This window comes from Bubalus bubalis, chromosome 10 (genome assembly GCF_019923935.1).
Source record: "Bubalus bubalis isolate 160015118507 breed Murrah chromosome 10, NDDB_SH_1, whole genome shotgun sequence".
Classification (NCBI taxonomy): Eukaryota; Metazoa; Chordata; class Mammalia; order Artiodactyla; family Bovidae; genus Bubalus; species Bubalus bubalis.
Window position 1 is genome coordinate 44,493,821 of NC_059166.1, and position 144,179 is coordinate 44,637,999.

The window sequence follows — 144,179 nt, forward strand, 5'->3', positions numbered from 1 at the left end:
AGCTGAGCAGTGGCTTGGAGAGCACCAAGCCGGTCAGGAGCTGGTGCTGAACTCAGAGGGAGATTGACGGCTCTACAGGGGACACGGACCTGGCCACTGTGCTTAAGAATATGAAAGATTTTTGATGGCTGTGGGTGACACCCCTGTTCGAAGTATGTAAAGGTGATAAACTTCTAAGGCAAAAGCAAAATAGTACTAGGAGAAACATGGTTTTCAGAGAAAGGCAATATATAGTCATACTTGACTTGGCTCAACAGTGAATTCTAGTTACATGGTCACAATAATGTAATATTGGCAGAATTAAAATTGAGATTGACTATTTTTGGAAGAAGTAGAGGAGATTGAGAGATGTGCCTGCGTTAGCTAAATCCCGGCTACTGTGAGATGAAGCCAGAATTGTGGAATGCAAATTTGACAAATCAAGAAATAGTAGTATATTACAAATGTGGGGCAGAGAAAAGGGGTGGAGAGCGGGGGTGGGGCAGCAGCTGCTCATTTTGTAGAAGATAAATGTGATGTAAAGCTATGTGGACTTTCAAGGACTACCTCAAAAAATTAAAAATTTGTCTTTAAAATGCATTTTAAAACTCAGGCAAATGGTAGATTTACTTGCTGCGGTGTGTTCTGCTTCTTCGCTCTGAGGATTCCTGCCCCTGACCTGTGGCCCTGACACCATGGATGTGCTCCCCAGTAATGACCCTTAATGGGTAGTAGAGGAGGTGTCAGCGTTTAAAGGACTGGCTTTGCCCACTTGTTAAGCAGAGCCAAGTTCTGAGGAATTTTAATTAAGCTCAAATTGGGAAAGAAGGGGAGGGGTTGGGAGAAGAGACGAAAATCCATTCCTTGTTATAGCATCCTTGTCATATGTTACTACTTACAAAGCACTGAGCTGCCCTACTCCGCTACCATGGGAGAAATTACCCTATGTAAATATGATCCTCGGATTACAAAAGGTCCTCGAATGCTCCCAGTGATTAGCGTTCAACTTTGTCTTTAGGGATTAGTATTTATGCCAAGTTAATAACTGAAAAGATATTCCGTAAATGACTCATTTAGTCATAGTGTACATTTATGGTTTTACACAAATAATCACTACAATTTATGGTGATTAGAGTATTAAGTTCAATTTCCACTTGTGTTTGGAGGCAGTTTTTCCCCTCAGCATCCCTCGGGTTTAATACAGCGAGACTTACAGTTGCTTGCATGTTGTTATGTGGCAACTCTGCCTTGCCATTTGATCTGAGACTCTTCCCATTGTGCTGAGCTTACAAACACATCGTGAGAGCAGAGCAGCAGTAATCTGCCCTCAATCCAGGTTCTCCCTACAGTCCTAGAGATCTTCCACATGGAACCTGACTTTCACTTTCGTTCCCAGGATGTGTTATTGCTGTTCAGTCGTTAAGTCAGTCATAGCTTAGTCGTGTCCGACTCTGTGACTCCATGGACTGTATCCTGCTAGGCTCCTCTGTCCATGGAATTTTCCAGGCAAGAATACTGGAGTGGGTTGCCATTTCCTTCTCCAGGGGATCTTCCCGACCCAGGGATCTACCCCACATCTCCTGCGTTGCAGGCGGGTTCTTTTCCACTGAGCCACCAGGGAAGCCCTCCCAGGATATTCACTGATTCCTAATCAAGGTAACTTTTTTTTAAAGGACTGTGGAGAATTTATGGAAACACCGGTGCAACTGTAAATGAGAGGATTTAGAATATTTTTCTGAAAGAAGGAATCCACAAATACACATTCAATTCTATTCCGCCCCCCCCCCTCCCCCAACGTTTGAGATCATTCTCTTATCAGCACCTGAGGTATATAATGTGATGGACACTATGAATTTAGCCCTAGCAGAGAATGGAAAAGGTAATACTAAATATGGAGATGACAGGCATTTAGAATTGGATCCAGGCCATTCCTGTGTTTATTAATGAAGAAACTTATTCTCCTCTCTCCCAAGAGAGTCTCCCAACAGCAGGGTGGCATCTGGCCAGGACCAGAGGCAGTCTGCCTTCCAGGTCTCTGTCATCCCCTCCCACAGTCAGCTACACCCCTCCCATTTTCAGGCTCCAAGGCAAAGCTCATTTGATGACTATAGCGCCTTTCCCTGAATCCAGGGGCGATCAGATGAATGCTGATATAAGAGAAAGCAGAAATGCACTTACCATATCACACCATCTATAGCTGGCATGCCTATCTTGGAATTATGAATAACGCAAACTGGAGACTGTTATGTCAATAGTCTGACCTTGTCCCTGTTACTTTAGCTTTTTTCTTTTTCCTCCTTTTCATTACACTAAAAAAAAAAATCACTTAAAAAATAGATGGCTTGGGACTTCCCTGGAGGTCCAGTGGTTTAGACTCTTTGCTTCCAATGCAGGGAACACTAGTTCAATCCCTGATTGGGTAACTAAGATCCCACATGTCATGCAGCACAGCCAAAACATTAAAAACAAAACAAAAAAAAAACAAACAGTGGCTATTCACCAAAGAAAGTAAAAAGAAGCATATCCACATGTTTTTGAAGTCAGTTTGTAGAGGGCAGTCCTACGGGATGAAATGTTGTTTTAGAGGATAAAAAAATGTCTCTTCCCTAACAGCCAGGAGAATAAGAGAATTTGGGGCAAGAGTGGTTAAGGAAATCTTTTAAGTAACAAGCAGCAGTCTGCCTATTTTTAAGTGTAAAACAAGACCTTTTCTTCCTTCAAGACCTGAAGCACTGTGTGTGGGGGGCAGGGGGGGCACATTTGGCTGTTCTGTGTTAGTGACCGTGCCTCTTGCTCTCATACGGAACAGTGTGCTGAGATGCAGCCTGCTCACACTGTAGACCCACCACCTCCACACCTGTCACAGGATGGTATTTAAGGGAAAGGCAGGTTTTTTGGATCCTAAAATGAAGTTCCAGGGCACAGTTACAGGAATGTTTAAACATTGCATGTAGCAAAACTGGTTCAGGTACTATTAATAGTTTGTCTAGCAAGAATGGAAAATAAATGCCGATTTTACAGACCTGGCCAAAGACGGCAGCATTTCCCCCTTAGCCACAGTTTTGCTTTCTGGTTATCCAAAGTCAACCACAGCCCCAAATAATTAAATAGGAAATTTTAGAAATAAACAATTCATTAGTTTTACACTTCGAGCTATTCTGAGTACCGTGAAAAAATTTGTGATGTCCCGCCAGGGACTTGAGCATCTATCCTTCTGGTGTTCCCATGGTGACACTGGTCACTTAACAGTCATCGCCTTTGTTGGGTTGACAGTTGTGGTATCACAGTACTTGTGTTCAAGGACCTTTATTTTACTTAATAATAGCCCCCAAATGCAAGAACAGTGATGCTGGCAATTTGGCTATGCCAAAGAGAAACTGTAAACTGCTTCCTTTAAGTGAAAGGGTGAAAGCTCTTGACTTAATAAGGAAAAAAATATTATATGCTGAGATGGCTAAGATCTATGGAAGAAATAAATCTTCTACCTGTGACACTATAAAGAAGGAAAAAAATTTGAACTAGCATGGTAAAGTGCATAGTTAAGATGGAAGAGCAATAAATTTATAAAATAAGGTATTTTGAGAGAAACCACATTCAATGAACTTTTATTATTACAGTATATTGTAATAACTGTACTATTTTATTATTAGTGCCAATATTCTGTGTATAATAGACAAAGTAAACTTTGTGAAAGGGTCCAGTACCATCTGCAGTTTCAGGCATCTACTGGGGAACTTGGAACATCCCCTGCACGTGATCTCTTGGATTTTAATATAGTCACAGAAGTTAGTTTCGCGTAGTTTTAACTGTGATAGCTGGCATGGCCAATACTGGAAAATGCAGACTCATCTGAAGCCTTGGAAATGGGGAGACTATCCTGAAGGATCATTAAAACTAAGGGATCTCTCATGCTCACCATATTTTAAAGTAATTTTGTAAGAAACATTCAAAGTCAGAAGGGGTCTAGTGTGTGTGTAATGAAGAAATATCACCATTTTCTCTTCAACCATAAAGTTATGTCCATTTTCAGGTTTCTTTAGTCTCTAATTTGGTCAATATATCAATCAATGATTAATATAGCCATTTCTACAACTAAAGAAGAGGCAGGTATCCAGAGAGAGAAAATAAGCAGTAAATGTAACTTCATTCTGTGAACTGCTTTTGACTTCTAGAAGATAAATAGTCAGCATTTGCTCAGTAATTTCTGGTGCTTTCAAGGCAATTATCCTGCTGCCTTATGGCATCTATAAGATATTGCTGACCATGAAATTACAGGATGAAGAATGCTTTTCACTACTTGGAAATGTAAAAGCACCATGGAACTCAGATAACGTTGTTTCTCAGAAAAGTTTCACTGAAAAAACTGACACGAAGGGACTTCCCTGGTGGTCCGGTGGCCAAGACTCTGCTCCCAATGCAGGGGGCCTGTGTTCTATCCCTGGTGAGGGAACTAGATCCCACAGGCTGCAACTACAGATCTCCTGTGCTGTAACTGACATTTGGCACAGTCAAATAAATAATTAAACAAAAATAACTATAAAAAAAAAAACTGACATGAAGGGCAGCTCATTTAAACAGAAGTGTAAGTTTCAGTGGGACCTCATGGCAGAGGCATAAGATGCTCTGAGAACCAAGGATTAATCATCAATGAACAAAGAGTATAGGTCCTGCTGGTAAGCAGTTTACACTCTGCCAATGCAATAGATAGGACCACTGATAGCACCTGTATGAGGTATCATACCTAACAATTTTTAAAGAAGATTGTTTTTGTTATTTAAAATGTTGTTCTTCATATTATTTTGCAGTAACCAACCTAATCTTTCCTTTTTTTGATCAAGAAAAAAGCAGCTACAACGTAAAAAAAAAAAAAAAAAAAACCAAAAAACTGAAAAGAAATTACATGTATCAACCATATTTGCTGAAAATCACCAAGGAATGAATATTTACTAATGTTACTTGCCATGACCATTCACATTTCTAACACCTGAAGTAATCCAGATACAAATAAGCTTAAAACAAACAAATGCAAGGGATTTTGTGAGTGAAGTATTAAAGTTCTATAAAAACAAAGTGATCCTAAATGTTTCAGAAGATGGTAACACTGTACAATTGAATAGGCCATACTGGACATATCTACAACCTCTTAAAACCTACGTTTTCCCTCAAAAACTGATACTGAAAGGTTTTCAAGCATCACTAAAAATGATTAAAATCAAAAATTCCTCTCCAAGGAATGAAAACAACTCAGGAGGAGGAAAAAGCATAAAAAGAGTACATATTGAATCATTTCATGTATGTAAAATTCTAGAAAATGTTAATTATTTTATATTGCTGGAGAGGAGAACACTGTGGCTTGGAGAGAAGAGAGGGACAGATTTTAAGAGATGAGAGAAGCTTTGCAAGGGATGGAAATGTTCGGGATCTTGGTTGCTGGGATAGTTTAAAGTGTGTGATTTAGCTGCTAAGTCATGTTGGACGCTTTTATGGCCCCAGGGACTATAGCCTGCCAGGTTCCTCTGTCCATGGGATTTCCTAGGCAAGAATATTGCAGTGGGTTGCCATTTCTGTCTCCAGGGGATCTTCTCGACCTAGGGATCGAACCCACTTCTTCTGCATTGCAGGCAGATTCTTTACCACTGAGCCACCTGTGATAGTCCCTTTACAAGTGTGTACATATGTCAGAGCTCAATAAATTGCATACTTTAAATGGATACAGTTTACTGTATTAAAAATTACACCCCAATTATTCTTTAATGAGACTCCCTGCCCCCGCCACAACTGAAGTGACTTAGCACACACCAAAAAGGGCAAAAAACAAAAAAAGAACAAATCAAAAATGAAAAAAACCTGGGTAAAGTCTCATTTTTTTTTTAAGAATGGAGGAGTCTAAAGACCAGGTCTTATAAGCCCATGACCTGTTTTTCCATTTTTAGCACATTCTTCAGGTGTGGGGGTTGAGAGTGGCACAGAAGACTGAAGACACCCTACCCATCAAATAAGTGAATGAAAAAGCTGAAGCACCTCAGTACTCAGTGAGCATTTTAAACTACAGCACAGCAAAGTGGTTTAGAACACAGACTTAGGCTTAAAAGAGACACACTTGGGTCTCAATGTTGGCACTGTTGCTATCTGTAGAGTGGTCACTAAGTCCCTGGGACTGCAAGTTCAAAGTTACCTCATTTTCCTTTCCTTTGCCATTCAATTTTCCTTCACATGGGCTGGCAGTGGCCACAGAGTCTCCAGGCATATGATTCTGCTGAAAACAGATGATGATGGAAAAGCAGACTCAGGCACCTGTCTTAACCTTTAGGAGCCTACTGACACATCTGTGGAATGGGAATATCATCTGACTACCATGTGACTGAAATGGACAGGTCACTTGGTAGGAGCCACAGCAGCCTGGCTTATCACAGGAGCCCAATAAATATTTGTTGAGGAATGCGTGAATAAGCGGATGTATTTACTAAAGTGAAGGCAGAGTTTAAAAGGATGTGTATGCACAGATGTGTAGGTTAGAAGGCTAACAGGTTGATAAAGAAATGAAATAATGTAATTTAGATAGACTACAAGAAATCAGGTTGCTAATGAGCATAAGTGTAGTGATGTACACTGTGTTATATACTTCATACAAATTAGGGTTCATTGAAATTGTGAAGAGAATCCATTTGACCAAAAATCTGAATTTGAGGAGAGCTTCTCAAAAATCATTTAAAAATTTTACGATGGCATTAAGTATTAGGAGTCTGACTTTTCAGTTTTTATTCTATTTTGTATAAGTCAAACAGGCTACTGGAACTGAACACCTCATAGCTCTTTTGCTGATATAAATCATTCACCAGTTTTATGACCAAGTTTAGAGTAACAATCTGAATTTTATTACAAACAAAAAATAAATCTAAAAAGCTTCCTTCAATTACATAGTATGCACAAGGATTTCTGCATTACATCATTTTACATAAAATGTTCTGAATGACAGAAGTAGCCAACTTCCTACCATTTGAAGAGAGGAGCTGACCGCTGAAAACCACACACATTTACAGAAAGAAACGAGTTTCACAGGGAAGGCCTGTGATCTCTGGCTACAGGCAGGAGCTGAAACTAGGAACACAAAAGAAACTTGGAGAAATGGAAAAGACATTCAATGCTCTAAAACACTTCAGCAAAAATAGTCAAACATTTGTAAACAACTTTTAAACAGATCTCTTCAATATACTATGTGGCTATAAGGTAAATATTCTTAACTGATTTTTATTTGACTCAAAAAGTCTATTGTAACTGCTGAGGAGCATTTCCCTGTAAGTTAGATAAAAGCTTTGTTTTCTTGCCCTGGAGGCAAAAATAAAATGTAATTAGCACTTATTCAAGGACTGCCTGTGAATTTCTCAGACTAGGACCTTTTAGATACTTCCATGTTTGTTAGCTATTCCCATCCCCCCAAAATACATGAGTTAGAAGAAATGGTAAAGCCAGAATTAATAACAAATTTGGTTCCTTGTTAACATCTCTGAAGGGCTGACGGGTAAGAACACTGGTGAAACTGGCTACAGATTTTAATTAACCCTGCTATCTTTTCTTCCCCTTCATCAAGAATAATAAGGACTTAAAAACATGAGCTTGGCAATGCAAGAACTTAGAAACGAAGGAAGGCTGAACTGTGCTCAGCGTGCAGGACAAGTGCAGCACTGGAACCCCAGGAACATACTGTAAACAGACACAGGAGGGCTTAACAGCCTTTCTGCATTTGGCACCATGACTTAAAACTACTATTTTCTTCCATTTACCTACTTGGGATATTTTTATGAAGTGACTGCATATAGTAATAATAATAAACTTTCCCTTTAAGTATGTAATGTATAACAAAAACACATTAATGACCAGAAATAAAATCTACCATCTGCTAAATCCTAATGGAAAAGTTCCATCTTAGCATCCACGCTTGGCTATCTCATGCTCTGAGATGATTAGAAAAGTCTCTAAACACTGGCTAGGTCCCTTTTGGTGGAGTGACAGATGTACAAACAAGCGTAATACTATGAAAGAGTGACGCTTTTCCTTAAAGTTATTCTCCATGTCAATTTTATTCGACTACTAATACATTGAGCCTAATATCACCTTTGGCTAGGTAATTAAATCATTTGGGAATGAAAACTCTGTTTATTTAAATGAAATAAGTCAATATTTATGGATATTTATCAGAAACTTTTAAATAATAGATTCTGAAGAAGCTAAAAATGACACAGTTAAGTACAAACTGTCCTTTACCTTTATTGCTTGTATACACAAGAAATACATTATAAAACTAGTGGGAAGAGGAAAAAATAATGGAAGAAAAAGTTACCTGCTTTAGTATTTTTAAGAATAGTTTTGATAACTTCTTAGATCAACTTGCTTATCTGAAACAGAGCAAAACTACAATACAATCACAATATAATTCTAATAATCACAGCAATTATGCTTTCATTTTTAATTTTCTCTTCATAAAACATTAATGCTACAAAAATGAGGTTGATGACATCCTTATTTAAAAGACACATTATACTGGTATCAAAATGTAGTTTATTTTAATACCAACTGAAAAAATAGAGCTTATATAGTCTATTATTTCAATGAAGTTTTATTATTACTTTTATTTTCAAAGTTGGTAGCAAAGTTACTGTTAACAATATAAATTTTTTCTTTATAAGCGAAATTCCTTTAAAAGTGTTGAAAGGCATTCTAGGATGGGCTTGCAAGGAAAATCAATCATTCCAATATTGATAAATAGGATACTTGATGAATTGAGATTTATTCCTTTAACTTCCTCACTAACTTGTCCTGATTTGTCAGGTTTTTTACTCATTTGGTATCGTAAAAGTAGTTTAGGCCTGAGCCTTTTAGCTGGAGCAATTATTTCCATTTTCCATGATTTCTCTTCAGTTTTCCAAATATACAGTAAAACAATACAATAATCACTGCAGGAAGGAATGATCAGTTAAGTTGGATCATGTTCATTTACCTTTTAATTTCATTTAAGGGATATTAATATTAGTCATAAAAGCTTTACAGTTTCAGCACACATAACGCAATCACAGAATTAAAAATCTTTATACCTTTTAAGAAAAGGGTTCCACTTTGTTCAATGTATCATAGTCAAATTTAAGTCTAAAGAAATACACTTCTATTAAATATAGCGGCCATCACTTACCTTAAAGTTTATGGATAAAGTTCAGTACTGATCCAAGGATGCTGGCATCAAAGCCCTCCCTCTCAACTATCCCTAGTTTCTGCATTTCTATAATGTACCACCAATTATTCTAGATTTATAATACCCTGTCTTTAACTTGGTATACACCATCTTTTGGATAAAAAGATTATTGGTTGTTTGAGATGAGATACAAGAACAAAATCATTCTTGAGGTTCCACCTCGAAAAAAAGACGATGTTTGCTCATAGCAGCTAGTTTGACACCCCTGTTTTCCTTAGGCTAGCCTTCACACAACGAGCATGCATATACAGCCATGGTTCACTGCATCTGTTCTGAAGTTGAGAACTGCTGCTTATTCAAGTACAGATGCCCCCATGTGATGTAAGGAGACAGTTGAATTGCATGTCCACCATGAGAAAAGGAAAATAAACGATGAAACAAATGCAGCAAATATAGGCAGCTGGCATTCAGAACACGCCAAAAAGCTAACACTCATGAATTGTCATTATAAGGGTCTTTCTTTCCTTTAAAAAAAAAAAAAAAAAGTCTTTCTTTGCATATTTTGAAATTTAAGGGTCCCAGAGAATCATGAAGTGCCTTGTCGTTTTTGCTGCTGACTCCTGATGACCTCTAGCTGTTTTTTGCATTGCTGATAGTAAGTTGAAAGGCTTTTGTTTTCATCTAAAAGCTTTTTATGTTCCTGTACCAGACGAGATGTATTTTGCTGGTCCTTTTCATCCTGGTCCAGTTCTGCAACTAGTTCCTGCCTAAAAACAAATACCACACATTACATGGGATGGAAATATTCCTACCTTAACAGCTGGTGATAAAAGCTCTAAATAATTAGAACTTTGATTCTGGGTCTATCATTATACATCTTAGGTACACTGCTGCTGCTGCTACTAACGGAGAAGGCAATGGCACCCCACTCCAGTACTCGTGCCTGGAAAACCCCATGAATGGATGCTAGGTACACTAGTCAGACACAATTATGGGCTGGAATGGAAACTATCATCTACTCTTCTAGCATACCCATACAAATATCATACTCCTTTTAATAAGCGTAACTGTACTTGGATAAGTAGTGAAAACAGATAAAATGGTATAATAAAGTTCCAGAAAATTTCATTTGTTATCCCTTGTATGTAGGAAGGAAGAAAAAAGGCTGGGAAGAGCTTACTCTGGCCCCACTTAAAAGTAACCCTTGAAGTTTTAATCATTCACATCTGACTTTCACATTCCCGTTTTCATATGCAAAGTTGAAGTCACAATTCTATTCAACTACAATGCAGTGGTAGCTAATAAAACATTGCCAAGATAATTAAAATAGGTGCTATCCAACTTAAATCCTACTTAAATCCAACTTAATTTCCTACTTTGAAAATAATGAAATGAATACAAAGTACCACCCTTGCAATTATTTTTGAGAAAAACCAGTCTTTTACAGCCTGATAAACTTTTTAAAGTGCCTTTTATTTAGAGGATATTATGTATTAGTTCCTAAAGGGACCCTACTAGAAACAACTGAATAATTAATGAAAGGCTCTCAAACAAAAATTTACTAGTAACATTTCTTAAAGTACTTAAAACAGATTAAAACTGCCATATTTTTTACAGTGTCCCTCAATTCATCCTGTGTTTTTTCTCCAGCACAGAATTCCTCTTTCAAATGATTAAAGTATGAAACAGTACAGATTATACATGTGACATAAGAAATAGCTTTTTTCCTTAACATAAAGTGTGATAAAATTCCATAGTTCTACAGTTCATACAGTTTAATATTTAATCTATTTAGCTTTACCTTTAAAATGTTAAATTGAATTCATCAAAATCATGGTATTAGAAAATTGGGAAAAACCTTTTTTCTCCCTTCTTGAAAGTACCACCATAAATCAGTGTCAAAGGAGTAAAATTTCATGAAGGTCAAGTTCAAGAAAACGTAAACACTGTTTCTTAAGAATCTCAAGTAGAGAAGAATGGAAATGGGACTGTATTTCTTTAAATGGGGAGAAAAGTAGTCTATTTCCCAGAGCATCATGTGAGTACTGAACTCCTCAGAAAAACACTCAGAGATGAAATAAAGCCCTCTAATAAGTCATTCTACTCTCTGAAACATACACCTGGAGAGACTCTATCTACCAAAATGTTTCTAAGATAAAGCACAACTAAACAATAGTAAATCAAATTATTTTACCTGTGTCCAAGGACAATAAATCCGTTTACCAATAAACCTAAATAGCTTTTAACTTTAAAATTCTGAGAACATAAAATATATGGTTAAGATCATCTATTTATTTCCCTTATGTCTTGCTAATATAATAAAATTCAGTCAAGAGTTCAGTCGTACATGGAAAATTAGCCAGGGGTGCTTAAAAAACATAAATATAGAAGATTCTTTAAAAAACTAGGAATAAAACTACCATATGACCTAGCAATCCCACTCCTAGGCATATACCCTTAGGAAACCAAAAGTGAAAAAGACACATGTATCCCATTCATTGCAGCACTATTTACAATAGCTAGAACATGGAAGTGACCTAGACGTCCATTGACAGATGAATAGATAAAGAAGTTGTGGTACATAAACACAATGGAATATTACCCAGCCATAAAAAGGAACGCATCTGAGTCAGTTCTGATGAGGTGGATGAACCTAGAACCTATTATACAGAGTGAAGTGAGTCAGAAAGAGAAAGATAATATGGTATTCTAATGCATATATATATGGAATCTATAAAAATGGTACTGAAGAATTTATTTATAGGGCAGCAATGGAGAAACAGACATAGTAGAATAGACTTATGGACATGGGGGGAGGGGAGGAGGCAGTGAGATGTATGCAAAGAGTAATGTAGAAACTGACATTACCATATATAAAATAGCCAACAGGAATTTGCTGTGTGGCTCAGGAAACTCAAACAGGGGATCTGTATCAATCTAGAGGGGTGGGATGGGGTGAGAGATGGGAGGGAGGTTCAAAAGGGAGGGGATATATGTATACCTATGGCTGATTCATGGTGAGGTTTGACAGAAAACAACAAAATTCTCTAAAGCAGTTATCTGTCAATAAAAAAATTAAAAAAAAAAAACAAAAAGAAAAAACATAAACATAGAGAAAAGCTCCACATGAGACATATACTTCATGATTAATTCCAAGAATTATGGTTTTCATGTCTTTAAACAATATTGCACCTTAGCACATTTTAAACTCAAAATACCAATTATTTATTTTTATTCATAAAAGATAACTTACTTTCTCTGTAATAACAATGCAATTTCTGTTTGGACTTTCATGTATTCCTGTGCCATCTTACAATGCTGTTCAAACACTGCCATAGATTCTTTGGAGTTTGGGCATGGTGCTAGAGGCTGGAAATAAATCACAAATGTTAAAAACGTAATTAAATCAAATCTCAATATCTAGCTGAGCATTAAGACAGACACTGTAATAAGACTTTTATAGCACTAAAGCAATGATCTTTTAAAAATAAGTGTTAAATAAACCAGGCCTAGAAAATCTCAGTGTCCTTTGCCAGTGTTAACTCAGATCTTAAATTTATACTTGCTGTTTTCAAACTTTTGAACCATGACTACAGTACTCTTGACCTCTGGTTTTACATTTCAGTTGCCAAACTATTATACTGAAAGATGTTTACAGCTCTCATACTCAGGCAGAGAAATGTATTACTTATATTTTAGTCACCATGAACATGCCAATGTATCACAAAATCTATTAAGGAGAAATGAGCTTATATGAGTTTTAAATTTTAATACATTAACAATGAAGAGCCAAGACCTATTCTTGGCAGCTGAACAAAGATAAGAGTATTTTAAGGTGATTGTTGGATTCGAAACATATGATTCTGGCAATCTCACCGACTTAATTGAGAATCAATTATTTCAAGTTGATTTTTAAAAGTTTAAGGAGGCCAACTGAGAGCATAAATAAATGCATACACAATGACAAATAAGAACACAACCACCAGCTTTAAAGACAAACTTCTCTAAAAAGGAAAAAGGAAACTGCTGAGAAAGTACTCCTTTACCTGTAGTTGGTGATCCAGTGTAAGATATGCCATTGGGATGGAATTATCTGATCCATTGGTATCTGGAATTACAGCATGTGTTTTATTTATTTTGTCATAAATAATTAAAAACAAAAAGCAAGAAAGCAGATGATTGTTTTTCCTAGAGAAAAAAGTTATTGCTACCGGTAATTTTTTATTTCTAAAGGTAAACAGAGGACATCCAATTACAGATAACTGGAGTACAACCATACTCTCATGCCTAAATTTAAGCTGGTTATGAATTGAACACCATATATTAAAGCATGTAAGCCCTTGTTTAATTAAAATCAAAAACAGTCATATGGGACCTTTATATTTTAAATTCAGTCTTATGGACTCTATCTAATCAAGCCTCACATTCCTTCTCTCCTCGATCACATTAAGTTTACTATAAGGCTGTGCCAACTCAGCAATTATCAGTGTTCCTTCACAGGGAAAGGGGGAAAGCAAGAGGTACATTCTTTTCCAGTGGGTCATCCTCAATTAGCAAAGATTCTAGCCGCCCATCCCACTCCTCCCAATGAGAATCACTGCAGAGAACGAGAGGTGTTACTGATGGGAGTGTATTACACACATGGACAGCAAGAAAAGTGTGACTTAATGTCATGTCAAAAAACAATTAAATGGGTTAACTCGAACAACCAACCAGCCAATTCATCAAAATATCTGAACACACAAGTTTTGTTTGTATTTCAAAAAGAGGTAAAACTGCCACAACAACTCGCTAGAGAAGCATGGGTCGCTCTCTTCCCAATATGAACATGTATATATGTTTCTAGGAGCAGGAAGGATAACTGGGAGGTAATCGAGACTTTCCTATTTCAGAAGTAGCTGCCTCCCCAGTATTAACAGAGAATAAAAGAGTTAAGCACGTGAGCTATTCACCCTTTTTCTGCTAGAGACTCCAGGAAAGAGTGGTGTAGATGAAGGCAAGGTCAGGAAGACAGCCAGGCACTTCCTCAAATACAATAAAAAACTAAGACAGTTAGATGGTTCAATAACCTCCTAAGTTACTGCTGACTGATATTCCAGTTTTGTTATTTTTTTTTTTTAAAGCCACTGAGAATGTGTTTTCAAATAACTCCAAAAGCTAAGCTAATTCAGAGCAGATGAGATAATGTATTTAAGGAATACCATGCAGTGCTAGCTAGTCTCTGGGGAGGACTCAACACATGGCGCTGGTTCTTCCTTTTTAATTATTGTCTTTGATACTAAGTGAAGAATTGGGAAAGCACAGCAATTTAAGATATTCAAGTTTACATTTCAGATTTAAAAAGTCATGTTAAACTGTTGCTGTTGTTTAGTTGCTAAGTTGTGTGCTGGAGTGCAATAAAGAAGGAATAACAGAGTATTGCCTTAGAGCCTTAACCCTAAAATCATATATTAATGCAAAGGCTTTTTTTGAAATAGCTAAACAAGAAATACATTTATTTTTCTGATGAAACCTCTCCCCACCCCCTACAATAGTTTCAAATAATTCCTCCACTGAATACTGCTTTTCACAAAATTAAACTTATTAAAGGTGATTTCCTCTGAACTTACTGGAAAAATTAAGTGTCTTCAAATTTCTTTAATATTTCCACTCTTATCACTCTTTCTTAAATCTTTGATACTTCATATATCATATTTAATCGGTCCCCTTTCCCCAATATGTATTTCAGAATTAAACATATCAATGTTTCACAGTATTCTGGGGGTTAAAAAAAAAAAAAAGAGTTCAAGGATTGTGCTATTTTCAAACAATTTTAAAGCCCTCTGATGGTGGGAATTAAGGTCCTTTACTAAATTTCATCTGTTCTCTGAATCCAAGAAGTGAGATTTCACCTTCTCACTTAAATTGAAATTTAGCTTTCAGTTTCTGGTTACAAGGCTTTCCTGACAGCTCAGTTGGTAAAGAATCTGCCTGCAATGCAGGAGACCTGGGTTCGATCTTTGGGTTGGGAAGATCCGCTGGAGAAGGGAAAGGCCACCCACTCCAGTACTCCGGCCTACAGAATTCCATGGACTGTACAGTCCATGGGGTTGCAAAGAGTTGGACATGACTGAGCGACTTTCACTTTCTGGTTTTAAGACAGCAAGGTTATTCCATGAAAGTCTGTCTTATAATGTTTCAATTGCTGATCAAATCTAACCTCTTTTCCTAAATATCAGAATTGATATTGAGTTGGTTAAGTTAGGTAAAACCTCTCGTCCAGTCTCTTAAACACAAAACTTGTAACCATCTCATAGTCTCTAAGTATATGCTCCCTTCAACTAGAATGCTGTCTTCTCCTTTCTGCTTTATGACTAAATAATAAATCTCATTATTTTTTTTAAAAAAGTCACAGACTATGCCAGGTCTTATCTATAATTATTAAAACACTCAGCTTATACTGTAAATGTAGCAGTTTGTTATATACCATGATGAGTTTCCTTTTAATGTGTCAGTACCATGACTCTAATCAGAATACAAACAAATGGGGCATGACTCATGTTTCAATCTTTGCAAAGTACTAGGTACAGGACCATCTCTTGAGTGAGTGTCCCCCCACCACTGTGGCATGCTCTACTGGATCCAGGTATCTCTCTTACTACCTGCTCTTGGGTATGTCTGTCTTTTTTTATCCCCATATATCACAAGTAGAAACCCATATTACAAGAGCACTATGCATTACAATTATTATTTTGTTCTTTTTCTCTGAAAAACACAAAAAACTGCTGCCCTTTTAAATTAAAAAAACCCAATTAATTAGGTTGTTTTAACATATGCACTTTTACATTTTTTTCTTGGTCAGTGGGCCTTGAAAGAAAAAGGTTTTACCTGTCTCTTCCCTACAATTTATTCTGTTAGCTTCAGTATCAATATTTTTCTTAGAAACAGTGCAAAGCTGAACTTTATTATTTACAGACTTAAACCAGATTCTCAATACCTAAAATTATATTCAAAATTATTTAAAAACAATAACCATACATTTATAGTATATTTCACAGCAGAGATGAAATTTAGTTGATACTGCAACCTGGACTTATGTATGATGTCTAGCTATTGGTATTTTGTGGTATTTTAGATTCCAGAAAAGGAACAAAAAGAGATGGAAGTTGGAAGTAGAAGAACACATGAAATGGAATCACAGCAGTTAAATGAGACAGATGTAGGAGAACTCTGATTTTACCCTCATGAATTCGCTGCCTGGCCCACTTTGACTGGGATGTCTAGGTTACTCCAGGCTGAAATGAGAAGACCCAGCAAATGCTGTAATGCCAGGGCAAGTTTACCCTCATTGAAGGATGTGTGAATCAAAAAGAGCTAATACTACCTGAATGTCAACAGTCAAATCTGTCAAGATCATTTCCCTGTCCCTTTCTGAGGAGAAGCCTGTCATGATAAACATGTGCTGAGTAGTGGTGAATGTTCTGGAAAATCGGAGGCTGGGCTGTGATGGGGGTGAAATTTAGGAGATTTTGCCACCACTAAATTTAAACTTTCTAAAACTAGGGAGTACATCCAAGGCTAAATATAGTTCTATCTTACATGACACAGAGAAAAGCCACCCAATTAATTTTTTAAAATTGCATTATGAACTTGACGATACCATGTCAAATATCTATAAATACTTATAAGCAGAATTTCAGTTTGTAAAGACAGAAAGCTGACTTTTTAATTTCAATTTAATTGCCATTATTAATACCATTGTTGATCTGATATAAAATCCCAAATGGTTTAGTTTCTCAAGGTCTAAGAGATCATCTTCCCTCTCTGACACAATAACATATAAATAATTTTCATAGAAGAATATTCTGCATATTTATCAAGGTATCCTCTGAATGCTAAAGAAAAGTTAATTTTATTATGGCACATAATTTCCTGGCTACCCATAATGAAACTATTTCATTACTACCTTCAGACAGACAGATTTTAATACTTATATTCTGATTTTGATCAGTTAAGTTATTCACGTTGGAGAGTTTTAATAACTCTTCAGTTCAGTTCAGTTGCTCAGTTGTGTCTGACTCTTTGCGACCCCATGAATCGCACGCAGCATGCCAGGCCTCCCTGTCCCTCACCAGCTCCCGGAGTTCACTCAGACTCACGTCCATTGAGTCAGTGATGCCATCCAGCCATCTCATCCTGTGTCGTCCCCTTCTCCTCTTACAGGCCTTTAAAAATCTATTTAACAGACTATTTATGTGACAGAAATGAGGTCTCCCTCTCAGTTAAAAATGATTCAAAAGGTCAAAGGTCAGAAAAAAAAATTTTTTTCTTTCTTACCAAGGTACACAATATCTTGTATTTTTAAAACAAAACACTGAGATGAAGATGATTACTTTACCATCCTGTTTTTAGTTATTCAAAAGATGAGAATTTACTACTATCATTACTACCAGAAGGATATATTATAATAGAAAAATCAGATTGAAATATCAACAACAGAGTATCTTCCTACTTAAAAAACCCCCAAACAAACCATCTTCAAAATACAGGTTTAGTATGGGGGGGAGGGATGAGGGGGAACCACATGAGGAAAAGTAGTTTCCGTCTTAGTAGTCAAAAAGATATTTTAAAATTTATTGCTAAATATTCGATTTTATCAATAGGGAAATCTAAACTACAGTATAACACCAGTCTTTATAAACATTAGAGTAATCACATGATTAAATGAACATAAACATGATAAATTCAACTTTATAATGAGGAAATAAACTGGTCACCTGTGGAATCATCAGGGGTCCATGGATGACTGCGAGCTGGCTTTTCTGAGGTTGGTCCTGAGGTAGTGATCATTCTGACGCTAGGACTGGATGACCTACTGCTCACCTGTAGGAAGAAATGACAGGAGGAACAAAGTGTGATTTTGATATAAAAACAAAAACAACAAGAGAAAATTTCCATTCTAAGGCAAAGGAAAGACTTCCATTTTTATCAGAAGAGGTTCTAAAACACTTGCAAGAAATCAAATAGATCCTCTGGGAATATTATATTAATATATGTATGCTAAAATTTTATATGCATTCACACCTAATACCTCTTAGAAACCAATAAGCTTGCAAGAAAGTAAGGGAAATGCTCTGAGACCAGAAATAAAGTCTAGCAAGTGCTTAAGCTGCTAGCCCTGGGCATTTCAGCTGAAGCCCAATGGCCTGGAGCTTCTCTGTTCTGCCTGCCTGCTGTCCTCAGAGGAACAGGCACAAAGTCTAGGGTCTTTGCACAATGGGAGTAGGACTGGAGAACCTCCTGCTTAAAGCTAAAACCCAAGCAGGCCTCATTCTCAGTAAACTAGAAAAACAAAACCACAAAACCTACCCTACAAAAGCGGTAACAAGTAAATCTGTCTACTTTAAGCAGCAGCTCTGGGTACAGGGTAGAAAATGTAGCTGCCATCAATCAGTAAAAAATTTCCAAACTCGATGGAAGATATAACAAATTCCAACCATAACAAAGCCCAAGCAGAAAAACATAAGGAGAAAACCTACATTACAGAGTTAAACACAGGCCATATTACAGTCAAATTCTAGAAAACAAAGAAAATAGAAGACAGTAAAATGCAGCCAGAGTGAAAAGATCATCCATGAAGGAATACCAGTTAGATCCTCAGCAGCAACAAGGAAGACAGAAGTAGAATATGTTCAAACTGCTGAAAGAAAACAACTGTCACCCTAGATTTGTTCAGTCATCAAAAATGGGAAGAATGAGGTCAAAATAACATTCTCAGATGAACAAAAACTGAGGTTACCGCCCACAGACTCTTACCAAAAGAATTTACCATCACGATGAGATATTTTGACACTCCTGTGATATATAAAAGGGTCCAAAAACCAACCTATGCTCACAGTAAAACCTGACCTTCATAAAAAACAAGTTTGGTCTAAACATATTTGGGAACCCTATGCTTAAAAAGGGATTCCCAGGTGGCACAGTGGTAAGGAATCTGCCTATCAATGCAGGAGACATAAGAGATGCAGGTTCAATCTCTGGGTCAGAAGATCCCCTGGAGGAGGGTAGGCAACCCACTCCAGTATTCTTGTCTGGAGAATCCCATGGACAGAGGAGCCTGGCAGGCTATAGTCCATAGGGTCACAAAGAGTTGGACACAACTAAAGCGATTTAGCACACAAACACACACGTGCTTAACAAAAGGGATTATGCATTCTTTTCAAGCACCCATGGAACACTTTTGCAAAATGATATAAACATTAAATGGCAAATAATTAGGTTGTTGTAACTATAAGATGAGAATATATGAGTAGACTTGTAGCACCTAACAATTCCTTTCCTAGGTCAAAATTACAGTTCTTTTACAAAACATAGACAGTGACCAAGCCTGGTCACAAAGGTATTTTTCTCTTTGAGTGTAATTACAGTCTGTTCAGACATGAACTCCAACTTGGGCCTGAAATGCTTTATACTACTCTTAAAGTCTGTGATTCCTCAAAAATATGAAAATCTCCTAAGGGCATAGATCATGTGTACTTTACTACTGGTCACTCCAGGATTAAGGAGATTGCTGAATACATCATATAATGAATAAAAACCACAGACATAGTAAAGAACCATATAATAAAAACTCATTAATAATAACAAGCTTTTGGTATTCAGATGTAAGACTGGTGTTTAGGTTTATTTACCACTCATATATAATAAGAATGAGAATATACACCATAGAGAATGGTGATGAAATAATCAACTGTAATTTTTAGAATGCTGTTAACCCCTGTCAACAAATAGATATGACATTATTCCTCAGTCCTTTAACCTTCTTTGTCTGAAAGCCAAGTCTTGAATTAATAAGTACCGTGATATGACCACAGTTATAATTTCTATTGCAAATACAGAGCAATTTTTCTTCAGAGTGCTAGAAAAAGAGGGTTTCAGTTAGCCTAATTTTATGTCAATATTTTAAATATAAATATTTGTCACATATGAGAACCAATATCAGTTGTGAGAAATTAAACAAGATAAAATACAAGATTAGGTTTACAAAGTATAAGAATGAATTCTGTACACTAAAAAAAAAGGGTCACTGAATATGTGGTATTAAAACAAATAATCCCACTTGAACCTAGTATGAATTATTATAATCCTTAAACTTAAATCTTTTCCAAGAGAATTCTTTGCTACTTTATTTCTCTCACCTCATGTGCACACTCATTTGTTCTACTTCAGATTTCCCAGGAGTTCTAAAACTAAGAAATAAGGCTAATATTTTTAGGTCATCTCATAACTGGTCTTTCTTCAAGGCTACAACTTTCTTCAAAGCTACAACTTAAATTTAAATCCATAAATTAACTAAACCAGTCTTTATATTTCAAGCAATGAGCATCTCAACAAGTAACAATATGCTAATGTTTGTATTAAAAAAAAAAAAAAAAAAACTAAAGAAATACTCAAAAGCAAACCATATTTTTTGAATACCTGAAAAAATCCAAGGCATAAATCAGGACAGGTAATACTTTGATATTAAAAAAGTATCAAACTGCTGGCAATTGAGTATGAAGGAAGTCTTATTTTTATAGTAGCTGTTAAAAAAAAAAAAAATCACTGATGGCCATAAATGCTCTGAAAACTACTAAAACTCATTTAGGTTGCTCCTTCCTTCAAGACATTTACAATTTCCTTCAAGACATTTATAATTACTTTATTCTCAAAGAAATGGAAAAGTTTAATAAGAAATATAGAGAAACTTGACTTACCACAAGGACTGGCTATGAAAGTGGTTCAGAAATGCCACACAGCAATTTTAGGCAGCAAAAGAATACTAAGCCAAATTTAAACTGCAGGGCAAATGACCATCAGTAGACACGAACCCAAACTGGACTTGGACCAAAACTTTATAAAAAGGAATTGGGAGTTATTTACAAACAAAAATAAAGCTTTGCTTTTTATGTTTCACCTGAAAGACTGGGAAAATATTTTCATAAGTTAAGAATCTACGGCCAGGGTTACTATTAGACTGACATCTGAAAGCTATTTAAAACCCTCAGGAATCATCTTAGTTGCTAAAATTATAGGAGCACAAAACAGAGATTAAATGTTGATGTATATGATATTTTTGTGAAGTAACATCTGAAGAGCATAAATATTCAAAAGAAATGGGTATCAGTAGGTAATGTGGACGTACAAGGGTACTTACCCCATGACGATAATCACAAATTAATTAAATCTATACATGAAAGGATGTACTAAAAATATTTTTTAATCCAAAATTATGGGCTCAATCTAATTCTGGTTTCACCACAGTTTATTACAAGACAAATTTTAGAATTTTATTTTTCTTATATGGTCTTTAAATTCTCCAATAGGAAGGTATACTATGAATAAGGAATTATTTAGGAAATATAATTATGTAGGCTTCTGATTTAGAGCTTGAACAGAAAATTATTACTATAGACAAAAGAAATAGTATGAAAAATTGTATTCCTTAACTAAATAATGACAATGTATGATAATACATCTCTTGATATGTGACAGAAGGCCTTTAAAGCAGATACTTTCTATAGTCTCTGTACAGAAGCTTCCCTTATGATACAGAAAGAAATGAATGCCAAAGGATTTTACATCTTTTCAAGTGGTAGTTTTATTTTTCTATAGTAATATAGTGAGAATAAGTGGTAAGAGACCTGGGGGCAGGCATACAAGCATGTACCAAGCATCTACTGGTGTGTCTGGAACTTTCACATGTTGTAAGAACCCTGGGGGTTGGACATTATGGTCCCCACTAGTAGATAATGTTGAAGCTCAGGGAAATGAAGGACTTGCTCAAAGCCACATATCAGGTCAGTAAAGGTAGATTCTTGAGTCTATATAAAAATTAGTATGTCTGGTTCTCTGAATAATCACAATTGTATCATACTGCAGCTGTAATTTGTCACTGACTGCAGCACCCTCCAGGAGAAATCTTGAAAACAGATCTATAAATTTATTATCAAGGAGGATTAGCCTTGCTCAAAAATCCAGTACAGTAAAAACCTGATAAACAGTATTTAAATAATTAGTGATGATGCAGACCAAATGAAGCCAAACACTTGAAACTGAAGGGGTCTGGGATTACTTTACCATGAGTTGCATTCAGTTTTATATGCAAGACAGCACGATAGAGTGTAGAGTTTGTGTGCTTTTGGAATCAGATCTGGATTCAAAACTTGATTATAGCAAATACTAGCCAGTGCCAAGGGAAGTAAGACTTAGGTAAGTTTCTCTAAGCCTCAGTCTATATATATCTGCAAAATGGGGAAAATAAAAAGTACCAAACTTTCAGGTTAAAATGTCAATAACATATATTAGAGGCCTGACAGTAAAGGCACAAAATGGGTGCACAATAAATAAAAGGCAGTTGTTATTACTGAAGTTCTCCAGTTGATCTGGATTAAGTCTGATCTGCCCAAACAAGCTCCTGGGAGACTGGGAGACTGGGTCTTCTTGGTCTGTCAATGTACCCTGGTCAAAGCCTACCACGAATGCACCTACCTGTAGTGGAGTGAGTTGGGTTTAGTATCTGTTGCTGCTGCTAAGTCACTTCAGTCATGTCCGACTGTGTGCGACCCCATAGACGGCAGCCCACCAGGCTCCCCTGTCCCTGGGATTCTCCAGGCAAGAATACTGGAGTGGTTGCCATTTCCTTCTCCAAAGCATGAAAGTGGAAAGTGAAAGTGAAGTCGCTCAGTCATGTCTGACTCTTTGCGACCCCATGGACTGCAGCCTACCAGGCTCCTCCACCCATGGGATTTTCCAGGCAAGAGTACTGGAGTGGGGTGCCATTGCCTTCTCCGTTAGTATCTGTTGCAGTAAAGCAAAGCACTCTCCCCCAAGGCACTTTTGGGGTGTTTCAGTAAGGTTTTAGGGTGGCTCAGACGGTAAAGCATCTGTCTACAATGCAGGAGACCTGGGTTCGATCCCTGGGTCGGAAAGATTCTCTGGAGAAGGAAATCGCAACCCACTCCAGTAACTCTTGCCTAGAAAATCCCATGGACAGAGAAGCCTGGTGTCCATGGGGTCGCAAAGAGTCAGACACAACTGAGCGACTTCACTTTCACTTACTAGAGGATTTAGGCTTTTGGTGAGTGATTTGAAGGAGGCCACAAGGAAGGAGGGGTTTACTCTAGATTGTCTACTGTCAGAAAGCAGTGGCAATTCTACCAGGAGGGCAGAGCAGAGTGAGGGTAAAGCTGCTAACTAGTAGAGCAGCAGCAGGCACTCATATCCGCCGTGAGAGGGCAGTGTTTGGTTTTCTGTGGGTGGCACAGTGATCTTGTTTTCCATCTGTGCTTAGACAACACTGTAAAATGGCCCTGTTTTGTCTCATTTTTCATGGTCTCAGAGTCACTTTGTCTACTGGTGTTCTGAGATACTGTTTATTTCCAGCTTCTTACAACACCAAGGCTTTAGTATGAGATCAGTCCCTCGACATCAGGGGTGGCTTTTTTCTCAAATGGAGGCCAGATCCATTACATATGCTTAAGGAGCTTCCTGAATTAATAAAAACCTCAGTTAATTTAAAAGTGAGATGTATGCTGTGTGGATTCAATCTTTTACATGAACATCACACACGCACTTTTAATTAAGAAGCTTGCTATGTTCACCATTCCTCCTCTCCACAGAAATGGCAGTATAAAAATTGCCAATTTTAGTTGACAGATGAAAACTTTAAATGATTTTATTAAGATCAATCTTCAATCAAGAGGCAAAGTAGAAACACCTATCTGATCACTTTCCTCTATGAGATATAATATTGAACTTCATCAGGAAACTCTCTTTTCCTCTGATGATTGTACTGGCTGGGCAAATACTTTTATGTTCTTTCTCAATTTCCATGGCCAAAACAAACTAAAAAAACCCCTATGCATCTGTTTAATCACTGCTTAGCCAGACTTTAAAAACAACTATACCTTCAATTTTGAAAATCCAGATTTGCATACTTTTCCTCTCCAAATAATGTTATTTTCATGAGTAATTAGAAAGATTTAATGGTCATTTATCATAAATAACATTTTCAGGGGAAAACATTTTCATAGCATATTAAGATTACTATTTGTCACTCTCATCCCTAACTGGATATTAGGCATTTTAAGGTTGTCATATGTAAGTAATTCTGAATGAGTGGATCAATTTTAACACTGGCTAGGCAATGGTTGTACAGAACCTGTTTCACAATGAATTTTACCACTGTATCAAATTCCCCCTTATTCTAAACCTTTGGAGTATTCAGTGACAACTCATGCAAGTCTGCCTCAGTTCCAGTGTTTTACTATCTCATGTACACATAAATATACATGCAAATGGTAATGATCAAAGTCTCAGGTCATACAGGATTTGTGAGCAAATAAGTAAGGCTTGGTATGGTGAGGTCAGTCCTGAAATACAGCGATGCCTTTATCATAGAACACAGAGAAAAAGCACTGGCAGATGCTCCTGAGCTGTCTTAGAGCAAGCCTCTCATTCTTAATCAAAGGGAGAATACTTTGCTAGAGTTTTTCATAACTGGAATGTCAATGGCAATAGTAAACAGCATTAAAAAGGCTGAATTCATCAAACCTTTAAGGAATCAAAGCGAATACCAGATGTCAAGCTATCTATTACTAAACGCCCTGATTAATGCTTGAAGTATTTGAGGGGGAGAGAGTGGGAAATTTTATTCAAAAGTTCTGAGATCTCACAAAGGCAGATATACTGAAAAAGATGCTATTAAATTAATAAAATTAAGATTTAGGATCACTGAATATCATAATAAATTAGTATTATACATATTTATTTTATGCATATATGTGTGCATATGCATATAGCTGTACATATATGAATTTGAAGGTGTGTGCGGGCATTATGAGAAGTATTTCCAGATATAAGTGAAGATCAAAGATATTTATTTTTAAATATCTCAAGTAGTTTCTGTTAGTTAAGTTAGTTGATGGCTAGAAAAGGCTTTCAAATTTTTATTAACAACTACAAAGAATCTCTAAAATTTCAAACATGTTATAAAAAAGAAGTAATAATAAAACACCTTTTAAGATGAAAAGTACTAACATGTTTTACCAGAAATTAAATCACATTGGTTATAACACATAATCCTATAATTTTTTATGTGGTATTTTTATCACATCAGATGCATGCTACAGTATTAAAATTTATTTCGGCACAATGGAAAGCAAATCAACAACAAAACCTCATAATTAGTTCTCACTTCATTTTAAGAATATGATATAAATTATATGTTAGGTATTGATGTAAATAATAAAAAAGGCAATGATTGCTACTTTTATATACTTGGTTGGTTAAAACTCTGCACCTGTTCAATAATGGCTTAATCTGCAGCACTGTCTGGGACATCTTCAAAGAGGTAAAGGGAGTTTAGAAGAACATCCAGAAATATAAAGATGAGGAATAAAACCCTCAACAACTGGGATAGAAGCCCTGCTAGAGTTCATCCATCTGCTTAGTAAATACTGTCTTAAGGATGTTTAAAAATGTAAATCTAGCGGATATGACAAAGTAAAAGATTAGTTAGAGTCCACCAGGTATATCAGTGCCTGTGACCCCAGAGAAGTGACATCTTTATTGGGGGAATACTTAATCTCTTTAGTAAAAAGAAGGTTAACACTAATGATATATTTTGGAGGACAGTGTTAATGACAAATTGTCCCAAGTACAAAACTGAATACTTCCTTATTAAAGCATATATGAAAACCACATAATACACACTTAGCACTATTGAATTAACCAGTCTCTTCTTAGATTCAAGTTAATAATGGCATCTATACTTTTTTCCCCTTACATATTTAAGTTGATGATAATGAATTTCTCCATTATTATTTTAGGTCAACTTACAAAACTTATTTTGCAGAGGATACATATTCCAGTTAATTTTTGATTTGTGCCCATGACTCATCTTCAAAGACAGAGAATTCGAATATTAAGTCTTACCTGACCAGGATCTGTTCCAGTAACAGTCAAGTCTTGGATGGATCTACGTCTTGGCTGCCCGTTGCCTTTTAAAAAAATAATAAAAAATTAAAATACTGAAATCTATTCAGAGACAAGAAGGGTTTAACTGCTACAGTAGGAAGTTGGAATTTGTTGCTCCTTGGATCTACACAGAATGTGAGAAAAACAAGTGTGTTCATTGTTAAAAGAGAAAGAAAGATGTAAGGAAAGAAAGAGAAACTGCTATAGTATTTTAACTCAAAAGTTGCTGGCTTACAATAAAGTGTGTCCTAACACAATAACCACCCCTACCACATGAAGAGCTGCTGAATTCTCTTCCACCATCTTCTGTCATGTGCTTAAATAGATGACTGCTTGGGGGCTGGGGCTGATGACGGCATCTATTTCAAGGGCCTTACGTTACAGTTTCTACAGCAAGACAGCTAGCAAGTTGTGAGCCATGACTGGCTTTAACCAACAGCAGTACCTTGTTCGTTTCAGAGCTTAAAAGATACTTAGGCTTGAATTTATTGCACTGAGTCACACTTACCTAATCCCATTAGTCTTTGTCAGAATCTAGTAATTTATTATTTGTGAACAACAACTCTTAATTCCTAGTGGAGATGAATGATTCTCATTCCGTTCTCAAATATACAGGTTGTTGAAATGGGATAGAGTGTTAACCCTGCTTCAGGAACTTCCACGCTGAACATAACTGACTTAAAAATCAGTTTATGAAAGAACTAGACAAATCCAAGTCTTCAGCAACATGGGGTGAACTGAACAATAGCTTCACTCAGCACTTCTATTTGGGAATAGGGCTGTTTACACAGTTATTTTCTAAGATGAGAGATCAGCTGTCTAAAAGGAAACACCAAAATACTATGAGTAACAGCTGACACAATAGTCAAAATTCTTTTGACTCTGAAGACCGTATTATGTAATAGTGGGCAGCGCTCAGACCACATACTCTAATAGTTGTGGCCTGATCAGCCGACAGAATTCATTCTTAAAATTTTATATCTCCATAACCTTCATTATCTTATTTTAAACCAACCAGCAATATATCCTAGCATCTTAATCAAGGTGACCCTACTATTTTGTACATACACTAAAAGGACCTTTCAACAGAAGAATAATGTTTAATGCAATAGTACGTGCAGTGAATATAAAAACTCAAATTTATAGCTATCCTCGAAAGTATAACTCTTTTGTATTTAAAGTTATGTTTTAGCATTCTTTGCATAATCTTAAAGTTACTTCACATTTCATTTTATTCCAAGCTCCAACTTTCAATTACAAATTGACATAACAACAAACTGCACATTTATGGAATCAGGCACACTAAGATATTTCTCTGAAAACTTTTAATTATCCCCATTTTCCTGAGGACAAAAAGGATCCCCACTACCATGACTAATGAGCAATTTCAGGCACATTTCATTCAACACAATCATTCTAAAATTAGCTGAGATGAGACAGGCTTGTAAAAGTGTCTGGAATTCTCTTTTCAGATTAGCAACATTTGTGAATCTGGGGAACCACCCAGCACATGTGTCTGAAAATCATTACATCACCATTGCAATAACAACAAAGACAAGCTCTAAGGGACAGGGGGCGGGGAGAAGGGGAGGAAAGGGGAATGAAAAGTTTTAAGTAGGGGGAAGGAGAACTGACAGTTAACAGATGCCATAAAATGAGAAATCTATAAGCTACAGCATGAGTCAAAAGCAAGCACTACTAGGCAATGCATTTTCATTAGCATAACCATGGCAGAAACCATCTGGCATACAGTTCAGACGAAGCAAAAAAGGATTGCAATCAACAAATACTTGTTGCTCCAATATTAAGTTTCAAGCCATAATTTAGAAATATGAATATAAAAAACATCAAGCTCCTATTATCACAAATGAAAATTACTGAGTGTGTGCTCAGTAAATTTAGACTGACTCTGAATTTTTTGGTAACTAAACACTAATTTAGAAACTCATTTACTTTACATTTTTTCATGATTCTTTAATATGTGCATACCTGTATTAAACACAGCAGTATAAAGGAAAAAAGTAGAAATAAGGGACAATATGATATCATATTGTCAATGCTTAATCAAAAAATATGGAATTTATAAATGATGTCTTGAGTTTTTTAATCTGTAATGAATTTTGGAATGTTCAGGACTTCTGACAGGGAACAAAGGATATTTAAAAAAATAACTTTTCTAAGAGCAACAAAAGGAATATACGATATCCCTAAGCCTGCCTTCTTCCCCACCCCTAACAGGGGTGGTTGGAACAGCAGCTTATAGGGCCATTGCTTTTACAACACAAACAAAATCCATCTCTCCAAAAAGCTGTTCTTTTTATGTACAACTGATTTCTTGAGCTGGTATTTGAAAATCATCAGAGTCCTTCCAGAGACTGCTGGCTTAGGTCCCAGAGAGTCATTCCTGTGGTTTTTCTTATCAGTTTCCTTACCTAAACTACTTACATTTTTCTAGGTTCCAATTTTCTAAAGACACTATTCATGTAAAAATCAACACATTTTCCTGGAGACATCTCTTAATCAAAATGTTGGAAATTTTGATATTTGTTAAGTTTTGAATATTAAAAATTATGGGACACTTATCCTTGTTATATTTTAAAAAGTGATCTTGGTAGACTACAATAAGGTGGAAAGAGACCACCAAAATATTTCCTGTAAAGTTATATGCACTTTCCTATTTAATTAGTCACAAATGCAGAATTTTATTGAAGGAGTAGTGTCTGCACTTGGCAGAAGCAGATGTAGTATATCTCAGAAGAGCTCTCCTCGGGCCTCTGTGTCCCTAAACAAATGCAGGTGTTAATGACACTATCTGTGCAAGGTAAGAACTTGAGATCTAGGAAAGCTCAATTCTTTTACCTCATGGTCTCCTCATAATGGTGCTGCACTGTTTATCGCTTGGCACTTTTCATATTTTACTTAACTACTTATCACACTTTTGGTAAATAACCAATATACAATGGAGCTCAGTGTACCTGCCTGAAATTTAAAGTGAATGAATAGTCATTAAATTTTTCTCAGTTAAGAGATCTAAATGCAGCTGAAAATATTAAGGACGCCTAAAGTTTCTTTTCAGTTTCAAGAATATTATTAACAACAAATGTCAATTAAATTCACAGACCCGGACAAAAATATTTTATGTGTATTAAGACTGATTCAACAAAACACTTGCATATTCAGCCTTCTCTAGCAAATCCTTAAGACAGTACATAATGCTTTTTGGTCAAAGCGTTCTATCAGTTTAAAATGTTATGCCATCTTATTCCAGGCTTAGAAATAACAAAAGGTACACTAGAGTCTCACTGTTGAAGTTTCTCAAACAGAAGTACATGAGGGCAATGCTTATCTGTAGAATAGAGGAGAAAAATTTCAAGTGTTTAAAATGAAGCCAAGTATTGTAATTTAGTCTGAACTTAAAAAAGAAATTCAGAACCACTGAGTATGATATTATAGTAGTAGTATTAAAAACTGTTTAAATATATTCTAGAAAACCTTACAGTTTAGCTCATTTTAAAAAGTTGTCTTTTATAATATAATTACAACAGTTATTCAATATCAGTATTTGGAAAAATTTACTTTTGCAAATCATATGTTGGAAATTTATTTCATTTCATAATAGCAATCGATCTGGTATAAACTATGCATGAGGATTTTTTAACAACAGAAAGGGAGAAAGTACAGAAGACTTATGTTTCAATTAAATCTTTTGCAGGTGGTATGTATATATGTATCTGACAGTACTTTCATCCAATGGATTTCAAAATATATTATAATCACAGTTGACTTTTTTAAGTACTATAACTCTTCACACAAGGACTCCAGAGCAGGACTGCTGATCTCCCTTGATAACAGACACCAGAGCCATGAACAAAATATTTTTTAACTATTCAGTCTCTTGTTGTTTAGTTGCTAAATTAAGTTGGACTCTTCTGCAGCTCCATGGACTGTAGCCCGCCAGGCCCCTCTGTCCATGGATTTCCCAGGCAAGAATACTGGAGTGAGTTACCATTTCCTTCTCCAGGGGATCTTCCCAATCCAGGAATTGAATCCACATCTTCTACTTTGGCAGGTGGATTCTTTACCACTAAGCTACCAGGGAAGCCAACTCAGTCTCTTACTCTATGAAACTGGAAAAGGTTGTTGTTCTTGTTGTGTAACTTTTTGACATTTTACCTGTTTAACTTATTGACATGTGAAATTTTAAAAGAAATGTAAAATTTAGGTATTCTTCTAACACCAGATCAAGTGTTACTATCAAATGTATTATAGTTTCCCAATTCATAATTCCTAGCTCATTTCAGTATTTGAGATGAAGATGGAGGGAAAACAGACCCCTGGAAGCTTGGATAATAACAAAGCAAAATGTGGGAAAGTCAAGAAAATCCAAGTAAAAGAACCAAATAAACAAAAATCCATGTTTTTATCAAAATCTTAAAGGAAAAAACTTTAGAAAAATTTAAAGCAATCCAATAATCTGCCACCCACTCTTTTTTCTTCAAATAAAAGTAACATAAAATGGATTAGAAAACTACAGATCAGATAGTTTCAATTATAGGCAAGAGATGTCTGCATTTACATTAACTTTGCTTAGGTTGTACAGTTATTTGGCAGAACATTCTCTACAAATGAAGAGTTAGCAAAATGTCATACTGTACTGGCAATTGCTCTTATTATGTGTCTTGCTTGCTAAGAAGAAGCCAGATAGATTTACAGCCACTCTGTGGGCAGGGCAAAGTAGAAGGAAGACTTAACCAGAACAAAGTTGCCAATACCTCTTTCAGAGCCAGGCCCAAGGTAGCAAGGGTACAAAAAATTGTGTAGTTTGATCCACACAAGTCCTAAGGTATTAAAGGTCCACTTTTGCATGACCTGAGAGACTGTTAAACTGATGAACGCTGGTGTTAGCCACAGACTGCTTGTTCTTCCTCATTTGTTGATGGCAGGGTATTTAACAGTTAAGTGTTGAAGAGCAAGCAAAAAACAAGATTTAAATTTGTTGACCCATGACCAGGTTAGGCATTTTAGTCATTATAAAGATTGTATTAAAAAAATTTTTTTTAGAGTAACAGTGCCTATTTAAAAACTTTTAAAACTTGGTAAAAAATTTTAAAAATGCAAGAGGCAACACTTCAAAAATGATACATTTGTACACTGCTAATAAATACACATTAAAAACTTACTTGATGCTTAAAGGAGCACTCCTAATAAAAAGAGGCAGTTTATTCCAAGAGGTACATTAAACTCAGTACATTGCACTTGGCCAAAGGAAAGTATTATTGAAAATACTTATCCATAACAGACGAAAAATATAGCTTATATTTTAAAAATGCTTACAACTGGGATCCAGTGCTAATTAATGCCAGTTTGGATATATCAAGAAGTATCTGATCATATAACCACAGAATTTGTAGGGAATCAACCTCAAGTAAAAAAGTTCTAAAAGGTATTAAGAAATTTAGGGAATTAAATTTCATCCTTCTTTACAATTAAAATGGCCATGTAAGATAGTTGAGATATTCCCAAAGCACAGGTTATATCTTTTATGTTTAATTTAAAAATATAACCTAAGAATAAATTAATGTTTGACTTTTATGTCCAATTATTTCATTTCCAGTGGTTGCAGCCTTTATTAAAAAAAGCAAAACTACTAGGTTAATGTTTAAATATCTGGGGGAAAAAACCCAAAAAGAATATTTCATAAAATGTATTACTGAATACTATTTCCACTTAACAAGCATTGGTACTCTGCCAATTAGCAGCAGAATTAAGCTTTCCTGACCCCATAAGGATCCAATGTCATTAAAAAGTATCTCCTGGATGAAGAGCTCAGTTAAATTTAACACAACCCTAAGTAGGAGCAGCACAGAATTACTCTAACTTCTGTGACTCAAACAAAACAAAAAAATGGGTGTAATCTGGTGTCAGAAGATCTACGATGGGATCCTGGCTGTGTAACTCTGGGAAAACCATTCAACATCATTGGATCTTTTTCATCTGTAAAATGGCTGTTAAGCTGATGTGCTTTAAACTACCCTACAGGCCACACAGCACATCTAACTAGGGTTTTTCAGCCCTGGCACTGCTGACACTTCAGGATGGGTAATCCTGGGCTGCGGGAGGCTGCCTGAGACACTCCAGACTGTTTAGCAGCAACGCAGCTTCTGTCTACCATGTCAGTAGCACCTATTAGTTTTGACAATCATAAACGTTTCCAGACAGTGCCAAATGTCCCCTGGCGGGGTGTGGTGTGGTGCACACATTCACCCTGGCTCAGAACCTCTTGAGAACGTTTTTCTCCTCTTTTCCCCTACTCATTATCACATACATCATGGGCTACTTCGCTATGTGTGGGTGTATCTGTTCTTAATGTTTACCCATAAGACCCAGATTAAGATTAGTGTGCCATTTGGCTAAATTTTTCTGATACTCTCAAACATTTAAGATAATCAGAGCTCAACAGTATGAATATTTAAACGTTGCTGCTTCTTCAGTTAGTGTATTATTCCCTTAAACTTGGAATCTTTCAGGGCAGAAGTAAAATGATCCTAAGTACTTTACTAATTTTGAAAGCAGCCCATGACTCAATAGAAGTATGAGAGGAATAAATTAACTGTATTCTCTGAAGGGCAACAATTAAAATGTAAAATAAACCACTTGAACAACCAGAATAACAAAGAACTACTCTAGAAATACAGTGGTTTTGTATAGATGGAATGGGCCCTAAGAACTGTTTAAAATATTTTATACACATCTGTAATTTACAGATTTTACATGTATACTAGTTCTGACCCACTGGGAGCTCAATAATGGGTCATTTCCATAATCGGCACATATTTATTAAACACTATGTGTGAGGTCTTGAGCCAGACATGGCGGATGATGCCATCAATAATAAATAACAAAGACATAGTCTCTATCCTCAAGTTTCAGTTTACTGGAGGAGACAAGTACTACTAGGCATGGTGATTTAGATTCATCTATGAGATAATCACCGTAAGAAATGAAAGCAATTTAACCATATGAGACTTGTGGGAGTTAGGTATAAGAACATAATTTGCAAGAAGATCCTCCTAATAATACATAGGAATCTGAAGTGACCATAATTATTTGGCAAGATACCATGTAAAACAGCAAATCTCATTTAGCTTTTATTTTGTTTCTGTTTTCTAGGTTAAGGCAAAATAGTATTCAGCTACTCTTTTCTCAACTTTGTATTTTACTTGTTACCAACAGAAAGAGGCTGGGACAGAATGCCAAGAGGGAGCCGCCAAGTTGCAATGAAGGAAGAAAAGGAGCCAAGGACAACAAGTATTTTTAAAGGATTGTTTCCTCTTTCTGCTAGGGGCAAAAAAGGTCTGGGTTCAGCTATTCCGCTCATTTAAAAGATGAGAGGAAGTTGGCAGAATTCTGGGCTGGTATGCCTCCTTCCATGAAAAGGCTTATTACTTTACCTTCTAGTTCATCCTCAATTTTGGAGATGTGAGGTTTCTGGCCAAGCTGGCTTCAGTGCAGATAAATGTGTACAGTTTTTAATCTGTCTCCCTAAGGACTGCATGCAAGGTATCTATTTTCACCTTCTATCAAATTGGAGCAAGAAGCATTTTATAAGTACTAGGGATCATTATTCCGGTTTTACAGCTATTAGACCAACCCAGGTGGTCCATGATACCTGCTGTGACGGTCTCAGGGACATCCAGAATGTTGCCAAATGAAGCGGTTTTACGGTGGCCCCGTTTAGGCTTGGAAAAGGCTGCAAAAATACACACATACAGTATACATGCAAACAACCACAAATAGAAACACAGAAAACGGTGAACAAAAACAGAATACTTTTCATATAGTTATGTTAATAACACTTCATGCAGGATGGCATGCAGAACTATCAAACCCTTTGTCCATGCTTACACAAGGCGTGATTAAGGAGCAAACAACTATCAATACAAGATGTTTCACATACTGGCTTTAATTAGCAGGAAAAAAAAAAGGACAGAGACAAACAAAGCTGCAGGGTAATGAGAAAGCTAGATTTCCAACACGTTCATAGAAATAATCTAAATGCAACCACTGATGTGCAGTGAGGGTCTACGATGAAAGTGGGAAGAAAAGAGGAGTTAAAAAGAAATATGCTGCCATATTTGTTTTAATTAAACACAGGAATATGTGTTCAATGAGGTGTTTCTTGAAGTGTGCTACAAAGTACAATTCAGTGATTATATGATAAGTATTGAATCAAAGTATGAAATGTATATGCTTTTATAATTATAAATATTTAAACATACTTCTGATAAACTGAGTATTTATCGTAGTTTCCAAAGTTTAGGGTCTATTCCTGCTAAACCAGAATAGTTCTGAAAGGCTGGAAAATATGAACCTGTCAAAGTAAGACAATTCACCAACAAATGTTCAGCCCATCTGTTTTATTCACATTTAGGCAGAGAAAGGATAGGGTTATTTAAATATATGTGGTTACCTTTAAACTGGTGAAATATCACTTCTGTGAAGATTAATTATAAACCAGTACCTGACTAAAAAATTGACACTAGCAGATATAAAATTATTACTATTACATTACAGAACACTTCCTGTTTTAAGGTAGCAATCACTATTTGGCAGCTCTAACTTGAATGATATTCCTGAAATGAAAAGGACTCCCAAAGTGTTAGGCTGCATTTCTGTATACACTGTTCACCAGACACTGTACTGTGACACCCCCACTGCACACAGAAACACTTGTGACTCAAGTGACCTCCCTCCACTCAACTTGACTGTTTCTGAAGATTCCATTTATGTGGCAGAGACCAGCCAATCTCTTTTTTTTCCTTTTTTCTTAGCAACAGAACCTCAACTGTACTCAGGACAGCAATGTTCCCAGATAAAAGACTGCAGATGCCCTCTTCCTTGGGTCCAAAGGGAGCCATATGACCCTACTGCTACGGCCAATGACATAAACATGGAAGTTGTTAGGAGGGACTTCTGTGAAAGCTTTTTGAAAAAGTAGCCCTTGCCCTAACTCCTGCTTCCTGATGCTGGGACTGTGGATGTGATGACTGGAACAGCCATTACGGGGCACAAAGTCACCTTCAGGATGAAAGCCACACAATAGGGATTGTAACATAGAGAGACAGAAGAAACCCAGTCACCAAAGATCGAGGCGCCTACCTCCAGATTTGTGTGTGAAAAAAAGTTTTGTGTTAAAGACACTGTTATTTTAGATATTCTATAATATCTAACTGACTCTAATGCTAACTGATAAATAAGTGACCAAGATTAGTTGAAGACAAGAAGAGTTAGGATGGTCCTCTGGACAACTTCTTTCTTAAAAGAACTTTACACAAAATGAAAATATTCTTTTTAGAAAGAAACCAAAACAATCTTAAAACAAAACAAAATCCCACAAAACCTGGTTAGCTAAGGTAAAAAAAATACACTAATACATTAGGGAATATACTTGTATATACATATGTAGTTTAAAAGTTTAGAGGTAAATACACAAAAATGCTGTGTTTATTTTTTTAGTGGGACAATTATGGAAGACTGGGTTTTTTAAATTTATATTTCTACATTTTCCACAATAGAAATGTATTTATAATCAGTTCCTCTCCACCTCTAGGGAAATCAGAAAGAAAACAATTTAACCCACCATTACTAAATGAACCTGGTTAGAAAAGGTTAGAGGTCCACTAAGGTAACAAAACATGTAATTATTTTTGTGCTGACCAGTCTTTCCACAATTACTCATTTTAAGTACTGACAAAATGGAAGAGAAATGCTAGCTTTTTCTAGATCAAATTACTATGATCTTTTATTTTACAATTAAAAGAACTAATCACAAACTTCGCTAATTTTGCCACTGAAAGGAGCAGCAGCAGACAGTAAGGCCACATCACATTCTGATCTGGAGCACATTTTTCTGCTAAATTCAAAACAAAACGTTTGCTATTACTTGAATTCAGCACAAAACTCTAGTAGAATCATTCAAAATCCTCCTAAAACATCCTAGTATTGGCTAAATTTCAATTTCTCATTTAGATTTTCAGCTCATATTGAGCTGAATTATATTTGATAAAAATCTGTAATAAGAAATTAAACTTTATAATGCTAATAATTTTACAAATCATGCTTGGTTTATCTGGAATTTGAGATGCTTTCTGCTAGAAGCATAGAAAGTATATTATAAATCAACTTGCTGCTTTAAAAAAATTTAGGACACACACAAAAAAGCCCCCGACATTCCCATGACTGAAAAAACAGAAACTACCATCTTCGTTCCTCTTCAGACTTTTACTTCCTTTTTACCTGTGGTTGCAGCAATCCTGGCTTCTATTTCAGACATATCGGCACTCATCCTCTTGCCTTCAGAGGTTGGGGGCAAGCTCTCCACGCTGCTCCCACGAGAAGCTCCCAAACTCAAACGCCCAGATTCACCCTGTTAAAAACATAGGTCAATTTGAATTACTGAAGCTCTTTATATTTAAAAATCCTGGGCAGCTAGAAGAAGGGAGATACCAACTGGGATTTTTATGGGTTCTGTTCTGAAAGAAATGGAAAATCTTCAGGGAAAGGGAGCTGTAGGAGTGAGGAAGAACAAGCTGCAGACACTGGCCTTTAGGAAAAGGTGATCATTAGAGCTGGGAGTTCAATGTCCCAATTATTAGTTATCCTAAATGCCTCAAGGAAGACGAATAAAATCACTCCTTAAAATATTGAAAAACCAGTAACAGCAAAAATATAATAAATCTGGAAACATGAAATGATGGATCTAGAAGAACTCCTTTAACCAGGTAGTACAGCCAAGAAATCTCCATTTTATACTTGTAACCATCAACTGTTCAAGTTAGGGATCATTGTAAGGAAGATATGCACAAACATCGAAGGCAGCAGTCATCAGATGGGAGAACAATTAATTATAAAGAATTTCAGGAGAATCTCATTACACATCTCTACTCTTAAGCCTATCTGTCTGCTTCAGGAACAAGATTCAGGACTTGTATAGTGGAAGAAGGCAAACAATACTTGTTAGTATAATGTTCAGGACTTCATGACTACTGGTAAGGTTACCAAAAGATTTTACTTTTAATAACAAAACAAACCTGTTGTTTTGCCTGGTTTTTCAACAATTTTGATTCTAAGCGTTTAATTGTATCGTTTGTGGCAGGAACTTGTTCCATGTTCGTGTCACTTTTATTACTGGTGTTTGTAGAAGCGATGTCCATGAAGGAGCCTAGGAAAGCAAAAATATTTATGACAATAGGCTGGGAATAATACAAATGCTTCATTCAATAAAATGCAACTTAAATTCTTTTCTAAACTAGCAAGATAAAATAGAAATAAGACTTTTCAAGCTAATGAAGATACCCAAACAAACCCATTTTAAATGATATTTCAGGATAGCACAAAAAGGGAATCAAAGTGCCTAAACAGTTTTCTAATAGTCAAAGTCAAATTAAACTTTATAATGCTAATAATTTTACAAATCATGCTTGGTTTATCTGGAATTTGAGATGCTTTCTGCTAGAAGCTTAGGAAGTATATTATAAATCAACTTGATTTAGAATCAAGAATGACTAAGATTCTTAGCTTGAGAGAAAGAAATGGCTATTAATCAAGATGGAAAAGACTGTGGAAGGACTGAGTCGGAAGGGAGCTCAGTTAGGAAAATGGTAATTTTGAGCTCATAGCAGGTGTCAATCAAGTAGCTGGATATGTGAGTATGGAGTGTGAATTTGGGATGGAGCAAAAATATTGGCGTATACATGTATACTGGATGAGATTACTAAGGAAATGAGTTTAGACCAACAAAGAGGTCAAATGACTAAGCCCTGGGCACTCTGACATTTATAGGTTGGGAAGATGAAGAATAACCAGCACAGGAAACCATGAAAACAAGTGACCAGAGATGTAAGATGAAGCCCAGGCTAGTATGGTATCCTGGAGACCAACTCAAAGTGCTGAAAACAGTAGACAGTAACAAACTGTGTCAAAGGCTACTGAGAATCAAAAAAGATGAGAACTGAAAATCCTTCTTTTAGATTTAGTAATGTGAAGGTAACTGGTGACCTTGACAAGAGCAGTTCTAGAGTAGTGGTATAATAAAAGCTTGAACGGAGTGAGCACAAGAGAGAATGGCAAGAGAGAAGCCAGAGAAATGCAAATACAGACTTTAACAGTCCCCGCCTTATCCTCAGGGGATACATTCTAAGAGCTCCAGTGGATGCCTGCAACCTCAGACAGGACTCAGCCCTTGCATACTGTGTTTCTTCTTATACATATATTCCTACGATAAACTTTAATTTATAAATTAGGCACAGTAAGAGATTAACAAGAGTAACTAAAAATAAAACAGAACAACAATATACTGTAATAAAAGTTACATGAATGATGTCTCTCTCTCTCAACATATCTTACTGTACAAATTTAATACCTTTTTCTAACTAAGCACTTATCCTGCACTATGGCTATTAACTTCTGCAGTTTGAAGCATGACAGCAAAACAGGCACCGATTTCTTTTTCCTTCATGATTTCATGGATAGAAGTTCTTAATGCAGATCTTAGCAATCTCATCCAGCATAGGATTTTTTTTTCCCTAATTAAAGTTGAGAATTTTCACCTTTTCAGTTAGAGGGAGCACTTTCCAGCTTCTCTTTGGCATATCAGAATTGCCAGCATCACTACTCGTGTGCTTTGGGGCCATTACTAAATAAAATTAGGGTCCCATGAACACAAGCACTGTGATACCTTGACAGGTGATGTGACAACCAACAGGGCTGCTAAGTGACAAATGGATAGGATACACTGAATAAAAGGACGATCCATAGGAAGGAGCGAGATTTCATCGTGCTGCTCAAGATGGCTGCAATCTAAAACTTATGAATTATTTCATTCTGGAATTTTTCATTTAGTATTTCTGGATCACAGTTGACCACGGGTAACTGAAACTGCAGAAAGTAAAACTGTGGACAAGGGGGACTACTGTATATATACTCAGGGAATGATCCCAGCACAAAGGCTAAAACTGATGATGCAAGAGACAGGAAGAATTGCTGGAGAGCAGATGGGATCTGATGCACAAGGGGACAGGCTTGCCTCTGGCTATGAGCATGGACAGTTCAGCATGGGAACAGAAGAGCGTGCAGAGCAGAGGGGCAGACTCAGGCAGGTGGGCGCATGGAGAGGGGGAGTTTGTGGCAGCTGTCTTTTGATTCCAGAGAAACGGTAAAGAAGGTCAGCTGAGAGTAAGGAGTGGCAAGCAAATGTTTTTAGAGAAATTCACTTTAGAATTCAGAGCATCTCAGAAAGACTTTCAGTAAAATTGGAACCAGTTTAAATATAATTTTTTTGGAGGTAGGGGAAATAGACCAGTAAAAATAAAATTTTAAGAATGCATTAAGTATATGTGTACATACACACCTATGCCTTTTAGTTTTAATCAAACTAATAAATGTTCATAATACCATATATTTTGAGAAGTAAAATTTTTCTGAGTATTACTTCTACTGTTTTTTTTTGATGACCACAAACTATGGAACTGAGGAACTCTGAACTAAAACACAGATTCTTAAATGAATGTCTCTATGGATTCTTCTACAAAGATCAAGAAGTAGGGTGCTCATGATACAGGAAAGATACTGTTTTATATATATATTTATAATAATTTTTGATACTATTTGATCTAGCTGTATCTGTGTAAGAATTATTTTTCAAGTAAAGAATGGCATCCACAAAAATATAATATCCAGTCTTTTTAGACACAACTGTGTAAGAATTTCAAAACTTGGAAGTGGGTTTTCAATTAACTAACCCTGGGTACCTGCATGAAGAATGATGCACCTGGAAATTCAAATTGCAATCATATTAAAGGAATAAATTAAAATGCAAAAAGGGACATCAGTCATTGCTTCTTGATTATCACTTCACAGGAACAGAGACACAAAAATTTAGCTTATTACGTTCCAATCTACCCATTTACCTGTACTGGTAGCAGAGTTGCTCTGTCCTTCATCTGAATACTGACAAGGATATTGTAACGGCTCATCTGCTCCTGGAAAGTACTATATATAAAAAAGTAAATAACAATTTAAAATTTCTTTAATACAAATCAAATCGTGTGAAAATTAAAGAGTAAGTATGTTTGAATTACTTCCTTGCTGAGATCTGAATGCAGCAAAAATGCTGCTTTATTTTCACTAAGGCATATACGGAAATTTGTAGATACAAAGATGTGCTAACTCTTCTGAATTTCAACTGTTATCAATGCCATATATCTACCTACACAGAGCCTAGATAATCTTGAAGGAAACAGCCAATATTCCTCTAGAGGAACATATGAAATACAGTAGTATCATTCCTCATAATTACATGAGACATTATTCATGTTCTCACAGCAGTGATGCAAATCTCTAAAGTGCTGAAATGACCTAGTCTGACAACAGAGATGGTATGCCATAGAATAATTTGTTAGACATTTTAAATATCAAGGATAGATTATGAATGTCACTCTATGAACCAGAGGTAAAATACTGGATATATGTGCTGGATAAAAATTAGAATTTAGGGAGAAAAAAGAGAAATGTTTTCTTCTCAAATTAGACAAAGCACAGATATGCACAATCAAAATCTGAATAATTTATATAATCCAAAGTTTTAAGGTATCTGATTATGGAGACCAAGCTGTTTTCTTTACTTTTTAATTTTTACTGTGTTGTTTTCTTATGAGTGTATCTTTAGGTCCCAGGATTCTACATATAGCTATTCTCCAAATATGAAATTAAGCTTTAATAAGATGAGTTTAAGCTGCTGTGCCTAACTTATTTTCAATAGAATGAACAAATTAATTATGTGGCCATTTAGGAAATCACTTAATCTATATTCAAAGAGATTGAAAGATTCTTCTGCTTAGCAAATTTTCTGAAATTCAGGCACTTTCACATTTCCAAGTCAAGGTACTACTTGATAGATTTGTTAGTGCATAAAAAATCAGAGGCCTAGATTGATTCAAATAATTCTAACAAAAGTGTTTGATTTATAGACTGGGAAATTCTAATAATTATTTAAAATGATTCTTCTAAATTCTAAAATTCTACAGATCCTAGAAAAAAGTTTAACTTTTTAATGGCAAGTGGAAAGTTGAAAATATACAATGAAAAACCAAAAGGTAAAAATCACTTAAATAAAAGTGTCTGGGAATGTAGCCTCTCTAGTGTGCTACATAAATGACTGCTTGATAAAGATTTGTACTAAAGAAAATTTATAACTCAGCAACAATTAGAGTCATAAAATACTTAAGTCGTGTAAAGGCTTTAGAGATCATCTAATTCAACTTCTGTCACATTACAGATAAGGCAACAGGCCCAGGAAAAGATAAATCTACCAAGTTAAGCAGAAGGAAAAAAGCATGTTCAGAGACCTAGTCTAGCTATCTTTCCATTATAAAGAACTAGATTTTTTTTTCCAAAATAGTGTTTTGTCCTCTGATTATGTGAGTAATGAATACCCATTCTAAAGTGGAAAATACAAAAAAGTATAAGACAAAAAAAAAATAATGATATCCCTTTACTTTAAAATCTCATTAAAACTCAGTATATACAAAAGTCCCTTAATCCCAAAGCCCCTCAAAAGAAGGATTATACCCGCATCAAGTGACTCATTATTTTCACAATTTCCTCCATTGAAGGGCGCTGAGAAGGATCTTTAGACCAACAACGAGTCATCAGGCTCTCAATGGGCTTAGGTAAATTTTTGATCAGTGGTGGTCGAGTACCTACAATGAAAAATTACAGAAGGGGAGAAAAGAATGTATTTACTCAAAGAATAGTGTAAGTTTCTAACATGGTATTTATTTTCTAAATCAAGATTTTTTTAGGAGGAATAAAAGTACATTTATTTTGTCCTTTAGGTAAACATTGCATTTTCATAAAGGGGAATCTACACCTTTTGAGAAACCAAATTAAAATTTTCACATGCATTATGACTGAGAGTTAATAATAGTTCATTTACTATAAACACTCTTTTAACAAATAGTTAACAGCTTAATGTGTGAATGGTAACTTAAGGTAATCATATCTGACCTGTATTTTCAGATTTATCATAAAAATTTCAAATCTGTTTGAAAAATCATCTTCCATATATCAAAAGTCATCAACCATAGTTGATATATTACATAGTATTACACTCACTGACTTCTAAACGGTTCTTTTGTGGGAGGCAGGCCTTACAGTAGCTGTGAGTCAGTCATTTCACAAGCTGAAAACTGCCAACTTTTGTGTAATTTAATAAGACTAATATCACTAGCAAGGTCCCTAACTTAAAAGAAGGGCTAGATGATAAGGAAATCTTTGTAAATTTACCAATTAATAAGTTAGTTCTTTTATTTCTTACTTCACTGACATTCAATTTTACTGACACATGACAGAAAAAGAAAACACCATCCTGGTCAATGCTCTAGCATTCTCCATAACGACAGAAAAGGTAGTACAATAAACCAGAAATTGGCAAACACACACGATTACTCCAATGACTCCTTGACATGTCGATGAATGACCAAGACAGTGGGGCAGATATTTGTTCTATCACATGTGGAATAGTGTGTCAAAAATGCCATTAATCAGAGTAATTATAATCAAGAGATAGAAATTAAACAACAGAGAAGATTAGCAAAAGTTAAAAGATTCAGCAATTTCCTTTCAAGAAGTATATTTTCCAAAAGGAACTGCAAAGTAAATTGATTAATGAAGGAGATGTATTCTAGTATCATGAGTGGTTAGAAACATTGTAATTAGAGGTATAAAGGAAATAGGAGGGATGCAAGGACACTGTGTCCATAAATGAATATAACTTAAAAATATGGACATGTGAGTCAGAAATATCAGATCTAATCTCAGCAACACCACTTATTAAACCTGTGCTGCTGCTGCTGCTAAGTCGCTTCAGTCGTGTCCGACTCTGTGCGACCCCGTGAACGGCAGCCCACCAGGCTCCCCAATCCCTGGGATTCTCCAGGCAAGAACACTGGAGTGGGTTGCCATTTCCTTCTCCAATGCATGAAAGTGAAAAGTGAAAGTGAAGTCGCTCAGTCATGCCCGACTCTTAGCAATCCCATGGATTGCAGCCTACCAGGCTCCTCCGTCCATGGGATTTTCCAGGCAAGAGTACTGGAGTGGGGTGCCATTGCCTTCTCCACTAAACCTGTGACCCTAGGCAAATTACTTAGCTTCTCTGGGTCTCAGCTTCCTAATAAGGAAAGCTGTAAAATGGGACAATAACAGCACTCACGTCATAAAGATGAATGAGAAGCTAAAAAGCAAGACTATGTGATGCACTTCATGTTTTGCCTTTATGAATAGCTTAAGTAACAACTCTTACTTAATATGCTTTGCTTTCTCTCCTCAGTGAGACACTGCTTCTTCAAGAGAAAAAAGCAATAGCTCCCTAATTATCTTAACCATGTGAGAAATTTTTTTTCCCCACAGCGTCCAGTCCAACGCGTCCCTGTCTGCTGGAGAGAGGCAACGAGGCAGCTGGCTCTGGCTGTCCACTGATGGCCTCTTCCGCACGGGCACAGCCAGACCTTCTCAGCTTTGTCCAGAGCCAGGACTGCCCCAGCTCTGCTCGATCTTGGTGTCAGGGCAGGTAGGGCTTGAGGCTGGTTACAAGAAATCGTATACTTTAATACTGGGGATATATGGTCTTCTTTGGGGGAGAAACAATTTCCAAATAAGAAATATACAAAATATACTGACGAAAAACTTCACAAACCGTTATGAACAGCCCACATGATACGGAAAGCCGGGCCACCAATTTCATCAAAGGGTTTCCGACGTGTTATCACTTCCCAAAGGATAATACCCCAGCTGAAGACATCACATTTTTCACTGTAATTGCTACCTAGAAAAAAAAGGTAGTAAAATTTCAAGACTTTTCCCCACATGACTTACAGAAGTAATGGCTTTCATAAATTTTAAGAATAAGCATCATGTACAAAAACAAGAGAATGGCACAGGTAGGGTTGAGAAACTTTCTGAAGACCTCAAGTCTTTGCAATAAATATATTTTTAAAATGAGTTAAGTATTAAAATTGTACTCAAAAACTTACTCTATCATGTATAAAATAGACAACTAGCAGGAAGCTGCCATATAACACAGGGATCCCAGCATGGCACTCTGTGATGACCTGGACTTGGAGTAGGGGGTCGGGGAGGGAGGCTCAGAAGGAAGGGGGAATACATACATACACACACATATATATATGTATAGTTATGACTGATTTGCATTGATGTACAGCAGAGACCACCACACTGTAAAGCAATTATCATCCAATAAAGAGAAAAAAAAAACAAACCCCACTTTAGAAAGTTAGTTATTTTCTACCTTCTTGTCAAGAAATGTAGACCTTATCTTTTATTTAAACATATTTTCTCTGGGGCAGAGAATTAAAACAACTTGTACATTCCTTTCTGTAATATCTTACTCCTTTCTGTAATTTCTTAACCTTAAAATTTTCTTCTCTCATTCTCTTGATGGAAAACACTATCAAAGCAGAGGAAATTTCTAATCTAGTGGGAAGATTCTTTTTTTCCAAAATATCTGGTGAGATAAATTATTAACTTGCAAACTTAAAAGTAAGTTGTAAGCAGGAAAACTACAAATACCAAATTTATAGTAAGTAGATTTATGCAGCAAAATGTACATAATTATACATTGGTTGGTCAATCAGCTGATAAACAAACAAACAAAACCCTAAAACCCATGAACAACCCACTGTAAGAATGATCAATTATTACAACAGTAGCTACGGATGTACTTTGCATGTGGCACAGGCACTGGGCACTATGAACCACACAATGACATTACAATCTGATTTGAACCATAGGTGCTGACATCTTTCAGAAATGAAGAAATCTACATAGCCTAATAGTCTGAGTTTTGTTGCTCTAAACAATTAAGAGTAACTTTTATTTCTGGGTTCTTCTGTAAAAACAAATCTTTCTGCTCTCCACACTACAGTAATAACTGTGCTATTTTAACTCAAAGAAAGTCACATTAAATAAATAATTTCAAAACAATGCCAATTATGTGTATTCTACATACGAACTTAAAACAAGTGGCATTATTTAACCTTATATAATTTAACGCTGGCTTGTCCACAAACTTTTTAACTGAACTTTGTGGCAAAATAGCTCCACTCAAGGGACCAGCTGCAGAGCAAATTTCTTTCTCTTGGTGGCTAAAAACAAAGAACAAAAAACTTTAAATTCATCAAAAATAAAAGTCAAAATCAGAATTCAATTATTGAATGTTTCTGAATTTCATGGGCTTTCATACCTTCTAATGTATGAATCACATGTCTTCAGTTCAAATTTTCTCAATTGTTTAAAAGACAATTGATGTTTTTATACAGAAACCTCATATGCAATTTATGGATCACTCTTTTAAAACTTGAGTTAAGACACACAGATGTAAAAGTAAGCATAAGGTATCCCTTACTTGTCCTTAGCATCACACTTCTGTCCAGTTACCTGCATTCTTTCTAAGGCATGCTCATTTAAGCTCTGAAGGGCCGATTTTCAATTGCTAGGAAACCAACGCAAAGCATACTTGGTTCTCGTTACGCCCTGTACTGTCTTATAGTTTGCAGTGAACAGGACTGGAAAAGGTCAGTTTTCATTCCCATCCCTAAGAAAGGCACGGACAAGGCAATGGCACCCCATTGCCTGGAAAATTCCATGGACAGAGGAGCCTGGTGGGCTGCAGTCCATGGGGTCACTAAGAGTCGGACACAACTGAAGCAACTTAGCAGCAGCAGCAGCAAGAAAGGCAATGCCAAAGAATGCTGAAACTACCACACAATTGTACTCATCTCACACGCTAGTAAAGTAATGCTCAAAATTCTCCAAGCCAGGCTTCAATAGTACATGAACCGTGAACTTCCAGATGTTCAAGCTGGATTTAGAAAAGGCAGAGGAACCAGAGATCAAATTGCCAACATCCAAAGGATCATCAAAAAAGTAAGAGAGTTCCAGAAAAACATCTACTTCTGCTTTATTGACTATGCCAAACCTTTGACTGTGTGGACCACGATAAACTCTGGAAATTCTTAAAGAGATGGGAATTCCAGACCACCTGACCTACCTCCTGAGAAATCTGTATGCAGGTCAGGAAGCAACAGCTACAACTGGACATTGGACATGGAACAACACACTGGTTCCAAATACGGAAAGGAGTACGTCAAGGCTGAATATTGTCACCCCACTTATTTAACTTATATGCAGAGTACATCATGAGAAAAGCTGGGCTGGATGAAGCACAAGCTGGAATCAAGATTGCTGGGAGAAATATCAAAAAGCTCAGATATGCAGATGACACTGCCCTTAAGGCAGAAAGCAAAGAAGAACTAAAGAGCCTCTTGATGAAAGTGAAAGAGGAATGTGAAAGAGTTGGCTTAAAACTCAACATTCAGAAAACTAAGGTCATCGCATATGGTCCCAACACTTCATGGCAAATAGATGGAGAAACAATGGAAACAGTGAGAGACTTTATTTTTTGGGGCTCCCAAATCACTGCAGATGGTGATTGCAGCCATTAAAAGAAATTAAAAGACGTTTGCTCCTAGGCAGAAAAGTTATGACCAACCTAGACAGCTTATTAAAAAGCAGAGATATTACTTTGCCAACAAAGGTCCATCTAGTCTAGGCTATGGTTTTTCCAGTGGTCATGTATGGATGTGAGAGTTGGACTATAAAGAAAGCTGAGCACCGAAGAATTGATGCTTTTGAACTGTGGTGATGGAGAAGACTCTTGAAAGTCCCTTGGACTGCAAGGAGATCCAACCAGTCCATCCTAAAGGAAATCAGTCCTGAATATTCTTTGCAAGGACTGATGCTAAAGCTGAAATTCCAATACTTTGGCCACCGGATGCGAAGAACTGACTCATCTGAAAAGACCCTGATGCTGGGAAAGATTGAAGGCAGGAGGAGAAGGGGATGACAGAGGATGAGATGGTTGGATGGCATCACCGACTTAATGGACATGAGTTTGAGTAAGCTTCAAGAGTTGGCAATGGACAGGAAGGCCTGGTGTGCTGCTGTCCATGGGTTCGCAAAGAGTTGGACACGACTGAGCGACTGAACTGAATTGAACTGTTAATTTGTAAACACTGAATCATTTCCTCCAGGAGGAAATACAGGATTGGGTTCCTGTGAGCCTCTTCACAATGTTTTTGTCAACTTATCAATATATTAACCTTGTTTTATGTGTTTCTGTTTAAAACATCTTTTTTAATATAAATCGTTGATTCATTAAACTCATGGCCAAAAGCACTGTAACTCATGCCTGAATGCAGATTAGCTAGCAAGTGCATTTTCTCTGTAAGACACATCACAGCCTTCTGACACTTAGGAACGCTAGAAAGCACTTCAATATTACTCGTAGAGGCCGTTTTAAACTGTGAAATCATCAACACAAAGTACAAAAAAGGGGAAAAAATGAGGCACTCAATAGATCACAGAAGTGATACAGTATGAGAACTGACACAAGAGGGCAGAGCAGTGCCTTGTGTGACCTCAGCCGGGAATGTGTGTGTTGGGCAACTCAAAATTTTTTCCTGCTCTGTGCATACCTGTGAATAACCTATGAAAAGAATTATGAGTACTGATTTTAGGGTTCACATAGGCAATTTTGCCGTTATGGAATCTGAGCATGAGGATCAACTGTACATATGCCTGACCTTCACAGACAACCGAAATCTGGCTGTGAGATTCAAGATCTAAGGCTGTATTTATGCAGTACTTTCTTAGACTTTAGGAAGTATCTTGTGTAAACGCCATGTAGAAATAAAATCATGTAAATAGGGGAAAGCCATAAACACAATGGATTTACATGGGGTAATAAGGCAGATTATCAGTCACATCACGCTTTTGCTATTTTACCTTCAAAAACTTCAGGTGCCATCCAAGCAGCACTCCCCTTATTGTTGGTCATGTGTGTCTGAATGTCACAGGCTGTACCAAAATCACAGATTTTTAAAACTGTCCCCCCTGCAACCAGCAGCAAGCTGTTTAAAAAACAAACAAGACAAAAAATAAACCAAAAAATGAATTAAAGGTTATAAGACCAGTATCTGATTCTACAATAAAAGAGATATTTGAGGAAATAGAAAAGGTTAATAAGCAAAATGTCACTATTCAACTTCTGTAAAATGTGAACCAGTCACCTGTAATAGCTTACTAATATAGAGGAATATTGGCAAAAGTTGACTTTAAGCCAGTTCTAAGGGTGACTGCTAGACTCAAATTCTGATGTCTCCATCTCTATCTCCATAATTTTTCTTGATTATGCTTCTCTCTGGGCCAAAATATGGGGTTTTAAAAAACATGTAGTAAGTGAACATTAAGGTGTTCTGAAATGGGAGTGGCTGGATATCATTACCTTCATAAACTGTTGGCTCCTATACTTTACCTGCCTACCCCAGTGTTTTTTAAGGTGCAAGTAGAAACCTAGTCATAAAATCTAAATCATAACAATTCTAGATCACATATCTGGGGACCTAGATTGCAAAACAACCCAGAAGATTATGACAGCATTAAAAAAAAAAACTGGAAATATCAAAGTGTATCACAACTACTAAGATTAAATATTGTTTCAGAAAAGTTCAGTTTCAGGTCTACACACATTATTATGTACACACAACAGACTGTGAAGTACTTCTTACTATGGATCATGGTGCTAAAAGTTTCCAAACCTTCTTTGCTCTTATTAACCTTACTGTAAACAGAAATGAGTCTTTAGTTAGCCTAATGTAGCAAGACTGCTTAGCTGTTCACTGACCCTATTTCCTTTCCTTTTTAGGTACATTTCTCAGCCTTCTAAGCAATTAGGTATGGTTATTATGATCATTCTAGCCAGTAGAATGTGATGTACTTCACCTTCAAGCCTGGTCCATAAAAATCTCCTACATATATATATGTGTATCTATCTATCTATCTATCTATATATATACACTCCTTTCCCTATATGTCACTGAATGCAGAGGATTCTGACATACAAGACAGGCGGAGTCTGGGACATAAATCAGGAACGTTCACTTTGAACTTTAGAAGCAAAACCCACAAACCACCGAACCCATTTAGGGTTCAGTTCTCTATCTCTTGGCTTAATGATGCCCTTATCTTCTTGATCACCTATGCATGTAAAGGATGTCTGCTGTAATATGTAGCACCTCTGGGTTTGCTGCTGGATGTTTCCACAGTTTACCCAGTTTGCCATATTGCTGGAGGACCAAAATTCTTCTCATGTGAGTTTAAGAGTCAAAGCCACATTACTATACGAGCCCTGTGAACACTGTCAAGAGGAGTATATGGGGATTTAAGCATGTATAGGTTACACTATACATAATGTTGCTTTATTCCCTTACCAGGATATTTTTTTCATATCATTATATAAAGATATTTACATAAAGTTATAAATTCTTTGCATATAATTCTGTTCCAAAATTCTAACTGGACAGATTATTTAGAATATTAGTTTTTTTTTTAGTCCATCATGACTAAAATAAGCCAGATAAACTACTATTCATATCTCCATAATGCCACAAATACTGTGATAATTTAAGTGGAAAGAATGCTAAGTGCAAATTACCTTTATATACACTTAAACAAACAAAAAATTTTCTTTGTTTTCTTAGTTTCACCACTAAGTTCTTACTACTCTTTATCCAAGAGATTCTGTAACTGAATTCTTGGTTTCATCCTAGTATATTCAAAATATCACAGTAATTTTTCTGAATGACTTTTATATTATTACTATTTACAGTGAATACCCCTTTACTCATAAGATTCTGAATGAACTAGCAAAAAGCTAACTAAAGTAGGGGCACAAGCTGATGCTGTATGAAACACCTAATTGTATCATCAGGTGCCTTCTTTCTGTGCCATTCTAAAAAACTCCTCCTGACTGGAGACTCCACAGGTTTTCCAGGGACAATAAGATAGGGCACATGTGTCTGTACATGCAATTATACATGAAAGTACAGCCATTCCAAGAGTTTCCTTTTCCCCAGCACCTTCTAAAAAATAAATTCTAATGATAAAGCCCAATTTGTATACAGGGTGCCCCACAGGCAATTTTCAACACTACACCATGAGTCCAACTGTAAGAATGCCCGAGAGGAATGAATGACCTAGACCATATCTCTTATAAATATGTTAATAGTATTTATTAGCAAAACAAGAGTCCCTAGCTGCAGATGACTTTGGTAAGACATAGCTGGTCTGTCTAAATAGGTTGGTTAAATAAACCTAAAATTTATGGATCTACAGGGTATGGTTGAATGGAGAATGGGAGTAGATGTTTAAGCTGTGTAATTATGGAATCTAAAAGATGTTAAAAAACATCTCTTGTGAGATTATTTTAAAGTATACTGTTTAATAACTCATTAGTCATTTCAAAGCCAAACATGCCCCGGTGCAGACGGGTGTTCCATCTAATGGGTTCTGGCTCCTCCAGGACAACGATGCTTCATGCCTCATCTTTGCATCATGAAGGCATGACACCTTCATGCCTCATCCTTTGAAATCAGCCAGTTTGTTCCTGGATAAGAGCTATGATTTTCACCAAATTGCTTTGATAATTCAACTCCGTTAATCTGGGGAGAGAGGAAAGGAGAACACAATCTCCCAAAACAGGGACCAAAAAATCTGCTTTCTTCTTTACTAGCCAAGATAGGTAGCTACAACAACAATCTCGGGAGTCAAGTTAAAAAGAAGTATCATAAACCTGGGACTTAAACATTATTTGACCAAGGACCCAGGGAAAGAGAAATCAGTTTAAGCTTGGAGGTGGAAATAAGGTACACTAGTGAGAACGGAGATTCCAAGAGTTGAAACCTATGTAGAGTGCGTCAGATTAGAAAGGAGAGTGGGAAGTTCCACCTGGAAGGGATACTGTGATGCTTTAAATCACTGTCAAGAGAATGCAATACTTCTGACTGATTTCCTAGGGGAAACCTCTTATCTGAGAACCCATGTGATGGCCAGCAGTAGAGGAGAAAGGGCACAGGGGGATTTTTTGTCACAGGTGGATAGAAAAGAGAAAAATTAGAGAGAAATGGGGACAAAAATATGTATGTTTTCTTTAACTTGAGTACCCCTGGGAGGGGGGGGGGGGGGGGAATCTCTGAAGTTTTAGCCTTTAAAAATATTTATTTAGGGAATTTCGAAGTTCTTTCAAAGTCCCAGAATCCACAATATAAAGAAATTCAGAGTATTTTCAGTTTCTACTCAGATGTGCCAGCAATGCCCTTTGCCTTTCTCTGAAAATGCAAATAATATAACCACCATTATAAAACCATTATAAAAAAAATGCAAACAAAATAACCACCCTGTGTAGTGTGGTGGAATGCTGACTATGTGTGGACACTGTGCTTATTAGGGATACAGTGGGGATCAAGACAGGCTTGTCTCTGCTCTCACGAAACTGTTCAGGGAAACCAATACATACTGTGGGCACAAAACAGGACGCACAGACTACCAGACTCTAGAAGTACGCTGGTCTAAGCAGAAGTTATTAAAAATAAAGATGCCACTGAAATAAAAATGCCACTGAAGACAACGTTCTAAAATGCAAGTTTAGATGGCTAAATGATGGAGGTGTGTTAAAAATAAACAATGTTAAAAGAATAAAAATAAACATTCTTCAGCAAGCTAAAAGGGAAGAGAAAAGAAAAACTGATGTGCAATAACCAGCTTAAATTCAGGAGTGGGTGGGGGTGCTGAGAGAGAGACCACATTATTAGAACTTACTTTGGTGGTTTCAGGTCCCTGTGGATTAGAGCTTTGGGCTGCATGCTGTGAAGATAAGCCACTCCTTGGGAACACTGTAAACACCAACTCATTGCGTGGGCAGCGGTGTAATATGGCAATGGTTCAGCACCATGCAGCACTGCAAAAGGAAGGCACAAACTAAAAAGAACTTTATTGCATATAACAAAAGACACAAGGTGAACACAGCACTGTCAGAACACATGACTGGGCATTTTCCTGCACATGCTCCCATTGGTCCTGCTTGTCCTTCTTTTTTTAATAAAAAGATAGAAACAGCTAATGATTTCAAATGGATAACTACCACATAAGTACCTAACATTTAATAGGACATCCAAATACAATTAATATATATTACCACATTTTTTAATCTCAATAGATGCAGTCTTGCACAAAATAATATAAATTATAAGCATCTGATAGCATACTGTACTTTCAGAGAGATACAAACAGTATAGAAGAAAACAAAATAATGTGCACTGAAATGTTTACAATTATGCTTTCTATAATAGCTAAAAACTAGAAGTAATTCAAAATAAAACACAGAAGTATTAGACAGCCATTAACAATGACAAACACATGAGCAGGAGACATAGCTAAATAAAATGCTACATGTTATAAAAATGGTGTGACAAGAGACTATATATATGGTTGGTGTTTCTTAGAGTGAAACAGCTCTGTTCTACACAGGTAACTAAATGGTTTAGCTCTGTTCTATAAAGGGAACTAAATAATACAGTTTCCTTTCATTGTTACTAAAATGTTCCATAAAGTGAACATTTTCACAAATTTACTTTTTGGGGGAAAAAAAAGCAAAATAAAGAAGAATAAGGATGTGTAGTTAAAAAGTTCTAAAATGAGGAGACTGAAAGCTAAGACAGGGCAAAAAGAAAAGGCTGTAAGTATGAAGATACTTTAAAATCTATTTAAAAAGCAAGTGATGCTTTTAACATTATGAAAAGTACCATCAATTTAAAAGATTACTATACTTAGACATCTAAATTTCACATACTAATGTTGTAGCCTCTTGTCTTTAGCAGATTTTTAATCTTTGGCAGATTTCTTTTCTTAACTATCTCCTTTTGGGACTCTGAGGATAAATTGTGAAGAACATTAAGTAACTTACAGTTTGTATTAAAAGCTTTTCAATTATTTTACTCTAATGAAGACAGGTCTAATGACACTCACCATTATACAAGGAGCCCCCTTCAGCATATTCCATTACAAGACACACCTGAAGGAAACATATGTCGGAATAATTAACCACAGAGCTACAGCATCCTAGGGAACTTGAGAGACAACTTAGATCAAGCTTTGATTTTATAAATGCATTTAAAAATCATTCTTTTGGTCCCCAGTGTCTGAATAGCACTACAGGGGAAAAAAAAAAGGTATCATGATCTAAGACCTTGTCTTCTAGGGGCCCACTGTCTAAGTGTGGAGATGTATATAAAAACATAATCACAAGATCTTTGGGGATTTTTCCCCTGGAGAAGGAAATGGCAATCCACTCCAGTACTATTGCCTGGAAAATCCCATGGACAGAGGAGCCTGGTAGGCTGCAGTCCATGGGGTCGCAAAGAGTCGGACACGACTGAGCGACTTCACTTTCACTTTCCAGCGCAAATGAACAGAGGCTATCACAGGTTATTTTGAACCTCCAAAGAAGATGAGGTTACTGGATAAGACCACCCAAGATAACTCTTCCCTTATACCGTGTTGCTAACAGATTAGAAGCACACACGGTATGATTTTTTTTTTTTTTTAGAAATAATACGACAGATCAAAACAGCTTCATAAACTACACAGCTGCATGTATCTGCCATGTTTTTTTCTCACAGACAGAGTAAAGTGAAAAAATGGCAAACTTACTGGATTCAAGCAGGCTCCATATAGCTTTACGATGTTAGGATGGTTCACACGTGACAACTGTCGAAGCTGTAACAAAAAAAGGTTTCTTTTGAAAAGTGCTAACTTTTGAAGAAGTGATCTCACAGTATCATTCAAATCTTAAGGTTGTACAAAACATTAGTTTAATCCTTCAACAATCACTGTTTCCTATGTAGCAGGCACCGTGATCATAAGTACCTGCCCACAATGGTACAGAATCCCTGCCCTGGAGTTCTCACAGATTAGTCGTGGGAGAGATACAAACACTAATAATTAAAGCAACATGCAAAGTGCTATAACAGGAGTTACGAACAAGGCGTGAGTACAATAAGAAGCAATTAAGTTTGCCAAGAAATGTTAGAAGGCCATCCCTGAGATGGCACTGAGCTGAGCTATCCAAACCAGAGGAAGCCGTATCATCACATCACCTTCATCTTCACAGCTATGGTTGAAGGAATACTCTACCTACTCTATGCTGGGCACTGGGAGGCACTTTACAGATACTGTATAATCCTCACAACTTTGCAAGGCAGGTATTATTATTTTCATTTTAAAGATGAGGTACCCTGAAGATAAGGCTCAGAGTAGGTTAAATGAGTTGCTAAATACCCTAGAGCTAGGAAGTAGTAGAACCAGAGTTTGAATTTTGGTTTGTCTGACTTAAAATCTGTACTCTTGCATTCTCTTCCCTCCACCTCCTATCTCCTGAATTAATTCCCTCTTCTCAGTTCCCATTACAACTGCCTTTGCCTTAGCAATTCCAATCTGAACCAATGTATTAATTAATTACTATAGCCTCCTTCTAATTGGTCTCCGTACTTCCAGTTTTATCCAATCAAATCCAATCCAATGATTCATAGTGAGATCCATGAGTGGTTTGGCTGTACTCATTTCTCTTGCTCTATATCTCAAATTAATATCAACGTATCCCCCCAAACTGCTCCATACTCTTTCTTCTCCCCCTTTTCTGCTTCTTCCCCTTTCTTCTTCCTCTCCTTCTCTATTATCTACATAATACTGCTGGCTCATATGAAGCCCAAAGGTAAACCTTTTTGCCACATGCTACTAGAAAGCTGTACTTTTCTACAGCCAACATTTCTAGATTTTTAGTCCTAAGAGACTTAATATCACTATTTATTATATTTCACCGTGTTAAGATTCTGAAGTACTGAGCTTTAGATAGCAGATTGTTCAAGCATTTACTCTTGCTCCCCCATCAAATACTACCAAAAGAGGAAAGGTACTTTTTTTCAAGACAAACTCAGAAAGATGAAGAAAACATGATATGAGGAAACAGCACACATTTTTTGAAGTTGGAAAGCAAATGAGTAGCAATAACTGACACTGCAGACCTAAAAGGAAATGAGAAAAAGTGAGAAGCAACCAGATTTAACTCTAAAACCTCCAAAAGGTTGGGGAGTGAGGACAGTACCAGGCAGCTATTCACATAAGCAATTACTAATAAAAGGACAAAGAGATCACTTAAAATTAAGCCAAAGATTCCCTCCTTCCCTGTCTTCAAACAGCTAGTGAAAGCCTCTTTATTGTCCCAAAGATTAGAGATTAAGCAATAAATGCTGGAGAGGGTGTGGAGAAAAGGGAACCCTCTTACACTGTTGGTGGGAATGCAAACTACTACAGCCTCTACGGAGAAGTGTGGAGACTCCTTAAAAATCTGGAAACAGAACTGCCATACGACCCAGCAATCCCACTGCTGGGCATAACACCGAGGAAATCAGAATCGAAAGAGACATGTGTACCCCAATGTTCATCGCAGCGCTGTTTATAATAGCCAGGACATGGAAGCAACCTAGATGTCATCAGCAGATGAATGGATAAGAAAGCTGTGGTACATATACACAATGGAGTATTACTCAGCCATTAAAAAGAATACATTTGAATCAGTTCTAATGAGGTGGATGAAACTGGAGTCTATTATACAGAGTGAAGTAAGCCAGAAAGAAAAACACCAATACAGTATACTAACGCATATATATGGAATTTATAAAGATGGTAACAATAACCCTGTATGCGAGACAGCAAAAGAGACACAGATGTATAGAACAGTCTTATGGACTCTGTGGGAGAGGGCAAGGGTGGGATGATTTGGGAGAATGGCATTGAAACAGGTATAATATCATATATGAAATGAATCGCCAGTCCAGGTTCGATGTATGATACAGGATGCTGGGGGCTGGTGCACTGGGATGACCCAGAGGGATGGTACGGGGAGGGAGGTGGGAAGGGGGCTCAGGATGGGGAACACGTGTACACCCGTGGTGGATTCATGCTGATGTATGGCAAAACCAATACAATATGGTAAAGTAAAAAAAAAAACAAAAAAACACAACAAGATTAGAGGTTGATCCTTTAGAGAAGGTATAATAATATCTTCTCTAAATATAGATATATATTTAATGCAGAGATAAACACAGAGATAGAAATATAAAAATACCTTCTTTAGAGAAGGTGTGAGTTTGGATTGAGGGACATCAAACAAAACTAAGGATGAGCTCAAAGTAGTTGCCTCTGAGAAGCAGAAAACTTGATGAGAGGAGATACACGGGATTTTTAATAAAAATGCATGGAGAACCATTCAACAATTTAAATCACGTGTATCTATAACTTGGATGAAAAATTTTTTCCTCCAAGCTATTATCATCTTTTTGACTGGATTCCTAGACTTTAATACATATGATTTTTATCTAGTTTTAGGAAACTGCCAATACAACAGTATCTGATCAATATCCTCATTTAAACCATAAATAAAAACTGTGAATAAGGCAAGATAAAGCCAGACTGTTGGACTACAGATCATTTTTCCTCATGATGACATCAAACCATTCATCAGTATCTCTCAATTCATTCAACTAATTTACAAAATCTACTTCATCATATCACAACTAATTTCTCATTTCCTCATGTTATGCATTTAAAAATATCAGGAAGTATATTTTGACATTATAATTAAATAAAATCACAGATAAAAATTCAGAAAGTTTATAAGGTAAAGACCACTTCTGTTGACCAATGGAGTTAAAAAGTTATAAAATCACTGATTTATTCAAATACTGTAATCTAATATAGAAAACAGCATAAAAGAATAAACCTGATAATAAATAATATCATGATTATCGAATTCTCCATCATCAAATCTGTAAGAGAACAGCTATAAATTTTCATGCTAAATGAGAAAAGCCAATTTGACATAATTTTTCCTTAAAATAATCTCATTCAAATTTCTTAAAATGTTCAGTCAAAAATGAATGCATAAAATTTCCCTTCTTAACTTTAGATAATGGGAGAGATTACCATTTCTATTTTAAAATTTAAATTCTATGCCTTGAAATAGATCAGAATTACATGGAAGAGACTGTATTTTAATTCAGGGATGACTTCATTTATGCAGCTAAATCTCTCTTCTAATTTTTAATCAGAACTAAGAGTATGAATGAAAAAATGTTCCTATGGCATTCCCTTTAGTTCAACTAAATTGCTGATGTTTAAGAACACAGAGAAATAACAATTGAGAAACACTTTGTTTTTCACAAATATCAAATTCACAGAGTATCTTAGGTAAAGAACTATACAACAGAAATGACTTTCCAACTTACCTCTACAATAAAAGCTTTCCTCTCAGATTCACTTTCTATTTGTTTAATGGCAACATCTTTTGCTCTCCACTTGGCTTTGCATACTACTCCAAAAGCTCCTCTTCCAACAACCTGAGTTAAAAGCAAACAAACAAAAAAACCCCATGAGAATCAGAAACAAATAGATCCACCCACCATATAATGCTGAAGCAAACCTGAAAGGTTAAAGAAGATTTTAGAAATCATCACGATCTGGATTTGCCACAGAGCCAGTATGAATTTTCATTAAAACAAGGAGACAATGAAAGGCACTGTCTCTGTCTTTGAAAGTTTATAGTCTAGACACCTCTTCATTCTCAAAACCAAAACCAAAAAAAAAAAGGACTCTTAAAGACAGAAAACAAATTAAGACAGGCAAGATGAATGAGAAGATACAGAGAAGATGGTTTGGAAAAACAAAAATAGAAAGTAGAAACATAATCAATGTTTTAAGCTCTTATATTTATGAAATTAAAAATAGCTTTTAAATAGTTCAGTGGGGTAGGGAGTAGAGGGGAAAGGATAAAAATATAGATGATAAGACTGGCCATTGTGAAGGACAGACAAAACACAGCATATTATACACTGGAATGTATTTGTCAAGAAAAAGGAACAAACTACTGATACATGCTACAACTTGGATGAACCTTAAAAACACTAAGCTCAAATGACAGGCACAAGAGACCACACACTGTACGACTCCAGTTATATGAAATGTCTGTACAAGGCAAATCTTTAGGGATAAACAGTAGGTCAGTCGTTGTTTGGGGCTGAGAGTGGAAACTGGGAGTAACTGTAAACGGGTAGGAAGAATCCCATTTCGATGAAGAAGAATCCCAGGCGATGAAAATGTTTGAAAACAGACTTCTGGTGATGTTTGCACAACTTAGGAAATTGTACAAATTACTGTACACTTTAAGTGGCTAAATTTTATGATATGTAAAATATATCTCATTAAAGTTACTTTTTTAAGTTACAAAATAAAAACTGACCACATGTTGTATTATTGTTGAAGCTGATAGGTAGCTCTCGAGTTCATTCCTCTCTCATGCTACTCTACGTTTACTGATGTTCGAAATTCGCCATTATATTAAAATAACAACAAAAGAATAACTTTTGATACTTGTTAGAACAAAATCAGTCTATTTTATCACTGAAAATGACCTTAGTTATGTGCCATTTACTTCAATCTTTCAAATTCCAAAGGATCTAAGTACCTCCTTAAGCGAAAAATCTACAGTTCTCACCAATGATGTACCTTCTATTTAGTAGGCACTGAGCTGAGAAGGAAATGGCAACCCACACCAGTATTCTCGCCTGGAGAATCCCATGGACAGAGAAGCCAGGCAGGTCATGAGGTCACAAACAGTAAGCTACAACTGAAGCGACTTCACATGCATGCACGCAAATCTGTATCGTGCATCAGAAAGGAGCAGTTACATCTTCTCTTGGAGGAAGTCTTCACTTTAGGCAAACTTTTTCCAGAGTAAGAAACAGGTGCTAATAGATACCAGGATAGTTAGTTGTAAGCTGAGATGGATGGCCACTCTAGCCATAACTCAAATTCCACTTCAAACATTACACAAAGCAGTATGGACATTTCTCATGTTGCTTAATGTATAAAACTACCCAAATAGTTAACATTCAGTGAATGTTTACCATGTGCCAGGTACTAGTCTATGTGCTTAAGTGCATTAACATATTTAATCCTCCTCCATTTTAAAGGTAAGTAAACTGAGTCACACAGTTGCTAAGCTGCCCAAGATCACAGGGTCAGAGAAGCCAGGATTTGAAACACAGAGTATATAATAAACAATTCACTTTATATTCAGCCCTTGATGTCATTGTTGTTTAGGCCGTAAGTCGTGTCTGACTCATCTGTGACCCTGTGGACTGGTGCCCACCAGGCTCCTCTGTTCATGGGATTTTCCAGGCAAGCCTGGAGTGGGTTGCCATGCCCTCCTCCAGGGGATCTTCTGGACCCAGGGATCAAACCTGCGTTCCTGCTTGGCAGGTGGATTCTTTACCACCAAGCCACCTGGGAAGCCTGTATGCCGTCAGCCTAAAGGAAACTGAGTTGTCTTGATTCTGGTGACTTTTCTTTTTCCATTCCTGGTCCTTGGTGCTCATGGACCTCCTGCTAATTAGGCTCTCACCCTCCTCCGTACCTCTAATAAGGGAAAGGAGTCAATGTCACTTATTTGAACTTTGCATCCAATTACTTTAACAATGAACAGCGATTGGCTAAACCTGGTACCTCTGGAATAATGGAAAGAGCACACCTAGGATCTAAACCCGACAGACTTGAGTTTAAATACAGATTCTGTTTGCCTGCTAGCTACCAACACTGGGCAAGTTAATGTCTTTGAGATTCTGTTTTCTCAACAGTAAAAGGAAGATGTTTACATTTTCTTCAGCATATTATCTACAGGGTTCATAAGTTAAAATCAGACATTTTCTTACATACCACAAAAGAATAATAAGTGCTTGGAGTTGGGTATGAATAAGTTTGAGGAGTTATACTCCTTATTTCTTTCAAATTAACCACAATGAACAGCACACCTAAAATGAATTTCAACATTATGACAATATCAGGTAAAGAAAGAAAGGATGGAGAGACCAGCCTATCTGTTAACAGTACTATGAATAATGACTGGGAAGTAATTTAATATATTCTCCAACTATGTATTTATAAAGGGTGGCTCAGGTCTGACTGGCAAAGAGTTGGACACGACTGAACAACTGAACTGATACTGATACTGTTGGCTCAGACAGTAAAGAATCTGCCTCCAATGCAGGAGACATGGGTTCAATACCTGGGTCAGGAAAATTCCTGAAGGAACGGCTTCAGAAGGGAATAGCTAACCAATCAAGTATTCTTGCCTGGAGAATTCCAGGGACAGAGGAGCCTGGCAGGCAACAGTCCATGGGGTCACAAAACAGTCAGACAGGACTTAGTGGATAGTAATTTCACTTTTCTTTCCCTTTTCATGTATTTACAGATACATCAAAGCAACTGGTACTCAGCAGGTCTCTTGTTTCATTTGCTATTCTCAAGAATGCCCACATAGGGATTTCAAACATTACATTTGTGTATCATGCATCTGTTGCCAAAACTGTGTAAGGTGTGCATGACTAATTGTGATGCTCAAGTGCCACCTAGTGCTGAGATGATGGCTAACCTGAGCCTGCAACTTAAAACCATGAGAACAAAATGTGGGCAACTAAGGACATGATAAACTTTCTCCCTCTCATTTACAAAAGCAATTTTTTGGAAACACTCTGAAATATAAAACAAGCATTTCATGTAAGGTCCATGAACTTATTAAGAAGCCTCTGCGTGCATCAGGGCCACGTGGTATTTCTCCTGTATGGTGAAACAACAGATCTGAAATGATTAAAGTTCAAGACGCCTGAGGTTGTACAGGTAAATTGAAATACATTATAGAAAAAAATAACTTGTGAATTCAAAGGTCAGAGGCACAGAATCAGTGCTTAATGAATTACATTTCTGTGTATGTAATGATTCTCATTACTAAATTCCAGTGTGTGGAGGGGGATTTCCCCACACTTTCAAGCAATTCTCAGATACCAGCTGGATAGCCTACCACTGAGTTCAATTCTGACATCATCCACCTGGAGAGAGCATCAGATCCCACAGGTTAAGTTCTGCGAGACTGTGTTGTACCCTACCTCTCCCCCACCAAAGGCTTCTATGCCCTCTCTGTGCCCATGTGTTCGCCAACCTGGAAGCTCTCTGAAACCCGTCCTTCTGGGTTTACGTGAAGCTTCATTAAATGGGCGTGAATGATTAAGCTGCTGGCCACTGCTGATTGATTAAACCTCCAGCCCTTCTCCCTCCCCAGAGGTCAGAGGGGTGGAGTTGAAAGTTCCAACCCTCTAATCACATTGTCAGTTCTCCTGGCAAGCAGCCCTGTTCTTAGGTGTGGTCCGAAATTAACCTCAGGACATCTTTATCTCTCATCACTTACAAAATTCAGAGGGTTTTGGGAGCTGTGAGCCAGAAACTGCAAAGACCAAATATATTGAAGAAATATTTTGGTCATCTGAAATGACCAAGTACATCTGTGCTTAGCCACTCAGTCATGTCCAACTCTTTGTGACCCCATGGGCTGCAGCCTGCCAGGCTCCTCTGTCCATGGGGATTCTCTAGGCAGGAATACTGGAGTGGGTTCCCATGCCCTCCTCCAGGGGATCTTCCCAACCCAGGGCTGCCGCATTGCAGATGGGTTCTTTACCATCTGAGCCACCAGGAAAGCCCAAGAATACTGGAGTGGGTAGCCTATCCCTTCTCCAGGGTAACTTCCTGACCCAGGAATCAAACTAGGGTTTCCTGCATTGCAGGTGGATTCTTTTCATATTTCTTGTAAATCACCATATTACAGAATCAAAATGTGACTTCCCATCTTTTCAAATGGCATAAATATTAGGGGTAAAAGAAAAAACATAAAGAATTGATCCCTGCCTTCAAGGGTTGAAAGTGAGGTAGAGAAGAAATTCAAGACAAAACAATAACACAGACACACACAGACACTTCCCAGCTGAAAAGGGCCAGAGATGAGAGTCTATGATGGTAGCTTTCAGGACAGACTTAGGGATTCGAGAGTAGAGAAGACTTATTTCCATGCCCCCTCCTCCTCAACTTCTCACAGAGATCTCCAGGAGAAAGCAGCCTCACAGGACAGGCTCTGCCAACATGAGAAGCTGCAAATGAGTTAAGTGTGGTAAAGGAGACAGTCAGAGGGAGGCCCCACATTCTTTCAGCCTTGACAGAACATGGAAATGATACAGAAAAACTCCTGCCAAGAGAAAAACAGGATAACTGAACACTAAAGTGTCTTCTGACTGCAGGAAGGAGGCTGTTGGATGGCAGACAGCTCAAAATACAGGGAGCTAAATGCAGAGCTCAGCTGAATCTCAGAGAATCAATGAAAGCCAAAGGGGAGGGCCCAGTTAGCAGGCGGGGAGAAATGGGTAAGGTCTCCTGCTTTCAAGGGGTGAAGTGAGGCTAATGCCAAGAGAATGATGAACTGCATTTATTCCTTAAACCAGTATTTCTTGAATGTCTACTGTATTCAGCTACCATATGGGATACAAGAGATATAGCCGTAAATAAGACAAAGGCCTAGATCCACATGAAATGTACTTTCAATTTAAGTGGGAGATAGGGAGAGGAAAGAAAAGACAGTCAACAGACTAAAAGATGGGGCTTCCCATGTGGCTCAAGTGGCAAAGAATCTGCCTGAAAATGAAGGAGCTGTAGGAGATGCAGGTTTGATTCCTGGGTCAGGAAGATCCCCTAGAGGAGGAAATGGCAACCCACTCTGGTATTCCTGCCTGCAGAATCCCATGGACAGAGGAGCCTGGTGGGCTATAGCCTACTCTTTGGGTTGCAAAGAGTCAGACATGACTGAGCACGCATGCATGTGAAACAAAAAGATGAATAAGATAAATAACAGCTTATAAAAAACTGCCACGGAGAAAAAGAAAAAGTTGAATAATGGGACAAACTTACGTGGAAATTTATGGCTGGATAGTATAAAAGGCATCTGACAGCTAAGCTAAGTCACTTCAGTCGTGTCCGACTCTGTGCGACCCCATAGATGGCAGCCCACCAGGCTCCCCCCTCCCTGGGATTCTCCAGGCAAGAACACTGGAGTGGGGTGCCATTTCCTTCTCCAGTGCATGAAAGTGAAAAGTGAAAGGGAAGTCGCTCAGTTGTGTCTGACCCTCAGCGACCCCATGGACTGCAGCCCTCCAGGCTCCTCCGTCGACGGGATTTTCCAGGCAAGAGTACTGGAGTGGGTTGCCATTGCCTTCCCCGAAAGGCATCTGAGGAGGTTACTAATTTCATATTTGAATGACACAAGGAATGAACCAAAGAAACTACTGATGTAAGGACCCTAAAGAGGGGAAAAAACCCTACAATTCCTATTCAACATTTGAACCCCATCTACAGTTTAGGTATTATCCTACACATTCCAGATATAGAACTAAACAAGTTAAACTAAAATCTTTGTTCTAACTACTTATATTCTCTGTGTGCAGGGAGACAAAGAGGAAGCAAGATGTGAGTATACATAGGTTTATATATATATATATATATATAAAAGACAATGTTTTAAGAAAATGATAAATGCACTAAGAAAAGAAACAAAATTGCGTGTGTGTGTGTGTGTGTGTGTGTGTACACATGCATGCACTCCTCCCACTCCAATTTTAAATTAGGCCTTACTGAGAAAGGTGACATTTTAATGATGACCTAGAGAAATACTTGGAGGGTTTGGTGTAAGCAGGACATAGTGGGAAAAGGGAAGAGTGATGCAGGATAAAGCCAGAGAGACAGACGAAGTCTGGATCCTGAAGGGTTCTTGGCACAATGAAAAGGAGTCTGAATCTCAGTCTAAGTGTGATGGGAAGCAATTAGAGGAATTTAAGGAGGAATGTGATATGATTTTACATTAAAAAAAATCATTCTGGCTGTATGTGAAGAATGAATTGTAAGGAAGCTAGCTTATGTATAGAGAGAGATCAGGCAGAAGGCTGTAAAAGCAGCCCAGGCAAGAGAGAAGTGCTTTGAGAACAAGGCTGATGGTAGTACAGAAAAATGAGCGGAACTGGGATATGTTTTAGCTTGTTATTGTGTTTATGTGCTCAGTCATGTCCGACTCTGTGACTCCATGGACTCTAGTTCACCAGGATCCTCTGTCCAAGGGATTTCCCAGGCAAGAATACTGGAGTGGGTTACCATTTACTACTCCAGGGGATCTTCCCTACCCAGGGATCTAACCTGAGTCTCCTGCCACTCCTGAATTGCAGGCAGATTCTTTACCTGCTGAGTCATCAGGGAAGCCAGGGAATATGTTTTAGTTGTTGTTCAGCAGCTAAGCCGTGTCCAACTCTTTGCAGCCCAATGGACTGCAGCACGCCAGGCTTTCCTGTCCTTCACTATCTCCTGGAACTTGTTCAAACTTACGTCCTCTGAGTCGGTGATGCCATCCAACCATCTCATAAAGCATATGTTTTAGAGGTAAAGTTAAAAGAGCTTGCTGATGATCTGCATGCAGGCAGGGCAGGTGGACAGGAAAAGACATGAGTCAATTATAATGTCTAGATTCAGAAACAGTTTAATAAAGGATAAGAAAGGATGAAGCAAGCAGATTTTCTTTTTTTTTTTAACAGCACAGAGTTCTGATTTACTCATATAAAGCCTAAGATGCCTATTTAGATATCTGAGTAGAGATATCAAGAAAGAAAGTGGAAACATGAGTCAAGAAGTCAGGCAGAATATTAAAGACTTGGGAGAGTCACTAGCATTTAGTTGGTACTTCGAATCAATCCCTTGGGTGTGGTGACCAAAAAATAACACGTGAACACTGGGGTCCCGGAACTGAGCTTTGAAGCACTTCAACATTTAGAACACAGGGGAAGAAGAAACCAGCAAAAAGAAAGCAAATATAAAAACAGCAAAAGCATTAAGTCAATGGCTCTCTAAGTGTAATCTCTGGGTCAGAAGTACTTGCATCACCTGGAAATTTGTGAAAATGTAATTCTCAGGTTCCCACCTAGAATTACTGAGTCTGAGGGTCGGGTCCAGCAATCTGTATTTTAACAAGCCCTTCAGGTGATTTTGATATTTGAGAATGACTGTATCAGGTTGTATTAAAACCATAACTAACAGTGAGACAAGATATCTCATTGGAAACCATCACACAGACCAGAGAGCCTTCGCTTACTGCTGATACGGTCTATGGAAGTTTTTCAGACCACTGACATGATATTTTCAGCAGGAAGAAAGGAAAAGGAGAATTCTTGAGAGCAATGCATTGTTGTTCTTGACACATGGTATATCAGAAGAAAACAGTGGCATAGATGGCAAACTGAGACACAATGGCAACTGAGGTAAATAACAAAAGAAACTAATATTCAAACTTCAAAACAATGAAAGGAAGTCACTTTTTACTTACTACCAAATTTCTAATTCAAGTTCACAATCAAATATGCTTTTTCGATTGTACTCATAACATATTATTATTAACAATTATTGTGAATGGACAGCTCTCCCCAAAGATCAGTTTTCACCAAGAGTGTAAAAAATGGCATATGTCCAAATTACCAGTATCTCCCCCAATGGACACATCCATCCAAAGTGGTGAACCCAGAAATAAATATTTCAGATATTTTTCACAATCCCTCATCTATAAAAATAGAAAAACAAAGGAATGCAGCGAGAACTTTGGTTTTAAAAGGGAAGTCAAATGAGAAATATTTCCTTCTGAACATATGACTGTTTTCTAAATTAAAATGTTTTCAGATTAATTCTCTTATTATATGTACCTCTCCCCCTGTGGTTTAGCCCTCATGGTTTGGGATCCACAATTTTAGTCTCATGTAGTAAAGCAGATTTAAATTTAATTTCTGAATATAAAAAAGCGCAGCAGAAGAATATGAAATGATGGAAGAAAAATATTTCCATGCAATTAATACTAAAGGCAAAAATACCAAAATCAAAATTTGGTGTACGGGTTCAAAGAAAGCAACTCCTTTAAAAACTAATTTCTTTAAGATGGACAAACACTCCATTCCTTTGTCAAGTCAGGTTTTTAAAAACAAAAAAACCATCTAAACGAAAACTAAATGGAAAAGGGTGTGCACCCTTGCACTCTTAATTTACTATGAAATAATTCGTAATTGAGTCCAATTCATGTTATTTTTAGTTCAGTGACTGTAGCTGTCAGTTTGCTTTGGCCCTGACCTGTGATCTACGTGAATGGACCCTGGCCGTGCTGCCATTGCTCTGGCTAGAAATTTGGGACATGACAGAACAAGCATAGATCTGAACATTTATTAGAACTTGGAGAACTTCAATATCTATTAACTTCAATAGAACTGCCACCTGCTGACAAGACAGACTTTATAACACAAAACTAAAGTTGATTATTCAGACTTTTTAAAATCAGCCATAAAACATCTGACCCTTTAAACAGGCCTTTCTTTCAAATAATATGCGCATGTCATCTTTTAAGTTACACAGGCACACTATAAATGTTATCACTGTGGCTACCTCTTCACTGTGATAACAATTACACGTTTCTCCTGAAACCAACAATCAAGTTTCACATGGAAGTGCTTATTAATAATTCTGAATATTCTTAATATTAATACTAATTACAAATCTATAGACAGTTTATTCAGGCCACTATAAGTTAGGCTCTCTCTATTATCAGTTGCCCACACATTTAACATAAAAAAATCACAAAATGTACAACACTATCAAAGCTCTTTCTGTATTTCAATTTAAAACAAAACCTCTGCATGTCTCTAAGAACATATAAAGTATCCAACTATTATATGTGCATTGCACATATGCTATTCTTAATGTCAACACTGTGGATCTCCCCTTTAAAAAGTGACCATGCCAAAAAGGGTCTTTTTAGCATTTTAGTAAAGGCCCACTAATACATGGCTTGTATTGTTATAGCACCTGACCTCTGCAGAATCTTTTACCCCTGGTTAAACCAAACTATTTGCTAGGTATAATTAATTGCAATGAAATCAACATTTGCAAAGAGAATCAGATTTTATTTTTAGTGTAAATGCTGCGTTAGCCAAATCACTAACTTATCTTAACCTCTGGTTTAATCACATAAAAGAACCAGCTCACATAAAGAGAACCAGATGGACACTAGAATTCTCATGATTATGCTGCAGTAACTTCATTTACTCATTCAGCAACTGTTTATAGAAAACCTTTGGATGCTAGGCATTGGAGTTAAAAGTGTGAATAAAGTTAAACTTTGCTGAGGGATACCTACTTTCAGTGACAGCTAAGTGTCATGAAGGATATTAGAACTGACAAAGATCTAGGTTGCTCAGGGAAAGCTTTTCCAAGGAAGTAACACTGGAGAAGGAAATGGCAACCTACTCTAGTATTCTTGCCTGGAGAGTCCCACAGACAGAGGAGCCTGGCAGGCTACAGTCCCTGGGGTTGCAAAAGGTGGACACGACTTAATGAATACACCACCACCACCACCACCACCATCTGAATGGGACTCGAATGGTGAGAACAGGTCAATGAAATTCTAGGGAAAAGAGCATTAGAGGCAGAGGAACAACTACAAAAAATTCATTTTAGTATCTTTCCCAATTTAATGCTTACTTTATTCAAAATCTAGTTTCAAAATCTTTCCTGCTAAATGGAGCCTTCTGTGATAAACTCTACTTTCAAATTATTGCTTAAGTGTGCAATTCACATTACATTCATAGTTTTAATTTATGGTTCTGAAAATCTAGTCTCAGGATAAGTCAAAGTTTTTAAGAAGAGAACCTTAGGATCCTTCACTCATCTTTCATAATCTTAGCACAGAAAAGAATGTTCATTAGGTGCTGGAGACCAGCTATTATAAATGAAATTGGTATTTTGTTTCCCATTCTTACAATAAGGTTTGGCGACAAAGTGACTTCCGAAAGAACCGAAGGTACCTTATAAATCCAAGAGGAAAGAGCAAATGACTCAGGAGTGTGAAATCTCAAACTCAATTCCCTGCTCTACCATGTACTTAGATATAAGGCTTCTGGCAAATCAAACCCTATGACTGGTTGTCAATACCTATAAAACGGGAGTATCGTTTGCCCTATTTAATTAGGATTAGCGACTTCACTTTCCCTTTTCACTTTGATGCATTGGAGAAGGAAATGGCAACCCACTCCAGTGTTCTTGCCTGGAGAATCCCAGGGATGAGGGAGCCTGGTGGGCTGCCGTCTATGGGGTCGCACAGAGTCGGACACGACCGAAGTGACTTAGCAGCAGCAGTCATAAACCACATTTCATCATGATCACTGTCCTTAAAGCTGACTGTGGAAACAGAGCATAAATGCTAGAAAAAATGTGAAACAGTAAGTGTGATTTCATTTTAGAACTGGAAGAAACCTTAAATTATCTTGTTCAATCTCTCTTTTTACGTGAGAAATCAAGAAGCTCAGAAAAATGACGTGATTTGCTCAAAGTTACTGAAATACATGATGGCAGAATCAGTATGGCATCTATATTTTCTAAATGCCCAGCCCAGTACACTTTTATTTTAACCACACCACACTGCCTCTATCAATTCTTGCAACCTAGTCCCCAATGTGCTGATAGATAACTTACAATTCAGTCAGATCCAGAATGATAAAAGCTAAATGACTTAAAAATTTTAAAAAAAGCCTACACAGGTTTCTAATGCTGAGACCTGATAACTTGATATCAAAACTGAATTTAGAAAGTTTCACACTGATTATTACTGAGTCATGGTATAAGAAATGTAAGGATTAAAATCAGCTGATGCCTTAAAAATATGCATCTGTGAAATGAGTGCATATTTGGCCTATGGTCAGAGTATTTTTCTTTATACACAGTTTCTAACTGAATCAGTATAATGCTGATTCAATTACACTGTTATTTGAGAAACAGAATATGATTTTCTTCATTTGTAGGCAATATACTGGTACCATATAAAATAATGAAATCAATATAAAATACTTTTTGTTTCTAGTCATCTTTCTCTGTTTCTCTTATTCATGATTTTAAGCTGAGAGCAGAATCTAAGTTGAGAAATAATGAGTGCCCATGGTGCTTCCTAGATTATATAGTAATACTGCTTTAATGTGAAAATAAAGAATATGATGAAAATTATGTAATGGTTTTAACATTAGAAAGGTCTAAGTTCAAATCTTTAACATGAAAATAAACTGAGTAATAAAAACTGAAAAGAACAAAATTAAAAGACTGCCTAACGTAAGAAAATTTCATCTAGAAACAAAAATTTACTCTTCAGGAATGTCCTAAATCTACTAAAGAATAGTTGAAACGTCATCTAAACTAAAGGAAGGGTCTTTGGAAACAGAACCCAAATAGGAAGTTAAATAGCTTTGGGGAAAGAGTAGTTAAAGGAGAGATGAGACTTTACTAATAGCCAAGAACGTAAAATGCTTCAGAAAGCAGTGCGGGAAAACTAAGGTTGTAAAAATCAGATGATGTAAGTCTCTGAAAACATTTGGTAGACCACGAAGTACAAGTTATTATTATATAACAATTTGTAGTCTACAAGCATAGCAGTTCGCCACAGAGTAGACGTAAATGCTTATTTAAAAACTGCAATTCTTTTATACTGACTCACTGAATTTTTATTCTTAAAAAAGAAAGAATGTTAGCCATGAAAGCGGGATCAACTAACCAATTCTGAAAAAAGAATTTATCATAGTCTCAATAGAAAAACACACACACACACACACACACACACACAAAACCTCCCCCTCTTCCAAAATATGGGTCCTTCTTTTAGCCATATGACCTTAAAGGAGGTCACAGTTCCTCTCTGGAACTCAGTTGCCTAGTAATGTGTGTCAGGCTCTGAGTTGGATGTCTTGCATGTATTGCCTAATGAAGTCTCATACAAATAAAATGAAGTAGAAATTATAATCATTTTATAGTTAAGGAAACTAAAGCTCAAAAAGGTTAGTCAGGAAACTTGCTCCAGATCACACAGCTAATAAATGGCATAGCTGATACACTGAACCTTCATCTAACTCCAAGGGTTTGCTCTTCCCACTTACCCTATCTTGTAAAATGAGGCTGTTTTCAGCGATCTTTAGGATTATTTTAAGCGTAAAAATAAAGTAATCCATTATTCTTCCAAAACATGCATAGGAAAAAAAAAATCATTCGTTGAAGGATAATTATCTCACTACTTTTAGCTTACCACTGTCTAAAAGTAACTTAAAAATTTTAAAGTAGAGACAATTCTCTGAGAACACGCAGGATTCTCGTGGGTGTATGTAATGCAGGGTGCTTAGTAAATTTCTTAAATGATAAACAAATGGTAAATAATAAATACTATTTCCAACCGAAGTTTTAATACTTTCTAAAGTGTCTTTAAAATATACATAGCTTTCAGTTTTCTAAATTTTATGGTCTATACAACCAACCTCTGTTCATTGAAAAGAAGCAACGTGCTAAAGGCACATTGTTACCTTGCTCCAAAATAATTTTAAATACTGCAGAATAAAGGATGTATTCAGGTTTTATAACAGCGATTTCTGGTCTGATCTCACATTCTAGTTGTCACTGAAATCACTCGTTATTTCTTCAGAATATGCTACCTGAAACATTTTTTCATCCTGAACCAGTCTACATTACTAATGGTGAAATTAGCCTAAATTAGTCTAATTGAAGACTATTAAATAACATTTAATATAACTACTGCTCTATGGAATTGGCGAAACACCTATTCGGTACCTGGAAAAACTATTAGACTTGTGGATGTATTAATTTACGAAGCATCCATTGAGCACCCACTGCGTGCCAGATGCTGAGCCAGAAGTCGAACATAATATATTCCTTGACCCTTAAGAACACCACGTTTTGGAGAACTAAAACTCCAAAACGGCCATGGTCTTTGATATATTTTACTACTTACAGATTCTAGAACTGGTGGACCAGACGGTCGCACCAGTTTATCCTTTTCCGTTTGAGATGATCCAAACTCCAAGCACCGGAGTATTAAATCCAAACTCAAGAGTGCTAAAGTGAGAAAAAAAGAGAGCTACCCCAGAGCAGCTGAACGCGGAGAGCTCCTTTACACCCGGTCTCTGTGGGGTGTGGGGATTCCCGGGTGGGTCCCGAGAAATAGAGGGGTTGGGGAGGCGCCTTTAGAGTCAGGACCAGGCAGAGTCCGGGACAGGCCAGGGCCCGAGCCTCCGTGCCAGGCCTCGCTCACCTCTTCCACCTCGATCTCCTTGTAGTCTATCTCTTCAAAGTTGAGGACTTGGGAGGGGGCTTCGATCATCTCACCGGCGGAAGACGAGGAGGAAGAAGAAGCGGCGGAGGCTGTAGACATGATCCCTCGCGGAGCCCGGGGGGCCCGGGAAGGCTGCCGCCCGGACAGTCCGGGGGAGACCCGCGCCCACCCGCCTCCGGACCGACCTTCAACCTGGAGCCACGGCGATCCGTGGCGGGGACAGGGACAGCGGCCACAGCCGAGTCCCGGCTCCGGCTCAGCTGCGTTTTCCGCCGCCCGGCCCCGCCCACCTAACTTCCGGTTCCGGCCAGAAATCGGAAACAAGAGGAGGGCCTTGAGATCAAGGGAGGGGAGGGGAGAATTCGGTAACTGAGACGGAGAAAGGAAGGACAGGTTGGGGGTGGGGTGGGGTAGAGGTGGGGTGGGGGAGGGTGAGAGGCTAGTTTGGACCTGAGGGACAAATTTCGCGAGACCTTTATTAAGGGCCTTCAGCAAAGCGATGATACCGCGAGAGCTGACCTGTGACGTATTTAAAACGCGCGAACGGAAGTGGCGCAGAGCACGATGGAATCCCAGTACGGTTGGTCCATTAGGAACCAGCGGGAAAGATAAAAGCTACAGTTTCAACTTTGTTTGGTGAAGTATGTTTTGGCCCCGCTCCCTTTTCTCTCAGAGACCTGCAGATGGACGGGGTAGTATTGGATTGAGTTTTTGTGATGAAGCTTACTATTCAGTTTCACTCCTAAGCTAAACTGCACTATTTCTTAAAAAGCCTAGGAAAATGTATTTTGTGTTTGGAGGGAAGCGATTTGCTACTGTTACTTTGAGCCAGTCCCTGATGCTATCAGAGATTCTAAAGAAAATAATACACAGCGAGCCAGCGTATGTAAACCTGAATAATACTATATAGGCTCACGAACAGAAGTTAATTTTAGGTAGGGTAGATACTTATGATTTGGCATAATTTGTCGATCATTTGAACTTATAGGATGTATTGGTACATGTCGGAGTGCAGTGCTTTGTGCTGAATGCTTTACATTTATGTATCCATATTTTATCATTAACAGTAGCCTTGCAAATTAAATATTTTTGTTGCCATTTTCAGGACAGGAGTAAACAGGCTCGGGAGTAAATTATGATTCTCACAAGCACCTAGCTCAGTATATTTCGAAGGTGAAAAGTATTTCCTGTGTTGTACTATCAACACAATTTTTAATTTTAAACTATCTGTTAAACATCAGTCAGTTTGACCTAAAGCCTAATTGGGAAAATTGGAGTTAGAGATGAAGAATGAAACGTTGTGAAGGTCAAGTTCTATCTCAGTAGGAGACCAAAAAGGAAACAGAAAGGAGAAAGTGAGGGGAATGGTGATGGGAATATCAGCGGAGGAGAGTTTTTCAAGTAAGGAATAGCTAACCAACGTTTGGATTCCGAAAAGGTCATTGAATTGGGCAATTAAGAAGTTATGAACTCCTGGAAGACAGTGTGTCTTTTTTTTATTTGTAGTGTTAATAACAATGATAATTTGGTAAATGGGTAAGAGAATGGAAGAAAGAATAATTTCTTTCACAGAGCAATCTCTGCGTGATCTTACCCAGGGTATTGACCACTTTTATGATGATAACTCACAATCTCTTCGAGTTTTCAAATTTTTCCTGAATTCTGGACCTATTGAACATATCTGTTTAGACGTAACTTAGCGCATGAACTTTAAGATTCCAAAAACAAATACACAAGTTATCACCTACTACATATATATTCTTTGTGTGCATTTTCTGTCTCCATGAAGGATCCCATTATCTACTCAGTTGTCCAGGTGAAAAATCAGAGCTTTATTTCTGTGTATTACAATAAAATGATGCTTAATTAGTGCACTAATAACTAAATAGAATGGAGAAGGAAATGGCAACCCACTCCAGTATTCTTGCCTGGGAAATCCCATGGGCAGAGGAGTCTGGAAGGCTACAACCTATGGGATTTCCAAGGCAAGAATACTGGAGTGGGTTGCCATTTCCTTCTCCATTCCTTTTCCAGTCGGACACGACTGAACAACTAAACAAAAAACAACCACCAAGTGGAAGCATATTAAATTAATGGGATAACCATTTTTACCTGTCATTTCTTTACTCAAATTCCCAAACTAGGATGGTCACCTTTTAACCTTGTCCTTTCACTCACAGGTCATATTTACTTTTTCTTTAACACTTTGATCTTAAAACAGTGGATGCTACCAAGTGGGAATTCAAGAGATAATTCTTTTATGTTTTGGCTGAATGAATACTTTTGCCAGTCCTAACTTTCATGGAGTGCATGATCTGTTTTCTGTACCTTCAGTTTAGAACTAAAATACTGCAGACAAGGGATTAGTCACCATAGTCATGATGGTGTTCTGCTTGTTTTTTTTTTCCCCAAAAAATTTTGTTATAAAAATATCGAAATACAGAAAAGTTGAAAGAATTTCACAGTAAACAACTATATACTTACTGGTAGGATGCTATCATTAGCATTTTACTGTACTTGTTTTATCATATATCTGTCTATGCATCGTCTCATGTGTACGTCTTTCTTATTTTGTTGGATGCATTTCAAAGTGAATCTCCTTCATGATCTTGAACATCTACCTTAATACTTCTGCTTCTATATTTTATGCATAGATTTGGACTTCTGATGTTGATAGTAATCTAAAATCAATCCTTTTGCTATTTGCTTGCAGTTTTTCTTTTTTCTTTTTTTTTAAAGTCCCAGCTCTCAGCAGTGCTTATGACTCCGGATCTTATCATCCTTAAGGCCCAGTGTACTGCTCTCATTCTGTGATTTGATTTTATGAGCTGGTTCAGTTCAGTTCAGTCGCTCAGTCATGTCTGACTCTTTGCGACCCCATGAATCGCAGCATGCCAGGCCTCCCTGTCCATCACCATCTCCCAGAGTTCACTCAAACTCACGTCCATCGAGTTAGTGATGCCATCCAGCCATCTCATCCTCTGGCGTCCCCTTCTCTTCCTGCCCTCAATGCCTCCCAGCATCAGGGTCTTTTCCAATGAGTCAACTCTTCGCATAAGGTGGCCAAAGTACTGGAGTTTCAGCTTCAGCATCAGTCCTTCCAAAGAACACCCAGGACTGATCTCCTTTAGGATGGACTGGTTGGATCTCCGTGCAGTCCAAGGGACTCTCAAGAGTCTTCTCCAACACCACAGTTCAAAAGCATCAATTCTTTGGTGCTCAGCTTTCTTCACAGTCCAACTCTTACATCCATACATGACCACTGGGAAAACCATAGCCTTGACTAGATGGACCTTTGTTGGCAAAATAATGTATGCTTTTTAGTATGCTATCTAGGTTGGTCATAACTTTCCTTCCAAGGAGTAAGCGCCTTTTAATTTCATGAGCTGGTACATTCACATTTTTCATTTAAGCTGATTCAAGTTGTATTTTTGTTATTTGCAATTAAAGAATCATAAATAATATACTTTGAATCTAGAGAATTGAGGGAGGGGAATTTTAATCAGTTCACCTGAATTTTGACTTTGTATTCCTTTTAATTTTTTTAACTTTCATGAGTTAAGGATGGAAGCTTAGACCTCACAATTTCATGTGAACTTCAGTCACTTGTCTATAGTGTCTCCACAAATTTCCAGATATCCAGATGATCACGATGGTGTGATCACTCACCTAGAGCCAGACATCCTGGAATGTGAAGTCAAGAGGGCCTTAGGAATCATCACTATGAACAAAGCTAGTGGAGTTGATAGAATTCCAGTTGAGCTATTTTAAATCCTGAAAGATGATGCTGTGAAAGTGCTGCACTCAACATGCCAGCAAATTTGAGAAAAACTCAGCAGTGGCCACAGGACTGGAAAAGGTCAGTTTTCATTCCAATCCCAAAGAAAGGCAATGCCAAAAAATGCTCAAACTACTACATAATTGCACTCAACGCTAGTAAAGTAATGCTCAAAATTCGACAAGCCAGGCTTCAACAATACATGAACTGTGAACTTCCAGATGTTCAAGCTGGTTTTAGAAAAGAGAGAGGAACCAAAGATCAAATTGCCAACATCTGCTGGATCATCAAAAAAGCAAGAGAGTTCCAGAAAAACATCTATTTCTGCTTTATTGATTATGCCAAAGCCTTTGACTGTGTGGCTCCCCACAATAAACTGGAAAATTCTGAAATAGATGAGAATATCAGAGCCCCTGACCTGCCTCTTGAGAAATCTGTATGCAGGTCAGGAAGCAACAGTTAGAACTGGACATGGAACAACAGGCTGGTTCCACATTGGGAAAGGAGTATGTCAAGGCTGTATATTGTCACCCTGCTTATTTAACTTCTATGCAGAGTATATCATGAGAAATGCTGGGCTGGATGAAGCACAAGCTGGAATCAAGATTGCCAGGAGAAATATCAATAACCTCAGATATGCAGATAACACCACCTTTATGGGAGAAGGTGAAGATGAACTAAAGAGCCTCTTGATGAAAGTGAAAGAGGAGAGTGAAAAAGTTGGCTTAAAGCTCATCCAGAAAACGAAGGTCATGGCATCTGTTCCCATCACTTCATGGCAAATAGACGGAGAAACAGTGGAAACAGTGTCAGACTTTATTTTTTGGGGGTCCAAAATCACTGCAGATGGTGATTGCAGCCATGAAGTTAAAAGATGCTTACTCCTTGGGAGGAAAGCTATGACCAACCTAGATAGCATATTAAAAAGCAGAGACATTACTTTGCCAACAAAGGTCTGTGTAGTCAAGGCTATGGTTTTTCCAGTAGTCATGTATGGATGTGAGAGTTGGGCTATAAAGAAAGCTGAGCACCGAAGAATTAATGCTTTTGAACTGTGGTGTTGGAAAAGACTCTTGAGAGTCCCTTGGACTGCAGGGAGGTCCAACCAGTCCATCCTAAAGGAAATCAGTCCTGAAGGACTGATTGGAAGGACTGATGTTGAAGCTGAAACTCCAGTACTTTGGCCACCTGATGCGAAGAACTGACTCATTTCAAAAGACCCTGATGCTGGGAAAGATGGAAGGCGAGAGAAGAAGGAGATGACAGAGGATGAGATGGTTGGATGGCATCACCGACTCGACATGAATTTAAGTAAACTCCAGGAGTTGGTGATGGACCGGGAGGCCTGGCATGCTGCAGTCCATGTGGTCGCGAAGAGTTGGACACGACTGAGCAACTGAAGTGAACTGAATATCAAGCTATTGAACTGGACTTGAAGTCCCTCCCTGTTTGAGCACTCTGTACCACCCATCCTCAGTGTCAATACATAACAGAACAAGTTTTGTATTTTACCCTGTTAGTGTGACTTTGTTATGAGTAACAGAAAACTCAAGACAACATTGCTTAAACAATAAAGGGGATTTATTAGCTTAGTTAAGTTGAAAGCTAAGAGCTAGAACAGACTTAAGAGCGTCATTTGAATCATTAAGTTACTGGTAGCGTCAGTAATTGAGTTTCCATTGCTTGTCATCTGCTTTTTGTGATATTTGCCATTATTCTAGAACAGAGTTTCTCAATCTTTTTTCCCATTGTTAATCCCTTAAGGAACCTTTTAAGACTTTTTCTTAATAGCTCCCAGAGTTTTTACTACTACATATATACTGTGTAATCTGTTTATGTACTGTATGCATATTTTTGGTTTATACGTAAAGACAGTAAATTTTTTTTCCTCTCCAATTTCACCCACTGGGAGATGATATCACCCCCATTAAGAATGCATGCTCTAGCCATTTCATTTTTCATGTGACATATCACATTGTCTAGTACAATGACAGCATCTCTTTTGATAGCTGCTTCAGAAGAACAAGGAACTTTAAACTTTGGCAACTATACCCTTGACTGAAGAATGGAGATGGGGTTTGAAGTTATGAATGTCTTTATCTTAGATCTAGGACTCACTGAGTTGTGAGGTTTGAGAAGAAGGAGCTGCTAACCAGAAGAAAGATCTAGAGACTTTTAAGAGAGCAAAGCAGGGAATGGTTGCTGGGAATGCAGCCAACAAATGTTCATTATTTATATGTCTATTCAGGTTGTGCTCTATACTTAGAAAGTGTGTCTTTACTGTGTCCCAGAACCAAACTAGCCTACCACTCAAATATTCTTTATAGAAAGTTCAGAAGTAGTTTTCCACTGTATTCAAAACTGCAGTTTTCTCACAGAAGAGAGCCAAGCCCTTAGCAGTTTTGTGAAAGTGCTGGAGAGTGGCTCCCCAAATTCATGCATTTCGTTGATATTTGGGTTTCTTTATTCCATATACTCCCCATATCTTCATTCTAGGTCTTTCACGGTCCATGAGCTTCTGGGAGGGTTTGTGTTCCAAGTGTCCACAATGTGGCTGGTCAGAGTGGGCCTGCAAAAGTGGAGTAAAGGTGCAGCTCCAAGATGTTCTCTGACATTATACAAAGCTAGCATTTCTGTTTGCAGCTGATGTTCTTTTTTGTCCCCATCAATTGTGTTTGTGGCAAGGCACAACTTTGCTTTGATGGTGCCCATGTGTCCTGCCGATAAAATTTGCATCATTGTTTTTTAAATTCTTGATATGAAACAATGTAGCTGCTTTCAAAATCTATTCATATTATCCCAAGGAGTTTGAACATTGTATTTGCCATTTAAATAAGAGGAAGAATTGTTTAGAGAGTTTTAAATTACTATTTCAGCTGTTGTAAATTTTTAAATGGTTGTGAAAATATTTAAAAAGTTTCATTTTCTTGTATGAATATATGTTCTCTTTGATAATGACTATCAAGAATTTGAAGAGTTCATTTTTAAGTCTTGATTAGGATTGTTAGTAGGTATTTCAAGTATAATATAAAGTCTTATATTAAAAAGTTAGGAAGGAAAGCTTATAAAAATTTCTCTTAAAATTTTGAAAAAATGTGTTTGATGTTTACAAGGATTCTTTTGATGTTGTAATGCTTTATTTTTTAAAATAACCCAATGTGGGAAAAGCAGGGTTTTTTTTGTTTTGTTTTGTTTTTTAAATTAAGCCCAAATAGATTCTTTAAAATCTTTTCCAGTTTATCCCAGAATATTTTGCAGTATTATCATCTGTAACCTGTACTATGACGTGAAAATTTTGAGATGCTAGGAGGGTGTTGCAGTAGTAATAGAAGTGTTAGTGATTTGAACAATATAGATCGTGGCCACAGGGGTTACGGATAAATGGATTGAGAGATACTGAGGAAACAGAATTGGTGGGACGTTGGGGAAGGAGACAAAGGAAAGGGCAAAAGGTATACAGGATGATTCCCAGATTTCTCACTTGTGCAACTCAGTTGGGAAGGGTGCTATTTTCAGAAGCAGGGAAGACTGGAACAAGATTGGGGGAAAGGAGAATAAAGAGCTGTTCAAGACACTGAGCTCAAGATGCCTGAGAGAGTTCCAAGTGTGATTATCAAGTAGGCAACTAATCTTAGGGAAAAAGGCAGTGCTGGAGAAACAGATACTGGCCTATTGATGGTAATTTCAGTCATGGAAATGCACAAGATTACTTAGGGAAGATGTATAAAATGAGAAAGAAGAGGAATTAGAACCTTATGGGATAAAATCTTTAAGGTAGGGGTAGAGGCAGAGGAACTGCCAAAGAAATTTGTGGAAAACTAAAAACTATGATATTGTGGAAATCAATATAAAAGGATATTTCAGTGTTGAATACTTTTCAAGAAGCTAAACATGAGAAAAACTTGGAGTATCCATTGGATTTGGGTCTTGCCGCCTGAAGGTTAGCCAAGGCAAATCTCTATGTAGGGAGGGTGTGGGAATGGGCTCCAGTGGGTAGGTTGGAATGTCCACATATGAGTGGTGTAAGGTTCCTTGCAGTGTAAAATTAGGTCTAGCATAGGAGGAGTGGGGATAGGTCAGGAGCTTATACCACTTGCATTCTGGTGCAGGATGGAATTTGTTCCCTTTACCAGTTATTTTGAGTTAGAAGTTATAAATATTTTGACTTACGTATGTGAGCCTCTGTTTGTATTCTTGCTCTGGACCCTACAAATGTTAGAAGGCCTGCTTTTATGAGAGTTAGATTTCTTTTCTCATGTACTAGTGGTCTACAGGTTGTTGTTTTTGTTCTTCAGTTGCTAAGTCGTGTCCGACTCTTTGCAACCCTATGGACTACAGCATACCAGGCTTCCCTGTACTTCATCATCTCCTGAAGTCTGCTCAAACTCACCTCCATTGAGTTAGTGATGCCATCCAACCGTCTCATCCTCTGTCGTCCCCTTCTGCCATCAATCTTTCCCAGCATCAGGGTCTTTTCCAAGGAGTTGGCTCTTTGTGTAAGATGGCCAGAGTATTGGAACTTCAGCTTCAGCATCAGTCCTTCCAATGAATATTCAGCCAGATCCCCCAGAATTCTGACTGCTTCCTTCAGTTTCTTTTTGTGTTTTATGGGACATTGTTTGAAGTATTATTTCTTAATATCCTTCTGTTCAACTTCACTGTTCAGAGCCTTCTCCAACACCACAGTCCAAAAGCATCAATTCTTCAATGCTCAGCCTTCTTTATTATCCAACTCTCACATCCAGCTACTGGAAAAACCATAGCTTTGACTATAGGGACCTTTGTAGGCAAAGTGACATCTCTGCTTTTTAATATGCTGTCTAGGTTTGTCATAATTTTTCTTCCAAGGGGCAGGCATCTTTTAATTTCATGGATGCAGGTCTACAGGTAGGTAGATTTGCAATTTCTCTCATTTCCCACTGATGTCTTTCTTATCATTTAGATCTTGGCTCAGTTACCTCCACTTCTGCTTCCTACCGCTTCACTTTTTATCCATTACTCAGTTTTATTTCTCTCCCTTTACCTATTTGACATTATCTTATTTATTTTTATTGCCTTGTTTGTTTTCTGTCCTCCCACCCTCTCCCCGCTCCATGGGATGTCAGTTCCACTGGGACAGGGATTGACCGTAAGCCTTGTGTTCACCACTGTTGTCTCAGGATTTAGAACAGCACCCGAAATGTAGACACTTAATAATCTTCTAAAACTTAAATGAGTATCCACATTTCTAAGTAAATGCTGTTTATTTCAGGTATAAGGAATAGATTAACCAAATATTTCCTATAATATCACTGAGGAAAGATTTAATAGATAGCTAAATTGACATACAAGTAGCATACCTAATTATCACAGAGATTTCTTAAGTATTTGAGAATTTTGAAGGTGCTTTGTTCTATCGGTCAATTTATACCTCTCTTCAGTGTTAAAATGACTAATGTTTAGATAATTCACCTTGTGTGTTTTGCAAGGGTAAACTTTAGTTCTTCTTCCCCAATACTCACTACTATTTAATCCATTTGAATTATTTGTTTGTTGAAGTTTAGTAATAAGGTGTTATTGTGGCACTGATGATTGCTTTCAGACGTAACTCGTATTTTAACCAAAACAGATGCAAAATCAGACAGGATAGACATTTTTATTCTCTAAATGTCTGAGGCAAGCTTAAACACTCTGTTGTACCTCAGCATCAGTTTTTAAAAGCAGAAATTTAATCAGATAACAACATACTTCAGAAATAAAAATGGTCTTCATAGAAATAGTGCTTTTCACTACAAAAGGGCATTCATTAAATGTTTTCTTTCACAGACCAATATGTCAGATCAGTGTTCCTAGACGGCCTTTTTCAGAAGAAATTCCAGAAACAATTTGGCTTCATTTACGGGAATGAATAAGGGTGTTTCATTTCACACAGCCTCAGGGAATCACAAATTAAAACTTTCCACTAAAATGGATGCCATCTACTATTCATTATTTCAGCAAACAAACCACTCTTCTCTGCTGAAGTTGCAATCAGGGTAAGGGATAGATAGTACTTGAAACCTGCTAAACTGAGAGGATCTACTTTGCATTCTTATTTGTAAGCTTCCCCTTTAACATTTTCCTCTGAGTTCCCCAGCACCCTGCAGAGCTCTTTTCAGGGGCTCAAAGCTCCATTAAGTAAATAGAGGCTCCGTATTTGGAAGCCATCTCTGGGAATTCAGAGTGTTTTGAGGGGGAAATTGGTACTATCAAGATTAAGGTATTAATGAAAAGTTCTTTTCTGTTAAATTTCTGTTGGGATGCTAATTAATTTTCTAAAAATTGTTTATCAGTTATGTAACACACTTAAACTTTAACACATGGTACAGGAAAAGTAACAGGGTATTTCAGCTATGCCCAGAGGCATCCAGAAAGTTAAAGGAAATAGTGTAGACAGAAAATCGCCCCCTAAATGTGATTGTATTAAATCAAATAGTTTGATCTTCAATATTTACTTGTTATATCACATTTGATAGGTTTGGGAAATCAGTATTTAGTGCTCGGATATTTGAAGAAATATTAGAAGTATTAGAAAAACATTCAAGAAGTGGTTTTTGACAACTATTCCTTACTGGAATCTCTACCTGAAGTACAGAAATTTTTGCATGGATTATTAAACCCATGTTAGAAGTGTTAGCTTGAATTGTTAAATAACGAAGTAATCTTGTAAGTCCTTTAATATTTGAAGCTTGACTTAGCCATGCTGTCAATATTGAGCTAAATGAATATGCTGTAGTCCTATCAATATTAAAATGTTTTGTTTCTGTTAATAGCAATATGAATCATATTGATGTTACATATTAAAATAGCATTCCATCTCTAAATCTTAATGTATTCCAAATGGTATGTGAAAGTATATAACAGTGCCTAGAACCTATGTGGTGTCCAAAGATGTTAAAAAGAGTGAAATGCTGTATAAAGGCATAGAGACACGTGACATGATGTGTCCATAAAAGTTACCTGTGGCCTACAGATTAGTCAGTGAGTTTTACTTCTGGAGATTCTGATCCAGCAGGTCTCAGCTATGACTGAGGCAACCTGAGTTTCTATTTCACAGCCCAGTCGTGGAGTTGAGAACCATTAAGGTCACATATAGGCAGCAGCATATATTTTAAGAAATAAATTTAATAATTCATTTTTGAAGAACTGAAAATTATTGATAACATTTAACTAAAGTTCAAGACTTTCCAGTAGGGTGCTTGGAACAGCAATTCACCTTGGTGAGAGGACATCCTGACCTTGGATGTAATCTCTGGTTTTGTAAATTCAGTAAATCAGTTTTAGTGGTTCACTAAGAACAATTAGGTTTTTGATTCTTCCTTTCCAAAACCACTAGTGGCCATGTGAACTAAAAAGCCAATACTGAATACTAGTCCTTTTGAGGATAGGGCTGGAAAAGGGAGTATAGTTAAGCAGGGGCAGTTATACTACTATAGATTAACAAAAGGAGGCTTGAGGAGTGGTATATTTAAAGAGATTGCTACAGTTGTAATGAACTTACTAGTATCTTATAATTTTTTATCAACCAGAACACTGCTTAAAAAGACAACAACTAGCTTGTAACCCTAAGAAGACATCTTTTTTAATGGGTTCTAGAGGTTGACTTCCCCGGTGGCTCAGATGGTAAAGCATCTGCCTACAATGCTGGAGACCAGGGTTCAAGCCCTGAGTTGGGAACATCTCCTAGAGAAGGAAATGGCAACCCACTCCTGTATTCTTGCCTGGAAAATCCCATGGACAGAGGAACCTAGTAGGCTACAGTCCACGGGTTTGCAAAGAGTTGGACACAACTGAGTGACTTCACCTCACTTCAGAGGTTCCTTGTAAAGTCACCAAAGCCTTTTTGCCTGAAAGTGTGGAGTTAGATTACTAGTTCTAGGCTTCTGTTGAGCTATCAGATGATTAAATTACTTTGGAGTATATTGGGTTTCCTTAAGACAGATGATTAATTATAATCTTATTTGTTTGAAGAATATGGACCTTCCTGAAAAATAATATGGGGCCTTTCGTACTTATTTATTTGATTGATAATTAGACCATAGGGTTACATCACTATGATTTTCCTAATATTCTCTTTTCTTATCTGATCATTTACTACTCATTTAAGGCCTGCTTAAACTTGGGCTTCCCTGGTGGCTCAGAATCTGCCTGCAGTGTAGGAGATATGGGTTCAATACCTGGGTCGAGAAGATCCCCTGGAGGAGGACATGGCAACCCACTCCCGTATTCTTGCCTGGAGAATCCCATGGACAGAAGAGCTTGGTGGGCTCCAGTCCATAGGGCTGCAAAGAGTTGGACACGACTGAAGTGACTTAGCATGTATGCATATGCTTAAACTCGGGCCTGGTGTGGTGAGATTCTGTGGTTTCAGGGAGAGGAAATTGAAGTTGAAATTTAAGTAGAGTGAAATATTTTAAAGAGTGAAAGGTCACTTAGTCCTTAGGAATGAATCTTCAAGGATGTTTAGGAATGTCATCATATTATAATGAATGTATCAAATGTATTATTGTTATACTATATGCCTTTAAATAGAAATTGATAATTTTGGGGAGGATGAAAAATAGCAAATATTGTCATTCAGTTTATGTTAAGGTTTTAAATCTCTAAACTTCTGTAAGTTTTCTAGTAATTACTTCCAGTTTCCTTGATAAATGGCAATTGCTCAAGTATTTCGTTATCCTAAACCAAACTGGATGCAATTCACTGCCTGAAGGGGAATTTTATTCTGAGATCAAATTAAGCAATTCTTGATCAATCTAAATGAGAGCAAGTTTTACACCTCCTCATATATGCAGGCAATTCAAGAGTTTATTAATCAATATAAGCCATCTTCATTAGAAGAAAAACAATAGCGTATTTGAATTGACATATGGTGGTTATTAAACTAACAGAAGTGGAGTCATCTTTGGTTTCCGTTTCATGTAATATTGCTTACCTTAACTTTACTGCTCAGAATTGATTTCTACCTTTTTCTAAGGGACTCATTATCAACTTGAATAAATCTCAGATTGATCCCCTTTGGGAAACAAAGAATACATTATTTCCTGTGTCTCTAGCTTAATTTATTAAAAAAAGGTATAATCAGAATTGATAATTCACCTCCGATTGAAGCATATTGAACTGGCATACATACAAATGATTTCTGAAAGCAACAAATTTTATCTGTAGAACTAAGATGTGAAATCTGGATTAAAAAATTAGCCTTTAAAAGTCATTAGAGCTTGAGAATGTAAGCTTAAGATTTACAAGGTTTAGGAGAAGGCAATGGCACCCCACTCCAATACTCTTGCCTGGAAAATCCCATGGATGGAGGAGCCTGGTAGGCTGCAGTCCATGGGGTCGCTAAGAGTCGGGCACGACTGAGCGACTTCACTTTCACTTTTCACTTTCATGCATTGGAGAAGGAAATGGCAACCCACTCCAGTGTTCTTGCCTGGAGAATCCCAGGGATGGGGGAGCCTGGTGGGCTGCCGTCTGTGGGGTCGCACAGAGTCAGACACGACTGAAGTGACTTAGCAGCAGCAGCAGCAGCAGGATATATAGAGAACAAGAAGTTAAATGACTTTTTCTTTCAAGATGCTTTTTGACTTTAGATTTTTGATTGTATAATCATGTTCATATAGGAAAATGGTTAGGGTTTAATCTTTTTATTTTTGATACTTTATGAATAAAACAGAGTATGTAACTTGTATAGAATAAAAAGTTCTACATAAAAGCTATCCCCTCTTAGCTAGGTTGTCAAAAGTGAAATTTAAAAAATAAATATTCACAGCTCAGTGTAAGTGAGCTGCTATGACTGTGGAATTCTGGTATATCTGTTTCTGAATAGTTCAGTCCTAAATCATTGGTTCACTCCCTCATCAACAACAGTGGTTTATTGAACACAGATAGTGGTAGCCACTGTACTCTAGTGCCTTTAAAGGCTATTTAACCTAATACTAAGGAATTACAATTATATTTTACTTTCATATTCTCTCTTTATTCTAGGACCTCTTCCCATTTATATCCCTATTGCCATTACTTCCCTGATGTAGCAGACACTGTGAGTGCTCCACCCATATCCCCTCAGATTCTATTACTCTCCCGTGCATGCCAGCCTGACTTTGAGGGGCCAGCAACTACATCTTTGTTGGACTAGCCTTGGGTTGCCAAAACCCCCTTTGTGTACATGCTTGGGTAGGCTGAAAGTGAATGAGAACTAATGTTCCTCAGGTGATGGCCCTTAACCCAGTGGAGCTGTGATGTGGAGGTATAAATTCCCAGGCTCTCCACCCCTTTGCTGGAATAATTCTAAAGCTTCCCTGTGATGTCCAGTGGGTTAGTTGGCTTAATACACCCTCTGTTGGCTGCCTTTCCTTTTCTCTATCATTTTCGTATTTCCTCGTCAGAGTCAACTGTTCTAAAAAGCTATGTACGTTCAGTTCTTGTCTCAGGATTTGCTTCTAGGAGAAGCCAAGCTAAGAACTTGTTCTGCAGCCAATCCAGGTAGAATCTTGGTTGTGGCAGTGGAAGTCTACAAGACACAAATAATAGGTAGAATTTTTGTATCTTTTTCCAATCCGAAACTTACATACCCCAACATATGACTGGTAGAATCTTTCTGGGTTTATTTGATTATAGATTCACAGACACATAAATGCTGTATTGGATTAACTGGTTTCATTTTGAGATCACAAAATGGCCCACCAAACTATTCACTTGAAATAACTGCATAGAGTGATTATATGTGTCATTCTTCAACTGAACAAAATTTGTTGAACATTCACTATGTGCCAGATGAAAGTGAAGGTCACTCAGTTGTGTCTGACTCTTTTGCAACCCCATGGATTATACAGTCCATGGAATTTTCCAGGCCAGAATACTGGAGTGAGTAGCCTTTCCCTTCTCCAGGGGATCTTCCCAACCCAAGAATCGAACCCAGGTCTCCTGCATTGTACCAGCTGAGCCACATTCTTTACCAGCTGAGCCACAAGGGAAGCCCATTTAAAGATATAGCAATGAATAAGATGAATGATTACTTAGTCTTACCTCTCTGCCCTCACAAAAGCTTAAAGTTGAGCTTATGTTGTTGTTTCCAGGTATATTTATATGCTATTGTTGCATATGTGTGCGGTTCTTGCAAATTTTGACAGTTTTTAATAGAAGATTATTGGTTTTACTCAGTGTGTTTAATTTTTCTCCTAGTACTTACATTGCAAGATTCAGAGGAAATGTAATACATTTCCTCTGTAATACTTTTCTGTATCGATCACAACTTACTGATTTTGCATATCTCATCCATCTACTTCTTTTCTTTTTCCCTTTTCAGTTGTCATTCCCTTTCAAGAACTCTACTTCAGTGACTTTTCATTATTGTAGAATTTTGTTTGTTTTAAGGAATATATTATTATTTCATTAATCTCATTGAGGTTTTCATTTTTCAGTATTCTTGTATTTGGTTTAGCCTTTTTTTTTTTTTTTTCCTGCACTGCATGGCTTATGGGATCTCAGTTCCTGGACCAGGGATTGAACCTGGGCTGTGGCAATGAAAGTCCAGAATCCCAACCACTTGACCACCTGGGAACTCCCACTTCAGCCATGTTTTGTAGTTAAGATTTTTGAAGTTTTTGATTAAGTATAAAAATGCTCAAAATTTAAAAAAAATGCTCAAAATTGTATGCATTTTTGATTAAGTAAATAAGTGGTCCAAAACACAAGTAATACTATAATGAATAGTGTATTATCAGTTTGAAATAATTGCCACATTTAGCTTTCCACATTGTGGCAGTTTTCAGCTTAACTTAAAAATATATCAAGTTATATCTTTGTTTGACGTGCATAAAATTCTTGTAAATGGTTACTGCCTTCCTGTCACATGTCAGGGTAAACATATATAAATTAAAAGCTATGCTTTTTTTTTTTTTTTAATGTGCATGCATTGATTGGCTTGTTCATCTGAAACTTGCACTCAGCCAAAACTTGAGGAAACATTACAGAAAGTTTATGTGTATAGTCTGTTTTTTGAATGTTTGTAATATAATCTGTGCCTTCCTGAAAAAAAAAAAAGCAATTTCTAGCCATTCTCTGCCTTTAATTTTCTTTGTACATAGAAATAATTCTTAACACTCTGTAGTTGCCTTTTGTTTGTCCCCCAGTCACTTCCCTAAAATTCCTGTGGCATTAGCATCTTTGTTTTTCTTTGGAGAATGACCATTTTCTGTACTTGGGTTTAAGGTGAGGTTGACTACTCACTCCCCCTTTCAGTGGTAAGAACACCATCTTGGTATGGCCATGAAGAGTTGTATACCCCTCTAGCCATGGTGATTGGTTCAAGAAAGGATGTGTAAACCAAGTCAGACCAATAAGAGCCAATAGACTTTGGCTAAAACCATGGGAAAGAGGCATTCTCTTCCTGCTTGTTTTGCTAGACTCTTAGTCAGTATACCTGAAGCTCCTAGTAGGTATCTTTGTGGAACAAGTTTGCTTGAGAACAAAGCCTGTGAACGGAAATTGGAGTGTGGGTGGAAAGAGACTCCTGAGGACAATGCCAGAGCATTGGGGTTCAGTGGTACCTGGGGATCTACCCTGAACTGTTATTTACGTGAACCGTTATGTTCCAGCTGTTCCACCAACGCTTTCCTGCAACTCCTTCACAGTTTCTTTTTTTCCCCCCCCTCACTTTCCACGGTAAGTTTCCTAATATTTGCTATATGGACCATATGAAACCATTTTTCTCCCTCCCTCAACAAGTCTTTTGTGATCAAAACACCAGATAAATAGACTTCTATTTTAAAAACATTTTGACTCTTGGAGTATGTGCTAGAGAGTTAAGCTTTTCTTTGCTGTGAAGCAGTAAAAAGTGGCTATGATGTTGAAACGATAGTTGCTTAAAGGAGAGCAGAGCCATTGAAACAAAATCTACAGTCATAAGGAAGACCTGTTGTTCTTAGAGACACCCTGTTGATTCAACAAATGTTTCCCAAGTTCCTGCTATTTTAGGCATGGAATAGAGCAGTGAGCAACACAGATAAAAATCCCTGACATTCTTGTATTATCCCGGAAGATTGGTCCACAGAACTGGAGTGATTTCTGGGGTAGGTGGCACTCAGGAAGACTTCATTCGAATCTCTGACTTGAACCCAGGGTCTTCCATTGTACTTCAGTAAAATCCAAAGCCTTGGCACATTTATCAGAACTGCTTGAATCTGGTCCATGCTCACTAGTCTGAAACCTTATCCAAGAGCTTATACCCCCTTATTTATGCTGCTCTAGTTTAAACAGGCCTTCTTCCCTTTCCTCTAATTTTGCAGTTTCACAGGCTTTCACATCTTCTTTCCATCTTGACTGTCTTGTGCTTTCTGATATTTCATATGGTCACAACGTAAATGACATTTCCTCAGTGTTTTCTCCCCACTTAGTTTAAAGTAGATGTCCTTAATCATCAGAGAACCCTACTTTTCATAGTATGTGTAATAAATTCTAAAGGATATATGTATAGGTATTTAATTTTTGGTGCTTATTTACTGTTTCTCCCACTAATGTAAGCTTTGTGAGGTCAGAGACTATATTTTGTTCACCACCGAATTACTCAGTGCCTGGCATATTGCCTAGCACATTGTAGGGACTTAAATAAATTTGTTGCATAACTGGCTGGACCGAGGCTCTTGAGATGTAGCTTCTACTGTCTCAACGCTTTTCTGAGCCTCATGCCTTCCCAGAGAAGGACCCTTTGTAGCCCTTTCCTTTAGCTGTCTATTCTCGGGGTCATGGTGGTACAGCAGTCATCATCTATTTATGTGATAGGCTGGGCCTCAGGAGCCAAACTGGGAGAGTGATCACAGAAAGCTGATGAGACAACAGAAACCAAAACAGAAACCCCGCCTTTATTACTAGAGCTTCCCAGAGTTGAAATCGAAAGGGGTAGGGTAATCCCAGAAGCCCATGGGTCATCACGGGGGCACTGAATCATAAGCCTGACTGTGGGCAGAAGAGGCTCAGGCAGCAACATGGAAGCCAGTGTTGAGCCTGGGAATATGGGCAAGTGTGTCAGCTTCTAAGCTCGTTTTTTGGAGTAAGATGTGTGTATGGTTTGGGGTGGGGAGTGTTATATAATGGGCAGCTGTATCTGTTTTCATACTGACTGCCTAACGCATAGAATGTCTGGATTACCAGGAAAAGATTGGCAAATCAGTATAACCTGAATTGCTGGTGGTGGGGTGCTTTGGGAGTCAGAGGCAGGGAAAATATGAGCTGACAGACTGAGCTTGCCTGTTCCTGTCCCATTCTGGTTCTTTGTTGGTTTTTAAATGCAGTATAGATAGATAGTATCTTACTCTACTCTGGCCCCTTTTAGACTTTACGCCTTCTTGGATGCAAGGAAGTAACTTTTCCCTCCAACATCTTATTGTGAAAAGTTTCAAACATACAGCAAACTTGAAATAATTTTATTATGAATACCTGTAATTTATCACCTAGGTTTTATCAACATTTTACTTTTATTGTTTTATCACATCTCTGTCCATGCATTTAGTACTTTATCTACTCATTGCTGCTGCTACTGCTAAGTCGCTTCAGTCGTGTCCAACTCTGTGCGACCCCATAGACGGCAGCCTGCCAGGCTCCGCCATCCCTGGGATTCTCCAGGCAAGAACACTGGAGTGGGTTGCCATTTCCTTCTCCAGTGCGTGAAAGTGAAGTCGCTCAGTCGTGTCCGACTCTTAGCGACCCCATGGTCTCCTTTGTCCATGGAATTTTCCAAGCAAGAGTACCGGAGTGGGGTGCCATTGCCTTTTGCACCCATTAGTATATCTTAATTTTGATGTATTCATTGATGAAAGTAAATTGCAGACATTGGTACATTTTCTCATAAATACTTTAGCATTCATATCACTAATGAGCTCAGTATTTTTTACATTTCTTTCTCTTGAGGTGAATGTTCCATATGATAAATGCAAATGTTTTTAGTGTACATTTGTTGAGTTTTGACAAATGAATACATCTATATAATCTAAACCCTATCAAGATATGAAACATTACCACATCCCAGTAAGTTCCCTCATGCCCTTTCCCAGTTGATTTCTGCCCAACCGGTAGAGGCCAGGGCTGTTGTGTTTTGTTTTTTAAAGTAATAGTTTCAAAATGTTGATTTGTACCAGTTAATGTCATTAATGAGCTCTCAAATAATCTATCTTCAGTTTCCTGTTCTCATGATTCAAATAGAAAAGAGCTCTGCTTCCAAAATTTGAAATCAACCAAAACTGGAGAGAAAAAAGAGAGAAGCTGGAACAGTGTCAGCTTTTTAATGACTTTTTTCCAGTTAGGCTTTAGTGTTATGTGATCTAACTCATCTTTCCTTGGGGTGAGGAGATGCAGAATAAAAATAGGGTCAAAGGTCACACTTGCAGAAACAGTACAGTATTTCTCTGTTTATCACCTCCCCTCCATTCTTCCCGGTCAATTCCAAGGTCATTCTGGCCTCTTAAATTCTTATCAGTGCTTTCAAGCAGTCCCCACATGTGTCACATAAGTTTCCTAACATGACCGAAATCATCCCTTTTTTTGTTGACACTAACTTATATTTACTTGGTTCAAACTGATACTCCTAAAGTCTCTGCTAACCTAAAGGTGAATTATTTTCCAGAAGCATTCTTGGTCTCTTTCAGAAAGAGACCCTTGATGGCCAAATCTCATTTGTCCTCTAGATATACTCACACATGTCTAAATTTCCTGTGGATTCCTGGGCTCAGCTTCATCTTGGTAGCTGTTGCTATTATCACAAATGACATCTTTCAAAACTAAACCATAGCTAAGGGCCATACCTTTTTTCTAGCCTTTACTCCTCCAGTACAATGGGAAACACTTTTATTTTTTTATGTTGGCATTTAGTTCTCATACATTCCTTTTCACGAAATGCAGGCTTTCATACCTTAAACATTGACAAACCCACACCTACCTTCTGTGCACTGAATTTGGACTCTTCTAAGCCACCTTATCAGCAATGGTTTTGAAATAGTATGGGGTTGGCACTGACTGTCAGCCAAAAATCTAATTTCACCTATTTTCTTGACCTTATCCAATCAGCAGAATTTATTTAATATTTGAATATTCTATTTTATCCTTATTTGAAAAATGAATTCACAATAGAAAAAGAGCTGGTAAGAAACAAAGGCCTATGTATCTTAATAATAAATTTGGGATAAAGATGAAAATTATTAAATGAGTTGAAAGCAGTGATTTGTCAATATCAGAGGCTCATTCGACTTCAGTTCCTTGTCTGTAGGTTGAGGTATATTTTTTCAAAAAGAACATATTGGGATGCTTAGAAATATACCATCAAAGATTGGGTCAAAAAAGGTAAGTGTAATAGAGATTTTATAACATTTTTGTAGCTCTTTAAGAAGAAAACTCAAAGTAGTTTACTATAATGTAATATTCCTGCTACTATTTATCACAGTTTATAAATGATAAACATACTATGTGATTATTTATCCAATGAGGATTTATCCCAGTACACTGTAATCTCTCTGAGTTTTTCTTCTTTTAACCATACTTCCAGAAGAACCTAGTAAAATGACTAACACTTAGATAGGTTCAGTAATTGATTGACTGAATTAGTGAATTTGTGTGAATATACCTTTAGAAAGCTACTCTGGTGCTGGATTGAAGCATATACACATTTTTAATATTGTTAGATATAACCAAATTGCTCTCCAAAAAGCATAAATTCCATTCTTAAGGAATTGGGAAAATCTGAAAAGGATATAGATTTTTTTTCTTGTGAAGAAATTAATAGGCTTTAAAAAAAAAAAGCCCCATTTTATTGTGTTTAAAATGTTGGAGTAAAGAATTACATTGTATTGAGAAATTATGTTTTAAAATTTTGAAATTGTGGCTTCTTCCAGGTTGGTAGTGTTGTTACTCTGGGGTCTAGATGTTGGCCAGGTGGAGAGTAGGAAATGTATTTTAGATAGAAGGAAGAGCAAGTGCAAATACACAATGTAAAAACAAAAATCCAGATATTCGACAATAGAGATTAGATAACTTGTATACATCCATTCTTTGACTAATGAATGAGGTGGTTCTGTGGCTATTGACACAGAGAGGTATATTATTAGGGACAAAATGCAGGTGATACGATCTTGTGTTCTTGAAACCCCCAGTATGGGTGTGTGTTAGCCCACTCGTGCTTGTACCTGTGCCCACAGGGAAAAATTGGATGTGTGCAAACCAAAATGATAACTGTGTTATTCCTGGGAAGTGAGTGGTTTAGGATTGAGATATAAAGATTTTTAATGTATTTCAGTTTTGTTTTTTTTAACAGTCAATTTTGTATGTATTTTGTAATGAACTATTTTTCTAAAGAAAGAAAATACGGTATGTGTAATCACAGCAGGCTGCTCTTAAGGTGCGTTTTTTAACAGATGTGCAAGAAACATCAGAATGTTTCTCACAGCAATTCTTTACTAGACTTAGACAAAATAGATTAGATTAGTAGTTTTCTAACATTTCTAGGGATGTGGAGCCTGTTGTTTAACCTCAATCCTAGGCAGAATCCCTGTATGTGAAAGCGATGAAAGCAGAGTCAGTTGGTAGAAGCTGAGAGTGAGGGGCTTCTCTCAGTGTTCCCCTCCCCTTATAATCTTTTGACAGCCCCTAGGGCTCTGCTGAACACAGTTTGAAATACACTGGTCTCTTCCCAGGATGCTTTTGATTTAGTCCTTCCTGAAGGTCAGAGGGATATACCAGCTCTGTGATTCTAAAGCATAGAGAATAAAGAATGCCTACAGGTAACCCCGGAATTCTCACTTGCTTTACAGAAAACACGTTTAGAGCAGGGAACATTTGTGTCATGTAAGATATTTCCAGATGTACAATAGAGGAGAAACAGTTTTTATTTTGCATTTCTCGGCTTTGGAGTCTTATAATCTTCTTAAATTCCAGGTTTATGATCTATGCCCTTTTTATATTCTCAAAGTGACTAAAACAGCTTTGTTAAACCAACTCTCATATAGGTTCTAAAAATATCTGACTGTTCTGCCAATCTTAAATGTAATGAGACAAAAAACTGAAAAAAATAAAACATTACTTTTTATTTATCTAGGAATGTGCCTTTTCCAGGTCCAAACAACTGAACAAAGAACTAACTACATGTTAAAAACCCAGGAATAGTATTTTATAGTGAAATGTAAACCAATTTTTAAAAGAATTATTCTTCTTTTAGAATGTATACATAATTTTATATTTACCATTGCATACCTAACATTTGATTTCTGAAATTATTTGTACTACTAGAAGCACAATTTCTTAATATTATACATATATTGTTACATTTAATTTAATGTAAATGTTATGTTATTTTGATATAAAACATGCTGGTGTGTTTAAAATAATAGTGAAAGTATATTATCACATTTTATTCACATAGACCCAAGTTATTGTTAATGGCTTTATTTATTTTTATTTTAAAAATGTATGTGTGACTATATAGTGGAAGGAAATAAAACAACCATAATGGAGAAGATGAAAAAAAAAAAATCTCTCTTCCCCACAAGGTGGTACTGTGGTTCTTTTACTCTTTCAAAAATCTAAGCATAGAATTGATATTTCTCCACTTGTCTGTCTTCCCCCAACATTTTACAGGTGATCTTCAATTAGATTCTAATAAAAATGAGAAATAATTTCAAAGGAAACTTGATACTTTTAGGTTTGAAGTAACTGACAAGTAATTAAATATTCTGTATTTAGCGTTTCCTTTTTGCTTCTTTGTAAATACAAACTTTGGTTATAGTTTATGATGCTTATACACTAAAGAGTGGAATTTATTACAAAGAAATAATGTATTTTCAGGTATCTTTAAAATGTTTCAATAAATGAATATAAAGGCAGCTCATTTTTAGGCAATTCAAGTTTTAGGCAGTCCCGTTTTCTCTCTCTAACCACTCCCAATAAATAAGAACTTGATCTAAATCTCGGTTTTACAGGTAAAAATCACAGAACATGCTTAAAAAGCACGAGTGTACCTTGTGCTTTTTTAAAGCTGTACCTTTGAGCTTATTTGAAGATTAAAAAATATGTTTCTGTGTAAGTATGGACCATCATATATGAATTTGCTTTTTCTCTTAGTAAGAAACCAAGACTAGTAATTCAAGACTGGATTCCAGTTTCCGCTTCGCAGTACCGTTCGCAGGCGCTTGGGAACGTTTGATGAGCCCTTGTATAGATTTCTGGGCCTGGCGGCGTGGAGGACATTATGACAAGGCACGTTGGTGGTTTTAGGGGTCCCAGAGATCAGAAATTTAATGGTTGGAAGTAGGGCGAAGGGACTTGTGTCTTGAGACCGTATTTACACAATAAGCAGAGTTCTTCCTTGACTGCCCGATTATTTGGGTGACCCAGGGAGGGGGCGAATGGAGATTATGGGCATGTATTATCTTGGGGAGTCTAGGGTCCAATAGGAAGTGGAAACAAATCTTTAATGAATTTGTTGGCTACAATAATGAGCTTGGGAAGAAAGGAAGAGATCAAAGAAGAAGAAAACGAATTCTTCGGGAAATTGGGGAGACAAAACCAAGGAGAAACACACGAGTCAAAAATGATAGCAAAAGGCAAAGAAAAACGCAGAAAAGAAGCGGAACGAAGACTGGGCAGGGCGCTAGGAGCTCCATCCATCCTTTCATTTCATCCCATGGGGAGCCCGCGGAAACAGTGTCTTCGGTTCCGCTTAATAGGTGGGAAAACATCGACCTTAAAAGGTTGGGAAACTGCTCAAGGTCACCGAGCTAAATGCCAGAGTCAGGATTCTCAGCGCTCCTCAACCGGGATCTGGGCTTTGGCGGGATCGCGCCAGCCGCTCGGGAACAAGGACGGAGCAGGGCGGGTGGAGGCGCGGCCCGGGGCTGGAGCACGCCGTGGAGGCGGTGGGGCGGACGCGATCATTACCTCCCTAAACAAGAGCGCTTCTTAGGGGGCGCGGCCCGAAGTCTTTCCCAGCCCGAGTCTGGGCATAGAAACGAGAAGCGAGCAGCCCTGGGCTCCGGGGAGGGGAGAAGCGCCCTATCCCTAGGCTCCCCGTTGCGCAAAGACTCTTCTCGCGTCGCATGCAAGGTCCCCTGGCCATGCCGTGGCGGGGTGCCCCCTGGCGGGGCGCGCAACACAAAGGTCTGCGGGCTGAAGATGCCCGGGGTTCCTGCTGAGTTAACTGCCCTCTCCAGGACTCACGAACCTGGCGGGGACGACGGTTCCCAGAGCCCGGGCGCAAGCTCCGCGGTGGAGCGTCCCTGTCAATGAGACCTGACTCAGACCCTTGGAAATCGCGGGTATTTACCAACCTAACGGTAACTTAACAAGAATATACACAGAAACAAGACTAGGGACGTATGTACTTCATAGGAGGTAAAAGCAAAACAACCACAAAGAATAACACGCAAAAGGTCTGCATTGTAAATCGGTGCATTTTCGTGTTCTGAGTACCGTTTTCGATGAAAAGCTCCTGCCAATCCTTAGTGATTATTCAATGATTATTAATTGACGAGACACCTTTCACCTAAAAATGGCTTGTCTGCATTGTCTTTCCTCGCAGAGAACTGCGAATTAAAGTTTCTTTGTTAGAGAGAACAAAGAAGAATCCAAATTATTTTAAGGAGGCTTTAGCATTTGACTTGGCAAACCGTTTCGCTAAAATAAAGATCAACCTTCGCTCTTTGACTCGCCCCCTCTCTGTCACAGTCTCACTGTAAGTTGTCTTTGCAACAAGGCTAATGCTCTGGCAGGCAGGTTTGGCCCCCCTCTCCCCACGCCACCCTTTTTAGAGATTAGCAATTTAAAGTCTAGAGGCTATTTAAAAGCCTCGTAATACAACCTTTTACTTTCACACGGAAGGTAGGTGAGGCCTTGGAGAAATTAGGGGCATCTTGTAAATTTGTGCCGTAGCTTGGGACCGGACACCAGGTCCTGCCCTGGCGTTCCCCGTTTTGGTTGGGGTGGTGGCCTGACCACTCGGTTGTCTCTCACTTAATTTGGCCCTGCTCCTTGCGCCCATCCTCCTTGCTGGGAGCCCAGTTTAAAAACCCCCTTCTTGAGTTTCTTCTCCAGAAGTCAATGTCTTCTTCCTTTTCATTTTAAAAATTATTTTCTTTTGCTGTCAGATTCATTCTGACATAGATCAGGGGTGGAAAAGTGTGTGGTATAGAATAGAGTCATTAGTAAATCCATCTCGTTTTTTGTTTCATTTGACAGCAACACATTAAATTAATCCCTGTCCAAAAGAATCACATTAAGCGAGCTGTCAATGCTAATCCCCAGCTCATTGTTGCTACCTAGCTCGGGGTTGACTTTAATAGGTCGCGCTGACATTTGTTTCTTCAGAGGCACATCGGTGACTTCATCCAGACCCAGATCTATTCTCATCAAAAGGGGAGGCACCTCCCAAGTTTTCACGGACCCTGAATTCTCCGGGCTCCTAGCTTAGGATTTGGGCTCTTGTTGGAAGTACTAGCTCACATTTTTACCTTAAACTCAGTAAAGATGGTTATAACAATAAAAAGAATGCAAGACAGGATCCTCTCTGAGTAAAACAAAAAACTGATTTTTAAAAATACATACATTAAAAGTAGGGTGATGATTATTCATATACTTGATTTTAGCATCCTATATTAGCTTCTACGGTTGTTTACAGACCTGACTGTATACAAACCAGATTTTTTGTTTGTTTGTTTTCAAGTCAGATTTAAGATAAAAACAAAAGAGAATGATTGAAAGAAGATTAAATTACATAGACTAATAAAGGGAGAAGAGGCAAGGATGAGAAAAGCTTATAAAGATCTATAGAAGAGATGGTTGGAAAAAAGAGACTTTACTGGCAAGAAAGAATAACATCTAAGTAGTAATTTGGATAAAATGAATTTAGGCAGTATGAAAACTAGGAAAAAATACATTACATTAAGATTAAAGCAGTCCATTAACCAACATTTAGAAACTATGACTATAAAGTGTTTTCTTTAAATGTACTCTCTCTGCCTCTCTCTCCCTTGTCTTCCGTATCCACCAACCTCCTGCCCGCACATTGATACGGATTTTCCAGCTCTGTGCTTATGACATTTATGGATTCCAGGTCTGACAATCATATATTAGCCTTTGTCTGGGCGGCTAAGAGAAAGCAGTGGATTGATCCAATCTTAAATCATTTAACCTGTTCTTAAAATACGCTTCCCACCTGGTTATTCTTATGTTCTTAGAGATTTGGTAAGGTTTTTAAGATGCAGTGGGAGCTAAAAATTGAGAAATGGGCATCCCATCCGTTATTTAACAAATTTATACTGAGCGATTAGTGTACAAATACTACAGATCCTTATATACAAGAAAAGAATTATGTTTATCCTGTTTTTACTAATTGAACCATACTTTTTTCATATTGCAAAGTGATACTGTAAATCTTTTTGTCAGGTGAAAAATTACCTCTGCCTCAATTTTTTTTTTTTTTTGAAAGTCTATGTTTTCAAGTAAATGTGGCACACTTATATCTCTTACTCTCAGGATTTTAGTTATTTTTATTTTCTTTTATTACAATTTTTATTTCTCTTTGCTTCCTTTGTCTCTTCAGAGTTATCTCTGGATATAGACATTTTAAAGTTACTTTCATATTATCCCTGTAATACACAATTTCACTGAGCTGCTTGTTGAAGACAATTTCATTTATTTGAATGAACAACTGAGATTCATTCGGAGAAAATAGGTCAAGATTTTTTGGTGGTCCAAACAATAAGATGGCAAAGGATCAGTAAGAAAAAAGAACTATGCATGCATTCAAGAATCTCCAGACAAATGCCAGGAGTGTAAGGAGTAAGAACTTAGGTTCCTATTGCATCAGTGGACTAAGACCTAGTTGACATTTTAGAAATTGGTAGGTTAGAGCAGATGTGAATAGAATGCTAAAACTCCCCGGACTCCAAGCTTAACAATGCTTTGTAGTCAGTACAGTGTTTTGTATACAGTAGGCACTCAGCACATAATCTTTACATCAATAATGAATGTGCTGGTAAACCTGCTTGGGGGAGGAAATGCAGGACTGGATGAATACAGATAGAAAACAAAAGAGAAGGCCAGAGATGACAGAGTCGGACTTTGTTAGTTGTAGAAGTGGTCATAGTTGGTGCTTTGCTGGATTGCAGTGAGGTGGTGCTGGTAGTAAAGAACCCTCTTGCCAATGCAGGCAGATGCTGGAGACGGATTCGATCCCTGGGTCAGGAAAATCCCCTGGAGGAGGGCATGGCAACCCATTCCAATATTCCTGCCTGGAGAATCCCACGGACAGAAGAGCCTGGTGGTCCACAGTCCTTAGAGTTGCAAAGATACACAACTGAAACAACTTTGCAGGCATGCCCGCAAGTGACTGAGGAGCTGGCTTTGTGGTGCTCAAGGCAGAGGTTCAAGCCAGTAGACAATAATGAAGTGATATATGAGTACTTATCCCTTGGAAATGTATTCTTAAGCACTTTTCATTGTATTCATGCTCAGAGAGGAGCTTTGTCTTCAAGGAATGTGTATTTCAAAGGAAAAATATATGTCCAAAGTTAGATAATTCATTATGTGTAACAATATTGTGTCAGAAAATAACTTTCAGTGATTGAACATCTGGGTGTACCTAGTGGTTCCCCTCTGTGAGGTCTAGAAGAGCTCCTCCCTTTCCTCTGCTGGATGGATGAAGTAGGGGATGCCCTGATGATGAACCATTGGTGGTAGACTCCAAGGCCACTGCTGGAAGCTGGGCTAGGATCTGGGGGTTGTTGTTGGTTTGGTGGTGGCTGCAATGGCAGTGGAGTTACAATGTGGGGAACCTCCTGGGCTTCTGGTAGAGTAAACCCCTGTTATTTTCTGGAGTCTCAGTCCATTTCCTATACCCTCCCCTTTCCTCCTCTCCCCTGCAGTTGTCTTCTCTGACTCAAGGTAGGGGTCTCCCTTGTTTTCTCTTCCATAGCTGTCTCAAGTGGTTTTTGTCTGGGTTTTCTTCATCTGTTGGTGAAATAGAGCCCTTATTCATTGCTTTTGCCCTGTCTCCCATCAGACCTGGAGGCAAACAAAGCATTTTTTGATATTTTTAAAAGAATTGTTTTTGTTAGTAATGGGAGTGGAGGGCACACATAGAGGTGAAAGGGTACTCCCATTTTCTTTTCGTTTATACAGTTGCGTTTTTATTAAAACACAAAAATATATATATATACACACAAGGACCTGAGTCAGACTAAATTTCCGACTCCACTTTTCTAGATATTTGTCATAGGAGTTGGGGTAGATGTCTGGGAAGAATGGGCTTTTGAGAGAAGAGTAAGGATTACAATAAGGGTGTGGGCACTGCTGGCGATATTATAGCTTTGACTAGGTGGGAAGTCGAAGGGAAGAAGTCAGCTTTGAGGCTTTTTCCTCAACTCAACTTTCGTCACTTGCTATTGCTTCTGAACCACAGGTTCCCTCCCAGGACAACAGGGAGCAAGGTGAGAAGTCAGACACACAGGATTGTTTCTAAGTGTTGATAATCTTCTCTGAGTGCTTGATGGCTTCTCATTACTGACCTTTGGCATGTTTCTGTGATACTGTTTTCTGGGTTAGTAGACCAGGCTATGGAATATAAAGAAGACCCAAGTCGGCTGAGAAAGGAGGTGTTCAAACTTATATACTTTTAGTTTTGTTCTATTGCTTCTAAGCCTTAGAAAAGACTGTAACTGACAACTACAACCCATTTTCAAACTTAATTTATATCTGTGCAATTTAGGTAGAAAGCCCCTGGGCAGGTACGGTAACTTTTTTCTGTGCCTGCCAGGGTACCGAGCACATTGAAAGCATTTAACAAATAATGATAATAATTTAAAGCAATGGGAGCGTTGGGTGTATAGGGAGATAAGAAACTGGAAAACTGGGGCCCACTAATAATTAATAATGTCTCAGGAGGTGGTCCCACTGTTTTTGGATTTTAAATCCCCTTGTTCAATTTCTTGCTGGAGTGAATTCTGCACAAAAAAGAATAATCTTTAATTTGATACTTAGTCACTTCAGTGTCCTGTGCTGAGCTGGCTAAGATTGCATATTCTTATGAAAATATACACATTCATAATCAGTCTGATAATGTTGCCCCCTAGGGCTTCTAAATGCAAAAGCAAGAGATCATTTACTCAGATATGTGGCTTCAAAGTCACAGGATCTTCTGAGAAGTTCACATTTCTCATTTTTCACTTTTTATTCTTGGAACTGAAAGGAAAACAACATCATGAAAACTTCTAATTGAATACATAATGAAACAAGGCCCGGCACTGGCGAGTTAAGTCTTCACCAGGAATGAATTTTTGCCCCTTTATGTAATAGACTCAATTGACAGATATTTTAATAAAATGACAGGGTAACTCGAATATGGCTCTGATTAATGTTTGCTTACTAATTATTTTGATGCCCCTTGTGCTCACACCCTGAAGATTTGGAGTCTGTCTTTATTTATGTGGATTAAGATGTTTAGAGATCATAGGAAAGGCAACTCTAAGGATAGATCGGAAAGGATGCAAAGTGACTCTCCTTGGCCCACCCTCCTTTCCTTCAGTGTGTTATTTCCCTATGTCTGATGCATCCCTTAGCACCAGCTGTGGGTTAAGGTTAGACTTTCTCCCTGTATCAAAGTTTGTGATTCTTTGCTTTTCTGAATTGACTCTACTTCATTTTATATTCTGCTTTCATAATGCTCTTGAATCCTTCCTCTCCTTTATATCCTCTTTGCCGTGGTCCAATTTTGAAACTATACCATCTCTTGTCTGAATTACTAAAGTAGCTTCCAGAGTGGTACATTCAGTCTGGTCTTGTATTAATAGTCCACCCTTCACCCTGCTGTTAGAGGATTTTTTTGTTTTTTGTCATCCTCCTAAAGCACAGGTCTGCTTAAGTCTCCCCTTCAGTAAAAATTTTCACACCCCACCTCCCTCAGCTATTGGATAAAAATCATATACCTTGGCAGAGCATACAAAGATACTTTGTTATCCCTGGCTATCTTCCCAGCATTATCAATAGCTTCCTCGCTGTGGATCTTTATACCACTACATGGGTCTATATACAGGCTGCTTTGCTTCATCCATATACCTTTGAACATGACAATCTGTTTGCTTGAATTGCATTTTTCCCTTTGTTTCTCTGGAAGATGCCTACCTTTCCTCCAAGGCTCACCTTGAAATTACCTTATTGTATTGGAGATGGAGATGATTTCCCACATTTTTTAAAAGCCAAGAATCTATTCTTGGATTAGTGTAGGATTAGGTCAGTTTCTCTTTCTAAGGAATTGATAATGGGGGTGGAAAGAGAAAGTCAATTAGTTGGCTGTGGGTGTTGGATGAGTAAGGTCTTATGGTCTCAAGGGTTGATGTGGTCATATATGCAAGCCAAGAGAGATGATCTGTAAGGAAAGGTAGGAAAATGGGCAAATTGCAAGAAAAGCATGTGTAAGTGATGAGCAAACAAATAGAGAATGAGTGGGGACTTGTCTTGGTTCTTGGTGGCTTGTTAATTCCTATTGGAGTCCCTTTTGATGCTGCAGCTGCTTTTTAGACACTCAAATCTATGCTAATACCTTCTTATTTAACTTGACCAGTTGAGTTTCTGTTCATTATTATCAAATGATTCCTTATGAAGACTCATCATGCAATACTTTATAAAAATGATTGTGTATATGTTCATCTTCCCCACCGACAGTAAACTCCCCGAGGGTAGTGACACTGCTTTATTTATTTTGAGATTTCCAGCAATTAGTCTCGCTGTGGTAGGCTGACAATATATGTCTGAATGAATGGAATCTAATCTCATTTTTTCAGTGCCTTTTCTAACAAGGAGCTTATGAAATTACAAAGCTGGTGTTGCTATCAGAGTGGATGATAAAATGTTAGTTCTTCCAGTAAATATTTGTATTTTAATAAGGACCTTCTGGAATCAATCCTTCAAGGCACAGGAAAAGCTGTAAACCTGGGAACTTATCAGTACTAGATTTGATGGGCACTATTTTGGGAGCCTTTCAATGCCTCTAAGATTTAACATACCTTTGTTCAGGGCCAGCAGGGTGTAGGACTGCAAGCAGAAAGAACTATCTGAGGGACAGAAAGATGCCTTTCCAGAAGGGACTGATGAAGTGGGCACCAAGACTGGGACCTCACTGCCCAGAACTGCATTTGCTTCCTTCTAAATGGTTTTATATAAACACAGATCATCCAGGAAAAACAGAAATACTCTTAGTGAAATCAATCAAAACAGTAAGTTACTTGAGGTAATATGATAGGGAAGTTCACTTTGTGAACCAGTATATTGCTCTTTAGATATTGTTGTCTCTAATAATACATTCTCTTACACTTTCTGCATTGGTGTTACTGATCAAATGACAGAATAAACACTGGAATAAACCTCTTTTTCTATGGCATGAATTAAAGAGGAGGCTTCCATATTTTAGCTGAAACTTCTTTATAAGAAAATCAAATGGAACAGATCATTGAAATTAGCTTGAGACGAATGTTTCCCTCTACCAAATTTGACTTTCCAAGATTTTTAGGTCATATAATTCTTGATCTCCCTTTTGAATCATGAGAGGTACATTTTCACCCTCTTTTCCCTCTTTACAGTATTGTATTATTAATCATCCCCTTTTTTGGTTGGTACAATCAGGGCCATGAAACTATCATTTCTCAAGCTGCCATCCTCATTAACTGGCATTTCTGTTAGGGCAGATACCTTTGAGAACATCAGCCTTCATCAGGACTAGAATCTGTTTAACACAAGACTTAGACAAATCCTTAAACAGAGAAGGCATCTTTCTTTATGCTGTATCTGGTAAATGTGCTAGCACTAGAACCTAGCTTTATCTGAGGACTCAAATTCTACTTGTGGTTTAAGATGGTGTTCCTTTTAACATTAAATGTAATAAAGTGGGGGCTTACCTGGTGGCTCAGTGGTGAAGAATCCGCCTGCCAAAGCAATAGAGACATAGACAAAGAACAGACTTGTGGACACAGTGAAGAAAGGAGACGGTGGGACAAATTGGGAGAGCAGCATGAAAGTATCTGTATTACCCTGTGTAAAACAGATAGTCAGTGGGAATTTGCTGTATGACTCAGGACCTCAAATCTGGTGCTTTGTGACAACCTAGAGGATTGGGATGGAATGGGAGGTGAGAGGGAGGTTCAAGAGGGAAGGGACATATGTATACCTATGGCTGATTCATGTTGATGTATGGCAGAAACAAACACAATGTTAAAGCAGTTATCCTCCAATTAAAAATAAATAAGTTAAAAAGAATCCTCCTGCTAAGCAGGAGACATAGTTTCAGTCCCTGGGTTGGGAAGATCCTCTGGAGAAGGAAATAGAAACCTACTCCAGTATGCTTGCCTGGAAAATCCCATAGACAGAGGAGCCTGGTGGGCTACAGTCCAAGGGGTCACAAAGAATTGGACATGACTTAGTGACAAAACAACAGCATGATAAAGCGGAGGTGCAGCATGGGCATGCTGTTGGATAAATACTTTAAAATGTTAACAATGTGCTAAATGAAGATGTTATTACTTCTCAGGTTTGATATTATCTTTCTATAGATAGCATGCAGTGACATAGGACTCTTACAAATCTATTCTTTCTTCCCTATATTTAAGAAGTTCAGTTAATATTTGTTTAGGAGTGATTGCTTACCAGGCTAGGATTGGAGACTGGTCAGTTTTAGGGGGAAGCTTAATTTAATGGTTGAGTTTAAGGAGAGGGGAGAAGCTCTTTCTTTTTGCCCACTCCTCAACCCATTTCACATCTAGTGGAGAAAATAGTGAAAGCAGGTGGGGAAGAAGAAAGGAAGACCTGAATGAGAGTGAGGTCCAGTTCCAGAGAGCTTTTCATGCGTTTGGAACAAGCGAAATAAAAGTAGTCCTCCATACACAATTCAAACTTTTAATTTAAATATAACAAAGCTATCAAATATGCCATCTTGACAACAGCTAATAGCTCTTTATATTTTAGACTTTATTTACAAAACATCCAAACATTTCTTTCCATTCGTATCCAATATATTGTAACCTATGCTTTATGTGACCTCAGAGGCCATCTAATTTATTTTCCTCATTGTGCAGGAGAACAACTGAGTAATCCGTTTTATAATCAGGATGATTACATACTTTATTGTCCAAATCTAGACACTGAGGATAAAAGAGGTTGTTATTCATAATACCCTAGGACAACACGTATAAACTGGGAAACTAGGATTTATGAGCACCTTGATAATAAAAAATAGAAATTAAGATTGCCAGGTGGCTGAGTCATTAAAATTAACTTAATTGCCTTTTTAGTGTTCTGCCATTATGACTGAGGGAAAAAGTTAAATTGGCCATTCTAAAAGTGCTAATATATTTTTTTTTGATCATCTATTTTGTACCTGGTGGTATTCTGAGCATTTAATTCATAAAAATACAATGAATCCTCATAATAACTCCATGAAGTTGCCACTCTTTTCCTGATTTGACAGATGAGGAAACTAAGATCTGGAAAGGTTAAATTACTTGTCCAAAGTCATAAAACTAGTAGCCAAGAGAGCTGGGATTCAAACCCAGTTCCATTACCTCCTGAGTCCATGTCTTAATCATCACCTTATTGTGCCTCTCCTGTCTAGGATCCATGATTGTAGGGGTGGGTCTTTAATAGGCATTTGGTAATTGATACTTTTGAACTGTGGTGTTGGAGAACTCTTGAGAGTCCCTTGGACTTCAAGGAGATCCAACCAGTCAATTCTAAAGGAGATCAGCCCTGGGTGTTCTTTGGAAGGAATGATGCTAAAGCTGAAACTCCAGTACTTTGGCCACCTCATGTGAAGAGTTGACTCATTGGAAAAGACTCTGATGCTGGGAGGGATTGGGGGCAGGAAGAGAAGGGGATGACAGAGGATGAGATGGCTGGATGGCATCACCAACTCAGTGGACATGAGTTTGAGTGAACTCCGGGAGTTGGTGATGGACAGGGAGGCCTGGTGTGCTGCAATTCATGGGATCGCAAAGAGTCGGACATGACTGAGAGACTGCACTGAACTGAACTGAACTATAATCTAAAATTCAAGATGCTATTTAGCTTTTCTAAGATAATCAAATTTTTTTTCTTTTCAATTTTCACTGTACTTGACCATTTTGCAAAAATACTATTTTTCTATCTTACTATTAAAAAAAAGAACCCCCAGTTTTAAATTAGGAGGGAGATCAGAGGTTATCTAATTCAATCTTCTTTATCGGGTGAGCAGTCAAGGCTCATCATCTTTCGTATCTATGGACGTTCACTTAGGGGCACAAACTGAACTGGAACCCAAGTTTCCTGCCCCTCAACCTGCAGCCCTTTAAGTAGTTTTGCATTCACTTAAAATAAGAAAAACTAATATACCAGGTATTGAATACAGAATGTTCTCTATAAAATTATGCTGAAAGATAAAAGCAGAAATATAATTCAGGAAGATGTAATTTTTCTCTAACGAAATAACACATTCCTGTTATGCACACAAAGAACCAGCCAAAATCAGCAAACTGCACAAATAATTCTAAATTCCAGTCTAGCTTCTGTCACTGTTTTTGTGCAGTATTTGGTAGGTCAGTTCGCCTCAATGACAGTTACCTTATGTTTATAATAGGAAAAATAATGTCTTTACTCTCTGAGGCAAGAAAAAGGCTGCCTTTAAAAAAACATACATTAATAATTTTAAAATACATTTCAAGTTGGAAGGGACTTGAAAATTCCATGTTGTGAGCATACTACCATGTTTTAATAAGAAGCAAATTATCTAAAGTACTAACAGTAATGGTTAAACAAGGCAGAAAATCTTTAAACATGGTAGTCTCTGTTTTTGCCTTTGATTTCAATTCTATTCTTCTGGATATACAGAATTAAATAAAGTTACTGTATATATGTTTTTCTGTCTTGACCACATTCTTGTTCAAAATAAATTGTATTATAAAGCTGCAATAAGTTTCCTGAATTTAGTAAACCAAGGTAAATAATTCAAGCAATTTCTCCTTGACTCTCCTTAGCTCAGCAGACTATTGCCATTGGTCACATTAACTGAGTAATTACTAAATTTCTATTACTTTCTAATATTACAGCTGAACCAAAAGTAGGAGAGCATGAATAGTGAAGGTAAACTGTGAACAAACAGAACTGTATTTAATTTTTTCGTGTGTGCATATGTTTACATTTTTTAGAGGTTAGAGGCAGACTTTCATTTCATGTTAGAAAAATAAAAATGAAGGAAGAACCAAAATAATCTATTTTGGAGTAATAGCTGTTTTTAATTAAATGCTTAAGTTATGATATTAGAATAGGTATAACCCCAATCTGTATTTCAACTTCAGCACATGCAAGACTTAATTATAGATATCATTAAAAAAAAATTGATGCTTTTTAAAAATAGGAAGTACATTTAAATCTATTTGACAAGATCTGTTTGCTGTTCCTCGTTTGCATTATCTGTTGTACAGAATACATAAAATGCATGTTCTAGCTATTTATTAAAGACATATCTTGAAGGCATAGGTTCAAGTTACAGAAGTATTTTTTGAATAGAAATATTCCTGGCGGTTAATAAATTGGCATTTCTTTTATGGTTTTGATTATATCTTTATTTTAACCATTAGAGGGCACATTAGTTCAAGAAAAATTAAAATCACAGCAACAAGAAGAAAATAGGCTTAGAAGTGATAGGCAGAGAAAATTTCTGTGTTTTACTGTGCATATTTTCACTCATTTTATTGTCACTTGCAACATAATCTATTAGTTTTTTAAATCTGGAAAGAATTCAAGTGTATATAGTTTCATTTAAGAAATGACTCTTCACTTTTTATTGCTAGCTACTGCTCCTAAGAGAATGAAGTTGGCCTAGTTGAATTTGATGAGGTTGACTATTATGTGACCAAGAAGGACATAATAAATCATGGCATTTGAGGAACATCCTGAGTTCAAAGGTATGTATGATTAGGTTATTATGAAGTAGGTAAATGCTAGTCCCTGGTCTTGTAGTTATTAAAAAAAAAAAAAAATGGCACCTAACCGTGAGTGAAGGCAGCTTCACCACAAGTATTTATAACCTTTACAATTTGGTACAAATTATAGAGAGAACAATGGATGGCCCCAGAGTGAACACAAGGCTTTATTTCACTAGAAAGACTTGACTGGAGTCATAAACTGCAAGAGGGTAGGCCCCTCAAGTGGCTTATGAATGACTGCCCAGTCCCAGAATGAGTTCATTTGTTTTCAATCTACAGCAAACTGTTATTATTGCTAATGTTCAGTCTTTTGCTCTAAGGCTGCAGGCTTTTAATCTGTAAAGGTTGAAATAGATACTAGCTAGTATTTAACAATAATGCTTTTATTATGTTGAGTGAAATGAATGCATTACATGATTGGTTCATTAATTTAATTAATAAAATTAATTGAGCACCTACTAAGTTTCAAGTTCTAGCATGGGTTGTAGGGAATAAAGACAGCTTAATGTATTGTCCCTAGCTTGAGAATACAATTTTTTATTACCCTGTGATTTATGAGAAATAAATCAACAAATAACTGTAGCATATGATAAACTTTATGTATTAGTGGGAAAATAGGAAAGTAATTTGTCAAATCTACTATAAAAGTATTTTACATTTTATTTTTAAGGGAACAGAGGGGTTAGGGCAAATCATTAGTATATACTATCTTCAGTTTATGCAGAACTTCTTTGGTAACATTTTTTCTGAGAGTCAATTATACAATAAATTGTAGTAATTAGTGGCATAAAACAAGGTAATAATGTAATTAAAACCAAAATATTTACTTGCTATACAAGATACTTTTATGCATCTTAATTCTGCTCCTTGCAAGCTAATAATACTCTATAGGAATTTCTGTGTGGCTTTTACATCTGGTGCCTGTGGAATTAGCATGTACAAAGAGAGCTCAGAATTATGCTTTAATTATGATTTGAATGATGATTTGAGTCTGAGCATGAGTTGTCAACAGAATTGTGAGCTGGGGAAAAAAGAGATAAGGATTGTTAGTGGGATAAAAAGTATATTTGCAGTCACTTACTTTAAAGTGCCTTTTGTTTTAGAAGAAGTAATTAATGTTAGGAATTAATTGGTTTAGATTCTTGATTTAAAGTTATCACTTGGTTGCTACGATAAAGCCTTTACAAAATTACTACATGATTTGCAATGACAGGAACATTTCGGTTGAAAGGTATAAAACATAATTGAAAAGCTAGCTTTTGAGTGCCTGCTTATCACTCTAATTGATAGCAGATGAGCCCAAGGAGCTAAATGTTGTAGTTCAATAAAAAATAATAATAATTTAGCTGGATTTCACATTATGTTGCATAGTTTCCTCTAAAGGCTAAACATTAATGCTAATGTTTTGATAAAATACTAGGCTTTCAGTGGAGCCTGGTCAGTTTGTATTAACTATCACAAAGCAGTCATGAAGTCAAAATTATATACAAAACATAGATCCAGGTATAGCATCTGAAAAGCTTTAAGGTTTGGATAACTAAATTAGGGCATTCATAAAATCCACCCATAAAGAATGATGTTGTAGAGGTATGTTTATTGATAATAGAAAACACATTAAAAAGCAGGCTATACAGCATGAGACCTACTACTGTAAGAAAAAGCAACATATATAAGAATGGAAAAAATCAGAAAGGATATATGCCAAATGCTAACAGTGGTCATCTCAGGGAGTGGAGTTATGAGAGATTTTCATTTTTGTTAGGCATATCTGTATTTTCCTAACTTTCTACAGCAAATATATTTAATCAGGATATGTTAATATTCCAATCTGCCTAATGTTTATCAGGAAAATCTTTACATGACTTTAGAATACAACTGTGTCCTCTTGCAGATATCTAGTTGGTCCCAGTATATATTTACAATTCTTATTTATTCATTTAAACTCTGTTTTTGTATTTACATATTTTAACAAGTATTAAAATCTTAACATGCAGCAAGGATGAAATGAAAGGAAATAGATCTAAATTGTACCATGTTTTGGGTCTGCACACGAGGAGGATGGTAGACCTATTGGTAGTGATGGTGGGGACTGGTCAAACCAATCACCTAGGACAGAAAGCGTGATTTTCCTTTAAAGAAAGATGACAGGCCAACTAACACCCTGGCTGCTTATTTCAATAAGCCAGTAACCCTTTGAGTGAAGAGAAAGCATGGACCAATTGTTCTGCTCAGGGAGAATTTATTTTCTAATTTTTATTTAAAAGAAGAGTAGCTTTCAGCAGGTGTATTTTCAGGGCACTGCTCACATCAGTGTGAACAGTTGGAGCACTCATACAAAAATCAAATGAGATGGGCAGATTTGAGTGGAGGTTAAGTAGGAATTTTCATCCATGGGAAGAGCAGAATAAGCCTCTAAACTATTTACTCGAGAAGCAATGTGCCCCCCCAAAACACCCACACAGATTTACATATGTGTTATAGTGTTCTGTGGCATCTGTACTCTAGGTCAAACAAGATCAAGCTACACAGTAAAAGAAAAAAGACTGCTTTGCTAGTTGGGATTAATAGCTAGTCACAAGGTGAGCATTTATTAAGTTGTTGGAAGTAAATGTTATAAAATCATAGTTTAAAGGAGGAAGTTATGTTTCTGGGGACCCAGTATTAATCTCCTTTTTCCCCTCTCTGATTAAACGAGATACTCTAGTGGGGTTTTATTTTTTCTGCTTCATAGGCTGTCTTCATTCTGACTTGTGGAAAACAGATTTTAACTACTAGTGAATAATCAATTTTCTGTTACAATTTTATTAACAGTAAGTAATTAGTCTCACGATTTTATTTAGAACATTGGTTCAAATATCCGGCTGTAATTTTTTCAGCCCAAATGAAAATTTGTAAGCCGTGTTTCAAATTGGTCCTTTGACCGACGAACTGATTTTCTTGAGAGAGAAAGCTTAGAAAATTTTCTAATTAGTGCTAAGACCTGATTTTCTTTGGCTCACTGCTTCATGTATTCTACTTCTTCAAATTATGCTGTAGGAAATGTCTTCAGAGGTTGGTGTTTTCTATTGATCTCCACAATTGTTCTCAGTAATTTAGAAGTTAACTGTGCAGTGATTTTTCAAGAATGCGCCGGAGTCTTGAGTCAGCACACGCTCCTCTCCCCTGAGCCAGGGGGCAAAGATCTTTGTAGCCCATCGTTGGCTCCAAGTGCTATGAGCGGGGTGCCTGGCTCAGTTCATTTCCTCTGTGTAACTTTCCTGTCCTTTCTTCCTGCAGTTCAGGCCTTAAATGCCTCTTCCCTTATAAACTGAGAAGGGATTTGTGCAGCATGAGCTTACCTGAGAAACTAAAGATCATTAATTAGAAGGGTGCTTCTGGGCAACAGGAAATTTTTCATTGGAAAGGTTTCAAATCTAAGAAAGTAATTAATTTCTCTGTGGAAGGGGATCACATTTTTCTCTTCTGATGTCCTTCCTTATTGCAATTGAATGGTTTAAGGCACAACAGAGGGAATACGACTCCTCTCTCATTAACCCTCACAGTTTGGCTCCCTCTTTTCTGTCTCTTTCCTTTCCTCTTCCATTTCAGCATTAGCAGTGCCTTCTAGGGATTTAATGGGACGTTTTATTTTATTTTTATGGAGGAGAATTAATTTTTTGTAATGTGCATATACTGTCAGAAGGAGTTTTTAAAGACAAAATATTCCTGTTTATTAAAAGAAAAATGACAAATTAGAAAAAATAGTTACAATTAATATGATAAAGTTTTGTTAAAAGGAAAATGAAAAATTAGGAAAATGACAAGTTGCAAATTTAGTTGCAAAATATAAAGTTTTGCCATCATAGGTGTACTACGATGATCAAAATAAGGGGAAAAGAAATGGGCTGATATTTCAAAGGAGAAATAGAGGGAGCTGAAACCCATTGCTATTGATAACCAAAGAAATTAATATTGAAATAAGATACATTACAAAAGTTTATGTATTTATATAGGTAAGTAGGTGTCATCTATCATTACCATTGTCATCTAGTATTCATGAATTCCTACTTTATTCAATAGATTGTGATTCTTATTGTAATTATTTTCATGCTCAAATTGACCCAGATTTGGTCAGTGGGAGGCCCTTCGAGCTGGCTCTTGTGGTTTCTTTTTTTTTTTTTTTTGACATGCTTCCATCATTTTTTGGAGTGCTTTCTGAATTTCTGATATAAAAAAGTTGTTTAAGGCTGATCTTAGACTTTTCCTGCCCCAGACGTACATTAGTATTTCTGCAAGGAGCTCTTGCTGAACTTGTATGTATTTGTGTATTAGAAACCATGAGCTCATGCTGATATCTCTGATTTTAATCCAAATTCACAAAGTTCTTTACTTGCCTTTCTTCATTCCACACTTGCCTGTCTCTTCTTGTGCAGTGAGAACTCTGGCTTCTCTCAACATCAACACATTTGCTCATTTGCTTATCCCTTCAATGCATATAAAATAGTATAAGGATTCATACATTTTACCACCACAAAAACAAACTTACTAACATGAGGTCCAGATTTGTATGTAAATTTTACTCTGTGTGTGTGTGCGCGTGTGTGTGTGTGCGTGTGTGCGTGTGTGTATTTGTATTAGTCGCTCAGTGTGTCTTATAAATGCTTGTGATTGTCCCCTGAGACCTGGGAGGCTGGTGGGCACTGTCTCCATGTTCTCCCTCTCCTCTGCCCCAGGTCACTGGTGTCTCCTTGGAAGGAGCTTGTGCACACGTCTGGTACCCTGGCTTTTGTGGTTGCAGTTCAGAGGATGAAGTCCTGATAGTCCGCATCTGGTAGCCAGTAGGACTTGTGGTCATGGATCCCACGGGACTATAGGAAACAGAGAGTTCCTAACAGGCTATCCCCCCAAGGCTCACTGCAGAGCGGGCAGACAAAAACGCCCAGCTCCTAGTCTTTCTTTCAAAGCTGCTGCCTAAATGTTTGGCTTCCCATCAGCCTGCATCTAGATGCTGATGGAGATCCTTTCTTTGGGACACTGAAAGGTCCTGGCACAGCTTCAGTTTCTGGAAATCCTAACAACAAAGAAGGCAACTTGGACAGTAACAAAAGATTTGACAGACAAATGAGCTAGGACCGGGCTATAATTTTCATCTCCTAGATAAGACCACTGCATCAAGATGGAGAGGTGGCTATTTTACCTAATGAACAGAAATCAACAGACAGTCAAGGAAAATGAAGAAATAGAGGAATATGTTCCAAACTAAAGAATAAGATAAAACTCCAGAGACAGACTTTCATGATATGAAGATAATTAATTTCCTTGATAAAGAATTAAAAATAGTGATCTTAAAAATGTTCACTGAGAGTGGAAGAATGCATAAATAAACTGAGAATTTCAACAGGGATGGAAAGTGTAAGAAAATACCAAATGGATATTACAGAGCTGAATATAATAATTAAACTGAAAATTTTAATAAAGGGGTTCAAACTATATTATAAACTTATAGCAATCATAGATCACTGGAACAGAACAGAGACCCCAGACATAAACCCACACATATATGATAAACTAATTTTTGACAACAGTAGCAAGTATACACAATAGAGAAAAGATAGTCTCTTCAAGTAATAGTGCTTGGAAAACTGGACAGCCACATGCAAAAGAATAAAAACTGGATCCCTATCTTATACCATATACAAAAATCAACTCAAAATGGATCAAAGATCTGAAGCCATAAAATTCCTAGAATAAAATATAGAGGGTAAGCTTGTTGACATCTTTTTTGGCAATGATTTTTATGGATTTACCACTGGAAGCAAAAACACCAAAAGCAAAAATAAATAAGTGGGATTACATCAAACTGAAAAGTTTCTGCAGAGCAAAGAAAACCATTGACAGAATGAAAAGGCAATCTCTGGAATGGGAGAAAATATTTTCAAATCATATATCTGATAAGAGATTAATATCCAAAATATATAAAGAACTCATACAATTCAATAGATTTTCATTGAAAGTCTATTTTCATAAAATACAGATAACTCATACAATTCTTTGATTTTCATTGATTTGTCTAATTTGTCATTCAGGTGAAATGCTGGGCTGGATGAATGACAAGCTGGAATCAAGATTGCTGTATCTGAAAGGAGCTAAAGAGCCTCTTTCGGAGAAGGCAATGGCAACCCACTCCAGTATTCTTGCCTGGAAAATCCCATAGACGGAGGAGCCTGGTAGGCTGCAGTCCATGGGGTCACGAAGAGTAGGACACAACTGAACAACTTCACTTTCATTTTTCACTTTCATGCTTTGGAGAAGGAAATAGCAACCCACTCCAGTGTTCTTGCTTGGAGAATCCCAGGGACAATGGAGCTTGGTGGGCTGCCATCTATGGGGTCGCACAGAGTCAGACATGACTGAAGCGAATTTGCAGCAGCAGCAGCAGAGAGCCTCTTGCTGAGGGTGAAAGAGGAGAGTGAAAAAGTTGGCTTGAAAATCAACACTCAAAAAACTAAGATCATGGTATCTGGTCCCATTACTTCATGGCAAATAAAAGGGGAAAAAGTGGAAGCAGTGACAGACTTTATTTTCTTGGGCTCCAAAATCACTGCAGATGGTGAATGCAGCCATGAAATTAAAAGACACTTGCTCCTTGGAGGAAAAGCTGTGACAAACCTAGACAGTGTATTAAAAAGCAGAGACATTACTTTGGCGACAAAGGTCCATATAGTTAAAGCTATGGTTTTTTCCAGTCAGTTCAGTTCAGTCGCTCAGTTGTGTCCCATGGACTGCAGCATGCTGGGCCTCCCTGTCCATCACCAACTCCTGGAGTTTACCCAGACTCATGTCCACTGAGTCGGTGATGCCATCCAGTCAGATCAGATCAGATCGGTCGCTCAGTCGTGTCTGACTGTTTGCAACCCCATGAATCGCAGCACGCCAGGCCTCCCTGTCCATCACCAACTCCCGGAGTTCACTCAGACTCACGTCCATCGAGTCAGTGATGCCATCCAGCCATCTCATCCTCTGTCATCCCCTTCTCCTCCTGCCCCCAATCCCTCTCAGCATCAGAGTCTTTTCCAATGAGTCAACTCTTCGCATGAGGTGGCCAAAGTACTGGAGTTTCAGCTTTAGCATCATTCCTTCCAAAGAAATCCCAGGGCTGATCTCCTTCAGAATGGACTGGTTGGATCTCCTTGCAGTCCAAGGGACTCTCAAGAGTCTTCTCCAAGACCACAGTTCAAAAGCATCAATTCTTTGGCGCTCAGCCTTCTTCACACTCCAACTCTCACATCTATACATGACCACAGGAAAAACCATAGCCTTGACTAGACGAACCTTTGTTGGCAAAGTAATGTCTCTGCTTTTGAATATGCTATCTAGGTTGGTCATCACTTTCCTTCCAAGGAGTAAGCGTCTTTTAATTTTATGGCTGCAGTCACCATCTGTAGTGATTTTGGAGCCCCAAAAAATAAAGTCTGTCACTGTTTCCACTGTTTGGCCATCTATTTGCCATGAAGTGATGGGACCAGATGCCATGATCTTTGTTTTCTGAATGTTGAGCTTTAAGCCAACTTTTTCACTCTCCACTTTCACTTTCATCAAGAGGCTTTTTAGTTCCTCTTCACTTTCTGCCATAAGGGTGGTATCACCTGCATATCTGAGGTTATTGATATTTCTCCTGGCAATCTTGATTCCAGCTTGTGTTTCTTCCAGTCCAGCGTTTCTCATGACATACTCTGCATATAGGTTAAATGAGCAGGGTGACAATATACAGCCTTGATGTACTCCTTTTCCTATTTGAAACCAGTCTGTTGTTCCATGTCCAGTTCTAACTATTGCTTCCTGACCTGCATACAGGTTTCTCAAGAGGCAGGTCAGGTGATCTGGTATTCCCATCTCTTTCAGAATTTCCCACAGTTTATTGTGATCCACACAGTCAAAGGCTTTGGCATAGTCAATAAAGCAGAAATAGATGTTTTTCTGGAACTCTCTTGCTTTTTTGATGATCCAGCAGATGTTGGCAATTTGATCTCTGGTTCCTCTGCCTTTTCTAAAACCAGCTTGAACATCAGGAAGTTCACGGTTCACATATTGCTGAAGCCCGGCTTGAAGAATTTTGAGCATTACTTTACTAACGTGTGAGATGAGTGCAATTGTGCAGTAGTTTGAGCATTCTTTGGCATTGCCTTTTCTTTGGGATTGGAATGAAAACTGACCTTTTCCAGTCCTGTGGCCACTGCTGAGTTTTCCAAATTTGCTGGCATATTGAGTGCAGCACTTTCACAGCAACATCTTTCAGGATTTGGAATATCTCAACTGGAATTCTATCACCTCCACTAGCTTTGTTCGTAGTGATGCTTTCTAAGGCCCACTTGACTTCACATTCCAGGATGTCTGGCTCTAGGTCAGTGATCACACCATCGTGATTATCTGAATCATGAAGATCTTTTTTGTACAGTTCTTCTGTGTATTCTTGCCATCTCTTCTTAATATCTTCTGCTTCTGTTAAGTCCATACCATTTCTGTCCTTTATCGAGCTCATCTTTGCATGAAATGTTCCTTTGGTATCTCTGATTTTCCTGAAGAGATCTCTAGTCTTTCCCATTCTGTTGTTTTCCTCTATTTCTTTGCATTGGTCACTGAAGAAGGCTTTCTTATCTCTTCTTGCTATTCTTTGGAACTCTGCATTCAGATGCTTATATCTTTCCTTTTCTCCTTTGCTTTTCGCTTCTCTTCTTTTCACAGCTATTTGTAAGGCCTCCCCAGACAGCCATTTTGCTTTTTTGCATTTCTTTTCCATGAGGATGGTCATGATCCCTGTCTCCTGTACAATGTCACGAACCTCATTCCATAGTTCATCAGGCACTCTATCAGATCTAGTCCCTTAAATCTATTTCTCACTTCCACTGTATAATCATAAGGGATTTGATTTAGGTCATACCTGAATGGTCTAGTGGTTTTCCCTACTTTCTTCAATTTAAGTCTGAATTTGGCAATAAGGAGTTCATGGTCTGAGCTACAGTCAGCTCCTGGTCTTGTTTTTGCTGACTGTATAGAGCTTCTCCATCTTTGGCTGCAAAGAATATAATCAATCTGATTTCGGTGTTGACCATCTGGTGATGTCCATGTATAGAGTCTTCTCTTGTGTTGTTGGAAGAGGGTGTTTGTAGTCATGTACAAATGTGAGCGTTGGACCATAAAGAAGGTTGAGGACAGAAGATTTAATGCTTTCAAACTGTGGTGGTGGAGGAGACTCTTGAGAGTCCCTTGGACTGTAAGGAGATCAAATCAGTCCATCTTTAAGGAAATGAACTCTGAATTGAAAGGACTGATGCTGAAGCTGTGGCTCTAGTACTTTGACCACCTGATGCGTAAAGCCTGCTCATTGGAAAAGACCCTGATGCTGGGAAAGATTGAAGGCAAAAGGAGAAGAAGGCAATAGAGGATGATAGTTAGAGAGCATCACTGACGCAATGGACATGAATCCGAGCAAACTCCAGGAGAGAGTGGAGGACAGGGGAGCCTGGTATGATGCAGTCCATGGGGTCACAAAGAGTTGGACATGACTTAGCAACTGAACAACTAAAGAACCAGAACTTTGATTTTAAATTTTAATCCCTTTTCCCCTAATTCTCTGCATCTTTAATTTCTACTTTTATTTTTAATCTTCCTTTTTAGTGCTTGCTTCTAGTTCTGAATTGTAAATTTCATTTAATTTATCATTTATTTTCATTTATTCTTTTATTTTAATTAATATAGATATTCAAGGCTTGAATTTTCTTTTGATCACTGCCTTGGATATATCTACCAGACTCTCTGACATGTAGCATTTTCATTTTTAATATTCAGAAGTTTGGTAATTTCTATTTTCTTCTATTTTTTCTATGAGTTGTTTAACAAAATAAACATTTTCCAGGTTGGAAGGCTTTTTACATTTTTAATTGTATTTTTCACTTCTAATTTTATTGCATTCTGATCAGTGTGTGTCGTTTGTAACGTTTTTACTTTATGTAACTGTATGATGTTTTCTTTGTCAAATAACATATTAACAATTTTGGTGAATTTTTCATGTGCACTCTAAGATAATTTATTTTTTATTTCAAGGATAGTATTGTATATATTTAAAGACATATCCAATTATTATATTGTTTCAATCTTCTATATTCTTATTTATATTTTTTTCCTTTTATTTTGTACTGAAAGTGCGTTTCCATCTTTTTTCCTTATGTCATCAGTACTTCTTGATCTGCATTAGAACTTTATGTGTTATTTGGGGTATAGGTATTTATAACTATCCTATCTTCTTTGTGAACTCTGGCTTTTAGCATTGCATAGTGCATTTAGTTTTCTTGAATGTTGCCTTTTGGCCTAGCTTCTACTTTATATTAGGATTACAACCCTACTTTCTTATTGTTCCCATTTTTGGCATTCTTATAACTGACTTACAAAGAACTTTTGGAAATTTTAATCCAGGAAACAAAACTGGTAAAATCAAATCTTAATTATCTGTGTTTTAAATAGAGAAACATCAGAAGCATAAAATGACACTTACGTTTGTCAGTGCAGGTATGCCTTGTTTTAAAAAACCCCAAAAATAAAATATGAACTTATTAAAGACAATAATTTTGTTATGCATTGTATGCTGCTGCTGCTGCTAAGTCGCTTCAGTAGTGTCCGACTCTGTGCGACCCCACAGACGGCAGCCTACCAGGCCCCCCACTTCTTTAGGATTCTCCAGGCAAAAACACTGGAGTGGGTTGCCATTTCCTTCTCCAATGCATGAAAGTGAAAAGTGAAAGTCAAGTTGCTCAGTCATGTCCGACTCTTAGTGACCCCGTGGACTGCAGCCTACCAGGCTCCTTCACCCATGGGGTTTTCCAGGCAAGAGTACTGGAGTGGGGTGCTATTGCCTTCTCTGATGCATTGTATAGTTACTTTGTAAAAAAATCAGTGATATATACTTTTGAGTAGTAACTATCAAGCTCAGATAAGGCATAATTTTATTTATAAATAACTGAGTTTTTAATTGAATTTAATACTGATAACATCCATTATTTTAAAAATTAAACATTTAAGTGAAACATACATATATTTCAGAAGAAGTCTATTTAATCCCTTTGTTTTAGTACAGTAACTATGCTTATTCATCTCTAGCTTTTTATATAAGCTTATAATCTTTATATGGTTGTAATCAATGAGTTATACCACATTTTCTTCTTTTTAATTTAGCATTATGTCAAAAAATTTGTGTTTGTGTGTATGTGTGTGTGTGTGTGTATATATATATATCTATCTAAATATAATATTTAACCCTTTATTGGCATCATATATTCTATCAAGTCAGTATGTGGGAGTGTGCCTTATTTTGGCTGCACTATTCTTGGACCTTAACTGTCATCTAGATCTCTGAAGCAACTCATCTGGGAATTTTGAAATAAGAGTTCAGTAGATGGAAGAGGTGGAAAGTATGAGTAGGGGAGATATGGAGAGAAGGGCATTCCAAGCAGTGAATTACCCTATCAAAGATACTGAGATGCAAACCCAATAGACTATTCAGACAATGCTATATATTTTCATTGTTTGGAACTCTTAAGGAAAAAAGGATAAGATTTTGAGGACCTTAAATTCTAGATAGACCATGAAAATAGTAACTAAAGAATACATGATGATCTGATTTGCATTTAAAATCATTATAATAAGTATATGGGCTTCCCTGGTGGCTCAGATGGTAAAGAATCCGCCTGCAACGTGGAAGACCTGAGTTCGATCCCTGGGTTGGGAAGATCCCCTGGAGGAGGGCATGGCAGCCCACTCCAGTATTCTTGCCTGGAGAATCTTCATGGACAGAGGAACCTGGTGGGCTGCAGTCCATTTGGTCTCAAAGAGTCGAATACGATTGAGTGACTAAGCACATAATAATTATGTGGAGAAAGGCTAAAATGGAATCCAGGGTAGAGAAAGTGGAACTATTTAGGAGACTAGTTATAAATCAGGCATGAGATGACAAGGGTCTAAGCCACAATGGCAGTAATAAGGATGGAGAAATAGGAAGAGAAATCAAGCAAGATTTGGTCACTAATTGGCTGCAGTAAGTGAGATTAAAGGAGGAGATGAAGATGTGTCCCAGGTTTCTGACTTCAAGGATAATAAGTATTTGTCTAATGAATGAACAGTATGGATAACAGTATTAACCAAACTTGAGAGTTAAGATAATGGTTTCAGTTTAGGTCAATCTAAATTGTAGGTGCTGGTGTCACATGAGGGGTTGGATATATAATGATACTAGGAGTCTGGAGAGAGGTCTGGGTTGAGCTGTAGACTGGGCTGTCAGCCCTGAGCAGTTCCTTATGTTCAATTATTGTAGGGCATGTCTACCTAGATATTCTACTATCACCTGAACTTCAACATAATCCAATTCTAACTCATCAACTTTTCCCCCAAGCTAATTTTGTCAGCTCCCTCATGGCTAACTGTGGTACTATTAAACCACTCAACTCTAGACTCTAAGCCACAGATGTAAACATTATGCTTTTCATCTTTATCGTTATTGCCAAACTACTCTTTAACAAGTCCCACAGTTTCTTTCTTCAAAATTTCTTAGTAGAATTACCTAGGTGCCCAGAAACCTAAGTTTCAGTCCTGACTCTGCTGCTAACCGGAAGATAATCAACTTGTACAAGCCATAGCACCTTACTAAGTCCTCATATTCAAATCTGGAAAAAAAAAAGTTTGACTTACATAGTGAATTCTCTTTTAAGTGTTTGAGTCTATATTTTTTCTTGCTGATTCTGATACTACCATCTAGGTTTATGTAACTGCTTCCAAACTTCTGTTCCAGTTTTTAGTGTTATACCTATCCAATCCCATGCATATATTAGTCACCAGAAACTTCCTTAACCACGAATTTTTTATGTTATGTCCTTGTTCGAAAACTAGTCTTGTGGCTCCCTTTTATCTATTGCATCAACTCTGACTTCTTTGTCTAGTTATCAAGGTTCTATAAAATGATTTCTGCCTAGCTAAGCTTATCTTTCATTACCTTCTAACATCATCTCTTATCTCCAGTCAGTCTAGACTTCTGACTGATTTCTTCAAATAATTTGATCATGATCTTTTCTCCATTTGAAAACCTAGTACACTTCCCCTGAATCCTAAATTATTTTTCAAATATCAACTCAAGTTCTCTCCTCCAGGGAGATTATACTCACCCATTCCATTACTTAGCATTCACCTTTTCTCTGATTTCCAAGAACAGTTGTGTTCTGTGATGCAATTTAGCACTTAATCCATAGGTTTAACTTTTGACTGATTTCTGTGTGGGGACCATCTTCTGCATCTGCCATCACTTCACAGACTATGAACCCTGCTGCTGCTGCTGTTAAGTCGCTTCAGTCGTGTCTGACGCTGTGTGACCCCGTAGACGGCAGTCCACCAGGCTCCTCTGTCCCTGGGATTCTCCAGGCAAGAACGCTGGAGTGGGTTGCCATTTCCTTCTCCAATGCATGAAAGTGAAAAGTGAAAGTCAAGTTGCTCAGTCGTGTCCGACTCTTAGTGACCCGGTGGACTGCAGCCTACCAGGCTCCTCCGTACTTGGGAGTGTCCAGGCAAGAGTACTGGAGTGGGTCTCCAGTACCTTCTCCAGAATATGAAACCTAATGCACCATAAATACAAGCTGGTTTATTAGCTTTCAGGAGCACCTTTATTTCTTAAAATAAGAAATAGGCTATAACCTCCACGTTTGAGATAGCAAAACAAAATAACAAAGCCAGAGCTCTGTTGGAGAGGTAACCTGTAAGATGATTTAAAAATCATATGCTACAGTGGACATGGGTAATTGAAGAGCCTAAATAGTCTATTAAATAGAAAGTTAACTCAAATTATTTTTTATTGTATTTATATACAGTTTCTGGGTTGGGCATTATGGGTCAAGTATTGTCATTAGAAGTTGTGCACTTAGGAACTGAATAGTCTATGCTCTGATAAAAGCACTTTAGTTTTAAGGATGTCACTTTTAACTATGGAAAGTATCTAGTGCAATTTCAACTTATATATATTGTTTTAACAGGTCAAGGTTTCAAATAGATTCCATGAATTACTTGAAGAAAGCAGCCACAAAATAGGCTGTAAATTATTTGATTATGCCCCAAGTAATATTTTAGCTGAGTTTTGAAATTTAAATGCCTCTTTGGACTTAAAAATTTATTTCTATTACATTAGATTTCAGAAGAGAAGAGAACTTATCAGCCACTGCTCATCTTTTCTCCACATCTGTCATCAAACTCTTAGCTAGTTTTGTAATTATTATTTAGTACTTTTATATTTTTTCAAGGCACCCTGAACTAATATTAATTATCATGACAAGCTTGCAGAAATACTGTTTGCCTCTATAAGACTTTTTCTGGTATCTCTGAGTTTTTGGCTGTCGTCTATTTATAAGGAAGTTTATTTAGCCGTGACACTGCCTTCAAAAAGTTTAAAGTCTCCCAGATTAACAATGAAACACAGAGCAAAGACAGGCCAACCTACATTCAGAATTTAAATGTAAACCCTTATGGGCTGAAGATTGGATTCTAAAGAGAACCATGATTCATAGTCTCTGTTCTCTAAGGTTGAAAAAGTGTCTAGACTCCTGAGAGCAGGTGTCAGCAGTCTTTGCCACAGTGGTTCTCAGTGTAGCAGAAGTTGTGGAAAACCACATCAAGGATTAAAAAGCTGAAGGGGACAAAGCTGTCTCTCAAAACGCAAGAGACCCAGAGAATATGAAGTATGGCAGAGACCTCATGGTTTCCATCTGTTCAAAAACCACTTGGGTAAACATTTCAGTTGGTTTTCATTCCCTGCCCCCCATCCTGCTGGTGTTTACTTACTATTCACTGCATCTGCATGATATATTCTTATTAACTGAGAAAAATCCGCTTTTTCATAATTTGGATGTGATTGTACAGCCACTTGTCCTCTAATGATAATTATACCATCACATAATTTATATTTTACAAAGCACTGTTGCAGACATTATTGCATATAATCCTATGACAAGCCTGTGAGGTAGGTATGGCCAGAAGCTATTCTAGTCATGAATAATTTGAGATTTAGAGCAGTTAACTGATTTTTTTCCTCAAGATCACATATCTAATAAAATGCCGTTAGAACTGGAACCCAGGTCTCTTGACCTAAAGTCCAGAGATCTTTCTATTATTCTTGGGTTTGTATTATCAAACTTGTTAATTATCACATTCAAAGGGGAAAATGATGATAAAAACGTGAAAGGATTCACATTTCATTGAAAATGAGGATGAGGACTGAGTCTCCCTATGTTGCCTTTCTGATTCAATCATAGAATTGTAGGATTTGATCATCAATAGAGCAATGAATTGATAAAACCATTTTTTGTTATTACATATAAAGCCCTACTGTTATCTAAGTTCTTGATTTATGGGATCCTGGAGAATAATGCATCTTATTTTCAAACAGTTTTGGGGTAGGGAGGCTCTGGTCCCTGTCAATATAATTCTTTCCAATATCTTAACTTCCCTCATCACGAAATATTTACCATCTAATCTAAATCCTGACTGCTGTCATGTAGGCATACGTCCTTTTGGTCAGTAGATGCTAGTGTCCAATTTTTATTTATAGCTTTGGAAGGGAACAGGAAATATATCTGAATGATTTCTGACTGCTGACAAGCCCTAATAACTGATAGTTCCAAACACTGAACTGAATGTCCTTTGACAGGGATGGCTATTTTGAGGGGAAAAGACAGAAACTAGCAAAGACTTTTTTTTCAAGCAGGTGTGATATTATGATGGCATTTTATGACAGAAACTAACCAAGTGTCCTGTATATGGTTTATGATGTTATAAGCTCCTAGCCTGAGATTTCTTTCTCATTATTTGTGTTTATTTGACTTAAAGCAAATTAAAAATCAGACAAGAATATTGTGATATAATTTTGATTTTGCAGATGTAGTAAGACACCTGAGAAACTTCAGAGAAATTGGCTTCTTTTATTTGTGCTATTTAGTTCTGTTCTGAAAAATGCATTTGCATTTTCAGAGGCGATATTGTGCTTTGCAGTTTGGCTTGTGCAATTTTGAGCACTTGATCTGCACTTGGTATTAATGGCAAACAAGAAACCTCTGTATGTTATAGTTATTTTTCTAGCTGCAAAGATTTTAAAAATTAGTCTACTCTGAAGAATAAACTATAACTGGAGTTCTCTGACTACAGTGTATATTGATGCATTTCTTTGAATTTTTTTCTTCAGCCTGTGCAGTAAGTGGTGTACAATTCATGGAAGGAGTTTGTATTTTTCCATTCTGAAAAGACTTCTTTCTGAAGGCCCAGTTTGTTATCATGCATGTTAAGTGCCAAAAACAGATGTCAGAGGTCCAATAACACTTGTCACCTTTGTAGCTTTGTTTGTGAGTCGTCTGCTTTCCATTGCAGCAGATGAACCTGACCCTGACCAAGTCTGATTGGCCCAGTTGTGAACATCAGACCAAATGGTAGCATTTATAAACTGACCGTTGTGTCCCTTCCAAATTTACCTCCCAGTTGCTCTCTGGGAGTATGCCTTATACTCAACATTCAGACATGTGTGTGAGAAAATGATCTATTTAGCTTGGGGTTTCAAGATGGTTCTTGATGATCTTGCCATTGTAATTCATTTTTTGCAACTTGAGTCTGTAACGTCTTAATTTAGGATGATGCATAGAGAGCATATACTGAATATCAGGCTCAACTTTTTAAAAAAATTTTATTTATTTTATTTTTGGCTGTGCTAGGTCTTCGTTGCTGCTCAAGCTTCTCTCTAGTAGTGGTGAAGGGCCTACTCTCTAGTTGCTGTGTGTGGGCTTCTCATTGCAGTGCCTTCTCTTGTTGTGAAGCACGGCCTCTAGAGCATCGGGCTTCAGGAGTTGCACACGTGGGACTCTGGAGCACAGGCTCCAGTAGTTGTGGCACATGGGCTTAGTTGCACCACATCATGCAGAATCTCCTGGACCAGGGATCAAACTCATGTCTCCTGCGTTGGCAGGTGGATTCTTTACCACTGAGCCACCAGGGAAGCCCCAGGCTCAGCTTTAAAAATGATAAAATGGGACTTGCCTGGCAATCCAGTAGTTAAGAATTCATACTACTCCTGCAAGGGGTGCTGGTTTGATCCCTGGTCGGGGAACTAAGATCCTGCATGCTGTGTGGTATGTTCCCTCCCAAATAAATAAAAGTAAAAAGACTTAAAAAGTGATAAACAATTCAAAAAATAAATTGTAAATTATGTCTTACAAAACACAAATCACAGGCTCAGACAGATAATATAGCCTTGATTTGATTATGGTTCTTGGTAACAAGCAATAGTTTTCAGCTGGGAACCATGCATATGTTCATGGCCTTGTGTGTGTATGATAGGTCTCTGTAAAGACCCTCTGCAAGGGACTGTATCAGTCAGGGGTTAGTTCACAGGAGGGCCACTCTGAGTATTGTGGGAATAGGAGATTTCTTATAGTAATTAGACCTGAAACAAACATGGGAGAAACTGGAAAGTAGGGTCCAAGGAGTTCCTAACCCATTTGCCTGAAGTGCTGGCCGGATAAACAAGTCAGAGCTTACAGGGAAGTTGGTGTTGACTGATCTGGGAAGCTAAGCTCATCCAGCTGGCAAGTGGAACCATGGAAAAGTCTCTGGGAAACTGGAGTCTATGTGGTTACTCCCGCTGAGGGTCTACATCAGAGCAGCTGATGATGCGCCTGGAGCCACTGTTGGCCAGTAGGGCCATCAGTTGTCAAGAAGAGCTGGACGTGGAAGAGCAGAGTGAGAACAAGCTGGCACCTACCAGGCTCCTCTGCATCTGTTTGCTACTATGTCAGACTGTGATCACCTTCCAAGAGTAAAAGCTGTTGGCCAACTTTAACCTGGAAACCTCAGGGGTCTCAGCTAACCTGAGTGGACAAAGCATAGCATAGCATAGGCTTGTCAGTTTGTATGGGGCTATGTAGGAAAGAAGAGTCACTGTTTGTAATTGAGAACTGGCTGTATCCTAGTAGTGTCTTTTGAGGGCTATTGAAAGGTAAACCTGTCGACCACCACCGCTCCATCCACCAATCTGTCTTCAGTGGGGCCCAGGTTCTTACCAGTCATCTCCATTTTGGGTTTAAGTATTCAGTTCAGTTCAGTCGCTCAGTTGTGTCCGACTCTTTTCGACCCCATGAATCGCAGCACGCCAGGCCTCCCTGTCCATCACCAACTCCCGGAGTTCACTCAGACTCACGTCCATCGAGTCAGTGATGCCATCCAGCCATCTCATCCTCTGTCATCCCCTTCTCCTCCTGCCCCCAATCCCTCCCAGCATCAGAGTCTTTTCCAATGAGTCAACTCTTCGCATGAAGTGGCCAAAGTACTGGAGTTTCAGCTTTAGCATCATTCCTTCCAAAGAAATCCCAGGGCTGATCTCCTTCAGAATGGACTGGTTGGATCTCCTTGCAGTCCAAGGGACTCTCAAGAGTCTATAAAAATTCCCAGTTAAAATGCAAAATCTTACTGAGAGAGTTAATACATTAAACCTTGTTAGTTTATCATTTATATAAACATGCCCTTATCACTTTGCTGGCCTGACATCTGAGAAGGTTTGGGTAAGGAAGACAGAGAAAGCTCCAGAGTTATCCTGGAAGTTAAGGATGAGTTGAGTATCTTGGTAGAAGCACCTATACATATATAAAAGGAGAAGAAAGAGTGCAAAATTGAAATTTGCCTACCTAATTGTATTTCCTGGTAATAATTCTGCTTAGAATTAGGCTCTCCACTATATTGCTCAAGGGTGAAATTACAAATGGTACTCGTGAGACATTACTATTCATATTTATGTTCATGAAGTTAACATGAGGATATTTAGAATTGTGTTCAGTTTGTAAAGGTATATAATTGCAATGATTTGTTCTTTAATATCAGAAAAATCAACTTATTTTTAGGTTGCCTGATATTCACACATATTATTTTCATCTAGCACTGCTTGATTCCATTATAAATCTTTGGATAGAACCTTAATAAGACAAGGGTGTTTATTAAGTTTACCTTCCCATCTTTTCTTTGCTGATGTGGCTTTAAACAAAATGCAGTGGTGATTTCTGTCTCTGACCTCTGGCTAACTGTGATCTCCTGTGATTGGGCTGAGTGCTCTCCTTTCAATGGGCAACATTACAGGCAGAGACAGGGGCACTGGAGGCAGCTACTCGTGTTCTGGTTACTGTGAGCTGGGAGGAGAATTAGGCAAACATGATAGATTGACATCGAGGACATCTGAGGTGAGTAAGTCCTTCTAGTTTATACATGAGGCAGTAAGATAAATTAATAAGGGAGAGTGACAGTCATTTATTCTGACTGGCATCAGCAGGCATCTCAACTAGGCTGTCGACAAAAGGTCGCAACTCACCTGCCATCGAGACAACCAACAGTGAGGCTGGAGATGATTTGTTTTCAACAATTGTTTAGATACCTTATACTTTGTGGCAACAGAAGAGTGTCTCTTTGCCTTTCCCTCTTCCTCTCCCACCCCTGGACGCTTTAGATCACTTGTGAGCATGCACGAGCTCTCTCTTTCTAAAAACATGCAGAAGCAATAAATCAGCCAGTTTAAGAAGACCCAGCCAGCCCAACACAGATCGATTTCACAGGGAAGTCGATGGGCTGCTAATAGAATTACAACTACCTGTCAAAACAGGGAAAACATATCTGTGACAGTGACAAAGGGCAAATCAATTTAAGAAAGGATTTTTTTTTCTTCCAGAGACAGATGTGGAGTACATGGGTGTCTCTGAGAGTCTGTAATTACGAATAGAAACCATATACTTGGACCGTTAAAGCTAAGGTTATGTCAATGATTCTGGACAAACATACTGACTCTTCCTTCTTTTCTAGATTGTCTGGTCACTGTAGCAATTTGCTCTGTAATAGAATAAATATGTAACAAGAAGCTGCTGCCTGAAAACACATTCTTTTAATTTTGTCATACAGAGTAAGTTGGTTTTGTCCATTAGATAGATTATATTCTCAAAAACTTTGCATTTTCAAGTTTCCTATTGTGTCTCATTTCAGACAAGGAGCTGTACATTGCCAAGGACATCTATCTGGCAAATTTTTATCTTCTCAGTTAACTTGATCATTTTCAGAGGCCTTGTAAAACTGCTGGCAATGTGACTTTGAGTAAGAGGAATCTTTTTTTCTTGCAAAGATTCCCTTTGCAAGAAAAAACTTCAGGCTTAGTTTCTTGCAAAGGGAATCTCAATCCTAAACAGAGCTTCCAGCCTAAACCCATTGTGTGTAAACATGAGGCCTTTTCAGACCAAGGACTTGGTTTTTAAAAACAATTTAATATGAATTAACTTAGCGCTTAGCACAGCACCATGGATGGGGGCGGGGGGAGGGGGGGGAATGGTGCTGTTGCTCAACATTTTTTTCTAATGTTATGTGCCAGCCTGGATAGGAGGGGAGTTGTCGGGAGAATGGACACGTGATTATACATGGCTGAGTCCCTTCGCTGTTCACCTGAAACTACCGTAACATTTTTATCAGCTGTACCCCAGTACAAAATAAAAAGTTTAAAGTTTGGGGGGGGAAAAAGAAAAGATTGAAACATTTTCTTGTGATTAAAAAAAAAGAACAAAGAAAATATCGTGTAATAAGATATATATTTGATTTCTGCTCCCATTTCCTGGCTTACAGCTTCTAAAACCTTCTGAGTTTTTGAAGTGACAAGTATTGTTTTGTATGCTAAGAAGATACTTGTGGCTAGGGGATTCCTGGATAGCCTCTAAAGGAGGCTGGTTGTTAAAAGAACCAAACAAGGGATTAAAAGTTGGGACTTCCGGCCCCACCCCTGGCCTCTGGGGGAGGGGAGAGGGACTGGAGGTTAACTTAATCACAAATGGCTGGTGATTTAATCAACATTGCTTCTGTAGTGAAACCTCTATAAAAATCCTAACAGAAGGGATTCCTTCTGGATTGGTGAACACATGGAAGTGCTGGGAGGGTGGCAAACACTATGAGAGAGCGTGGAGCCCTGTGCACCCCCCACCGCCAATACCATGCTCAATGCTTTGCTTCCGGTTGGCTGTTTCTCAGTTGTATATTTATTTTTGCTTTAATTCTTTGTGTGTGGGTGGGAGGAGGAAGATAATGACTTATTTACTGTTCGATTAGAGGAGAGTTGGGATTTTATTTATTTATTAGCTGGATTGGGTCTTTCATTGGAAGTCAGATTCTTAACCACTGGACCATCAGGGAAGCCCCTCTGAGTTGTATCTTTGATAATAAACATGTAATAGTAAGTAAAGTGCTTTCCTGAGTTTATTTATGTATTTATTTTTATTTTTTGGTGGCACCACATGGCATGTAGGACCAGGGATCAAACCCACATCCCCTGCATTGGAAGCATGGAGTCTTAACCACTGAACCACCAGGGACGCCCCTCTTTCCTGAGCTTTAGAAAGTTATCAAATCTGAGGAAGAGACCCTGAGTACTTTATAGTGGGTTTGTCCGAAGCACAGGCGATAATCTGGGGAGGTCAGTCTTGTGGGACTGAGCCCTTTCCTTATGGGGTCTGTGCCAACTCCAGGTAGTTAGTGTCAGAATTTCTTGGTGTGGAAAACCCACACGTTGGTGTCGGAAGTGGTGAGGTAAGTAGAAGAAAACAGGAGGGTTTTCCCTTTCAGAAACAAAAACTAATCCACTGTTGCAAGGAAATCTAGCCTTATTGTAATCAGGAGGCACACTGGGTCTCATACTCACCAATTCTCAGTGACCAAAATGTACCCTCATTTTTTTTTTTTTTTTGGATTTCAAAGCAAATCCAAAAAAATTGCTTTATTTCTTTAAAGCAATTGTCACTATTATGACATAAGCTTAAATTCAACCCAATTTGGGCCTTGCTGGCCTTAGCATAATTCCTGGATGAAATCAGGTTTGGAGAAATTTGAAAAATGTAATACTTTATGTGACCCTGGAAAAGTCATTTAACCACACCAAATTGTTGTTATTTTACGAATAACAATAATAGTTACGTTAGATTATTAACATAGTAATCCCCATACCCTCATTTCTGCTCCCTCCCCAGAGAAAAGCTGCTTTGTGGCAGTGGAAACATGGTTCTGGAATCAGACACATTTTCATTTTGGTGTGCTGTGTGTGTGTGTGTGTGTGCACTAAGTCGCTTTAGTTGTGTCCAGCTCTTTGCGACCCTATAAAGGGTAGCCCTCCAGGCTCCTCTCTCCATGGGATTTCCCAGGAAAGAATGCTGGAGTGGGTTGCCATTTCCTTCTCCAATGGATCTTCCTGACCCAGGGATCAATCCCATGTCTCAAGTCTCCTGCATTGGCAGTTGGGTTCTTTACCACTAGCGCCACCTGGGAAGCCCATTTTGGTCTGCTACCTGCTGCTTACTGGCTATAGGACTTGGGTAAGGGCTTAGCCTTCTGTTCTGTACCATGGGGCCATTAGCAGTGCTTAACCTCCTGTGGTTGTTGTGAGGAGTAACTGGGTTCCAATGCTGAGGGGAGGAGACCTGCCATCATTCCTTCTGTTATCTCCCTTGTGCTTATGACCAGGCCAAGGAGAGAATGAGCTCACTGACCAAGTTTTGCTCTAGAAGCAGGGGCAAAGTCTCCCCATACTGTGTTTAAGTTAATAGACACATAAGAACTAAGTTTGCCTCTCCCCGCTCTATATATACACTCTTCCTTGTCCTGTCTTAAAAATCTTGTGCCTTCCGTTGTCATTTCCATCTCCACCTTTCGACACCTGTCCTATCCCTGCTGGGAGAGCTGGTTAAGGGGGCTAGGAAAATGCTGGATGGCATCTCTGCTGCCTTGTGTTTGCTGGGTGGTGGCATCTGCCATTGGGGGTCAGCGATTCAGCCTCTTGTTTCAGTTGGTCTTTGCTGACTCCCGTTCTCATCCACACGAACTCATTTGCATCCCCACTCCTAGGGAAATGAAGGTGGGAAGATGATTTCAGCCACTTCTCAGGAATGTTAGAGAGTAACCAATGATGGTTTTTTTTTTTTTTCCTTCTAGATTCTTCTCTTCCAGACTAATGCTGATCAGAGCTGCATGCCACGAGGACTTAGTGATAAAACCACACTGGCCCGGCTGTTTCAGAGTGTTATCTGTGAAGAGGGGCGGTGGCCCAGGTGGATGCCTTTCACTTGGGCCCTAAGTCCATTCACTTTCTATAGCGGTTTCATGAGATTCATCCTGGAGCTGTCATGATCTCAGAGCTATCGTATTAGCATCACTGTTGGACATGAACACATATTGACAATAGCCTTAACTTCTCTTCTTCCTTAAAGAAACTTCTAAACCACGGCACTACCGTGCATCTATGTGGATAGAGCCCAAATGCGAGTTTCCCTTGGTGATGATAGGATAAATGTATACTTTGTCTCACTTTTCAATTAGGGTGATTGTGTGATGACTCTATCCTTAGTACCTTTATACATTGTTATCCTGGGACTACATCTTCCTCATCATATTAGAACTTTCTGCTCTGAAGGCTGAGGAGTGTGCAATGGCCTGTGGGCTCGGTGTTGGATATTTTAAGTATGGCAGAGCCAGAGGAGGTGTACTGAGTGACTGAAGATCTCTACGTTAGGCCCTGTGTGGAAGCTCTTTGTGTAAGTCTATACTCTCTGCCTCAGATTCCTCTTTCTCATGTGTGTGTGGGGAGAACCTAAAAATAGTGCTTGAAAGGGTTGCCAAGATCTTAGCTTTGTGTTGGAGAAACCGTCCACTAATCTTATTGCCTGAAACCAGAGTCAAAGAAGGTGCTCTGAAATGAAGGTTCAGAAGAAGAACAAACGTTTCCACATTGATTTCCAGCAAGGCATCCAGCCTTCTACCTGGTTACTGAGGAGGTGAGGCAGATGAGAACGCACCTGCGGCTCAGGGCCAGGGCGGGCGCGTGCCTCCCAGCTCTGGGTCCCTGTGGTGTATGCCATGTTTGATGTGTAACTAACCCATCTCAGCCTCAGGTTTTAGGTATAGCAAGTGGAGGAGAGCTCTGCTATGTTGCCGATGATGGGAAGTATTTTTAAATTTAATAAATGCATGGTATGATTATTCCTTTTTAGAACCACAGACAGAAGCCTATAGGGCTCACCGTTCTGCAGTTGGTGCAGTAACTTCCTCCTCGGCTGGCTTTCTCTCCTCTTCCTCCACCCCAGGGACCTGTTGTGGCTCTCTCCTCTAGTGCAGAGTTAAGACTGTCAGGGGAATACCAGTTAATTGCTGAGTAGCTAATCAGCATCGTAAAGGTCAGTGATAACAGGCAACAACTTACTCATGTTCACAAACAGCAGGATATGACAAAAACAATTTACTTTGATAAATGTACTTCAGAAATCTACTGAGCTTACACTGTCTCCCTCAGGCTCTGTCTGTCCATCTTCATTGGCCCCTCGGTTTCTGCTTCTGCCCCCTCTCTGGGTCTTGTTTCTAGGTATTCCATGTTGCTATCTGGTCCCCTTTGAAGGGTTTCTGCATTCATTTCTGCTGTCTGGGGTTTTTCCCATACTACCCCAGTATCGGATGCCAGCTGACTGTTCTGCCACGACCACTCCATCCTGACACCATCTACCCAGAGGCAGCATCAGATTCCAAAGGTTAAGGGCTCAATCTTGCGAGACTACCCTCTGCTTCAGATGTTAGTCAAAAGCTCAGGCTGTCACTTGTGCCTCTGACCCACACAGAGATCAGAGGTTCAGCCACCCCCAGAAATCAGAAACATTTTACCCACTAGATCACTAGATTACCAGTATTGGGCCCCCTTTGAGCTTCGCTCTTGACTTGCACAGTCACATGGGGCAGAACGACTCACCACAGCTGCCTGTGCCCCTGGTGGCCACACTGACCCCTGTGTGGGATCAGACTCCTCGTGCCCTGAAGACCATGAGCCCTCTTGTCCACATTCCCAGTGGTTGCTGCCCCGCTTCGTCCTCCTCTGAAATGGGGAGAACGTCCCAGCACCACCTTTCACTCCAGGACTGAAGCAACTTTCTTACTGGCCTGCATCAGACAGTCTCAGAAGGAAACAGAGGGTCCAGTGGAAAGGACTTTTGGGGAGAGTTTGAAGGAGGAATTCTTTTCACAGGTGTTGTTAGTTATTAATGCTTCACAAACTTTTTTGTTGCCTTATTAATAATAATGCACTAACTTCTATAATAATAATAATCACACTAACTTCTGTATGTTGGGTATATGAATGAGGTCATTAAAGACTATTCAAGACTTCCCTTTGAGGCTTGCAATCAAATTCCAAAGTCCTTTACACATCCTATGAGGCCTCTGACTCCTCTAGACCTACATAGCCTGATGTTTAGACTCTCCAGATCCCTAAACTCTGCTTCATTTTGTTTTGCAAGTGGCTGAACTGCTTTCCTCCTCAGGGCCTTTGCACGTGTTGGTCTCTGTCTGAAGCACACTTCCTCTCTCTTCCCTTCCCTTATGTGGCTCGGGTTGCAGTGTCATTTCCACAGAACTGCTATGCACACTCATAACACCATCTGTATTTTCTTCATAGAACTGTGGCAAACAAAAGAAGACAACAGAAGAGGATTTCACAGGCCTTTTATTTATTTATTTATTTATTTTCACAGGCCTTTTATGACAGTGATCAGTTTAACACTGAGCATGTGGAGGTGGGCGGGAGGGTGTATTTACTTAATTTGTGATTGCTCCATATCCATCTCCCCACTGCGTGACTGCAGGAATCATGTGCACTGATGCTTCCCCAGGCCTAGCACGTAAGAGACTGACTAGCCACTATATGCCAGGGTCCTTATAGGTAGTGTGGGTTACTTCAATCTTCATAACAATTCTGTAAGCAGAAATTAGTAATCTGTGTTCCATGAACTAAATCCAGCATGTCAACAGTTTTTGTTGGTAAGGAGTCATTAGAACACAGCAACAGCAATTTGTTAATGTATTGTCTACAGCAACTTTTGGGCTAAGGAAGGCAGAATTGAGTAGTTACAAAAGAGATTTGCTTGCAAAGCCAAAAATAATTACTCTCTAGCCTTTTATTTTTTTTTTTTAAATTTTATTTTATTTTTAAACTTTACATAACTGTATTAGTTTTGCCAAATATCAAAATGAATCCACCACAGTGGTGCACCAGCCCCAAGCATCCAGTATCGTGCTTCGAACCTGGACTGGCAACTCATTTCATACATGATATTTTACATGTTTCAATGCCATTCTCCCAAATCTTCCCACCCTCTCCCTCTCTCACAGAGTCCATAAGACTGTTCTATACATCAGTGTCTCTAGGTCTGCTGACCCCTACTGTATATGGGGTAACAGAATCTCCATTTCACAAGTGAGGAAACTGAAGATCAATGACCTCATATCCAGATTTCAAGCGGCAGAGCTGAGACTTAAAGTCACCACACTTCCTTTATCATCTTTCTCCATAAACCAAATCTCCCTGCTGACATATGTCTAGGAGAGAGCAGCAAATTTCCACAGAGGAGGTGAAAATTTCCTTTGGTCTAAGTCTTAAAGGAAAAGTTGGAATTCTGCCATGGACAAGAAAGGACAAAACACTCTAGGCTGAGACACAGAGGTATGAGGGAGCTTGGCGCGTTAGGAGGGAGCGTGGTGCGTTTAGGAGATAGCTAGTCAGACTGACTAAAACATGATGCTGGTGGTTGTGGGAACAATGGGCAGAAACTGACAGATAAAGAGACTTCTAGAATGCAAAGAGACTGTGCCAGACCGGGGAGCCTGAACTTAAGTTTACAAATTGTGCTTTCTGCTTGTCCATCTTCTCTCTCAGTTAAATAATTTGACCATTTGTTCTAACTATATTTTCCATAAATTATCTACAGGTAACACTATATTAGTACTATACTGTATACATTATAAAATATACAAATATGGGAAATTATAAAAGATAAACTGAAGGTAGAATGAGTATCTAAAATATATCTTAAAATTTTTAAGTATTAATGGCTTACAAAACCTTTTGGCTTCCTTATAATAATGATGATGTTTAATGAGAGTGATGTTAGTGAATATGCTTAATTATACTTGAAAATCTTGGCTTAACACTGGTACAGCTGTTTAAAGTTATTATTTCAAGATTAATTTTCCTTAATGTGTGGTTTAAATGGCATCACAGCCAAAATGATAACTCACAGAGATACATGGATGCAAGTGAAAGAAATGAATTGTTGGTTTCACTTGCAAATTATAATAGGTATTTTTCAAAACTATCCACCAATTATGCAAAGTTTTTGTTTTAATTTGTCTGCTATGTTTACACCTTCCCTGCTGTCAATTGCTTGTCAATATGCAAATGAATTTGAAAGTGCTTTGTTTTCATATTTTATATGATGTGTTTACAATGTTTTCAAGCCACTGAAATGGTTCACCTGGAAATTTTTAAACAGGTTAGGAAATTGGAACTTTAAGTCTCTAATTTTGGCAGTTCTTGAAGATGATACATATCATGATCAGTGACAAAAATTGTATAACAAAGAAAATAATTCTAAACATCTATTTTGAAATGCTCTCTTAGAGGTTTCTCCAGGAAATAAACTATTTCCTCTCTCCTTACACCATCATGTTTATGTAGAAGGAACAGATTTTGTGCTTATTTTTTAAAAAATAACTGTACTCAGTGACAAGTCTGATTATTTCATTGCTGAATTCACTTCCTCTTATGGTTGACTGGCGAGTTCAGACTGTAAATGGGGGAAACCTTTGTCTAGGCATTTTCTTGTTGTTCATTGGCTTCATTTGCATTTTCTTTAATCCACAGCTTTTTTGAAATATCTCTTTAAGCCATTTGTCCCTTTTGTGATGGCTGATCTAGTTAAAGGTATTCCATATACCCTGCAAGTCCACTTGGCCTGGAATATGGGAGCTGAACTGTGTTGTATCGTGCTCAAGTAACTGAATAGCTGAGGGTTCCACTGTCAAATCCTTGAGGTCAATGAACATCTTAAATATTAGAAATCCTTAGCTGCCTTTTTTATAGTTTAGGTGTCTAAGACTAGGAGTTCTGACATTTTACTTCTGCTCCCAGTGGCTCATCTTGTTCACCCCCTGGTGCACACACCTTATTTTGGAGACTGCTGCCCTGAGTAGTGGAAAGCACACCACAAGTTGTTAGAAGTGGGTGACATGATCAGGTCCAATTTATTTTGGGGACTATATTTTGTGACTTTGTGTGTAGACATTTCAAATATTCTCCTAAAGTTTTTATTGTGTACATATTCAAATAAATAAGCTAGCTGGCTTTAAATAATGTTATCCAAATATCTTGAATAGGCAGCCACTCTGAGCCTTGTGAAGGCTGGTCTAGCCTTGTTAGTAGCTCAGGGCCCCTGGAAGTTCCCTGATAAGTCCATAGGCTTTGCCCTTTAGGTTAGAGAATAACTTGCTTTGGGAACAAGGAGACCACTGGGGTGACTTAAACACCTCAGTGTGGAAAGAAGAATAGTTGGGTTCTGCAAGAGTCAGGGTAAATGCTTTTTGTGACCCTATTAACACTAAAGATTTAAGAGGAAGAATTATTAGCTCTGACTCCATATTAAAAAGAGGGAGAAGAATTAAAGAAATGAGAAATGACTCTAGGTTAAAAGTTGCTTGAAGAGTTATACCCTTTTAAGCTTTAATGAAAAATTCTCGTGTTTTTCTTTAATATAAGCATATGAAGATAAAGAGTGAACCACTGACCTTGAAACAAGGAGAGAAAAAAATGGAGTTGGTTCCTGAGAAATAGAAGTTGTCAAAACAATACCTACCTAGGCAAAATTTAATAACCATTTTGGATAAAAGTGCTGTGCTAGTTTATTTTGCAAACCATGTACCCAGTACATGAGGGACTTCATCTTCTATTAAGCCTACAGGTTTACTTTTGAAGGAAGAATTTGTGTGAAAAGTCTATTGCTTCATTTTATAATTTTTTCAATTACTGTAATTATGTGAGTTTAGAAGACAAAATAAATTTAAAAACTTGAAGACTATTCTGTGTAACTGCAAATGGCTTACAACATGGCATCCACATACGACTGTGCTTTCCAAATTCTTGAGTGATTGGAAAATGCTTTTTATGTCTTGGGAAAAGGAATATATAGATAGACAAAATGTTAAATTGGAAGCTTACCCAAGGTACCAAGATATGATCGATATCAGACACCAGAATGAGTTGTGAGACAGAGCATCTGTTTGGAATTTCGAAGTAGGCGCTTAAAACCTGGTTTTATGACTCGTCAATCTTTTACTCACTTTGCATGTAGAAAAGAGTTGAGAAGGTTCCTATCCATGGACAGGGAATTTTTGTAAAGGGCTTCTTTGGAGGAAGGTGCTGGTTGAGTTATGGGTTTTGCCCCCTCTACCATCAAGGGCAAGGTTTAGAAGCCAACTGCCTCTGGCCTTCAACAAATCTACAGTAAGTTACCTACATACAAATGAGTTCCATTACAAGAGTATGACTGTAAGTCCAGTTTGTTTGTAAGTCCAACAAAGTTAGCCTAGGTACCCAGTTAACAGAATCAGCTAGGTAATACTGTTTGTAATAGGTTTATTATACTTTTCACACAAATTATACATTAAAAAAAAACAAGCAAAAACACAAAGCATTTTTAATCTTACAGTACAGGACCTTGAAAAGTACAGGAATACAGTACAACAGCTGGCATACAGAGGCTGGCATTGAATGCACAGGCAAGAAGAGTTACTGACTAGATTGGGGAGAGGAGGTGGAAGATGGTAGATCTGAAGGATTGTCAGCAGTAGGAGATGGGCAAGCTGCAGTTTTACTTACACCTGAAGTTTGATGGAAAGCCTGTTTACATCTTTGAAAGTTCACAACTTGAAGGTTTGTATGTAGGGGACTTCTATACTTGGAGATCTTAAAAGTTTGCCTGTATTTAGCCAGACACCAATGGCAACCCACTCCAGTACTCTTGCCTGGAAAATCCCATGGATGGAGGGGCCTGGTAGGCTGCAGTCTATGGGGTCGCTAGGAGTCGGATACGACTGAGCGACTTCACTTTCACTTTTCACTTTCATGCATTGGAGAAGGAAATGGCAACCCACTCCAGTGTTCTTGCCTGGAGAATCCCAGGGACGGGGGAGCCTGGTGGGCTGCTGTCTATGGGGTCACACAGAGTTGGATACGACTGAAGCAACTTAGCAGCATATATGGGGAATCTAGAACATGAGGGATGGGCTGCCTAACTGCCTTGGCCCTGGAGGAATGAATTGTTTCTGATATATTAATACTAGGATTAGCCTATATCCCCTGAATTTGTTCGGGTAAAGAATTTGTGAGTATTTCCCTTGGGAAATGTGGGTTATTCATGAGAGAAAGTTGGATGTGGTGTCTTTGGTCCTGTTGATAGTGCTGATTGGAAGGGTGGAGGCACCCTGGCAGACAGAGTGAGCTTTAGGTCACTGATGGAGTCCTAGCAACTGCAGGAGAAATCAAGTCACCAGCCCGACTGGAGATGCATTGCTTGAATCAAAGAAGTAGCAACAGAGGTGATGATGCTTGAGAACCCAAGGAGCTCTCAAATGTGTCTCAAAAATAAGAGCTTTAAATACTTGACAGATTCAGAGAGCATGATGTTATCTTGCAGTGTTACCAATCCGAGAAAGCCTTTCTTCCTTTCTTTCCTCTTTTACCTTCCTCCAGTATATCCAGGCAGGACAAGAAGATGGGGATGAGGTTTTGGAAATATGAGACAGGGAGAGGAAGAGAAAGCTAAGCCAAGATGATGTAGTTGCCAGATTGAGCCTGTGTTTGTGGTCTAATGTGCTTGGAAGCGTTTTGTACTCTGACAGTGAACTCAAAAGTATAGTACTGCCCAGGGTTGCTTCTCGGGGAGAGAAAGGACTTTCCTTCAATGAGTACATTTTAATAGCATGAAAGTGTTAGTTGTTCAGCTGTGTCTGACTCTTTGTGACCCCATATACTATAGCTTGACAGGCTCCCCTGTCCATGGAATTCTTTAGGCAAGAATACTAGAGTGGGCAGCCATTTTCTTCTCTAGAGGATCTTTCAGACCTGGGGATTGAACCTGGGTTTCCTGCATTGCAGGCAAATTCTTGACTGTCTGAGCCACTAGGGAAGCCCTATAATAGTATGCTGCTGCTGCTAAGTCACTTCAGTCGTGTCCGACTCTGTGCGACCCCATAGATGGCAGCCCACCAGGCTCTGCCATCCCTGGGATTCTCCAGGCAAGAACGCTGGAGTGGGTTGCCATTTCCTTCTCCAGTGCATGAAAGTGAAAAGTGAAAGGGAAGTCGCTCAGTTGTGTCTGACTCTTCGCGACCCCATGGACTGAAGCCTACCAGGCTCCTCAGTCCATGGGATTTTCCAGGCAAGAGTACTGGAGTGGGTTGCCATTGCCTTCTCCAATAGTGGAAGGCAAAAGTTAAGATTCTTGCTGATTATCTCATCAGTCCTGCCTCATCAACATCTTAGTCACAGAGCCATCCATTAACTCAGAGCCCTGAGAACAAAGAGGCAACAGGACGCAGGGAGAGCTCTGTTCTCAGTGATCTGGAGGAAAGGCTGTCTTGTAATATTTCAGCTCCTTTCCTTTTCTCACTGGCTGCAATGACTGGGGCAGAGGAAGACACTGTTGTAGAATGAGCAGTGAGTGCTGTTTCTTTGGTCTGGAAGGAGGACTGCTTGGCAGCATCAGTTGGTCTCATTAATGAACTATTAAAAGGTTGATGGGCATTGTGCATGTGAGATTTGGAAAGCAACACAATATTCTCCCAGCTTTTATAATGTCTAGTGCAAAGTTAATAATACTCTCACAGTGTTATTGAATATGTGTTTTTTTTTTTTTTTTTTTTTTTTTTTGCATAAAGATGTGAGGAAACAGTAACAAGCACCCAGGTGTGGGTTGTTTGTGATCAGGGAACAGTTCAGGGTGAGAAAACTAGTGAGACTCTGTATAGCAGAGGGATTAAGAGAGCAGATTTTGGAGTCAGGCTGTTGAAGTTTCAATCCTAGAACTTCAGATAAGTCTAAGCCTCTGTGTTCTCATGTGTGAAAGGGGTAAACCATGGGTCTCATGGGATTACTATAGAAACTGAAGAAGATTATCCCCATAGAGTACATGCTGTTGTTCCTGGTACCTGATAAGTGTGCAGTAATTTTCAGCTAAGACTATTGTTTTCTTTCTCTTTTTTTGAAACTGTTTTTATTTTGTATTGGGGTATAGTCGATTAGCAAACATTGTGATAGTTTCAGGTGAACAGTGAATAGATTCGCACCATTCAAGGTAGTATGTTCTATAAAGTCACCACAAACCCTGAATTAGCACATGCTGAATCATTGTTCCTAGGGGGAAATAAAGGGTTAGGTTCCTGTGAGCCTCTAGTCACGCTGATTTCATCCATGAGTGTAGCTAGTTGCTGTCTGCTCCAAGGATGATGCCTGAGTCTTTTCTGTCACACTCCTTCATCCCTTCACAGTTCCATAGGAGTGTATGGTGGTCAGTAGGTCTGATATATCTTGGCATGTCCTTAGATATTACCCTGTATATCTATCCCAGAAAGAGAGGAAAATACCCTACTGGCTATATTTGACTTTTGCCCTGTGATTTTCACCCCTCCGTGGTAGATGAGGGCCCTGGGTCGGGGACTGTAGGCACTGAATTATTATCCATGGGCTCAGTGTCACACTTCCCCACTGTCCCTCTAGATGCCCGATGAAAACAAGTGTTTTATGGTCACAGAGGTCTAGAAATAAAGAATTCATTGTGGAGATTTTGAATACATCATAACGTGCTAAAGGCTCTGAGGAACCCTGCAGGAAAGAAACATATTTAACTTCACTGAATTCAGTAGTTCTCAAAGTTATCTAACCTTGGAACCCATTCTTTCATGGGATTCATATGACTGTCACATTGAACTAGCTTTGAACAGCATCCTCTTCTGAAAATCTTGGACAGCAAGATGACGGTTTCTTTCTTTCTTAGCTTCTTTTTTTCTTTCCTTCAACCTGACCCTATTCTAGCAAGGTTTTGGAGAGAACTCAGAAACCACTGGAGAAGGCAATGGCAACCCACTACAGTACTCCTGCCTGGAAAATCCCATGGAGCCTGGTAGGCTGCAGTCCATGGGGTCATGAAGAGTCAGACACGACTGACCGACTTCCCTTTCACTTTTCACTTTCATGCATTGGAGAAGGAAATGGCAACCCACTCCAGTGTTCTTGCCTGGAGAATCCCAGGGACGGGGGAGCCTGGTGGGCTGCTGTCTGTGGGGTCGCACAGAGTTGGACACGACTGAAGCAACTTAGCAGCAGCAGCAGCATGCTACTCTCAGTTCATCCCTATTCCTGTTTTCCAAAGCCAAAGGCATATTCTCTATTCTGCTTCCCACAGGTACCTCTCTAGACTTCAGATATCACTTCTATGTTGAATAACTTCCAAATATGCATTACTAATATAGTTTCTGCCCTTGGTCCAATAATGCATTTCCAACTGTCACCGGCATAAGTGAAGGAGGAAAATTGAAATCTTTCACTTATCTCTAAAATGGGTTCCTTCTTGTAACCACTTTATTTCTGTCAGTGACCTCACCAATGTTACAGTCTTCATGTAACTTTGAAGTTACATTTTATATGTTCTCTCTCATTCATGCAATCTACACTATGCCATGCTAAGTCACTTCAGTCGTGTCTGACTCTGTGTGACCCCATAGACGGCAGCCCACCAGGCTCCCCCGTCCCTGGGATTCTCCAGGCAAGAACACTGGAGTGGGTTGCCATTTCCTTCTCCAATGCATGAAAGTGAAAAGTGAAAGGGAAGTCGCTCAGTCGTGTCCAACCCTTAGTGACCCCATGGATTGCAGCCTAACAGGTTCCTCCGTCCATGGGATTTTCCAAGCAAGAGTACTGGAGTGGGGTGCCATTGCCTTCTTATAACCACTTTATTTCTGTTAGTGACCTCACCAATGTTACAGTCTTCATGTAACTTTGAAGTTACATTTTATACGTTCTCTGTCATTCATGCAATCTACACTAGCTTTGTCTTTTATTTTAAAAATGTTTTTTCATATTTTCTGCATGTCCATTTTCTGCACGGACTATCCTGATTAAAACAGAAGCCTAATGTCCAAATACATGGGTTTTTTAAGGTATCTTTGATATTAATTTCTCATTTTGCTATTAATTTCTCATTTAAATGTTTTCTTCTCTGCAAGCAGCCTCTGTATTTTTCAGTCCTCTAACTTTATTGAGACTTTCAATGACTAAGTCAAAGATCTCCCTTGGTAAATATGACATTGCACTTGAAAATATGTGGGTTATTTTCAAATATATTTCATACTGATTTCTAACATAATTTCATTCTCCTAGTGATAGGAGAATGGACTCTGTATGATTTCCATACCTTTAGACCATGAAATTTTTACACCTTGTTTTATGTCCCTGGATATGTTCCAGTGTCTCCTAGCTTATAGTCTATGGGAACTTGTATAAAATTTGTATCCCACTGTAGTGTGAAAATTGTATAAATGTTAATTATGTTGAATTGTTTCATGGTGCTTTTCAGGTCTACCATATCTTTCTACTTTTCTGTATATTCATTCTATTAATTTTTGAGTTTGATATTGAAACTCCAACTAAACATCTTATTTACTTAAAAAATAATTGTTCATATAGTCAACGCTATGGTCTTTCCAGTAGTCATGTACAGATGTGAGAGTTGGACCATAAAAGAGGCTGAGCACCAAAGAATTGATGCTTTCAAATTGTGGTGCTGGAGAGGACTCTTGAGGGTTCCTTGGACAGCAAGGAGATCAAACCAGTCCCTCCCAAAGGAAATCAGCCCTGAATACTCATTGCAAGGAGTGATGCTGAAGCTGAAGCTCTAATACTTTGGCCACCTGATGCAAAGAACTGACTCATTGGAAAAGACCCTGATGCTGGGCAAGACTGAAGGCAAAAGAAGGGGGTGGCTGAGGCTGATATGGTTCGATGGCATCACAGACTCAATGGACATGAACTTGGGCAAACTCCAGGAGTGAGGGAGGGACAGGGAGGCCTGCCGTGCTGCAGTCCATGAGTTTGCAAAGAGTCAGACATGACTTAGTGACTGAACAACAACAAATAGTGGAACTATATGTAACTTTGTTCTGTATTTTCCAAGTCTCCTGTAAATGTGTTATAAATATCACACTTTCATAATTTAAGACAGAAAAAACAAAGGAAAAAACCCAGAAGCCTGTGAAGTTTGACCCTCACCAAACAGTTCTAGATCCTGAGCACCCCTAGTGATGTCTGTTTCCTGTTCCCTCAAATTTAGAGTACGTCAGTCGCCTTCCTCTAATCAAAATTCTCTTTCTCAAAAATGAGAAATGCCTACCTTGAGGTAGGAATAGCTGACGACAGTTTATCACATTACCCAGTATGATTACTATTATTATTACTGCGACTCAAGTTTCTAAAAATTAAGCCAAACTTTGTATTGAAGTAATGAAGGCTCTCAATCTTAGATATCATCTACCATGAATAGGGAACTCTGAAAATAAGCAGCTTGTATGAGTACCTGAGCTTCCCAGATGGTGCTAGTGGTAAAGACTGCACACCCCTACCCCCCAGCTGCCTGCTAATGTAGGAGACCTAAGAGACGTGGGTTCTGTCGCTGGATCAGGCAGATCCCCTGGGGGAAGAGATGGCAACCACTGCAGCATTGTTGCCTAGAGAATCCCATGGACAGAGGAGCCTGGCGGGCTACAGTCCATAGGGTCGCTTCAGACACGACTGAAGCGACTTAGCACCAGTAGCACCGTGAGTACCTGCTTCACCTGAATGACAGTCCAGTGCCCCTCTCTTTGGTGAAGTCCTAATCTTACCACTTTTGGTCTTACCTCTTTGATGCCAGGGTTTCCTTTTTCGAGTCCACCCAACTACCAACTTCAGTACATCTGCTGGTTTTGGACATTTCCTGTGGCCCATACCCTCTCACTACATTTCCTCCACTGTTTTCAATCTCTCCATATTCTCCCAGTTAGCAAGTGGGCCTTTTATTCTTGCCCTTCTTTTAAGCTCTGTTTTGCTATTTTTCTGACCCATCTCTTCATTTATTGAAATCATATTTAGCTGTTAAGGACAACATAAACCTCACTTTCACTAGAAAGGTAATCTTTTCCTGTACCAACACCAATTTCTCTCTCTTTTGAATTGCTCTTGTAATGATAGTCAGAATCACTTAAATCAACATTTAACTGCTCTCTAAGTTGTTCATTACTTTTCATTTTGCCTAACTTGTGGGCAAAGGAGGGTGACATCTCACCCTCCTTTAAACATTTCATTTATACATTATAAGCATTAGATAAGTATGTGTGGATTGGTAGCTTGTTCTTTGATGTTTATTACAAGTTGACCCAAATTGATAACTACTTGAATATATTGCTGAAGTTATTCCTTTGAATTAGTTAAGAGTGGATTCATTTTTCCCACGTGAAGGGGTAAAATACATGCTTGTCATATTCACAATATTAGTGTGATTTCCACAGATGTTACTGCAAATACTTGGTTTACAATAAAAGTTTTGGAATTCAGTTCTAAATGATAGGGTAGGGTTTAAAGAAGTTTGATAATGAAGGCATTTAAAATAAAAATGTAAATGAATGTATGAATATGCCTCAGACTGAGTCACACAACCTTCCAAAATGAATTGCAAAAATAAGGATTAAAATAATTTCTCAGGCTCTTACTGTTAAATTATAGTGAAGTGAAAGCATTTAGACGGGGGTTAGAGGCATTGCATCGTTAATTATAGTGGTTTCACTTGCTTTTATTCCAGTGCATTGTAATTAATGAAGATCTACAGCTCTGTGCTTTGTCTTGGAAAACATACACTGTTTTCATAGGCATTGGTATAGCTATGATATTCCTCATTTATTTCTCAAGAATGACTCTTTTTTCACACAGGGGAGTCCATTGTTGAGGCAGCAACATGAAAATCACAGTGAGATTTGAGCTTGGACGGATCAGAGAGCAATTGACTCTATTCACATAGGCCTAACCTTGTCTTGATACCCCACAAATGTGGGCTATAATGACATCTGAGACATTGTTTAGACCAACTCAGTAACGATAGTATAATCATGCCT

The 144,179-nt window shown here is 38.1% G+C and overlaps 1 protein-coding gene and 1 long non-coding RNA gene across 8 annotated transcripts; one reads left to right on the forward strand and one right to left on the reverse strand.

Annotated features, from left to right (window-relative positions):
* Window positions 1-6,831: 6,831 nt before the first annotated feature.
* MAP3K7 (mitogen-activated protein kinase kinase kinase 7) lies at window positions 6,832-71,678 on the reverse strand. 7 transcript variants are annotated; one of them, XR_006542367.2, is made up of 20 exons: window positions 71,271-71,678; window positions 57,475-57,585; window positions 53,843-53,908; window positions 53,159-53,204; window positions 52,983-53,060; window positions 51,953-52,091; window positions 48,083-48,207; window positions 43,914-44,042; window positions 41,789-41,919; window positions 40,129-40,210; window positions 37,252-37,382; window positions 36,458-36,587; window positions 33,831-33,911; window positions 26,120-26,184; window positions 17,920-18,025; window positions 13,210-13,271; window positions 12,417-12,532; window positions 9,164-9,930; window positions 8,318-8,372; window positions 6,832-7,680 (listed from the first exon to the last, which is right to left on the reverse strand). XR_006542367.2 is itself a non-coding variant. In XM_044924302.2 (18 exons), the coding sequence occupies exons 1-18, from the start codon at window positions 71,388-71,390 to the stop codon at window positions 9,750-9,752; spliced, it is 1,899 nt and encodes a 632-aa protein (XP_044780237.2). In that variant the 5' UTR covers window positions 71,391-71,678; the 3' UTR covers window positions 6,832-9,749. The 7 variants fall into 7 exon arrangements, 4 of the variants coding, with proteins under 4 accessions (XP_044780237.2, XP_044780238.2, XP_006055416.3 ...); XR_006542366.2 differs by having other exon boundaries at window positions 6,832-8,372; XR_006542365.2 differs by having other exon boundaries at window positions 8,318-9,930.
* Window positions 71,679-106,388: 34,710 nt separating this feature from the next.
* Window positions 106,389-131,392, forward strand: LOC123327698. The gene is made up of 2 exons (XR_006542369.2): window positions 106,389-107,045; window positions 130,104-131,392. It is a non-coding gene; the product is annotated as an uncharacterized LOC123327698 (long non-coding RNA).
* The last annotated feature ends 12,787 nt before the right edge of the window (window positions 131,393-144,179 follow it).

Bases quoted from the DNA above. Each gene is read 5' to 3' on its own strand.
- MAP3K7 (XM_044924302.2), bottom strand. From the start codon at position 71,390: ATGTCTACAGCCTCCGCCGCTTCTTCTTCCTCCTCGTCTTCCGCCGGT. The intron at 53,061-53,158 runs GTGAGTGTCATT...ATTTATCCTCAG, and splicing joins AGGGGGCTCCTTGTATAATG to AGTCCCAAAAGGAGATAGTT. The intron at 26,185-33,830 runs GTATCATGGACC...TTTTTTTAAAAG, and splicing joins CCCTGAGACCGTCACAGCAG to GCAACGGGCAGCCAAGACGT.